Source organism: Atractosteus spatula, chromosome 7 (assembly GCF_055471065.1).
Source record: "Atractosteus spatula isolate fAtrSpa1 chromosome 7, fAtrSpa1.hap1, whole genome shotgun sequence".
Lineage (NCBI taxonomy): Eukaryota > Metazoa > Chordata > Actinopteri > Semionotiformes > Lepisosteidae > Atractosteus > Atractosteus spatula.
This window is the reverse complement of record NC_142712.1, coordinates 12430379-12542045: the sequence shown is the minus strand read 5'-3', so window position 1 is coordinate 12542045 and position 111667 is coordinate 12430379. Positions and strand designations below refer to the sequence as shown.

General features: G+C 38.6%; 5 protein-coding genes and 2 pseudogenes across 5 annotated transcripts; 4 read left to right on the top strand and 3 right to left on the bottom strand.

Annotated features, from left to right (window-relative positions):
• Nucleotides 1-720: 720 nt before the first annotated feature.
• Nucleotides 721-17112, bottom strand: LOC148830488 (pannexin-1-like). Its single transcript, XM_088922130.1, has 5 exons — nt 16624-17112; nt 10838-10977; nt 6892-7097; nt 5290-5960; nt 721-2520 (listed from the first exon to the last, which is right to left on the bottom strand). The coding sequence occupies exons 1-5, from the start codon at nt 16802-16804 to the stop codon at nt 2444-2446; spliced, it is 1275 nt and encodes a 424-aa protein (XP_088778256.1). The 5' UTR covers nt 16805-17112; the 3' UTR covers nt 721-2443.
• A 1702-nt stretch (nt 17113-18814) lies between these two features.
• Nucleotides 18815-39956, bottom strand: LOC148830487 (ferroxidase HEPHL1-like). Its single transcript, XM_088920873.1, has 20 exons — nt 39717-39956; nt 37970-38214; nt 33024-33236; nt 31731-31910; nt 31334-31588; nt 30746-30914; nt 28001-28140; nt 27628-27759; nt 26483-26688; nt 26173-26317; nt 25608-25820; nt 25063-25276; nt 24422-24561; nt 24135-24263; nt 23038-23144; nt 22201-22423; nt 21590-21729; nt 20957-21119; nt 20576-20620; nt 18815-20382 (listed from the first exon to the last, which is right to left on the bottom strand). Exons 1-20 carry the CDS (start codon nt 39914-39916, stop codon nt 20270-20272), a joined length of 3372 nt encoding a protein of 1123 aa, XP_088776999.1. The 5' UTR covers nt 39917-39956; the 3' UTR covers nt 18815-20269.
• A 7290-nt stretch (nt 39957-47246) lies between these two features.
• LOC148830486 (high-affinity choline transporter 1-like) lies at nt 47247-59308 on the top strand (annotated as a pseudogene).
• Nucleotides 59309-62972: 3664 nt separating this feature from the next.
• LOC148830483 (high affinity choline transporter 1-like) lies at nt 62973-96816 on the top strand (annotated as a pseudogene).
• LOC148830485 (choline dehydrogenase, mitochondrial-like) lies at nt 67308-73900 on the top strand. The gene is made up of 7 exons (XM_088919861.1): nt 67308-68025; nt 68237-68388; nt 69913-70042; nt 70284-70418; nt 70814-70956; nt 72994-73096; nt 73482-73900. The coding sequence occupies exons 1-7, from the start codon at nt 67308-67310 to the stop codon at nt 73898-73900; spliced, it is 1800 nt and encodes a 599-aa protein (XP_088775987.1).
• Nucleotides 78118-92748, bottom strand: LOC148830484 (voltage-dependent L-type calcium channel subunit alpha-1D-like). The gene is made up of 9 exons (XM_088920394.1): nt 92718-92748; nt 91262-91392; nt 84282-84398; nt 82946-83316; nt 80715-80858; nt 80230-80396; nt 79116-79237; nt 78583-78903; nt 78118-78408 (listed from the first exon to the last, which is right to left on the bottom strand). Exons 1-9 carry the CDS (start codon nt 92746-92748, stop codon nt 78118-78120), a joined length of 1695 nt encoding a protein of 564 aa, XP_088776520.1.
• Nucleotides 96817-98856: 2040 nt separating the features above from the next.
• LOC148830482 (high-affinity choline transporter 1-like) lies at nt 98857-105482 on the top strand. Its single transcript, XM_088920843.1, has 9 exons — nt 98857-98927; nt 99484-99684; nt 99859-99972; nt 101353-101508; nt 102484-102632; nt 103112-103312; nt 103447-103600; nt 103915-104132; nt 104366-105482. Exons 2-9 carry the CDS (start codon nt 99501-99503, stop codon nt 104909-104911), a joined length of 1722 nt encoding a protein of 573 aa, XP_088776969.1. The 5' UTR covers nt 98857-98927; nt 99484-99500; the 3' UTR covers nt 104912-105482.
• Nucleotides 105483-111667: the final 6185 nt, after the last annotated feature.

Sequence of the window (111667 nt, the reverse complement as noted above, 5' to 3'; positions counted from 1 at the left end):
TTAGCCACAATGTTAATATGAATACAAGAACAACTTAACAGTTTTTTCTCATTTGTAACCTATCTGACTTTTTTGGTTGCGAGTTAAACGATTCAAGCAGTTTGTGGTGTGAAAAAAAGACGTCAACATACTACTGTACATGAGCCAAGTATTAAAAAAGCTACTTTATGCAAATTGCACCAAAACATATCCCAAGACATGAGAAATTTTAACCAGCTACTCTGTGATTTAAATATAAATGGTAAAACACAACAAAAAATGCATTTAGATTACTGTCCAGTATTTCTATGTGATGCTGCAGAGAAATACCCAACAGAAAAAAAAACAAACAATAAGAGACCATTAGAAAAGCAAGAAAATCATCAGAATGGAAGAAATCACTATTAGTCAACAAAATGGGTTCTAGCAGGTTTCTGGCTCCTAAGCACACTTTGGATAATTCAGGGCTGGTAGCATTCATTTTGCTGCTTCATGGTAATTTTGAATCCTCTGGCTTTTCTCCTATTACAATACTTAGGCCAATATGCACATATGCTCAAATACAAAGTGTAAACAAAACAGTAGAACTGCTTCCCTATATGGCCACAAAAGCTTAAATAAACTGGGATCCATCATGAAATGGCATGAAGGAAAGCTTTCAAACATAAAACCGATCCTTTGAGATTCAGAATTTTGAAGAAAGTCGGAAATAACTCTTAAATTCACACAACAACCTTTGTACCTTTTAATTTCCACCTGCTATTTTAATAGAGACATCATACACATGCACTATTCTAGACCTTTTACTTACACATTAAAACCATGCAGCAAGAGCAAACGAACCAGAATCCTTAATCAAGACTGAAGAGCTCATCTTCTAAAGTTAGCCAATCGCCGATGTTTGAAAGAGGTCATTCTTTTGTGATCAAATCCAGAAAAACAACAACAAGGGAGATGCATAGGAGAGGGTTACTAAGAGTAAATTTAAGAGAAAGGATGTCTCGCAATGAGACAGCAGCATTCAAATCTTAATTCAGAACTAGGAGCATTAGAATAACCTGAGCTTTCAATTGTTCCTGAAAAGGTCAAAATAGCAACTAATGGAAACTGAATCATACACACCTACAGGAAAAGTACATAGTTTATGTACTGATTTTGGCACTTTTACACTAAGAGTGCACACAGATCCAATGTGAAATAAGAACAGTTTTTGGTTGTCTTGTAATGACTATAAATCTGTACCGTTTTAAAAAACTTCATGTCTTATCATTATGTTTGCTATTCAATAAGTCAATAACCATTATCTAATTTCCGTTCACCTGAAAGAAGCCAAACCAAATAGTACATTCTTTGCAAAAATATCTACAAATAAAAATATCTACAAATTAAAAAAGCAGCACTTTATAGTACAAAAATAAATTTACAACTTTAAAGAATAAAAATAAAGATTTTTTTTAAGAACAGTCTATAAAATTCAATAACATCAACTGGAGTTTACATACTAAATTAATTTTGTAAAACTGCAGTCATTCAATAGCTTTCAGTAACATTTCAAGTATACAGAACACATCTGTTTTCATTTTGTTTACATCAGGTCATTCAATCTGGAGTTTGACAGGTGTAACATAGTATAGCATGTCTTCAGTCCCTAATACCACAGTTATGAATGAATTCCAGTTGCATTTACATGTACCTTCCGGCAAGATAAAGAGGAGCTTTTCAAGACAAAGTCTTCATAAGAAACTACAGATGAGCCTTTACATTTTGTTTCAGGACAGCCTTCCTGTTCTCAGTCTCTTAAATATAATTCAGTTGTAAAAAGTAACGGACTCTTGATAAAACTGGTATACTTGCTTAAAAAAAAAAAAAGAGACTACACATCCAAATTAATAACACAACCTTGCCCACAGCAGCAAGCGTTGATTTTTCATATGCAGAAATGCACTCAAGTTTTAACACTTAGGGCTCTTCTGTGATTTATATATTTGTATCCAATGTTGAGCTGAACAATTCAGATTATTATTAGTAACATTTGGCTTTTAAAGTGGCAAAGCATTAAGTCGGACTGAAATTAAAACTTTTAAAATAAATATGAAAATCACATCATGAAGTTCTTCCATATTTAATTTTGCAAACCTGGCATAAGGCATGCGATATCGACGGATTGAGCAGTGTTCTCCCAGAGAACATGTTGCGCTAGACGTACCCTCAAAAGCACAAGGTCAGCTTCAAACCGAAGATGGTAAGAAAAACAAAAACAAAGATCCAGTCACAATGATGGACGACTTTTTTTAACATTAACGTTTAGGACCAAAAGCACAGTGCTGCGTGTGTGTTGCATATCGTGTTGACAGTTGTACCAAAACAATCGTATTTTCAGAGTCCCAGTCCTAGAGTTTTAGACCAGCCAGTGTGAGCTGATTTGGGAAGAGAGCTCCCTTTATTCTGGTCACAAATTCTACCTTCAGCAAACCGAGGTGGAGTCAAGCATTCTCTGCCGTACAGATGTGTCCTCATTGTTTCCGTCTGCCAGTGATAAATCTGAAAAAAATAGAAGAAACACTATTCATTATGACTCGGATCTCCCAATAATGCCTCATTTAATCTTATTTTAGATCTTCTGCATAGACAGGGAGAGAGAGTTCCATATCTGCATTGCCACAACTCCTTAAGCTAGAAAAAGAAGGAAAATGCTTCTTGAATTTCCAGGCATGTGAACTACAAAAGCACAGGTTAAATTAAATTAAGCATAAAATGAGGAGGAAAAGAGCAAAATACAGTAAAACAAAATGACCTTTTTTAAATAGGTGTTTTGTTTTTTGTAAGTTAAACAACCTTATTCAGAATAATTTACTGATCCAGGTTTCAGGGTTTTCATCATTCCCAATTTTTAATTCCACTAGTCTGAACTATTCTTGCCAAACAAAAAAAAACAGCTTTTCCCCTTGCAATGAAAACTGGACATGTTTAACAGTGTTAATTATGACATTGAAATGGGTTTATCAATAACTACAGACACTCCTTTAAATAGTCCTTTAGCAATAGAATCCTATCTAAAATATTTACATATTGTAAATATGTCCTTAGTTTGAACCGGAAACACAATTTCAAATAACATAAGTCCTATAGTGTCCACTACTAAATCTTCATTTATTCATTTCATTTTCAAATCAGATTAAGCTCATTTTAACATAAAATGTAATGTGCACAAGGAAGGTGTTAAAAACTGGAAAAGCTACAGATACATTTTCAATCAATAAAAGGTTTCCAGAGAGGCTTTTTTTTGGCTTTGGATTTTGAAATGAATCTCAAATTTGTGTGCTTCGTTTTACACTGCCGGCAGCTTTGTGCCTTCAGCTTGGAAAAACAGAATGGTTTTTTCTCTTAAAGAGAGCCATTAAGGGATGTCTCCACAATGCTGGGGCTTATAGTTTCTCGTCTCCTCTTCACTGTGGATGGGGACTTCTCAAGAGAGGCTCTTGATGGCTTAGAAAGCAAGTGAATTAGCCATCTGTGCCTGCTTGTACTGTCATAAACCACCTATTACAGTGATTAACTGCAAGCCTGGTCAAGTGAACTCCATTAACTGTGAAAGAAGCTCGGCAGAGACAGGAGAAAGTAAAGTCAGCTTGTTAATAAATGCTTGAGGACCTCATGACAGCAGTTATGAATACAGCCAGCACAAATGCAGAGTGACAGACTGCATGTCTCCTCATTGGCTTCCACTGCTCTATATTATTGCTGGTCACATCTGAATATTGTTGTACATCAAGTCAACAGCAGAAAAAGTGTTGATAGATTTCTAGACTTTATGTAAGGTACGTAAATAAGTGGGGAAAAAAAAAAGAGTTCAACTTTAGAAATACAAAAAGGTAAAAATGCATTCTAATCTGCTTTTAACACCAATTTGTGTGCCTTGTATTTTAGCTGTCTAGAGTACAGAACATTTATTTCATTAGTCTACAGAGATTTTCAATTAATGCATAGGTAACACGAAAACTGATTTAATAAAAATGCACTAAGGTTGCAGCTGTACATAAGGACTTCTTCCTGGTTATGACTAAAACACAATAATGAATGACTTTGTCACTTTCTGCCTAGTGTCAAAACAGTGCATCACCAGACAAAACCAATACGAATAATAATAATCTAGAGCTACAGGTGGTTGAGGGCTTCCAATACGGTACACTGTCAAAAAAATACAACAGTAAATCAACAAGGCAGTATAAGTGTAAGGATGTGTATGTTAGTAGCAAAAAAAGAATGTATAAGAATGACTGGAGGGACAGTTACCATGTTTGGTTTTAATTATCTAAACACATTTTGAACAGGAGCATTTTAAATTGGTGGCCATGCTGATAACTGAATGTTGACTAAATCCATCATAAAATATGTGAAGCCTAGCTGCAGCAGCAGGTGGGGATGGTTCTGATATTTACCAACTTTCAAATTAATTGGTTCACAGTTTCTGAAGAAGAGGCTGAGAAGGTTTTTGAAAATGCTGCTTAGCTGCAGTATTATTCTACGAAGGTTATAAGCAGCAAAGTGTCTGATTACAAGCAAGGACACAAGGGCACAGATCAGTGGTTTATTCTGGAGCAACATGCTAGCATTATTTAACTGCATGTTCTTGATGAAACCTGATGATATCCACCAAGTTCACACTCAACTGGCTCTGCAGCAATTCTTAGCATTTTACTTTTCAAGGAAGATGCCTGGCATATTAGGGAGTTAAGTATCTAAACCAGTTCTGAATAAAGACATTTTGAAACTTGAAAACAAAATGATGACCAGGCAGCCATATTGTTTAAGTAGGAACACTACTTCAGAGTTAATACATTAACTTCCTGACCACAAGAGGTGCCAATTTACTATCCTTTTACATTTTCCCCAGAGGTGCTTCAAATATAATGAGAAATTTGCCTTTATAAAAATCACGCACAAAAAAGAAACAGTTCGAATTGCTTTGTACTGCTTACACCTTTCCAACACCTCTTCATAATGTGCTAAAGTCCAATTTACTTGCTTACAGTGTCTCTCGCTTTAAGACAGGGAAAGCAGTCAAAATAAAGTCAAGTTTAAAAAAATTTACTACTACTGAAACTGAAACTGACAAAACTTTTATATCAACCTATTTTGACAAACTTCAGCTTTTGAAGTTAAAGTTGAAGCTTTAGAACAATAAATATATACAGTACAGTACGGCAGTCCTCACATGTATTCAGAGCACTAAAATAGATGCAAGGTCAATAATTTGTTTACTGCAATTGGTTTAGATTTTATTTCTGACATTTTACACTCTTTCCTTACCTTGTAGTTGTACGTGATCATTTTCAGGCTCTGCCCCTGCCACTCTGTTGTTGCTTTGGTTCTGCAGTATCTTCCCGTCTACAGCATCGGTCTTGACTTGCCCCAGGTTTGTTAGGAGACACATGAGGTCAAAGGGCTCCTCGCCATTGTTCTGCAAGTGTTCTAGAACCTTCAGGCGCTTGTAGGACTTGAGCTCACTGAGGTTTTCGTCCAGAAAGAGCAGATACAGGCTGAGGTCATTGTAAAACCCAGAGGTGATACTGAAGGTTTCAAATGTGGGTAAGATCTGGTAGACCTTAAGGAAGTCAGCCTTCTTCCACAGTGGAGCCAGAGTAGTATAAATAATTGCAGGCGCCAGTAGGATGTATACTATCAAGTTAATGTAGCTAAGCAGCTGGAAAATGCCAACTGCGATAAGCTTGCACTGAAGGAATTTAGGAATAACAGTGTCGTTTTTCAGGACTCCTGTGCGAATGTTGCATTTAAACTCATCCGTGATAGAGGCCAGGTTGATGTAGTATCCCAGGTAGATGCAAGCAAATAAAACATTAACAAAAGTCAAGATTCGGCAGATGAGATACTTTATAATTAGGCCCTTGGAAGCCGTCTTCGTCTTGAGGTACTGTTCCACTAATGGGTACTTCAAACACCCTTCGTTTCGATCCAAGGAGCTGTGAGTCACAGAGAACAGGAATTAGCAACAGTATCTGAAGTGTTCAGACGCTGGGTTTCCTTACAGAAGCAAAGCCACTGCGAGACATTTTCTTTTTGCCCATTTATTTATATTCTTAATCTTTATTAGCATGATGGAAACATTAATCTATTACAATATTACAAATCAACTAAAATTTTATCCATGTATGTGTCATAGGTGTGCTGAATGCAATTTAATTTCCGAACTTCCCAAGACGGACAGAGGATTTTAGTGCCCTGGTAAATATGCAATGAACCGTCGATTTGCTATATTTTGTAACTTATTCTATGGCTTTTCATTCTTTTCTTGGGGAAAGCTGTCTGCCACAGCAGGCCACAAGTGCCAGCTGTCCTTACAGTGTGTCTGTCCTATGTGGGTGTGTTAAAGCAGGAGCTTTGCAGTCACAAAGCAAAGCAGAGTTGAGACCATTTTGCCATACTGACCAGAAAGGCTTAGTTTTAATAGTTCCAGTTTCTACTACCTCTAAATTCCAATATATGCAACTTGGTTCTGTCTCAACAACCAATATTTTACTTCTTTTTCATTTTGCGAAGCCTTCCTTTCGTAATCCATGATCTAGTGAACAGCTGCCATCTTGTGGTCATAATTTAGGTGTCTGTTCACTGGGTGCAAACTCAGGCGTAAGTCCGATATGAACACTGAGTCCTTAGGAAACAGCACAAACTGCAAAATCTTAAGAGCAGAGATTCTTGAACTCTAAAACCCAGCTAGAAGCACCTATTACCTGTTGATATTGGGAAATAAAAAGCCATAGACTATTCTAAATGTTAAACACGAGCTCTCCATGGAAAAAGAGTAAAGATGAAGGATGTTGAGCATCATCCTTCACAAGTGATTCTCTGGACTTAAATGTGGGCACATTGCAGTCGGACAGCTAACTGCGTCACCTGCATGCGTCTCCTGAAAGGCTGGAGTCCACGACTCCGCTGGTCACCAGGTTCCTGGCCAGCTTTATGGCGCGGTTATAGGAGCGGTCCAGCTCCTCCATGATGAAGTTGAGGTCAGAGAAGAGGTGGGGTGTTGCCGTGAATCTCCAGAAGAGGGACGGGACGTACATCAGGATAGCCACCAGCAGGAGAACATAGGGAAAGAACTGCCCAGACACACCAAGAGAGAGCAAGAGATGTACAGGACAGTCTCAGTGTCTTCAAGACCATCCCAGGTAATAAATATCCGCATTTATTACCTGGGGTGTCTATGACAAGACTGAGACAATAACATGGTGGCAAGCTGACTAAAATTAATGCAATCACCAAGCCCAAGACTACAACTCAGCCTTGACAAGACACCAAAGCAAGGTCAAATCAAGTTTTATCCAACAAGCATTCATTACATCTCTTCTCTCATCTGAAAATACGCTGAACTAATTGATGTTAAAAAGAAAATAAACATTTGGTATTCTAAAGGGAAGGACTGCACTGATCCTGAACCTCAGTGATGACAGAATTCTGCCAGCACAAGCAGACAAATCTCGTCAGAAACCACCATGACTTGTGCTTTTTTTCTGACAGGAAGCAGGACGCAATTAAAAAAAAATGAACAGATGCGACTAAGTTTAAAAGTACTTATTTGATTAAAAGTAAAGCACTCTTCTGCCACCTTCTGATGCCAAAAGGTATGACATTACATCTAAAAACATTAGTATCAACATTAAAAAGGTTTCTATGTAAAATTGTAGGCAGACAGTTCACTTGGGGTGAAACTGTGGCCTCTTCCACAGAAGAAATCCTGAGAAGAAAGTGAAAAAAGTAACAGGTGTTTTCTGGAAACCCATTTTAGTTTCACAGTGAGTTTCTAGCTTAAGAAAGTTCTGCGAGAGGGGTGACTGATTCTCTAGCATTTTGCCGAAAGCATTAATGAAGGCACCACCGTGCCAAGCTTCAGAGCAGGCCCTTCGTCCGTGTTTGATCCCCAGATTTTGCTGTCAGCTCGAGGCTCTGTTAATGAGCTGTGTTTTGGCCAGGATCTAAGCTACCAGGGATTTCTCAAGAGCCATTTTCAGTCTTCCTATAAAAAGAAAGCCAGGAGCAGCTCTGAAGCATAAAAAACGAAATGAAAATCACCAAAATCCAGAGGGTGTGTTTGACAGAAAAGATTTCAAAACAAGCATGAACTAACAGTAAGAGCTACATTAGTGTAGCAGAATAGAGTCCAGTTTTAATCCAATCTTTGACCCATCTGTCACTCTCGAATTCTGGACTTGCAGAGTCTTTGCCCTTCTTGCCAATGAAGTAACTGATAACAGGTTGAGCTCTGCAGGCTGACAATGGTAAAGCAGTTACATTTTGATTGAACCTAGATATAATTCCTTTTCTAACACTTCACTCTTTGAAGTAATACTTTTTAAATAAAAAAATTAGATCAGAAATTTCATACAAAATGAGTATCTCTCTGGTAGCTGTTAATAATATATTACCACAAAACAAATAGAAAGAAACATGTATAGGCTAACAGGAACAAGTATTTTTTGTTAACTTTGCTTCCTTAAAAACACGATTCAGAAAACAAGATAGAATGTAAACATTCCTTCAAAGCCTTGTGAACAGACTAAGAAAAAAATACTGTATTACAATACAGCAGATAAAAACAGATCAAAACAAAGAGTAAGAAGTTATGTTAACAAGGGCACAAAGTTTCACATAAGGACAAGGAACAATTATAGAGGTACAAAAAGGTCAAACCACATTTGTCTGTGGGCTTTATTAGAATTATAAGCAGCAGCAAGAGAAGAGCTCCTAATGATGTATTCAGGTACTCCTCATAAAAAATGACTTAATTTCAGGAGTGTTTTCTTTAAAGGACCATATGGGCCAAGTTCTTTGAAACCTTTCTTTCTGAAATGTCTTTATTCTAGGATGTTTTTACTTTGGAGCAGGAAATGGTTAACAGCCATACTTTACATGCATTTCATTCTTGTGTAAAAAATTGGAAAACATTTGGAAGCAGAGAGAAAGCAGAAAGACACCTGCAAGGAGGAACTTTCCCATGCTGGGTTAAAAGCTAGATTCACCCAATTCATAAGTTCATGTATAGCACATTTACTGTACATAAGAAAAGTTTAATTCCTCATTAGCATAGAATTGCAAGTTGAACACATCTGGGAAAGGCAGGTGACAAGCTTAATTTAAATATTGTAATTATCACTACCACAAAAATGCCCCTATCATTATAAAATGTAAATATGTTAGATATATTTTTTAAAACATCATAATTTTACATTTATTGTATATTTTCCCCATTTGGCTGCAGTATTAAATCCTCTTGCTTTTTTCCCCATCACACAAGAATGAGCCACATCTCAGCAGTGTTTGATGATCATCAGTAGATTTGTGATGGGTCTCTAAGAAAAGCAATTTGTATTTATTTTTTAAATGGAAAGCAGGAGCCAAGAACACATGGAATCCAGCCTTAAAAAGATACATATACAGAAGAAAGAAGTGATTTTAAAGCCCTACAATCATGCAAGAGTGAGCTCCCATATTTTCAACGTTTTACACAAAGAAGAATCTGACAACAAAAACAGATATTGAGAGGGGCAGAGGCTTATTGCTATACTGCATATTTCGCTGCTAGGACAACAACAAAAAAGGTCCTTTACCCCAAGTTTACAATAAAATAGAAACCACATTTGTCAGACCACCAAAAATCAATCCCCCTCACACATACAAATGATACACAATGTTTTATTATATTATATTGGTGCGTTTTGTTATGATATGTCTCAAAACACATCCCACAGCCCCAGCATAGTTAAATAAAAATAGGGACTGGTATATATTTGAAAAGGCAACAAGATATTCATTTAATTCCTTAAATAAAACAATGTACGGCTTTGAGGAGTTAACTATGTACACTCTATAAAAAATAAATGCCAAACATTCTGCTGTTAAGTGGCGAATACAACTTGAAAAGCAGGATTCTTCTCAAGCTCAGTTACTTTGTGCAGGATGCTACCAAAAATACATTGATACCAAGAGCAGAAAACCTCCAAGAATTTTCTATCTATATCGTATTATAAATCAATGTTAGGGTCTCACATGACACAGATCTTTTGTACAGACAAAAAAAGACTATAATCTTCTGCTACTGTCAACTTTCTGAGGAATGTATTTTAAAACTTCCAAGTAATTTCACAGGATACCACATTTTTCTGCATTTTTTAATGGACTTTATTTTAAGACTTCCAAGCGATAACACAGGATACCACTTTTGTTGTACATTTTTTTTAAAAAACAAGCCCGTTTAATCTGCACTTTGGGAATGTGTGTGCCGTTCGCAAATTTTTCAGCAGAAAACAGATAATAAGATTCCCTGATGTCCTAACCAGCATTTTTTAAAGATACCTTCTCTTCCAACCTGTGCTTATGTTTCATAAAACACTTGCATCGGTGCTAATGATGTTAACAATTTTCCTTACATATCTACTAAGGGGGCATTTAACTTTGTGAGTACACATTTACTTTAACCTGTTATAGGATTTTATTTGCTTTTGTAAGCGTTCAGAATTTTTTTTTTGTGAATCAGGCCGTTAATGCTTAGAAAGCACTCTGAAAATGTGTGCCACCATTATCTTTGGCGATCTTCATCAGTATCTCTTTATACTGTACGCGCCACTTCCACAACACTGGCAAATGAACCGGAGTAACAGGAGCTGCTCTGAAGTGTAATCTTCGGCGCCTGACAGCTGCAACATCATTTGGGACTAAATTTAGTTTTACACCAGACAAGTACACTTGCTGTACTTGAACAAACCACGTTGCCAAAACAACAGCAGTCCTGTGGTACTGTGCCGTTCTATTGTGCATGCTAGGGAGGGCAGACTACAAACCTTACCTTATGTAGCCAGAGGGGCAACAGACCAGCATCGCTGTGTGATAAGTGCTGCTGCTGTACAGCAGCCCAGCAGAACGAGTCCACGTAGGCAGCCTGACGCCAGGAGAAATTGGTTGGGGAAAAACAGCTGATCTGGGTACCTGGGGGAGACAGTGGAGCCAGAAAACAAGGGATCAGTAAGCACATAACAGCTGGAAAAGCACAGAAGGTCTATTAGCAACTGAAAGATTTCCAAGACATAGCAGGGAAAAAAATCTTAAACATAAAAAAGTAAAAAGAATTAAAAAAGATGTCCTGCTATTCCTGTGTGATATACTGTAGTGCACAGTGAGAGTATGGAAAAACATTTTTCATATAAGAGCCTCCTGGACTCTTTCATGCATTCAATTTTAATAGCAGACCATGGATCTTAGTGTCTCCAAAGCCCTCCTGGTATTTTTGGGATACCAAAAAAAACAAGCTGGGTCTAATTTCAGAGACTCATAAAGAACATGATGGCTCCCTACCAATCCCATAATCAGGATATATTCTCATTCAAGCTGGACTCCAACACTAATAGAAGAGCCTGTGAAATTATGAAAAAGATATTTTGCGTTACTGTTCATAGATATTCTTTTTCCATCAGCTTAGGATCCAGGTAGGCGTTACTGTTTGGCTATTTCAATAACACTGTCCCAAAACTCCTTCGCAGGAATTACTTTTTAAAACAAACTTTACATCAGAGATGACCCTCTGATTCCCTATTCCAACATGATTTATGTTGCAAGTATATTAACAGTTAAGTATATCTATTAGGGCAGAATTATAAGTTTTACTTCTTAGGTTATCATCATGTGAGGAACCTGATCTTTTTAAAAACATGTTTAACTGTGGAAAAATGTTTTGAATGTGAGACAGTTTCAAAGACAATGTAAACACCAATGGCATACAAATGTGAACTCAAAAGTTTCAAAAATCCAAATTATTTGACTAGAAGTTCTTTTCCTGTAGCTCTCTTCCTTCTAACTATGCTAGAAGATGGGTGTGACTGAATATTCTCATTACAGATTGCCTGCACAGCTTTGGATAATAAATTAATGTCACTAAGAAGTTCTAGTTGCAATAATTTTTATATACAATAAAATAAGCAAAATTAGTCGCGACTAATTAGTCGCAGACGTGGACACAGACTGAGAAAGTTCCTCCGTGCTTTCTGTTGACTCTAAACAAAGATATTTTTAAATCACCATTCTCACTGCTGTAGATTCTGAGAAGTGGCCTGTCTCTGTTGTGGAGATCTCAATTCAGAGGCATTTTGATATTTCATGGCCTTTGATCAATTCTAAGTTTTTCATCCTGATTTCAAGAGAATTTGATTTTTTCTCCAGGGCATCCATTTAAGATTCTGAGAAGATCATGCATTAAACTACACTGTCAAACTTAACTTCACAGTTCCAGACTAAAAACATTCAGTTTCTTTAGTCTGTCTGAGTGTATCATTCTCTTCATGGCCACAAATAAATCTGGTTTCTCCTTTTAATGCCTCTAGTACAGAGATATCCTTATTGTACCTTGGTAACCATAGCCAAACAAACTTCTTAGCGAGGTTTAACTAATACTGTACATTGCCTTTGTACTGATCTTGGCCATACTCCACTGATGACCTCATTTCAATCCAGTAATTTACCAAGAATCTTTATCTGTATTTTAACAAATGTATCCATGTGCTCATACTACAGTAGATTCCTGCAGCTTTAATCTTGAGACCTTTCATTTGGTACTTTGTGAAGGATTTCTGAAAGCAATTTCGCAGCAGGGTCAGTGTCAAACTGATGTCAATCCGGTTGTTTATAGACTGAAAGCACGCATTTGAATTTAATCAAATTGTCAGGTGTATCCAAAAACATGTTAAAAGTGTTATCTTATCACCTGAAATCAATGATCATTCTGTGTATTTACTGTGTTCATTGTCTTCTGGGCAAGTAAAAATGTTGTAATTTGCAGCTGTATTCCTCAAGTGTGCTAGATTCATTCTAGAGGACTAACAGAAGGTTTTTGTCTTCTGTGTCTCACTCTGTTGCTTGCATAAAACACAAGCTGCATTGTGGTGCCCAGGCACCAAAAACGTGATTTCTGATGGTTTATGTATGGCCTTACATCACATGTTATGCCTAGTGACACTTGTGTGTGCATGACTTTGTAAACAACTCTAGACACAAACGTCTTTAGTTTTGTTCCACTAGAGATTAGGGTGCCTTTATTTCACATGCGAAATCATTTCCCCTTAATTCTGTTCTTAGTATTCACTGAAATTACTTTTTAACGAGAGAAATACTAAGTATTGTTTAGTTCTCTTTTTTGGAATTGGATTTTGTTTTCAGTGTTGTTTTTTCCCCAACTTTTAGGTCACTCATCAAAAATAAGACAAAAAATAAAAGCAAGGTCTATACCAGAAAAGGCACAGAACTACACAAATTTTAATGTACTTTTAAGAAACAGACTCTGAACAGATGTACTATACTTTTTATGTACTACATACTATAATATGTACTTAATGTAGGTAAATTGAGAATATTTAAATCAGGTCTGAAAAATAAAAGTCAGAATAAACACCACAAGACACAAGGCACTCCAGGAACTGGGTTAGAGTCCCTTATCCGTGTATAGTTTTATCATAACACAAAATAAACAGGAGCAGAAAATCAGCACATCAAGATTGACCCAAAATATTTACTCCGCTCTTCTGGTAAACAAGATCATGTGCTGCTGTATTCCAGCCAGCATGTAATCTAATAAAATAGATCACTAACTCCTGAGGACAACAGCGTGCCTGCAATTTCCTGGTCAATAAATACAAATACAGGATACCACAGCTAGTCTGATGTGAGATCAGCACTGTGGCCAACCTCAACACAAACTGCCTTATAACATGCTGCACAATTCCCAAAGTCTATAACGCGGGTTCACACAGGTCAAAAACGTGGATATGAAAACACAGACACTAATATGTTATTATATATAAAATATATTACCCTTTCAAACTCTGTTGTACAGTGTGTGCCACTTCAGGGCACTGCATTGACAGTATAAGATCACTTTATCAGACATATACAATTTCTCGTATTAGGAATTTGTCTTTTCGCATACCCCAACTTTCTCTCCATGAGACACACAGACAGGGAGAGAAACTTGGAGCAGTTGGTGTTAAGGGCATTGCTCAGGGGCCCAACGGAGTAGGATTCCTCTGCCAGCCATGGGATACGAACCTGCAACCTTCCAGCCACAGGCACAGATCCTTAGCCACAGAGCAACCACACCGCCCTATATATATACACATATGCATGCAGGTCACACCTGAATCTTATGCTTCCCATTTAAATCTTATGCTTTTGCACTATATTGTTATTTGTATTACACTGATTTATGTACTCTATATATACAATCATTCAGTGGATTTTACAGACTTGTACACTGTTTTCATTGTTTTCTCGGTGAGGCAGAAGGAAAAGTTCCATTGTATGTGGACTATAAATTAGACTGATTTTGATACTTCTCAGGTTTGTTAAGCAACTCCATTTACAAATTCCATCTGTTGTGACAGCTTGTTTCAGCAAAATATAATATGTCTAGCAAGGTCTCCAGTCCTGTTCAGCTCTCTTGCCCATTCACTTGCTTGTACATGGTTTATAATACAGAATACCAAAATATACATACAGTACACTGATCTTCTCCACCAGGGCTTGTCGGCTCCAGGAGGTTATCAGGACCCCCACACTCACTGGCTTTAACCCTTAACTGAACCAATCTGTCAAGTTCCACACCCTGCATACAGGGGTGCACAGCATTTTCAGGGAAAGCCCAGCTCCCTTCCGAAATCTCCAGGGGGACATGAGCAAATAGATCGCCCACGTCTTTAGGAGGTGGGAGAAAATCATAACATTTATCAAAAACCCACAAGAAAGACACAACGAATTCTAAACTCCCTGACAGACAGAAGCTCCTATATGGAAGCAAACCCAGCACCAAATGAACTACTAGATTACTTACTGTATATGTTTCTTGAAATTGTCACCTATCTGTACTCTACTTACAAATTCAAACAAGAACATAGGAAAGAGCATATAGTAATGAAAGAGGATAACTAAACTAATAAAATGCTTAATTTAAGCCCAGAACTTGGAACCACTTATCAAAATGATAAAAGATAGAAGTTGTGAGCTGTGCACTGTCCTACTTTATGAGAGGGAAGTACACACTTGAAAAAAACACAGTAGTTTCTTGATAATGGCAGAGGCATTTCAATTACAAAATAAATCTGATATCCCAAGGATTTAAATCTCTTGTTGTTAGCTCATCTGTGGCATGCACTAATGTTATATCTCACCAGTACATTAAAGGATTTTAAGAAACTGATTTTGTTTTTGCTCAAAAAACTATACACAGTAAATATTTAAAATTTACTTCTTATTGAATGTTAGTAAATTATGTTAGTTCTTTCACAATAAGCAGGAAGAGCTGTGTTCCGAATACAAGTTCTTGTGGCGCTCCAGAAAATCCATCATCCCAATCTGAACAACAGTTCTTTATTCTGTTTTATCAGAATTGCTAATAATAATTAATACAGAGCTTTGTTGTGCCTTAGCCTGATGCATGCTCTTCCTTTGTAAACAACAGAGTGAAACATTCATTTAAATATATTAGCTATTTCCCTTGAATCCTCTTGAAGTTTCCATTAGTATGCAAACAACCTGAAACCTACTTGGCTGCATACATAAACGTTCACCTCTGTAACAGATCTGCATTAAATCCCACTTTCTGTTTGTCACAGAAGGGCAAACTGCTACAGGCAAAGTATGCAATTGGAAAAGAGATCATACTTGACTGATCAACTGATCGGTCTTTAACAACAACAAAGGTTATACAGCCTATTCCTGGAATTAGATAATTAGGTTAACCTTCTTTTAACCACATGCATATTTAACAAGTATTTTGTATTGCTGAGCGTATGCAGTTCATAGATAAAAGCCTTAATGTGTTGCCTTTAACTTCAATTCTTACAGTATAGATTCGCCATGTTAACAAACAGTATTAAATGCGACCTGTTAGGACTCAAAACTCATTAGTAGGAAACTAGCTATGTAAAAATATTCGTGCAGAAATCAAGCTGTAAACTACGTTTCGGAGGTATTACAACAAGAGCCGATTGGTTTTCTGAAGAAAAACAAATATTAGGGCACACCGACCGCTAAAATTAAATCTTCAGGATAGAGAAGCCATGAAATTTCTGTAATTGTTAATGTTAGGCCTACATCTAATTAAGTATATTTACCGTCATGCACTCTATTGAAATAATGTTAAACTGCTATGAGTAGAAACAATAATTATATTTAACATACAAGAACGTACTACTGTTTGAAGATAGAGGATGACTGGCAAACTTACATTTTTATCGGCACGATAACAGCTGCTATAGAAGTTATGTTAAAGCCGTTTAAAAGCAGTGATTAAACATAACCTTATTACTTGCACTGCTCCGGAAGATTTCCGATTGCGTAAAGAAATAATGAGACGGAGCAAGTGAACTAGCAACAATTGACTTGATTTGTTTACTACTTTTTCTATGTTTGATTTTCGATAACCTGACTAACTTAAGCACACACACACACGCATATAGTTCGTATCTTCAACAAGCGATTAGATTGTAAAAGTGACGCAGCACATCCAGACAAACTAACCGCAGGAACAATGCCAAGAAAATGAAGCAATGCACATTTGTAATACCATCGTGCGTTTTCACTGCCACTTACCTACTGACACCTCCTGTGCAAACGCCAGTGAAATCAGCAACAAAGGAAGACCAACTGCAATGCAAGTGACCATCTTATCCACCGCAAGTTCCAGTCTCACGCCTTTGTATTTAGATTCCGATGGTTCTTTCAACAAAAAATCCGAAAAAACGTATTCTGAAGCCAAATGTGCAATCGCCATGGTTTTCCGATATGTAGCCGGGTAGGTTTGCTCTGTGTTAAAGATCCCTCCTCACTTGAAACTGAAAATGCCGGCCTGGCAAATAAACAGTCACCGTTCAGAAAACAAGGATTTGTAGGTCTTGAAGTTTCATTCGACTCAATCCGAGTTCAAAGTACGTTTATTTCAACGCGTACTACCACCATAACAGCTAAACACTATTGTTTTACACCCGGCACCCAAGTAAATCATCTTGGTATGTTTATCTCATCCAGTCCAGGACACATTTTCCTCCCTTTTTTATTTCGCGTGCTTCTTGTCTTCCGGGTTGGACTGTTTAAGGTAGTATAGAATTTAGCAAACGTGGTTAAATGTATTACAAAGCTATAGTTCAAAACACTCACCGGTCAGAGATCTGTCATAAATTAGACTTAAGATATATTAATAAGGGGCACTGTTAAAGTTTTGTAGCTGTATAAATCTATAAATTACGTTCATACGACCTTAAAACTAAAGACGCTACAGAAAGGTGCTTTCCGAAAATTAAACTTGGGAGAGCATGGTCTCCTTTTAAGGTTAGATCATCTTCACATCTTTCAAATACATACTGAAATAATGTCGTGGTCCAATATATAAATATATTTATATAGAAAATTCAAAAATCTACATTAAATTCCTTATATAATGCGTTTCAGGGCACTACTTTACAGGTAATGGGGAATCACCTCCACCACCACCACCTAATCCCAGTACGCTCACCACACATCAGCTGTCAGTGGGGAGGAGATTATTAGGAGGCCACAATTGGTAAAATCAATCTTGGCCAAATTTCCCATTGGCCCTTACCAATCATGGCCTCCTAATAATCCCCATCTATGAATTGGCTTCATTACTCTGCTCTCCTCCCCACTGATAGCTGATGTGTGGTGAGTGTTCTGGCGCACTATGGATGCAGGTGGATACTGCACATTGGTGGTGGTGGAGAGGAGTCCCCATTACCTGTAAAGCGGTTTGAGTGGAGTGTCCAGAAAAGCGCTATATACTGTAAGTGTAAGCAATTATTATTAATATTATTATTAAAAGCTGGGAGGAAATTGGGCCAGGACACCGGAGTAACAGCCCTACTCTTTTCTAGAAAAGCCTTGATCACAGAGGGTCAGGACCCTTAGTTTTAAATTTCATCCAAACGACGTCACCTTTTTTACAGTATAGTGTCCCTATTGCTATACTGGGGCATTAGGACCCACACAGACAGTAGGGTGAGCGCTCCCTACTGTTCCCACTAACACCTCTTCCAGCAGCAACCTTACAGTAGCTTTCCCAGGAGGTCTCGCAATCCAGGTAATGAGCAGGCTCACACCTGCTGAGCTTCATTGGGCTGACAGTGCAAGTTAAATTAAATAACCAAAATATTTTATATAAACTACACACCCTGTTTTCATTTTTTAATACTTTTGTTATTTAGACTTTATTTTAATTGTTTTAATGTAATTATATTTATCAAGTTTATTTTGTTACAGTCCATTGTGAGACAGTATGTAATACTCACCGATACTCCTTGATCATCACTTACCTACAGTACAACCACTTCAGAAAAAGAATGATGGATCACAAGAGGGTTAAACGTGAGACTTAATGTTTCAAAATTGAGACAGTTTTAATAATAATGTTTCTTTATTAGCCCTATATGATTTCTTGCATTAGGAATTTGTCTTTTCACATACACCAGCTTTTCTCCATGAGACACAGACAAGGAGAGAAGCTTGGGGTCAGAGCACAGGGTCAGCCATTGTACGGCACCCCTGGAGCAGTTGGGGTTAAGGGCCTTGCTCAGGGGCCCAACAGAGTAGGATTTCTCTGCCAGCTACAGGATTTGAACCAGCAACCTTCCAGTCACAGGTGCAGATCCTTAGCCACAGAGCCACCACTCCACCCGTTTTAATACACGTTTATTACAGTTTAATACAGTTTTAATGTATCATCAAAAGACACTGGACCTTTTTCAGGATGCATTGATGAGTTCTACAAAATTATTTGTGAACATCTTTATTATTACATTTCAAAGAACCAAACATGAAAATGTCTCATGCTATATACAGTATACTGCAGCAATGTCAAATGCTTGAAACTATTTCTGACTTAAATGAGCTACTGTAATTTGTTTACCAAAATTAATGTGTTAATTCTTTAGACATTTCTGTTTTAAGACTTGTTGGACTGTCCACCTCCAGATGCATAGCACTAAGTTCCATGGAGGTTAACAATAAAACCACTCTACAATGCACTTATCAGCATCGTTGTATCACCCTTCCATGATGTAATTTTAGGGACCCTAAAATACATTTGAAATGTCTGTTATTAATTAAGATTAAAAAATGTTTTTTTCTTATTGACAAACACACCAAGACCCTGTTGTTTTCCGTGTCCCATAAACTTTACATCTACTGCATCAATGAGCAGGCAGCCCTCTTGAATACAAAAGATCTACATTATCGCTTTAGAAAAAGAAATTGTGACACATTGACAATCCAGAGCTTATTACATTATCAATCATTATCAGGTGGACTATCCAAATCTGAGTAAATGTGTGAAAAAAAAGCAGACTGTGAGAGTGAGATTTGAACTCTTTTATTTAACTAAAGTAAACTCCAGTAAACATAAAACTTGCCCTTTTGTCATTATCAAAGTGCAGTACATAGATTGTAATGTGCTTTTGTATTCTTCAAGTCTTTATCCATGTGTTTTGTTAAACAGTGCAATTCTACCATGACAGAGAAAAATGCTTTCCTTCATTATATCTAACAACAGTATTTGTATGCTGAAATTGTTAACTGTTTTGCTTGTTTTCTTTCTAAACTGCAACAGTACAAAACCAAGATTCCCTTTGCAGACTTTGTTGAAAATCGAAAAATGAACAATATTTGTCCGCATTGTACTGTGTTGGTTTTTTAGTTATTATTTTTCTTTAAACGTCTCCTGTTTTTAAAAATTATACTGCCACTTTATAACCAGTGATGCACGTTTCCAATAACAGTTAATAATGATATGACTGGCACACTCATAGTTTTTAAAATATTTTGGTATCGACTTGCATATTGCATTGAGCATCTAATCAAACACACAATCATTTTCTGTGCTATACACTTTGCAGTGTTTAACTGATTGCCTTGATATACTCTAAATCAGGAAATTCCTAATTCTGTATACCTTTCTAGGTACATTAAAGCCATATGTGTATGTATGTAAAATGTAAAACAAAATTAAAAAAAAACAAAATTGGAAAACTCCATATTTAGCCTTTTGTGCAAATTATGACTGACAATTGCTTAACAGCACTGTTAAAAGGAGTTAATACATGAGAAAGAAAAAGCTGTCACAAGAGATTTCTAAACTTTTACCACAAGCTCTTACCACAAATGCTTTGATTATGTTGTCATAAGAGTGCATTATCTGTCAGGGTTGGATTGGAAAATAAGTTGTTCATCTTTAAAAAAGTACAGAATGCAGTAATCCAAGGCCAAAGAGTGTCATCATTCTGACATTTCCTTCTGTGTCCTCCAGCTCTTTGCCACAAAAGGTGATTTTCAATGAATGGGCAGCTGTTAAAAGAAAATAGTGCTAATGTGCTTTAATAATGGGCGATACAACCTGGAGGAATTCAGAAGGTCCTCCTTACTTTTATAAAGCTATTTGATACATTCCAATAGACATAACACCTGATCTAGCCACACAAATACATTATATTCATATTCTTACTATAATAACACGATGAAGAACAAGAGTAAGAATTACCATTTGGAATGGTGTTCATGGTCTCTTCAGGGGTTGTGAAATCACCTAGAAATATTGTTCAATGTTATTTACTATAATGTGACATGACGTTTTGCAAGAAACATACACGTAGTACACATAAGGATATTTATTACACCGGTTATTCATCATAACTGATTTGTAATATAAACCTCATGTGTAATGTAACAATATCGTAGTGTACAGTAGTTCATCAAACACACAAGTAGTTACTAAGACATTTCTCAAACTTCAAAAAAAAATTCTCAAACTTTAAAAAGCAGTTGCAGTATGGCAGAAGTAGGATATGAGATTTATATACGTATGATAGGCAGTTAAAGAAGATCGGTGCAAACAGATTGGCAGAGATACTCTGGTTCTCACCTCTTCTACTAAAGATAGTAAATGTTGTCTCCATGCCAGCATGAATATGATTAATCACATGGCAGTGCAGAAGCCAGGTTCCTGGATTGTCTGCCAGCAACTCTACTGTCTGAAAGGTCCCAGGAAACAGGTCATACACATCACCCCTATGGGACCTTTCAGTCTGCAATGGAAACAAACCACCAGACACATCACCATCTGCACAACCAGAGCTGACTAGACGATCATAAGTGGAGTATTGTAGCGTGGACATCTGCCTTGAGCAAAATGTCTTCTTTTTCAATTCAAAAAGCTTTCTTTCAACCTCTTTAGCCAGCAAACAAGAAAAATCAAATATCAAAACACTGCGTACAAATGTTCCTCCACCTAACACTACTCACAAAGTAAGAGCATGTCTGTTGCCAAACTTTATTATTATTCTGGTCCCAAAGAAGGGATTATAAGTGACAGAGACATTTTAAAAATCCTTATTAATAGCAGCTGTTTTCATTGGATATGCTGTAGATGCCCTAATTAAAGGAAAGCTATGAATACCCTTGAAATTCCAATGTCCTATACAACATTATACAAACAGCTCGTATAAAAGTATTGCACAGCTAATTAGCGTGGTAACAGGATCAGAAACTAGAGTACCTTGTATATAAAGCTTTGCGCGTGGAAATGGACTGTGTGGATGTCCACCTCATTTCCCATTCCCAGAAGATACCAGTCAGTCTTCTCACCTTCTGTCATTGTCAGGCCGTGAAGATTGCCATAGAGTTTTCCATTAATCGCTTAAAGAAATAAATGTTTTACTACAGTTAAAATGGAATCATTCATTAAGAATGTTGACATATTCTTCCATTTGCCTTGCGCTACTGTATTAGACTGTACTGTTAGCATGATCCAAACTGACAGCCCATGTACAGTACGTTATTCTTCAGGAATGAGATAGTGCAATCGGTCCGGCTGGCATGTGTTCTGACTGAAATTTCATAGAATCAGATGCAAGGTTATTTAGCGCTGTACGACGTTACAAAAATTCCGAACACAGATGTAATTTACTTTGCCTGTTTGTAAATGATTTTCATTAAGCTAATCATAATAGTACTGTACATAACTGAGTAAATGTGCTGTGCAACAATTGTGTTTTTAGACAGAATTTTATAATGTTGTATATTATGGTCTAAACCAGACATTTAAATGAATTCAGACAAACTTACTACATCCAGAATTTGTTTTTTTTCCCCATTCGTAAGGCTTACCGTGCATTTTATTGCTTTTCAGAAAATCTTCATTTCTTTCAATGTCATTTGGCTCTTTGTGCAGGTACGTTATGATGTTATCGTCCAGATACCAGGAATTATTTTCATCAAACACCATGAAAAGAAGAGCAAATTCCCTGTCCACATCTGTTCTTTTTCTCATCTTGTTGAGAATTCCTTTTCGGCAGATAATCAAGGGTCCTATTAATCCACTGTAAATGTCCTGAAAAGGTAAAGGGAAGAATAAGTAGTGGCAAATATTTCATCCAAGCTGGGTTAATAGATTCAGTCCTACACCACATAAGCTCCAACCTGCTTCTCCTTGTTTTGTACAAATAATACAAATATTAACTTGTCTAGGAAATTTGTACTCAACAGTGAACAGGCACTATTTTCTGTCCCAAAATATTTGATTGGCTATTATCAGAACCTTGCTTTGGTGGAGATTTCATAAGTGAGCTGAGCTATTGATTGGATATATTTAACTGTCGAGAAAAATCCTAATTCATTGGCTGGTATTTTATCACATTAATCTTCTGTCAGCTCTGATGAAGTTCCACATCACATTATCATGTGTGAGAAAATCTAAATTCCTTATTACTTCATCTTTTTTTCAGTGACGTGTCAACAAGAGGATAAGCAGTTATTATTTTTTATCAAAATTGTATATGAGTAATAGGTAAAAGGTTAATAATCCTTGGATATTATGAAAAACTTTCATCTCCTGTTTGTATGAGTCATTAGTTCTTAGAATGAAGTAAACTATAGCACGTTGTGTGGGAGTTGTGTTTGTTTTCATGGATGCTATAAAAACTATTAATCTCTTCAATAACCAACCTTAACATAATCCACCGACGAATAATACGCATAGGATATGCAGTTTGGGTCAGAAGTGCCAGGACCTGATCGTTCCGGAACTTCCCACTGGTATCCCACCAATTTACCTTTAAAAAATTGTGGAAGTGGAAAGAAAGCAAGTTGCTATCAGCAAAAAAATATATACTTTACTAGCTAATGTACTTATAACCGGCAGCCATATCACCCTGCAACTCACAACTGGCAACTCACAACTGGCAACTCACTGAAGCTAAGATGGTGTGAGCCTGGTCAGTACCTTGATGAGAGACCTTCTGGGGAAAAACTAATGCCCTGGGGACACTACACTGTAAACAGGCGCCGTCCTTCGGATGAGATGTAAAACTGAGATCCTGACTCTCTGTGGTCATTAAAAATCCCAGGGCGTTTCTTGAAAAGAGTAGAGGTGTAACCCTGTTGTCCTGGCCAAATTTCCCATTGGCCCTTATCAATTGTGGCCTCCTAATAATCCCTATCTACTGTATGAATTGGCTTCATTACTCTGTTCTCCTCCCCACTAATAGCTGATGTGGGGTGAGCGTTCTGGTGCACTATGGCTGCCGTCGCATCATCCAGGTGGATGCTGCACAGTGGTGGTGGTGGAGGGGTCCCATTACCTGTAAAGTGCTTTGAGTGGAGTGTCCAGAAAAGCTCTATATAAGTGTAAGCAATTATTATTATAAAACTGTAAACTAATAATACTTTGTCATAATCTACATTCAAGTATTACAAAAGAAGATCGTAGTGGATCATAAATACCTAAAATACAGTAAATCCGAAGCTTTTTACAAATATACTTTTATACAACATTTCTCTGGTGCAAAAATGGTCTTAAATTGGTTACAAAAATCAGAAATTATGTATCATTTTATGTCCTTCAATGGTTTATTTTCTTTGGTAGTGCAAGACAAGAAATTGGAAAGAAAAAATATATATTTGTTATCAGGACTACAAGAAATTCTCATAGCATACTACTGTACTTTTATATTCCTTTTCAATTTTCTTTAAATTGTATGAATTCTTCTGAAAGCGCAATGCTTAATGCTTAATTGCAAAAGACAAAAAAAAACAACCCATACCTGGTTCAGCAACAGGCACTACAGGAGCCACCTGCTGCACTCCGTGAGCATGAATGGAAAAGGGACGACTGGCCTTGTTCTTGAAATGAAGCACAACCTCCTCTCCAACCTCAGCTCTTATTACTGGACCTTTGAAAGTTGAGCAGAAACAAGTGTCACCAGAGGGCAATATTTCAGTGTTAACAGCAAGATGTACATGGAGATATATCAGGGAACTTCTAGTTTCTGAGATTCTCATGTTTGTAGTAAATAAATTCAGGTAAAAGCATAAAGAAATAAGTGACTACCCAGTATCTCCAGATGCTGTTCTTGTGGAGGTCTCTTCTTCTGTTGTGTGAATGTAATATCAGTGTACTCCCTGTACACAACCTTCTTATACTTGGATCCTATCCGGTCCTCTCCTTTGCCTACAAATATATTTCCGTAACTGGAAAGGAAAATTAGCAATACAGCATGTTGTTGAGGCACAAGACCGTTACAATCCATATTTCCCAGACTTAAATGTATTTTTTTAAAAGTACAGACTTCCTTTGTTTCACCGTATCAAGGGAAAACTCTGTGGTGATCTAAAAAAAGTGACCACACCTTGGGGTAAAGTTGAGACGTTAATTGCTGGGAAGTAAATGCAACATTTCAGTCATTTGTACGGGTATGTTTGCTTTAAACATTACAGTTGCCAAAAGTGCATGTATCCAGCAAAAACTGAGCCCAGACTTTCACAAGAAGTTCCTACTGATTTCCTTTCTTGCCAAAAATAATACAAAATATTGAACTAACAAACATACAGTATACTGTGTGTACAATATTGTGACTATAAAAAGACACAAAGGTACCATTCCTACTTGCTAAACTGACATTTGTAGTCTCTGGTATCTCCAAAATGTGTTCATTTCACACTTACAGTACAATTGCATATACAGTAGAGTACCTTTCGTTTTTGGAGGCATTGTGCTTCTCCAGTTCCCAGGACCTGTCAGGTGAATAATCCCACTCTACTTCCTCAGCTGCAATGAAGTATACTGCTCTTGTGGTGACAGGAAGTGGATCTGGAGAATTTCTGTATTCACACTTTTTCACAGAGTACAGCTGCCTCATTCCAGCCATGTAATGGTCTGTTGTTCTGCAGTTAACCTCAAAAGTACCTGCAGAAGACCAGTTGAAGACATGATGGTTTCCAACACAATAAGAACACAATGTCTCTTTTTGGTCTGCTATGCAGATTAAAATATTGTACATGTATTACAGAATGTAGTGATATCATTCAGAAAGGTGCAGGATCCAATATTATGTTTTCTCAAATTATTATTAGGAAAATAAATGTGAAAGGACAAAAGTTTGAAGGCCTTCATACATAATCCTCAAATAAGTTGTATTTCTAAGGTGCTCTACAAGGTGACTGTTAATCACTCTGTCAGTTAATGGCTCTGATTCCAACTGGATCAACCCTTAAACACACTCTAACCCCTCACTTACCATTGGTGTTGGTCTCCATGGTTACTGTGACTGCTGTGTGTGGGAACAGGCTGAGTGTGTCTCGGTTTGTCCCTTGTCTCTCAAACGTGTTTCCTTGGAAATAGATGCCATGTACGTCCACTTCAGTCCCCAGGCCCAGCATGTGCCAAGACACCTTGTCCCCCTCACACATCTCCAAGCCAGGCAAATTCCCATACATGTAACCATTGACAGCTGGAATAAGCAAAGAAATTTACTTTCACGCTTAACAAATAAAGCTAAACTATGATTTGTGCGTTTGAAGTGTGAACACATTTAAAACAAGAAGTGTTCACGCAAATGTACAAGTCATTTAAACTGAGGCTTTGAAGGGAGAAACACAATGAACTTTAAAATAACTAGAACCCCATACTACAAACATAAATGAATAGCTGTCAAAGTTATTACAAAGACATTTGTTTAATTACAAAGATTTAAACATGTCCACCTCAGTTGGTTTTTTAAATGTAAAAAAATTATTAAGATTAATAAGTGATACTACTATTCAGGTCATTCATTAACAGGTGATGTGAATAAAGGTAAATACCATGCATTTTATTGGATTCTTGAAAGTCTTTATCCTCTTTGTCTGTGAACTGTGTTCCAAACCTCTGGATATTGTTTTCTAGATACCAGCTGAGATTCTCATCAAACACCGTGAAGAGCAAGAAAAACTCCTTGCCAACCCCATGCTGAAAGAAACAGACCCACCACAAAGTCCTCCATTAGGCACATTCTGTAGCTTTAAACATGATCTTTCTGACAAGAAACCAGGGCTTTTGCTTTATCAGAGAAGAGTATAGTCAGCATAAACATACCTTATTGATTTATTTCATACATTTGGCAGAAAAACGTACCTGCAGGCCCTTCTCATTCAGGGTGTTCTTTCTGCACACTAACAGGGGCCCCATGAGCCCTGAGTTAGTGTCGTGGACCGGGGAGCTAGAGGAGTAGTAGAGGTAAGAGATGCAGGCGGGATCACTTGAGGATGGGCCTTCAGTCACTGCCCACCTGTATGTGAAAACTTCATGGGGCTGAACTTGTGATCCAGGTTTCTGAATGCCTAGGAAGGAAAAAACTACAGATTTAATGCTTTATGGAAAGTGGTTGGGAGCACATGATCAGGTGAACATAGTAAAAGTTTGTTTCTTCATTTGTGTAAATTGTGTGGCTTTGTTGGAAAAGAGTAAAATATACAGTATCCCAAAACATCCAAGGAAGCACCTCAAATGACAAATGTTTGGTCATTCACTGACTTATACTTTTTTATAGGACCAAGTGGCAATTTTACCACTAATTCTTCATATTGTGAGCCAGTTCACAGGATATCAGAGGTCCCAGGAGGAATCTGTGAACCTGCTGGCATAAACCGGTTATGATCTCCAAAGGTTAAACAGGCTGAGGGCGGGAAGTAACCTAAGACAGCGTTAAAGCCACATCTTCCTCCAGGATCTTAAGATCAATTTAGGGCTATGTCAAAGGGATCTGAGACTGCCTGGGGTTGTTGGCTTTTTTCTCATCAAAGGAAAGTGGTTTTTCTAATTCTGTGCTGTGTAACTATTTTTCTTTAATATTTTGTAGGTGTTGATTTTAGGCAAAATGATTAACCGAGCAGTACTGTTTTGAAAGAATTCCCAAGCTGTTCAAATTACTGTGTAATTGCCAACTCACAAAAATATTTTTTTATTTCAAGATTTTATGCCACTCTCAGAAACAATGACAAGTTAACTGCTCGCCTACAGCCTTGTAGATGTCAAGGTTTAGTGTAAGGAGCTGTGTGCAGTAGTGATGTAGGCTCTAGACTTTTATCTAGAAGGATGTGAGGGCACTTGTTGTATCCTTGTGCAAAGTACTCTCAGACTGTTGTAGTAAAATTCCCAGCTGTGTAAGTGTTCCTTCAAAGAGGTATAAAAAGTAAGTACAAATGTAAGTCACTTCAGATAAGAGCACCAATCAAAATAACAGGCATCAACAAAGGAAGTCTCAGAATTTAAAACCTTACCGTCATTATAAATTGCGCCTTCATTTTCCTTACTATAAAGTACTCCATGGGGTTGAATGCTGTAGTTTCTGCTTGCATTATTCATGAATGTCACCAATATTATATCATCAACTTCTGCTTTTATCACCGGGCCTAAAAGGAAATAGGCTTATTTACACCTTGAGAAACATAAAGCTCTGTTACTTTCATCTTGAGTGTTCTTGCTTTTAATGTGGAAAATCAAAGCATTCAGATGTTTGATGCTTTTAGACAATATATTTTATTATATGAGAGCATTGGTTTTCATATTGCCTTACTTATTGAGATTCTTTTGCAAAAGAAGAAAAACAAAGACTGTACGCATGAAGCCTGACTGGAGGGCTGGCTGACATACCCAGAATTCCAAGGTGTGTCTCACTACTGGACGGCTTTTTCTTTGTAGTGAAGGTCTCATCAGTGTACTCCACATATCGCACCTTCAGATACTGCCCCCCTAGCCTGCCTTGGCTTGTACCGAAGAATGTTTCTGAGTTGCTGCAGAAACATAACCACAAAAACAATAGCTGCAGCTATATAAACAGCTTAAATTCATTACAAATTACAAATTCATGATATGAGGGAAGAAAGCTTAACTACACGCTGATATGAGGAGTCTTATACATTTTGCATTCTGCAATCCACTCACAGATTCTCCTTCTTAATGCAGAAATACATGCAATTATGCTTAATGACATTTTAGCCATTTTAGTTTCAAACTAACACCTAATTTCAATAGGACTTGGACTAGCAAAAACAGCCTTTTAGATTTACAGTGGTGTGAAAAAGTGTTTGCCCCCTTCCTGATTTCTTATTTTTTTGCATGTTTGTCACACTGAAATGTTTCAGATCATCAAACAAATTGAAATATTAGACAAAGATAACACAAGTAAACACAAAATGCAGTTTTTAAATGAAGGTTTTTATTATTAAGGGGAAAAAAAAATCCAAACCTACATGGCCCTGTGTGAAAAAGTGATTGCCCCCCCCTGTTAAAACATAAATCAACTGTGGTTTATCACATCTTTGGAAAGCTGAGTTCAATTTCTCTAGCCACACCCAGGCCTGATTACTGCCACACCTGTTCTCAATCAAGAAATCACTTAAATAGGACCTGCCTGACAAAGTGAAGTAGACCAAAAGATCCTCAAAAGCTAGACATCATGCTGTGATCCAAAGAAATTCAGGAACAAATGAGAAACAGAGTAATTGAGATTTATCAGTCTGGAAAAGGTTATAAAGCCATTTCTAAAGCTTTGGGACTCCAGCGGACCACAGTGAGAGCCATTATCCACAAATGGTGAAAACATGGAACAGTGGTGAACCTTCCCAGGAGTGGCCGGCTGACCAAAATTACCCCAAGAGCGCAACGACGACTCATCCAAGAGGTCACAAAAAACCCCACAACAACATCCAAAGAACTGCAGGCTTCACTTGGCTCAGTTAAGGTCAGTGTTCATGACTCCACCATAAGAAAGAGACTGGGCAAAAATTGCCTGCATGGCAGAGTTCCAAGACGAAAACCACTTCTGAGCACAAAGAACATAAAGGCTCGTCTCAGTTTTGCCAGAAAACATCTTGATGATCCCCAAGACTTTTGGGAAAATACTCTGTGGACTGATGAGACAAAAGTTGAACTTTTTGGAAGGTGTGTGTCCCATTACATCTGGCGTAAAAGTAACACAGCATTTCAGAAAAGGAACATCATACCAACAGTAAAATATGGTGGTGGTAGTGTGATGGTCTGGGGCTGTTTTGCTGCTTCAGGACCTGGAAGACTTGCTGTGGTAAATGAAACCATGAATTCTGCTGTCTACCAAAAAATCCTGAAGGAGAATGTCCGGCCATCTGTTCGTGACCTCAAGCTGAAGCGCACTTGGGTTCTGCAGCAGGACAATGATCCAAAACACACCAGCAAGATCACCTCAGAATGGCTTAAGAAAAACAAAATGAAGACTTTGGAGTGGCCTAGTCAAAGTCCTGACCTGAATCCTATTGAGATGTTGTGGCATGACCTAAAAAAAGCGGTTAAGGCTCGAAAACCCTCCAATGTGGCTGAATTACAACAATTCTGTAAAGATGAGTGGGCCAAAATTCCTCCACAGCGCTGTAAAAGACTCATTGCCGGTTATCGCAAACGCTTGATTGCAGTTGTTGCTGCTAACGGTGGCCCAACCAGTTATTAGGTTTCGGGTTTTTCACTTTTTCACACAGGGCCATGTAGGTTTGGATTTTTTTTCCCCTTAATAATAAAAACCTTCATTTAAAAACTGCATTTTGTGTTTACTTGTGTTATCTTTGTCTAATATTTCAATTTGTTTGATGATCTGAAACATTTCAGTGTGACAAACATGCAAAAAAATAAGAAATCAGGAAGGGGGCAAACACTTTTTCACACCACTGTATGTATGTGTAAAGAGGGGGTAAATTATGTTAATGACGAGGAATACCTGACATTAAGACTGTTATCCAAAATATTTGTTGGTAAATTGGATAGCTTAGCTAGCACTTTATATTAGCTACCCTTTACTCTGAATTATTCTGATAATATTTGTAAAGATTATGATCAAATGGATTAAAGATTAATGAATGAAAACCTTTATTTCTTTGGAAGAAAGTTATTACGGTAACAGATGCAGTTGATAGTAAAAGCCATGCATATATTGTAACTACTGATTGTGTCTAAGACATACACTGTTAGAAAGTAGTATGTATACTGTTAATGTATTATTTTACATTGGTTTTTGTAAATTGGGTATGTGTACTCCTAATAACCTAAAGTTAAAGTAAGAGATGTGTAAGAGAGAGTAAAAGATTGTGCTTAGTCACCTGTACTGCTCCTCCCTTCACCAGTAAAATGCATAATCTGCATGCAAGACTACACATCCCTGCCAGTGTAGACAGATGCAAAGTGGCAGGCTACTACATACTGTATAAACTTAATGATGATTAATATTCAAATTTGGAAAACAAGGCATCTAGTATCTGATTGAATTGAAAATAGTGTGGGTAATGGTGGTCACATGAAAGTGTGCAATCATTTCTGTTGGAATAAGTGATAATAAATTAATTTAAATGACTAAAAAGAGTAACTGAAACTAACCTCCCACTAGCGTTCAGAGCCACACCATCAAAAACGTTATAGCCCGAAGGAGCGTAGTTCCAGAGCTGTTCTTCAGCCGCAATGTAGTATTTCCTTGTTTTACCACTAGGGGGAGATTTAGAGCTACCTTGTCCGCATGAAGAAACTTCGTAAAAAGCCTGCATTCCAGCTAGAGACGATAGTGATATTAAATGTAATATGAACAAGTAGATATGAGACAATAGCATCAAAGGACGACTTTTTGTTAACGATATAAACTACAGATTGATATAATTAAGATGAAATTTTAAACTTAAAAACACCCTGGGAGAATTCTTCTTTTTATAATTGGTTACACTTTCTTGAAAGTGTCCATGGAATTTAATAGTATATCGTAGCCTTTTAATACTACTACCCCTTCTCCACCCCATAAAAAGAAGTTGGCTTCCTGCTGCTTGAAAGACTATATAGTTGTTTCTACATCTAGCAGAATATGAATTAATTTAATTTAATTTGTGATCTAATAATAATGGGCAATTGCAAAGAAAATGTACTGTATATTATACAGAGGATAAAATAACACCTATCCATAAATCATGTGCTCTTTACCTTGAATGTGGTCATTCACTTGGCAGCTTAACATCCATTTCCCAACATTCCTGGGGATCATCTCCAAGGTAACAAATGTGGCCGGAAACAGGCTGATGACATCAACTCTGTGGCCCCTGTCCAGTACTGTGTGTCCATGGAAATAAGCTGAGTGGATGTCTACCTCATTCCCAATTCCAAAGAGGTGCCAGGCCACCGTTCTGTTCACACACATCTCAAAGCTAGGCAGGTTCCCAAACGGATACCCATTGATTACTGCAATTCAAGAGCAAATGCAACATTGGAGTTTTTATTCATTTCTTAATGAATTTAGTGTGCAGTGCATAAACGTCAAAAACCTTTGGGTTTAGGCAAGTTTGTGGTTGTCTGAACTTTCAGTGTTTTCACTGGCCCTCACCGTGCATCTTATTAGATTCTTGGAATTCCTCATTCTCTGGATCTACAGTGGAAGGCTCTGTGCAGTAGGTGTTAATGTTGTCATCCAGATACCAGCTGAGATTCTCATCCACAATACTGAACATAGCAATGAAGTCCTGATCCACATCCCCACGAACATTAGAATTCTGCAGCAAGGTACCTGAAGAGGATAAATAAAGTTAGGATTTAGGCAAAACAAACACTTGTTTTTTCTGACTCCAGCTGACAGTGGATGTACCTAGGTGACCCAAGATGATGATGATTATTACTAGAAGGTTCTGTAAAACCCTCCAACAAGAGGATTTAGAGTAGGACTGGGTTAATTAGCTCAGTTTTCATCAATGTTTAAGAACCAGTATCTGAGAAGACTCAAAATCAACTACCTACTGAAATGTATAGGTGTGTTATTTGCGTTATTATTTTTAGAATTAACATGATTTCCTAAATAAGGCCCAGGTTATACTTAGATGCAGAGAACCTCTCAATTTGGACTCTTTTAAGAACTATGTAATGAAACACTTACATCCATCCATTTAGTTTCTAACTGCATTATTCAATACAGGGTTGCAGGTGAGCCAGAGCCTATCTTATGGGTGCAAGACGAGATACACCCTTTACAGGACATTAGTCATAACTCCTACATATGAGTTATTATTCAATGACCCAGACATGTTTCAGTAATAATCAGGTACAGAGCCTGGTTAAAAAAACTTTGGCACTTTAAAATCTTGGAATTTCATCTCTGCAGTACTGCTGAGAGGAAAGCTAAGAAAGATGTAGAACTTCCTTTTCCAGTGATCAGCTTTTGGTTCTTTGAGGTGGCTTTGAATTAGCTCAGCAGTCTTGTTTTATGGCTGGAAAGCTCTCTGGGAGGGCTATACTATTTCATGGAGTTAAGGGGTATGAACTTACCTTTTTTTCCCCTTTTTAAATACTGTATGACATCAATAGTTTTTTTGTTATTAAACCACCCAATTTGAAATATCAGGTTACAGTTATAACTACAACCAGGGAGAATGAGGTCTGGCAGACAAGCTCCTGCTGTTAGTGTTAGTGCCCACTGGACGAATGGCACACTACACTGATGTCAATTCCAGTCCGCTGGTGACCAACATTCCATCAAAAGCCTAGAAGGTCCTGGACAACAAATGCCCACCTTAAAATAGTGACTCTGCAACAAATGTTCAAGTTGCCACTTGAGGAATCCTGGTCATCTATGATGGAACCCAAGTTTGAATTAGCATCTGGAATATAGAGGGGAGTCTTTTTGTACCTTTTTTACATGTCAGGAGAGCCCCAATCAGTCCAGAAAAGATGTCCTTGGGAGAATCCGTGTGGGAATGGTAGATCCAGGTCAGGCAGCTGGCATCAGCCTCAGTGGGAGCATATTGTGGCTTCACAATCCAGGTATATATGTGGCTTCCCCCAGGCGGAACACCATCATCTTTTTTCTGTTTTCCAGATGTCCCATCTGGATACAAAGCTCCTGAAATAAAGAGCAGGGAAGGATCAAGACTCCCATACAGCTCCATATTTATACTAGTTTCTAATGCAAAGGCTTCGGCATCCAGAAAAAGCCTCAGAATGAATTGTCATGTTCCACAGTGACATCCAGAATGAATATCTATAAATTATGGAAATATAACTACATATCACAAAGCCACTCTTTAAACAGTTATGGTAAAAAAAAGTATCACTTGTAAGAGATGTATAGTTGTAATTGAAGCTCTGGTCTAATCTAAAAGCAGAAAATACTGGACAAGTAATGAAAAACCCAGAATCTATTCTCAGAAATATTTGTAAATATATTTGGGCTGCCAAAGGTAATGTTTCCAGATTTGAATGAGAACTGAATTCAACAGCCCCAAATATTTTATATTTATTTGATGGCCAAAAATTTAAATTAAAAGATTATATGATAAATCTCCTAAATGCTTGCTCCCTTTCAAACTAGCTCTTTTTTTGAAGCAAAGAAATATTAAGTAAAGTACAGTCGAAAACAGATTTAAATCACTGAAAAAAATACCCAGTCAGTTAAGATTTTTCTGTTCAGTACCATCTATAATCCTTTTCAAAACTCAAACAAAATGTTATTGAATTACCTGTATCATGTTTAATGTTTTTTGCCTGCTCTTAATCTCCCATTTTGTTAATACAGCAGTTCGAAATTTGTTAAGATTCACCCAAGTCCAAAGTGCTGAGAATACATTAATGTGATTTACTGGTGCCTGTCAATTTTCTGACCCAAACAAAATTTTATTTTATTATCATGCCTTTTAATGAATGCATTTTGGCCAAGTTAATATGGAAACGCTACTGTATATGTAAATATAAATACATATATTGGAATTATATGAGAGTTGAGGTTTGAGTGTGGATCTGCGTCAATGTGTGCTGGCTACAAAAGAACATGAAAAAGTTGTTCAATGGAAACAGAAACAAAATGGGAATTATAATTTTGTTCTATTACAATGATCCTAATATAAATTCTTGTGACTCTTATCCGAGATACTGTCAAAAACCTATCCTTATCTGAGATACTGTTATCTGTTACTGTTATGAGGCCAGTTAACTCAGTTAGTTAGACTGTGGTGCTAATAACGCCAAGGTCATGGGTTTGATCACCATATGGGCCAGGAGAGCTCCATATCTTTAGCCAGCAGCCATATCATCCTGCAACTCACAACTGGCAACCAAATTAAGCTAAGCAGGTGTAAGCCTGGTCAGTTCCTGGAAAAACTAAGGTTGCTGCTAGAAGAGGTATTAGTGGGGGCAGCAGGGGGTGCTCACCCTGTGGTCTATGTGGGTCCTAATGCCTTAGTATAGTGACGGGGACACTATACTGTAAAAAGGCACTGTTCTTTGGATGTTAAACCGAGGTCCTGACTGTCTGTGGTCAGTAAAAATCCCAGGGTGTTTCTTGAAAAGAGTAGGGGTGTAACCCTGGTGTCCTGGCCAAATTTCCCATGGGCTTTTAGCAATCATGGCCTCCTAATAATCCCCATCTATGAATTGGCTTCATCACTGTTCTCCTTCACACTGATAGCTGATGTTGTAGTGAGTGTACCCATTTTGGGCAGAGCGGTGGCACTGTGGCTAAGGATCTGCGCCTGTGGCTGGAAGGTTGCTGGTTCAAGCCCTGTGGCCGGCAGACAAATCCTACTCTGTTGGGCCCCTGAGCAAGGCTCCTAACCCCAGCTGCTCCAGGGGTGCCGTATAAATGGCCGACCCTGTGCTCTGACCCATAAGTTTCTCTCCCTCTCTGTGTGTCTCATGGAGAGTGATCTGATCTTATCTTTGGCTCCTGTCGCATCATCCAGGTGGGGCTACACATTGGTGGTGGTGGAGGGGAGTCCCCATTACCTGTAAAGTGCTTTGAGTGGAGTGTCCAGAAAAGTGCTATAGAAGTGGAAGGAATTATTATTATTATTGTTAATGAACTGTGGGACGAAAACAAAGCACCTGGGGGAAATCTACAAGAACACCGGGAGAACATACAGACTCCACTAAGATAACAGCCTTGGTAATGAAACTAGTAACAGTAACCACTGAGCCAACATGCCTCTTTTAATTTCCTTTACTCTGAACTTATATTTGTCCACATTATTAATGAATTCAGAGCATTATGGTTAAGCTATGTTAGGCTGGTAGACAAAGTAGATTGACTTGGCTGCAACAGTAACACCTTGCCAAATCTGCATAGCTAAGCAAGGCTGGGGCTGGTCAGTACTCAGAGGGAAGCCTCTAATGAAAACAAGGTTGCTGCTGCAAGTTGTGTTGGTACACCAGTCAGAGCACACTTCCCCCTGGATTCCAAACACCGATGCCTCGGGCAGTGGCGTATCCTGGCTACTGTAAATTTCACTGTGGGCTTGTACAATCTAGCTGATCTAAAGTTCCCCCTTAATTCAAGTGGTAGAGAAAGCTCTGACTTGTGCTCCTGGCCTGCTGTGAAGTGGAGCCGCATTTCAGAAGCCCTTCGAATCACTCACTTCAGATCCTCTGTGGAGGGCACATTATATAAATGTAAGAAATTGTTATCTTTCAGATGAGATGTTAAACCAAGGTTCTGACTATGCAGCTATTAAAGATCCCAAGGCACTGTTTGTCAGACCAGGAGTATTAACCTCGGTGTTCAAATGCCAGTTTGATTTTGTACAATCTGGTCTCTCTAAAATTGACCCTGATGTGAAAGGCTGCCGTGCCTTACCTAGGAAGCAGCCATTATGCCTTCCTCTATGTCAAGAGTTTTGGGATGAAAGGCACTTTGTAAATGCTTTGTCAGTGCATGATCTACAAAGGAACAAGAACAGGGGAGAGAGCAAACCTGAGTGCAAATGCAAGAATGAAGTAGTGAAATTGTGCTGGAGGTGGTTAGAAAGGGGATAGTTAGTGGAAATGTGAGAGACAGACTGCTAGAAACAGGTGTGAAATGCAGCCATGTGTTACTCAATGGGGGAGATTAAAAACAGACTAGAGGATCATTGAGTGGTCTGCACAAAAAGTGATTCAATTTTATGTAATTAAGAAACAGGTCCTTAAAAACACACCATACTGCCCAAAGTTAAAACAGGGCAAGCTAAGAAACTAGATGTCTAAAATGTGTTATATAAACAGGCATGTCCTTGTCTGAAGTTGGCATATAGACTTGTCTATTCACTAAATGACCCAAATGCTATACTACCGTGGAGTATGCTGACTCATTTCTAGGAGCCACGAGCAGATTTCTAACTGGAGAGGGAAAAACATATTGAGTATCTCTCAGATCAGGACACAGAGATAGTACAAAACACATATTGTATTCTTACCTCTGCTTCAGACGAGTATTGCATTACTAATTCACAGTTTATATCATTCAATATACCTCACTGAGCCACTTCTAACAAAACAGCTCATCTCAGCTGACATGTCACAGAAACCACATTTTTCATAAGCTAAGATGTCCTTTGTTAAAATAAATGGAAAAGCAACATAAAAAGAGAAAGAAATATGTAATTTTATACATTCAGTTTTTACACATTTTCTGCATTGCTGCAACCTCATCAAGACAAGTGAACTTAAAATTTATGTAAGAATATTTTACTCGTGATGTTAACCAAAGGTGGTGTAGTAGTATTTCAGTAATTTTAGGTTATTTCTGACTTTGAGGTTCTACAGGAGCTAGGATGGCTACTTGGGAGATTATTTCCCAAGTCACCGTAAGGAAAGGAGATAAAGCTAAACCTAAATTAGAAGCATCATTACAAAAGAGTGTAATGTTAATAGACAGTACCGCTTAGAAATAAGATTCCTTATCTTATTTCTTAGAAATAAGATTCCTCTAGAGCATGTAATATTATGTATATTATGATTTCAGAAACCATCTGATAAGGTTCCCCATAAAATGTTCAATCTTGAATTAAAATCCATAGGAAACCAAGATGTACTGTATGAATATGGATTCAGAATAAGTTATCAAAGACGAATCAGTGTATCAACATCTAAATTGGGCAGATGTAAATAATGGTTTGCTCCAGATATTCATTTTGAGGCCCTTACTTTGTCTGGCAAAACCATTCAAGGACTGGGCAGACACCTGGATAATGAACTTTAACACCGATAAATGCAAAGGGATCCACACAGATAGCAGCAACATACAGTATACAGTATATATTGCATGATCTCAATCCACAGGAAGCTATTCATTAAAGAGATAATAATAATAATAATAATAATAATAATAATAATAATTATTATTATTATTATAATTGCTTACACTTATATAGCACTTTTCTGGACACTCCACTCAAAGCGCTTTACAGGTAATGGGGACTCCCCTCCACCACCACCAATGTGCAGCCCCACCTGGATGATGCGACGGCAGCCATAGTGCGCCAGAACGCTCACCACACATGAGCTATCAGTGGGGAGGAGGAGATCCAGAAGTATATGTAAATTATTATTCTGCACTCAAATCAACATGTTAATGTGGAGAAACTAAACAAAGCAGAATGCTTAAATATAAGCAAAGCGTGTTGAATTTAAGTCCGAGCTATTTCTTTCCAGTTTTACAAATGACTAAGTATCATTTAGATCATGGTCACCAGACTGCAAAAAAGGTAATGTCTTTATACAAAGCACATCCCTGTACAAACATTGAAACCCCATGCTTTCTCTTGAAAATAAATAACACTGCCATGTTGCTCTGTGTGAGTGTGTGTGGGAATGTGTATTTCTTACCTTCAGAGTCTTTTTCATAGAAAACTCCATGTGGGTGCAAGGAGTATGGTCTTGAGGCAAAGTTCTTCAAGTGGACAACTATAACATCCTCCACCTCAGCTTTCAGAATTGGACCAAGAAACCCGAGCCAAGCAGGTTTGGAAATTTCTGTAGTAAAGTGTCCATCAGTGTACTCTCGATACACAGCTTTTTTGTACTTGCTTCCTATACTGTGTGGGCCTTGCTGTAGAAATATTGAGGCGTGCCTAGAAAATAACACAAAAGTTAATAAAACAATATTACATACATCACAGATATCTATCACAAAAACTGTGGCTATTTCTTTTGGTCGAAAAAGAGTTTCTTAACTTTGGTTTAGAGGAATGACATATTTAATAATAATTCCTTACACTTCTATGGCACTTTTCTGGACACTCCAGCAATGGATGATGCGACAGGAGCCATAATGCAGCAGTACACTCACCACACACCAGCTCTCAGATGGGAGGAGAACACAGTGATAAAGCCAATCATATGATTAGGATTATGAGGAGGCCATGATTGACTAAGGCCAGTGGGAAATTTGGCTAGGACACCAGGGTAACACCCCTACTCTTTAAAAGAAACACCCAGAGAGTTTTAATGACTCCAGAGAGCCAGGATCTCAGTTTTACACCTCATCCAAAGGATGGTGCCTTTTAACTGTATAGAGTCCCCATCATAATACTGGGGTATTAGGACCCACACAGACCGCAGGGTAAGCACTCCCTGCTAGTCCCACTAACAGCTCTTCCAGCAGCAACCTTAGTTTTTCCAGGAGGTCTCCAATCCAGGTACTGACCACATCACACCTACTTAGCTTCAGTGGGGTGCCAGTTCTGAGTTGCAGGGTGATATAGCTTTTGACTTTTGCTGTATCCTGACAATATTTAACAGATAGCTCTGATGGATGAATATAAAGAGCAAAGGTAAATGCGGAAACGTGATAAGACATTGTTTAAAGGAAATAAGAAAAAATAAGAAAGGAAAACTATTGTAAACAGGTTACAAATGAGAATCAGCCATTTTACCTACACTGGTGAGGTAAAATGATGAGAAGCACTTACTGTACAATTTCTCCTGCACTACAATATTACCATCGAATGAAGCGCTTTAATGTGGCAGACTTTAATTGAACATTTACGTATCTTGGAAGTGCTCTAGATGGTATCAAGCGCTAAACTGCTTCTATAATTACAAGCTATCAAACACCATATTAAAATTTTACATTTTGTATATATTTTTTGTTTTATTTGTATTAGACAATAATTAACATACACCTGCGCACTCAAGTTAAATTAACGTTTAGATACAGTTGATCAAGGGTATGAATATATTTCGAAACTACTTCAGTCTAAGGGGACAGAGTTATATAATAGCTATAGCTGGAGTACAAGTACGCAAAAGAACAAAACAAATCTCTAAATCTCTACAGAGAAATCTATTATTATTATTATTATTATTATTATGTATGAAGATTTAACTTGTTTTCTTTTGCGTTCTAAATATAAAACATTAAGCAGAAACCGCTTTACAGCATATGCAATGGAGTCAAGCTACAGAGTACTTTTTTTTCTCCTTTTTCCAAGTAGAACTACTTGTTTAATTTTATTAATTTTCAGATATCTTCGTTACACATCAGAAACTTTCGAAGACGCCACAAACTACAGAACAAGTTTCTAAACATTTTTACACTTTTACCCTTCCTTCAACAACAACAGTAACTCACTCGTCTTCGCTTATTTTTCTCCCAGAGATTAGATTTTTGCCGCTAGGAGCATAGTCCCAAATTTCTTCGTTGATTCCGATGTAATACGTTCTGGTGATGCATTCATGAACTCCAAAAACTGAGGAGAGAAGGAAGAGAAAGAAAATCTGGTGGCCGCGGAGCTGTTTCATTATTGGAGAGTCGAGTGTTAAACCCCACATTGGTGAAAAATAATTCAGATATGTGAGGCCGTTTATTGTTTTCTCTGTTCAGAAAACAAATCGTCACTTCCAAAAAAAGCATCGACGTTAGGCTGGTAAAGTTTAAGATGTGCTGAGCGTCAAATGCCGAGATGACGGTCAATAGAAATCAGTTAGGTGTTATTTTAATTCTTGAATTCCTGCGCCTGTGTTCAAGTTTGTGAACTCCACCCCCACTGGCATCTGAAAGATGGACAGCTTGGGCTACAAAACCGCCGCTGTTTGGTTACTCTGTCTGGTGACCATAGTAAGATATTTTTAAAACATCGATTCCGTTACCTTATAATAAATTCCAAAACTGTAACTAAATAATTATCAATCAGATCAGTTCAGTTCAGTTCCTTGTCACAGGGACAAGTGCAATGAAATGCTTATTTGCATGTATGCTCCAATAATAAGACATTAAAGAAATACCGAAAACATAAACACAGAACAGCAGGAGACACAATAAGTTAAATAACATACAACTTGATGTTCTATCAGATCATTATTTAATTCTTCAGGTAAGAGGTACTGTAAACTCTTATATAAATGTGTATTTGTACTGTATGAACATGTACATTTCACAAATACCTGTGCTTTTCTGGTCCTACGTCTGATTTACCCCCTTACCCAAACTTAAAACAGGACATCCTATACTTTAGCCACTGTACAGAATCGTTTTTTATTCTAAGTATCAGACATACAACTGTAAATTACCTTCATCTGGACAAGCAAATTGAAGATGAATGAACGCTGGTTAAGGCTGGGATATACAGTACACGTATTTGTATATTATTTAAACTAAATATGCTGGTGTGGTGAGCTGTGCTGAAACAAGGCCAATGTGATGGAAAACTGTGTACATCTATACATCTATACGATGTATATGCCGACCATGGAAAAGGTTTCAGATCATATGTATATATATTGGAACAATTTATTGGATATGGAAACCTTAAGCTTTTTATAATTATTAAAATGTAGAAAATGGTTTTAGAAAATGTTATATAATCGAACCACAGAAATATGTTGGTAGCAGGCTTAATATAAAAATATAGTGAAAATATGTAGTGTTCTAAGAGGCCATTTTCTGCATTACATCTGAGGAACAGAAGTGGTACAGAAAAAAATACACCAACTTTATATTTATTCATTGTGAATTCTCTTGCAAGGCACTGTTCGAAGACTACAAATGAGATGAACAGTTAATTGAGCTGAATATCTGATGCCAAAAATGTGAGGGTGCTGCCCTCAGCTGTGGTTGAGGGGTACAGTCTCACCATAGTTGTCACCAAATTCCCCTGACAATTCCCACAGATTTTAAAGGGATTTTTTTTTTATTTCACGGGGACAAGAGCCAATTAGTCACACAGCCATTTCTTGAAAGAAGCCACATCATAGTTGAGCATCTTGGTCCCACAACCTTTTATGTAAAAAAAAAAAATGCCTCCTGTTATCAGTTTAAAAATCGACTAACTTTACTAACTTGTAGTTTTGTGTTTCTGAAGAAGTCCACTGAGTTGATGTCTTTCATAAAAACAGCTGGATGATATCTTTGCAGTCTTAGATCTTAGTAATTCGTTACTAAAAACATGACTAGCTAAACGGACTAAACAGGTTCCTCTTGTTTGTAAAAATGTTTAAATGATCTTATCCAGTTTTTTACTGAAAATATGATTCCCATGAAATATTACATTTTTGCAGTTAGGTAGTTAGATCTAACTAAGTAACTGACAGCCTGGGTATTAAAAAACAGAAGACACTTGGCTTTCCAACACCCTTGCCTGTCACAGAAAACGTCCACCAACAGTGCCATCGCGTGGTTGTATGAGAAAATATTTCTTACATTTTTTTAAATGAATGGTCAAGGTCTGTGAAATAATGGTCTAATTAAAACAAGAATTACATATCGCTGTATGTTGTAGTTCTATTAACTGCAGTGCACTGTAAAAGGTTTCCGGTTTCACATGAAACAAAGACAGAATTAATATTACAATATATGGTTGAACAGTCCGACCAGGAATGGCAGTTGTTCCTAGTCTGACCTGGTTTCACTAACACTGTTGTTGCTGCAGAACTATAATCTTGGTCTAAGGCAACACGTGCTGTAAGGAAAAATACAACAAGCAACAATGACAATGGGTCAATTGAACCGAACCTAAAACCATCAAAGAATTTCAGACAAGAGTCAATTATCTGAAAATTGGAGGAGATTCTGTCAGCTCTTTGATTAACAGCTAATAGCATCTGGCAGTGACAATGATTTCTTTAAAAAAAAACCTTGAGAGTTTTTGTTATAGCAGGATGTTTGAAGTCTAGTTTCTTGGAGCACTTCCATTAAGAATATCAAAATGTAATTTTCGCAGATTCTCACTATTCTATATGTTTGATTTTTTTTCATATGTGTTATACAGCTTTTTGTCTTGTTAATGTTTGATGGGGCAGGGTTCTGGAACTTTTCATATACAGTAGGTTTCCCTGTTACAAGTAAGAATGTGGCCCTGTCTTTCAGAAGTCTGTTGACTTTTACTCTGTTCCAGCATGGGCCAGTGCCCAAAAAGCTTTGTCCCTCACATAATAATGACTACAGACTGGTAGCACTGACATCTGTTGTTATGAAATGTTTGGAGAGAATTATGGTAGCCATGCTGTGCTCAGAAGTGAACAACGTACTGGATCCATATCAGTTTGCATATAAACACCGGCAGGGCACCAGTGATGCAATTAGCAGCATTATACGAGGTTCTTAAACACCTACAGTATAGGACCCCAATGCCTATGCGCGGCTGCTGTTTCTGGACTGCAGCTCTGCATTTAATATGCTGCATCCCCATCTATTGATAAGCAAGTTGAAGCAAATGTCCGTTAACCATAACATTATAAGATGGTGCCTTTCATTTTTAACATATCGCACACAGTATGTCAGGGTCAACAAAACTCTTTCCAAGTCACGATCCATTAGCACAGGTGCTCCTCAGGGCTGTGTGAGCTCTCCAGTTCTGTTCACAATGTATACAAATGAGTGTACAAGCAGTAGTCAAAGCAACTTCATTTTCAAATTCTCAGATGATACAGCTCTGCTTGGCTTAATGCATAGGGGAAGCGGTTCATCTGTGTACATGACAGAAATCCAAAGGTTTGTGCAATGGTGTGACAACAATAGCCCAATTTTGAATGTTAATAAAACAAAAGAAATAGTTTTTGATCCCAGAGAAGTTGGTGATCACTCACATGTAGTAATCCACCACAAACTAAGAGTGTTTGGGGTTCTAAAGGAAATACTGCGACTCTTTTACCATACTGTAATCGAGAGCATTATCAGATATGGTATAACAGTGTGGTTTGGTAATTTATCAGTTCAATTAAGATCGCAAATTACCCGTCTCATCCAAATAGCTTTGAAGGTCATGGGAGTGAAACAGCACCCCTCCCTGCAGACAATCTTTGAAAAAGCCATAATCAAACAGGCAGAACAAATTACATCAGAACCTTCCCACATCCTCAATTCTGAATATCAACCTCTTTCATCTGGCAAATGTTTTAGGGTTCCCAAATGTAAGTCAAACAGATACAAACGTTACTTTGTTCCACTATCCATTAAAGCTGTCAATGCAAATGGCAAGGATAAACACAATTTTTGACCTTTACAATCCACTAATATGTTTTGTAATGTGTTATAAGTGTTATATGTTGTTATAGATAGATACTTTATTGATCCCGTGAGGGAAATTGCAGTGCAACAGCAGCTTAGCACAGTCAACACAGCACAGTGTAACAAAATGATACAAAATATCAAAATAAAATATGATATTGCATATTATAAATATAAATATATAAGTCCCTGGCATATATTGCACAAAAAACATGTGTAAACGGATTTAGTCAGTAACACAGTCCACCATGTTGTCTATGTCATCCCCATGTGGCTCGAACAGCACATCCCAGACGGTAACCTTCAAAGCACCACGTCGATCTTCCATAGCCTCCTGAGACCATCTCCTCACAGTCCTCATGGTCACAGGTTGGTGCTGTACAATAGGCTTGTATAGTGGTGTAAGCAGGAAGGACTGTGTAGCTCTATGCGTCCTTAGCATTGGCATGTAATAAGTTAAATGTTTTGTTTTCTCTGGTTGGGCACTTAAAGTGTGTGTTAAAGTTATGTGTTATACATGTACAATGTTTTTTTTCTGCATTATATTTAAATATGCAGAAGTGCTGTGTGTCCACAAAACAATTCCCTCAGAGGAAAACAAATCTTATATTTTTTTAAACAAATGTACTGAAGAGAAAAAAAGGCAGAAATCACACAAATTTTTTGTGTTTTCAGTGCATTTTAGTATCTGTCATGACTAGTCCTTTTCACTGCGTTTCTGTTTTTGGGATCCAGAAATTCCTCTTTTAGGAACAGATTTTTGTCTGTTTTTAATTGTTCTTAATTCACATCAAGAAAGCAACAAGAGAAAAATATTTCTCCCCAGCCTTCATTTAACTTAAATGCACATTCTTCTAGTGTAAAATAATTCAATCTCACTGCAAACTTGTAAGTGCAAGATGATAAGTATGTGACACTTAAGGAAAATTTAATTTTACACTTTCACCTTTTCACCTTTGTGAAGTAAATCTCTCATCTCACACTAAATGTATGAGTTTAAGTTGCAGACTATTTGTCTTCTATATGATGTACAATATATGTAGTCCATGGGGAAGCTTTCAGGTCATATGTAAAAATGTGTATATAAGAATAATTTACTGGTAAGTATTATATGTTACAAGTAAGTATTTGAATTATTTTATGTTTTAGCTATTCATAATTATTATACCAAAGAAAATAGTTTTACAAATGCCATCGAAAAACATAATAAATTTGATATATTTTGGTAATAAACAGTAGAAATCTAACTTTTTAACTTAACTCATGGCACTAAAGACAGAACTATCAATGATAAGATGGGAAAAAGAGGTGGAGTCCAAGGAATAGCTCTAGACCAACCGGACTGGCACTGATTCTACTGGAGATCTTCCACAAGGAAGACAGCTTGTGAAGTAACTTGACTCCTTGGGTGTGGAAAAAATAGAAAAATATCTGAGTCTGAGAACATTTCTACTGCCTGCTTTGCAAACAACTGTCTCACAATGCCATTTCATGTTTATAAGAGGAAATATTCATTATAAATGTCTTCAGGGAGCCTTGGCATGAAACAGACATGTGATAATAAACTTGATTTTATATAGTGCCTTTAAAAGTAGCTTCTCAAAGTGTTTTACAGGGAAGGTAAAAAAAACATAACAAGGACAGGAGATAAAAAAAATTAGCATAATAAACTGCCTTTGAATCTGCTAGGTAGGTGACTCTCTGACATCCTTCAGGGTGGCATTTGAAAGCTAAGAGGCATAACAAGAGAGGGCCCTGTCAACCAAACACGAGACCACAATCAGATGAACAAGGGTTGTGAGGGGTTTAGGTAAATAATACCTTTTGAGATCTCAATTCTTCTTCTTCCCATGTGTTGGTAAAGCCTGTTAGCTAGAGAAAACTTTCACAAAATGCGTAAAGATACATAAATTATACATGCATTTAACATTCTGTTATACAAAAACAATGAGTTCCATACAGGTTCAGATGGTAAGTGAGAGATGTTTCAATACAAGTGGGATCAAGACCAGACACATCTCAAAAGGCAGAGAAAAGTGTACCTTAACTGATACAGGACACTTATTTATTTTTTATATTCTTCTGAACAACCGCTAAGGATTGGCGAAGTACGTAGCAAATCGCACTGAAGTCCTGGCATCAATATTGTAATGGATTCGGGTTCTTGGGCTTGTGCCCTTACTGCTCCCGCCCAAGTTAGTCCTTCACTACATGGGAGCGAAGCCGGGTCTCGTGTCGCTCAACAAGGGTCTTGCTGGGTGAGCTAATGAAGACCTTCCTCCGCCCGGGCGGCCGACATCCCTGTTATGCGCAGGGGCATATTCGTTACACTATTAATAAATCTCATTTGAATGGTTTCTAAATGACGCCTCCAAAATGTGTTTGGTTGAAGAGTTTGTTTCTCTCCTGTATTCTAACCCGCGTCCACAAGGTAGGTTTGACTGTAGCGTTTTAAATTCAAGATTTTTTCAGTTAAGATACAGCAAGATTAGCAGTAACCAATGCACCTTCATATACATGCATTTTAAGTATACTATATTTAATTTTAATTATTTGAATTTAAAGTAGTGTTTGAAGTGTTAAATATTCCTATTTAAAAACACTTATTGGTCTGATCGTGACTGGACCTTTGCACTGCTAATCATGGGCGATTATTTTTAAAGTAATTTAGAAATGTGAAACAATTATTGTATTGTTAATGTCATAGGAGATGGCTACCTATTTTTATTGAGTCACTATTTTATTGTTGGGATGCGTCAAGCGTTAATCGATCAATTTAACACAGGTGTAGGGGTCATTGCGTTCAGTCTCAGCGAACTTTAAAAACCCATTTTGATTGAAGCCTGATAACCACTGTGTAGTATATTTATGTTCCTTGAAAAAGGTAGCTGTCAGACGTACTGTAATCTTCAACAGCTAGAGAAAATGCTCAGACATACCCGTGTGTCCGAAACACTGCAGGACTGAAATTCACGTTTTAATCTTGTTTGAGAGATTGACTATTTTAAACTCTTTGCAGTTGTTGTATACTACTACATTGCGAAACCTTCGATTATGGTCTGGCACCAGTATAAGAGTGCTGTCAATAACTACATTGCTACTCCTGACGGTGCTGCTTGCGTATACTTGTCTAGTATGGTAGCAAGTAAATACATGTCTAGTATTTACTTGCTACCATACTAGACGCTTCTTATATACTTTAACGGTAGGTTATAGTTATACAGATAATTATGGATATACTATATATATTTTTTGTATTTATTTATAATGCATGCAACATGCACAACCCAATGTATTGACATACCTGTAATAAATTAATTACTGTTCCTTTGGCCAAACGTACACAAATTAGGTAAATCAGGTTTATTAAACAAAACCTTGTTAGATCTACTTCTAACAGCGGATATCCAAGGGTTTATAAATGAAAAAAATATATATATACGAAAGGAACTAACACTCCACTATTACAAAAAAATGAATGATAACACCTGTCTCTCATGGTGACATACTGGAAAAAAATCAGGTAATTACATTATGAAAGAAATATACAGTACCTGCATAGTTTTTTCACATTACTTGAGGATCTGTATGAGAAACTGTGCTGTTTATATATTTTTTGTTTTCTTTTGTGCATTTCTCAGGAATCTGCAGGATAAGATGGCTGTCAACATTCCTGGCCTGATAGCTGTCATTGTGTTTTACATAGTCATCCTTGTTACTGGAATTTGGGCTTCTAGAAAGTCCAAAAAGGAAGAAAAGAAGTGCACAGGGAACAGGAGTGAAGTCACTATGGTTGGAGGTCGCAATATTCATGTTTTCATTGGGATTTTTACTATGACTGGTAAGATGCCCAGATGTGTTCATGTGCGTGTCAGACTCTGGAGCACATTCTAAGTAGGAGAATTTGAGGAAGATTCTGTTCTTCTACTACAAGGGCCCAAAATATTTCCTCAGTGAATGAAGATTTAACAGTTAGCAGCAGTGTTTTTTGTACATTTTCAGCCACGTGGGTTGGAGTAGGCTATATCATGGGGACAGCAGAAGCAGTTTATGTTCCTACACAGGGCTTGATCTGGGCACTGGGACCCCTGGCATATGTGATCAACTTTGTTGTTGGTGAGTAAATGTCCCATTAATGGAGAAGACACCTGCATGATGACTCTATATCAGGGCCATCACTTATCCTAGAGATCACAATCGATCAGATTTTATAAACCCTAAATCTGTCAATCATTTATTATATTGAAGCAGGCAATTGTTCAGTGAATTAGTGTAGAGGTCATTTGATATGAAACTAGTAAAACCCTGTTCTGTTCAAGGACAACCTGACCTGAACCTATTCATTTACTTAATTAATTTTCAAAATTGATCAAAACTCACATGTATACCAAGTCTTCACAAATTGATGATTTAACAGTGATCTATAAGACTTGCTGGATGGTGGCTCTTTAGGACCAGGGTTGGACACCTTGTACTGCTGTATACTCTCAAAGAAATACCTTACATAGTATGGGTGATAATGTGAAAGAGATTGTCACATTACCTGTATGGCTTAACACCATAAAACATTTCAGTACCACTTTTTTCAAATTAGGTGGGATTTTCTTTGCCAAGCCAATGAGATCCAAACAGTATGTGACAATGATGGATCCATTTCAACAAAAAAAATGGAAACACACTCACAAGTTTTCTTATAATACCTGCTTTCATTGGAGATTTATTATGGGTGGCTTGTATTCTAAGCGCTTTAGGTAAGAAAAAGCACAACTTCTCTTTGTAAACAAAAGAATGTGTTATTTTTATATATAATATTAAAAATACAACTAAAACCACTTCATAACATGTAAAATACAGTTATGAATTAAAACACATGTGGTTTCCATTCAGCTGTCTCTTACGTTCTCCTTTTCAACTGTCACATCCTCTACTCACCGCATTCTCACACGGAAACGCACCCGCACTAATTACACCCCAGCCCTGAGCACGGCTGCCAACCACGGCTGTCCGGCTCCTCGACTTAGGAGGGGTCAATTCGTATGGCTCTCTACCTGGAATCTTCGCCTGCGGCAACCCTCTAAGAAGCTCGGTCCTCGCTTTATTGGTCCTTTCCGCATCCTCTCCCAAATCATCCCGGTTTCCTTCCGTCTGGCTCTTCCCCCCTCGCTCAGGATTCACCCCACTTTTCATGTCTCCCTCCTGCGGCCTTTCTATCGCTCCCCTCTTTCCAGACCCCAACCCCGATCTGTAACGAACAGTTCTTTCCGGACCCTATGCGGACGACACAATCTGAAGAAGTGGGGGAACACAAGGGAAACGTCATGCAGGAATACGGGGCTGAAGACAGGGGGGCGTGTCCAAGGTGCGCTGGTGCACGGGGAAGGTGTGGCCGAGGCGAACAATCCGAGAGAGTAATCCATAGAGTATCCAAAACATGAAGGTAAGTCCAAAACCAGGAGATCCATCAGAGGAAGGAATTAAAACCCACGAAGGCCGGGTCGGAACCGGCGGACGGGGAACAGGAACGGGAACAGAGGTTAAAACCTTAACGGGACCAGGCGCTTCCAGGTCCCGGACTCGCACGATATGGAAATCAGATGCAGAGCCCGGATGAGCGTCAGCGCCTGGCTTTTAAGGTGGGCTGGGAATAGGGAACAGGTGCAGAGAATAAAGTCTTAGTGAAAGGGCTGGAGCACCCTTAAGGAGGGGGGACTATAGTCGTGACAGTACGCCCCTCCTTTTCAGGGCGGCTCCGAAGCCCTAAGAAAAAAAAAGGGGAGAAAAAAAAAACTGATGGAATCCAGGCTGCCAGGGTGCCGTCCGCGGGGTCCAGGTGTTGGCTCTGCATTCTGTAACGAACAGTTCTTTCCGGACCCTATGCGGACGACACAATCTGAAGAAGTGGGGGAACACAAGGGAAACGTCATGCAGGAATACGGGGCTGAAGACAGGGGGGCGTGTCCAAGGTGCGCTGGTGCACGGGGAAGGTGTGGCCGAGGCGAACAATCCGAGAGAGTAATCCATAGAGTATCCAAAACATGAAGGTAAGTCCAAAACCAGGAGATCCATCAGAGGAAGGAATTAAAACCCACGAAGGCCGGGTCGGAACCGGCGGACGAGGAACAGGAACGGGAACAGAGGTTAAAACCTTAACGGGACCAGGCGCTTCCAGGTCCCGGACTCGCACGATATGGAAATCAGATGCAGAGCCCGGATGAGCGTCAGCGCCTGGCTTTTAAGGTGGGCTGGGAATAGGGAACAGGTGCAGAGAATAAAGTCTTAGTGAAAGGGCTGGAGCACCCTTAAGGAGGGGGGACTATAGTCGTGACACGATCTCCTCCCCCTCGTCTGATCGATGGCCTCCCTGCCTACACTGTCAACAAAATTCTGGACTCGCGTTGGTACAAGGGCTCACGACAATACCTGGTCGACTGGGAGGATTATGGACCAGAGGAGAGATCTTGGGTTCCCGAAAATGATATCTTGGACCGGACACTCATCCTCGATTTCCACAAGACCACCTCGCAGAAGACCACTGGGGCGTCGGGAGCTGCCCGTGAAGGGGGGAGTACTGTCACGCCCTCTACTCACTGCATTCTCACATGGAAACGCACCCGCACTAATTATACCCCAGCCCTGAGCACTTCTGCCAAACGACACCGCCCCAGCAAATCAGCCAACCACGACACTTCCTTAATCAACGCACCTTCTTCTTCACACAGTATTTAAACCCCTCTGTATCCTCTTCGCCCGGTATTGGTTGCTCTTTAGAACACCTGCTTCGCCTTTGTATCTCTTTGCCTCTTGCCTCTTGCCTCTTGCCTCTTGCCTCTTGCCTCTTGCCTCATCGTTGCCAACCACGGAACTTTACCTACAACTTCGCCTACCGTCTCGCCCCTCGGATTTGGAAACTCTCTTGTTGCTCTTGTAGCGGCAATGCTTGTTAATAAGACAGAATTAAGCGTTGGTATGCTCCTAAAAGAGGCCCCATCTCACCCTCCATCTCTGTGGTGCAGCCACAGAGAAAGAATTCATGCAAGCTGATTTAAGATGTTTTCTTGTGATAAGAAACAAACTCCCAGATGGGGATGCAATTAGCTAAGCCTGGCTATCATGATCAATGGTCGTCCGTTGGCGCCTATATGTCTAGGGAGTGCCAGATGGACATCTGGACTGCATTCCTAAGTGTCAGAAGTAAGTGACTCATATCTCACCTTGATCAACCAATCAGGGACTGGTAGGGCCGAGTAACCCACGTGGGACTCTGATGCCCATGGAACTTTCAGCCAATCAACGAGCTGAAGTTCCTCCAGGTAAAAACAGGCAACACAGAGATTCAGTAAGATTCTGGAGGGGATTCAGTGGACTTCTGTGGCCTTTTCTAAAGGGAATTCAAAGGAGAATTCCAGGGCAGGACGGCCCAGGAGCAGAAGGCTCCCAAGGGCAGGACATTCTCGCAGCGCGCCTCCTGACCATCCTGAGACTCAGCCCGGACAACCACGGAACGGCCAGTGTGTCCGAGTGCCAGAACTTTCCTTTGTTCTAAGAGTCTAGAGTGGAGGTTGCCAGAGAGTAACCAGCAGCAGGCCTCGTGAACAGGTCGGAACTGTGGAAAGCTGAATCACTATTCAGAACTAGCTCTTCATCAGGAACGAACCGGTCCTCTTCCTAACCTGCTGGGACTCACAGTCATCTTTTCTCCTGTGCGCAAACTTTGCTAGTTAAAGCCAACACTAACTAGCCGGTCAGTGAGCATCAGCAGCGCACTGTCGCAAGCCGCACAGCACAGCCTGGCACGCAGCCAGAGAGCGCGGATTGGACAGCAACAGCCTGCAACTGTTTCTTTGTGCCCGCTGGAGATCTGAATCCCCAGAGATTGGATGAGTATTCAACTTCAATGCATTACAGCTCGAGAATTCAATTGCTATCCCAACCAGTTGATATCAATTTAATTCCTAAGAGTTATGTACTTGTTTTGAGTATCTAATGTAGAAGTTATAACCAAGTTCATTTATGAAACGGTCTTAACGAATGATATACTGAACGTATGTCCTCTTGATGTGTAACTCTTCGTAACTGATTGAATATATACCTTTTGTATTCTGATAACCCTCTCGATAAGATCTGTTAGTTTTACATGCATATTCTATGTATTAATAAATGTATCCTCGTGTATTAGTACCTGTGTGTGCGCGTTGTTTGAGTTATGTCGCATGGTTGGATTCTAAAGCCATCAAAAGAATCAACTTTGTGATTTACTGCTACAATTAATAATTGTCTCAGTAAATGCCCAAACCCTACAGAACTGGTGCCTTCAGAGAGCCACTATGATTACATATTTGGCGTCCCTGAACCGGTTTTCCTACATTTTTGGCGTCCCTGGACCGGCGTGGCAAGACTGAAATGAATCAACCAAGCGGAATAATTCAATATAAAACGCCGCGGGTTTCATACACGATAATACAGTGTGCTGAAAGCCAACAGAAAAAGTTCCCCTTGCTCTTTAAGCAGTGCTTGAGTGTTTTGTGATCTTTTGCGATCTACAGGGTTGATTGCATATTTGATCTTGTGGTTTTCTGTGGTAAAACTGTGATTTCGTACTTAAAAGTAATACTCTTTAAGTTTAACGATGGTTGCTAAAAGGTCTGAATTCGATTCGCTATTAAGCACTCTCTCTAGCAGCGACAGGTCTGACCACGATCTCCGTCATATCTCCGTCAGCGGAGAAGCTAGGAGAATAAATCTCCATTCTCTGAGAGAGCTAACGAAGGACATAGAGAGATTTGACCCTGCAGTGTCAGAGAATAATATCGAGAGTTATATTCAAGACCTCAGGTATAACCTGCAGTACCTGCCAAACGCCACAGAACAGGAGAAAGTGTTTCTGGTCAGGAAAACTACCAGCAGAGCTGTACATGAGTGGATGGCTAGGCAGATGAAAGAAGTCTGTAATGACTTTGAACAGCTTTGTCATGCACTTATCGAAGAATACAGTGCGTTTATTGACCCGACTGTCGCGATAGCCGCCGCTCTTAACATTAAGCACGAGAGAGCAGAGTCCCCTCGCGAATATTACGAGAGACTTAGACGAACTTATTTTGCAGGGCGAAATGATGAGGGTTGCGAAGAGAACATACATTTCAAGGGTTTATTCATTGCGAATCTCCACCCATCAGTCAGAAAGATGATCTTAATGCATACAGATGCACAGACCATGAAAATGACTGATATTAAGAGATTCGTGCAGAAAGCCTGGTAGTATGATGTCCAAAGTCGCTCTGAGCAAAAAGCTGCTAAAGCGACTGTGTTCGCCGTCAGAGCCAGCAGGGTTAACTCCCTCCTGCTCGAAGGAGCACAGGCTCCTGAGCTGGCTAAGCCCCGTTCCAAAGCAGGCACACAGGACCGCACCCAGCGTCCTAAGAGCCATGAGAACACTGGGGGAGGGAAAGGGCTAGATAAAGCTGAACAAAAGGATTCAGTAGCCGCCCGCCTGGCCAGGCTTGAACAAGTTTTATTAGGACAGAGACTACCGCTCCCCAAGGCTGCCGGAAGCGTGAATGAGCTGATACTCTCCACTGGAGGAGGCGGAGACCTGCCCCCTCTCCCTCCCTCAGTCTATCTGATTGAGCGGAAAGGTTCCTGCCTGGATGAGGTCAGCCACTCCCAAGCGAGTGCTGACTCCACCCCTGAAGTCACAGAGCAGGCAGTAAAACACAGAGGAAAAGCAGGAAGCTTTTACCTCAAGGCTGCCATGGGAGATGTCTTACACAGTGAGACGCTGATTGACACTGAGGTTGAAAGGTGTTTGATGTCACACGGCAAGCTCAAACGGGTTGAAAAAGAAAAGGGCATGCGACTCAGAGAGGAACCTTTGGTGGATCACCAGAAAGGCAAAGTGTGGAAACAGGTCAAGGCTCCTAAGCCTTCTGTACAGAAGGAAAGGGGGGCCAAGAGGCAGACTGTGCTCACACAGTGCCCACCGAACACAGAAGCCTATGTGGAGATTCCTTCTGTTCCCTCTGGACAAGAAATAAAAATATTTTCTTGTTCCCCGGATATACAGGGAAGTCGTGTCCCGGCTGAGGTCACAACAGCCTCCCTGCCACAGGAGCGGTGCTCCAAGCAGCCGCCTGATCCACCAGGTAAAGCACACCCCTTTTACATCCCTAAAGAGGAGCAGATCTCCCCACCTGGCGATGAAAAGGAGCTTTCCCTGTGCACCCTGGCACCCAAGAGGGGTCAGGACCACCACCCTGCAGTGGTGGAAGGGATCCAGATGGCAGGAGAGCAGGTTGGTGATGTAGCCCTCACCCTTAGCCCTGAGAGGTCCTCTATTAGTGAGGATCGGCTTGAGCAGCTGTCACAGGGCCACCGCCAGGTGCCCCTGGTGCAACATTCACAGGTTAGACAGGAGGTCCAGCTGGACGCTGAGACTACTGCGTTGTGGACACACCGGATCCCAGATGCCGATTCCCTCTGCTGTGACCCAGGGAACCTGCAGTCAGGTAACATTATTACTCACAACTACCAGGTAGTGAGTGAGACTGACCTGATTGTTCCTGCCTCGACAGCAGGGTTTCCAACACACCCAGTCCCCCAGAAGGGACAGGGAATGAAAGCCGAGCCGGTTTTGTTACAGCCACCAGCTCAGTCTGTCAGTCTGAGTCTGACCAACAGTGGTTCAGCCAGACTGGAGCTGGATGGTCAAGTCACCCGCCTGCCAGTGCAGGACATCGCAAAGAGGGGTGTCAGAATCCCCGCCTGCACTGACATGGGCCTGGTGGGTGATAGTAAGTTCAAAGACAATGAACTAGCTATCCCAGTGCTGGGGCAGCTCCCTGAACCCCCAGTGAGGGAAGGGGGGAGCGAGCAGGTGTCCTACACCTACCCCCAGCGAACGATTGTAAACATGCCGATAGAGGGATTCCTCAATCAGGAAGTGTGCAGGGTGGACCTGAACAGTGAGAATGGGATAACAATCCCAGATCACTCAGGTGCTCCAGATGACCACTCAGCCGAGGGTCAGGCATGCTCCACCGCTGCACCACCCCCTGCAGGGTTCCTAGAGCACAGGCATGAACAAATTGAAAAAGCAGATGCCCTGGAAAAGGAGGAGCAGCATCAGCCGCTGCGTCAGATTTCCCCAGATTTCCAGGATGTTGGTGCCCAAGATGCCACATGGCATACTGAGAAAGACACCATGTACATGCTGCGCCAGCTTAGAAAGACAACAGTCACTCAGAAGGAGATGACTGGGGTCAGCCACCCGAAAAGACTTTTGGGAGGACTGATTGCTGCCGCCACTGTTGCACGTTTGCTCTTTTTGGTAGGTTTGTTTGGTACTGGCACTCTCACCCTGACTGCCCCAAGAAGGCAGGTGAAGGAGATGCCAGAGGGTAGTGACAGACTGTATCGACAGCAGCAAAAGTTGGAAAGCTTAGGGAAAACCCTACAGGCAACTTCCTATGCAACAGGGTTAAACCTTATTCCCCAACCAGTGGACATGATTGTTGGTGTTATACAGTGGGTTTATGCTTGTGTGCAACAGGCCAGAATGTTGACACAAGACCTGTTAAGGGAGTTTAGTGCCACTGTAGCCAGTCTAACCATGGCACAAATCCCAACCCACTTGATTCCACTCTTCTCAGTAGAGGAGTGTGTGACATTAACCCCATCGCTCATAGCTCACCCAGAAGACAATCCAAGATTGAATTTGGTTCCAAATCTTGAGATGGGTTATGGCTACCAAAGCTATCCATTGGCTGTGTCTAAACGATTCACCAATGAAGGATGTAAAGCTACTAACGAGCAGAGAGAGGTTAATGAACCCCATGAAGAGCAGGTGGGAAGTAAATGGCTGGTCGGCACACCACGTTTAACTGACACTGTGACTTGTGACAGCTACCACAATGCAGCTACCTAACCAACAGTTTCCTGTAAGTTCCCGAGGAGGCCATAGTACAGCTTGGTGACTTAACACTGTACTGTCTAGAACCAGACACATAAGACCAAACTTGAGGTTATGGATGCCTTCAGGTGCCACACTATTGAATTGGATAAATCCAAGAAACAGTAAGCCCTGAAGAGGTACAGGTAGTTTAGTTTGCTTTAATGGAACAAACCTCCAAACCACCCTAGCAGATACCCAACACAGGTGTTGTGGTTTATCGGGGGGCTGGGAACAGGAACTGTTGTTATTGTAACACTACTGCCAGGTAGCTGGATCATGACTGACAGTGTACTCTGAATGATGTACTCTCACATCACGATGTACTCTGGGTAGCACGAATGAGTCAAAGGTAGCATGTCAAAAGAAAGGAAGTGATTTCTCCCCAAATATCTACTACAGAGGTATCAGATATTGACAGTGAGCTTCCTGATGTGTAATTCCTAGACTTAGATAATGTCTCCTACCGTGTTTATACATACTCCAGATGTTATTCATCCTGTTTGTATCCAATGCTGGTTCCGGTATGAATTCTCGAGGAGTAATGTGGACATTTAAGATTAATGTTCTAATGGCAAGGGACATCACTTAACTCTGTTTTGTTTTGAAGGCAACAACGCCTCAGGACCTCATGACCTTCAAAAAGGGGGGATATGTAGCGGCAATGCTTGTTAATAAGACAGAATTAAGCGTTGGTATGCTCCTAAAAGAGGCCCCATCTCACCCTCCATCTCTGTGGTGCAGCCACAGAGAAAGAATTCATGCAAGCTGATTTAAGATGTTTTCTTGTGATAAGAAACAAACTCCCAGACGGGGATGCAATTAGCTAAGCCTGGCTATCATGATCAATGGTCGTCCATTGGCGCCTTTATGTCTAGGGAGTGCCAGATGGACATCTAGACTGCATTCCTAAGTGTCAGAAGTAAGTGACTCATATCTCACCTTGATCAACCAATCAGGGACTGGTAGGGCCGAGTAACCCACGTGGGACTCTGATGCCCATGGAACTTTCAGCCAATCAACGAGCTGAAGTTCCTCCAGGTAAAAACAGGCAACACAGAGATTCAGTAAGATTCTGGAGGGGATTCAGTGGACTTCTGTGGCCTTTTCTAAAGGGAATTCAAAGGAGAATTCCAGGGCAGGACGGCCCAGGAGCAGAAGGCTCCCAAGGGCAGGACATTCTCGCAGCGCGCCTCCTGACCATCCTGAGACTCAGCCCGGACAACCACGGAACGGCCAGTGTGTCCGAGTGCCAGAACTTTCCTTTGTTCTAAGAGTCTAGAGTGGAGGTTGCCAGAGAGTAACCAGCAGCAGGCCTCGTGAACAGGTCGGAACTGTGGAAAGCTGAATCACTATTCAGAACTAGCTCTTCATCAGGAACGAACCGGTCCTCTTCCTAACCTGCTGGGACTCACAGTCATCTTTTCTCCTGTGCGCAAACTTTGCTAGTTAAAGCCAACACTAACTAGCCGGTCAGTGAGCATCAGCAGCGCACCGTCGCAAGCTGCACAGCACAGCCTGGCACGCAGCCAGAGAGCGCGGATTGGACAGCAACAGCCTGCAACTGTTTCTTTGTGCCCGCTGGAGATCTGAATCCCCAGAGATTGGATGAGTATTCAACTTCAATGCATTACAGCTCGAGAATTCAATTGCTATCCCAACCAGTTGATATCAATTTAATTCCTAAGAGTTATGTACTTGTTTTGAGTATCTAATGTAGAAGTTATAACCAAGTTCATTTATGAAACGGTCTTAACGAATGATATACTGAACGTATGTCCTCTTGATGTGTAACTCTTCGTAACTGATTGAATATATACCTTTTGTATTCTGATAACCCTCTCGATAAGATCTGTTAGTTTTACATGCATATTCTATGTATTAATAAATGTATCCTCGTATATTAGTACCTGTGTGTGCGCGTTGTTTGAGTTATGTCGCATGGTTGGATTCTAAAGCCATCAAAAGAATCAACTTTGTGATTTACTGCTACAATTAATAATTGTCTCAGTAAATGCCCAAACCCTACAGAACTGGTGCCTTCAGAGAGCCACTATGATTACATATTTGGCGTCCCTGAACCGGTTTTCCTACACTCTCCTCCTTCGGACCTTTGGATCAGCCTTCTCGACTTCGACCTCTGCCTCGCCCTTCTCTGGTTAGGAGACCTTCGCTCTTGCCTTTTGCCTCTCGGACCTCGGATCCCTTATCGGACTTCGCCTTTCGTTTAACTCCTAAGGTACTGCATAGGGTCCATCCTCCCGTTTGCTAGCGGGTATTCCTGACATCAACAATGTAAGACACTAGTCATTAACACAATTGTTAAAGAGCATTATTTCAAAGCAGTTAGATCGGGAAAAAGCCAATAAAAGGGCTGTTATTCTGCAAGAATGAGAAATCAAATTAATTGTCACAGTCTTAACATAATGAGGACAATTTATTTTTCTTTGGCATCAACAGTGCAGTTTTTCACATAGTGTAGTCGGAATACCTAGAAGGCTGTTTGCCAGAGGCAGCCTTTTTTATGTGAGAAGAAATGACAATGAACATTCAGATGAAAAATGTATGTAAACCTGAGGGCTAACATCCATTCCGTCTTTACACGTTTTCCAGTTATTCAGCCTCCAGGAAGGAGATGTTTACAGTACTTGTGTGTGTCATGGGCATTTTGTTTTAATAAACTGTTACAGGAGGAACAATGAGTGTTATACTGGACATGTCTTCCATTCACTCAATCCTAATCTCGGCTTTAGTGGCCATAGTATATACACTGTTGGGAGGCCTGTACTCGGTAGCATACACAGATGTAATTCAGCTAACTACCATGTTGATCAGTCTGGTAAGTGAACACTATTTTTTTCTTATAGTGTTTTATATACAGGTGGTGCAATTCTAGTCCAAAGACTTTTATTTAGGAAATGCAAATTATACTTGAATGCTTTGCTTTTACGTATTTATAGTATTTCTACAAACAACGCAATGAGCATGATGGATCAAAGTTATGTAGAATTCACAAGAGGAGCCCAGAGTTTCCATCTTTAATGGCAGGTTATCAAATTGCCTTTGTGTGTTTTTATGCAGTAATGAAGCCTTTATATGCTACCACAGTCTTCCATTAATCCATCTATCCACCTATTTTCTTACTGCTACATGATCACAGGAGAGCAAGAGCCCATCTTGGCAAATAATGGCCAAAAGGGATGCCAGTTTATTGCAGGGCACGCGCACGCACGCGCACACACACGCATGCACGCGCAACAGGGCCAATTCCTTTCAGAAGCCAGTTAACCAACCTTTATGTCCTCAGACTGTGGGAGGAAAGCTACAGTATGTGAACCAGGGAGAACATTCAAACTCCATGCAGATAGCACCCCAGGTCCAGAATTGAGTTTCTGTGCTCATCGTTGGGGTGTGCGGGACAGGCCTCGCCATCACAGTGGACACTGTCTATGGATTTTGGCTGATAAGTGGAGATGTGACTTACACTGTGCTTTTCTCTCAGCTCATCTGCGTTCTGTATTTCCCCAGTACTAATAGTTATGGTGCTGCTGCAGGCTTTGTTGTGGGTGCAGTGCTAAGGTTATTAGGAGGGGAGCCCATACTCGGCGTCCCACCAGTAATTCATTTCCCTTACTGTAGACTCATTGACGGGGTCTATGTCCAATATTTTCCATTCAGAACCCTGGCAGTGCTGCTTTCTTTAATCACCATTGTTACGTCCCAGTGTGTGTTCTGTGTGTGTTTTTTCTGTTATGTCCACACTGTTGACCCTTGATTGTTCTCCCTTCCCCATTGGCCCATCATAACACCACACTTTCAGTTGATGTCGTCATCAATTAGCTCTCAGCCAATCAGAACACATCTTATTCAGCATATAACATGGAGGTTTTCAGCAAGAAGAGGCCTTTCGTTTGACTTCGGTCCCGTTTGGTTTTGGTTATCGCTTCGCTTCGCTTCGCTTCGCTTCTGGTTATTGCTTCGGCTTCGTTTGTTGGTTTGTTTTGCTTTGTGTGTGTGTATTTTCGTATAGCTTCGGCTTTGTTGTTTTGTTTTTTTTTTGTTTGTTTCTTTGTATTTTCGTTTGTTTGTGTGTTCATCCTTGTTTTGTCATAACCTTGCCCCAGTGTTACATGTTCAACTTTTGTGTTCTTTTGTACCCTGCTCCTGTTTATTACTCTTGTTTTCCCTTATTTGTCTTCCTGGTTCACTTGTGTTTTTGTGTGAACTTTTGTATATAAGGTTAGTTTAGGTTGTTAGGTACACTTTACACACTTAGTTGATTTTGTATTAGTACACTAGACTAGTACGGGTGAGTGCCATTTGTCTTGTATGGTTTTGGGTAGTCAGTGCAGGTTAGCTAGGGTGTTGAAGACGCCGAAGACCGTGTGTTTCGGGTTTTCTTTTGTAGTCAGATTAGCTTTCCCTCACTGTCCTAGCCAGCTCCATTTTGTTTGTTATTTTCTTTCCTTTGGCACCACTCTATTTCCTTACCCTTCTTATCACGCTTCCTAGTCCCTCACCAAAACCCCCCTGCTTCCAAAAGAATTATCCTAAATGTTACACCCCTTTTCCCCTAGACACTTGGGGTCGTAACAACCATCATGCTTGGCTCCTTCCTGGCATCATTACTGTTCAACAGAGGTCTTCTGCCAGAAAGGTGGGACGTATTTCAAGTCAAGAAGCACAATGATAAAATTTTCAGAAGATCACACTATGAGGAAACGTGTTTAGATGATAAACTAGCAGTTAATGAGGACTCACCTGTTGAAAAGGAATCCTAGAAGACTTGTACAATATATATACTGTATATATATATACTGAGAACTATTAGGAATGCAACTAATGAGGGTTGGAACCAATAGCATGTGATGTCAGTAAATACAGTACTTTAAGACTGACTGATTTATATCTTCAGTCTAAATTAAACAAAAACCCTATGGATTATGGTAATTACTTAACTATTGAGTGTTCTGTTATAGTTGTTAATGTATTCATAAACCAATCCTTAATAGCAGGATATATGAAGTTCAGTTTCTTGCAGCAGTCCAAACTAGATCAAAATGTATATTTTCTAAATTCTCACCATTCTAAATCTTTGTGTGACGTTGTTTCTTTTAAAATGTGTTATCCAAATTATTTTTTTTGTTGGTGTTTGATGGTGTAGGACTCTGGACAAAGTCATTGTTTCTAGCATGCTTTTGGTTTTCCTATTCGGTGTAAGAAAATGTGAATTTTTGGAAAACAAATGTACTGAGAGAAATTAAAAATGTAACAAATACTACTGGTTAAAATACTCATTTGTGGTGTTTTTTTAATGCTTCCTAGTGTCTATCATGTTGAGTTTCTTTCACTGTCATTCTGTTTTTTGGCATCCATAAATTCCTTTCTCTGAACTGAATTTTGATTGTGTTTTTAATTACTCTAAATCCAGATTAGGAAACCAGCAGGGGTCTCTGTTCATTAGAAGTTCATTTCTCTCCAACCTCCATTCAGTATTATTGCATCGTTTTCTACCATAAAAGAATTTAATCTTAGCTGAAAATTTGTGGGCACTAGATGGATTAAGCAGAGTACAGTATGTGAGAGTAAAGAACATTTGGATTTACTGTTTTCCGTTTCCCAACTTCATGAGAAAACACCTCATCTGGCACTGATTGTAAGTGTATGTCGGTTTAACTACAGAGTTTAAAGATTCACTGGTTATGTGATATACTATATCTAAGGTGGATAGCTGTGTCAGCATGCGTAGTTTGCAAAGGAACAATTAGTAGGTTTATTCCATACTGAAAAGAGAAGAGAGAAAGCACAATGTTTCAGCTGTGATGCCTTCTTCGGGTGCGAGGGCTTCACAGCCAAAACGTTGTGTTTTCTCTTTTCTCTTTTCAGCATGGAATAAACCTATTACTTGTTCTTCCATAGTATATCTAAGGTTAGAAATACTCTGTGCAAAACAGATCAGAGGAAATCCATGAACAGAAAATAGTTTTTGGCCTATGCAAGGTACAGTATAGCATTTTGCTTATGTTTGAAGAGATGTGTTGCTTTTTTAATGTGGTTCTTTTTGTTTTCTAGAAGTATTTCTGAAAATGTAGCAGATTTTATTGTTCTGTGTGTGAGTAATGAATTTCCACACAACTGGCTACATAAAACAGATGTTTTCTGACAATAGGGAACTTACTGAAAATTAATTGGATCCTTGTAATATTTGAATAAATACTTTAGAAGACATTCACTTGTAGTGGAGAGGTTAATGCAATATTCTTACACCCAGCTCAGGTTATTTTATCTAATAAAGAATAGAAAGAAAAGGTTATGTGTAATTGGATAGCAGTGAGCATGGCTCAGGAAAGATGTCTCACCTAGCTGTTATACACGTTTGTAATTTCTTATTTGTTTATTATTGTAAACAATTTGGTGGTTCTTTCATTATAAGCATAGAAAAATATTCAGACACTCAGGTCATGGCTTGTGCTTAAATGAAAAGTTCTGATAGGAGAGTTTGAGGGTTTGAAATGAACAATGTGCAGTAAGAGGACTTAAGAAGGCAATACGACTTTAGGTCATACTGTAAATGCAAGACGGTAAAAATCAAATGCTTACAACCTTTGACCCAGTTACTGTAGTAATGCAGTCTCCTGAGCCAAAGAAAGTATTTAATTACACTATAGCTGTTCAAGAGCCGATTAATGCTGACTGTTAGGAAAAAAAAATATTTCATTGTAAGAGGAATAGTTTGAATCATTTGTGTTTTCAAGGAGCAACTTTAACTAAATATAATTAACCTCCTTACGCCCTGCCAAAACTGAACCAGAAGTAAGAATACTGACCGAAAAGCTCAAGGTATTGTGCGGTTGCTTTTCTTTCTGAAGAAAGACCACCAGATATTTGGTAAGACTCTTCTTTTGATTATTTTCATATCCTGTGAAAGGAGTTATACCATCAAATGAGATACGATTTTTATTGTTTAGAACAAACCAGTAATGGATACTGAAAAAAAGGTTTGGGTATTATTGTGTTTGTTATTGAATAAGAGACCAGAAATTTTAATTGTCCTAATGATCCTAGCAAACACTTTACTTCACAATACATTAATTTTCATAAACATGGGAGCAGAGCAGTCTTACGGTATGACAGTTTTATTTTTGATGGAACCTTCATTCATAACAAGGGGGGGAAATCATTTCAGTGACATATATTGTTTCCCTACATGAAAATGTATCCTTTAGTTTTTATCCTTCATAAAGTTTTATTTGCATAAGTGAGTTTCAGTGCATAGTACATCTTAGTAGGACATACTGTATTCAATTTAAGTTTTAAAGGTCTTGGATGTGAAAGTCAGTGACATCAAATTGATAATTACCTTAACCGTCCATGTAGCCGAATGAGGCTTGTAAATTAACAGCAGTCTTTCTACATTTACAGAGCTCCACTGTGTAGCGATGGGTGTCAATATCCCTGGTTTGGTGTCTGTGATCATATTTTATGTGGTGATTCTGGCCACTGGCATCTGGGCTTCAAGAAAGTCCAAGAGAGAAGAGAAGAAATGCACAGGAAATAAAAGCGAAGTCACCATGGTTGGTGGCCGAAACTTGAATGTTTGTGTTAGCATTTTCACAATGACTGGTAAGATTTACAGACTTGGTACTTGTTACATTTATTATCAGTAATAGATGAGAATTAGAATCGCTGTCCAAAGTCAAACAAGAGTACTGTAGTTAAATGTGGTTTTGTTTGTCTGTTTAAGCAACATGGGTTGGAGGCGGCTTCATCCTGGGGACAGCTGAGATTATCTATCTCCCATCACAGGGCCTGGCTTGGGCTGTTGGGCTGGTTGGATACTCCCTGAGTTTGATAATGGGTAAGAAATAATTGTTCATTTAATAACTTAAAATGTCTTACGAAAAATACAATTCAATAGATTCAATTGAAAGAAAAATGAATTACTGGTCTTAAATGGAAATGACAACTGAGTTAAAGGAAGAGTGAATTGACAATACCAAAAAGAAGAAAAGCTGTGACTGTTACTGAGCATCAAATGAAACGTATCATTCTATGTGCTGTATGCTTTCAAGATTTTAGAAAAATACAGCATATGATTGTTGGAGATTGAGCCAGATCATTGATGTTTGTTGTCTGGGATGCTCACAATCAGCAGTGTCTAACCTAGTAAAGCATTGTGTCTAATCACAGGTCATCAATAATAGTCCACATTCTGGAAGATCATGAGTTATAACACCAAGATTGATAGGGTGGTTTAAGTGTGATGGTCTGGACAGAAGAGTCTTGTCTGGACTCCACATGTTAGGGGTGAAGACACCCTGTCTGTATGGTGCCTCACTACCTGTGGGTTCAACCTCAGGCAGCATTACTGCAGGACAAAACTTGTTCATTTAATAATGGCTTTTTTTGCAACACAAGAATGTGACACCCTTCTTTCTGGACTTGAGCACTGTTGAACATCTACGAGATGAACAAGGATATTATGTGGCACCTAGGGCTCAGAGACCAGAAGAAACCAGGCACATTGTTGTCCAGAAACTGAGGAATGCAACAGAATTCTGCAACACAGCATCTGTAACCCGTAGTACTTCATGTATCACAGATATACAGCTTGGATTCTTTCCAGTGGTGGCAATGCACAGTAGAAGCATATGTCTTTCACAACAGACCCACTATTGGAAGAACCCTGTTGATGAGATGTTAATTGGCATAATACATTTCATGTCTGTTCAATTAAATTGTCAGTGCACCTTCTACTACAGAGTGTCATTTTCCTGAAAACTTTGAGAGTTTGTTGCAGTTATAAATGATACATTTTCTTTGATGTTCCGTACACTGTTATAAAACCCACTTTCAGATGACAGTGGGTTTTTTGCTTGCAAAATGAGCTTGCAAATATGCTAATACTTAATTTCTTTTAGCTATAAAGAATAAATGTTTCTTCACCCAGCTTAATAAATGACAGATCCTGAGGTCTCTAAATTTGCTGAATACAGTAGTCACAAAGTAAAAAAAAATGGTTGTTCATGAGCCAGTAACCTTTATTCATAAATTAGTCAACATAATAGTATGGTTTATTATACAATCTATTCCAAGTCTTTCTAGTCCTGCAAACCACAGGTCATGTTAATACAGTGTACAACTAGAAATATCTGCTTGTAATATAAACTATGAATGTGTCTTATCCAGGTGGAATTTTCTTTACCAAACCAATGAGAGGAAAGAATTATGTCACTATGATGGACCCATTCCAACTAAAGTACGGGAACAAACTGACAAGTATACTCTTTATTCCTGCATTGCTGGCAGACATATTCTGGGTAGCCTGTGTTTTGGCTGCTTTAGGTGGGTTCGTTTAGAGAATTTTAACATTACGGTCTCTTGTACCAGGTTGGCTGAAGCAATATGCCACTATATGTGTTTTCTCAATCTGTATAAGAGAGGTATTGCAACATGCTTACCTACAAAACTGCTGAGCGATGACAAAGAAATAATGACAAAGAATCAGTATTTAACCTCAATATATTTCTCATGAAATGTATGAATTCTTTGCAGAGGACTTTCTTTTCATTCACATTTTTCTCTGTTGCCAGCTCTCTTCAAATAATTAAAAACAATCTTTTGAACTTGAGTGCATTAGTTAATTGCTAGAATGAAAAAAATTATAAAGGTCATATCCTATTAGTTTTGTAACCATTTGTGACACTGCAAAGCTGTTTAATGGCAAGGCTTAAAAAGTAATACCATTGTATTCATTAAGTGACTTCAGGTTACAATGTGTCTAGGATTTTATTAAGGACTCCTTCAGTTAGAGTTGTTGGAATTGATTGAAACTGCACAAGACACACGTGAACTTGTATTCAAGTAATATTCAAGTGGAATTATTGTTCTTAATTGACCATTTAGTTGCAATACATCTTTTTTTGTGTGAATATCTGGGCTTCAGAAACTTTATAACCATATACAGTATTATGCAGGATCTTTGCAATTAATAGCAGAACACCTTTTGAAGCAGAGGTACAGTATGGGCTCATTAACATTTTCTTGTCAAGTAATTTTGATAACAGCACGAAGTGCATTATTGTCTACTATTTGCAATTTAAAGAGTCATCTCAGGGAGGCATTAACATGTACCCTTTAACAACACCATGATTAATTATTTCATTACTGTCTTTATTACTATCTCTTTCGAGTACAGCAAATCTCACATTACTATATGGTAACCCTCAAAGGGTTCTTTGTTTTATGTTAAAATTGAAAGGTAAAAATTAGTTTTCAGCACTAAAACAGATATTCCAGATGAACAGTACCTTAAAATGGGCTAGTGGAGATGGGACACTATTGCCTCTGCTTCATTTCAGAAGACTGTTGCTGCTGCTGTGTGTTTTAGCCAGTCAGCTAGTTTTGTGCAGTGTTTCTGGTGACTGAAGCATTAGTGAAATAGGAGCTGCAAGAGTAAAGGCAGAAATTGCATTAGAAGTCCTGGCTCCCTGGATTTCTTATTGCAAGAGGTCACAGACCTCTACAGATACAATTGCAATGGGGAGTTGTTTTGCATGTTGCTCTGCCTTTGAACCCTTGTTACTACTATCACAAAGTCTTGATTTTGAAGTCTCAAACAGTGAAAAATACATCTCATTAACCTCAAACATACTGTAAGCACGACTGTGCTTATCCATATAACTGTATTATAAGGATCAGAGTTAGACAACTATTTGTTCTATTATTGATTGTAATACGGTTAAGAAACATGGTTTATAAAAATTCTATAATATGTGGCAATTTGCTGTTTATTCTAACATCTAATATTTTTAATTAAATCTATTCCAGGAGGAACCATGAGTGTTATATTGGATATATCATCTTATTACTCTGTCATCATCTCAGCTGGTGTAGCTATATTATACACTCTACTGGGAGGCCTATACTCTGTAGCATACAGTACTTCTCTCAAATACTGTAAATGGCCCTGATGTGCCGGTGCATTTTAGAAGACAATGCCTGCTTTTCCAAACTGTAAATCCAGTTAACCCAAATCAAATAGCGTGAATTTGTGGGGTGGATAGTGTTAGGAATCCCTGGTGGGAAGATACAAGGATCCTGTGCAGACGCAGGCACGGGTAATAGATGAGGCAGGCGAACAAACCAAAACGAGAGGCAAGGTCGTAGTCAAAAGGCGAAAGGCAAATCGTAATCCTGGAAGTTCTCCGGTAGCGAACAGTCCGAGGCGAGAGGCGAGGTGCAAAGTCGAAAAGGCAGAAGGGGAATCCAAAATCCAGAATAAACGAGGTACGGGGAAAACCGCCAGGTAGAGCTCTCAAGGAGTAGACTCAATACCGAGCAGTGGGAAGTAGGTGAAGATGGTATAAATAGCAGTGCGCACCGCACAGTGAGTGTGCGCAGGTGGTTTAACTCGTGCGGCGGCGTTTGCTAATAATCACCCGCTGCTGGGGCTGATTAGCTCGCTTACGATTTGGTCTTGGCTGCCTGGTGGTCGTGACAGATAGGATTGTAGTCCTAACTGTTGGAATTTTACACTTCGAACTCTTCGTGTGTGGAAATTTCCCACCCGTGGGTCTGTATTATATAAAATATCTTTCAATAGTGTGACTGTTTCCATTCTGTATTTTTTGTTTTTGCCCCCCCCCCAGCCTGCGTGGAGAAACATTATTACCTGTATTGGGACAAAGTGATTCTGGTATATGGTGCATATCGGATCTAATGTACTGTAGCTCACAGAAGAAGAGTAAAGTCTGACGGATTACTGCAGAGCAATGCATTCTGCTGTCATTTCAAGGAGTGCCGTGGCGATGAACAGAACCAGAGTGTGGCAAGGGGTGCTTTCAACACTGCAGCAGCAGGAATACCCCAACTACAGCACCTCAGCAGTGGGGAGGAAGAGCCAGGCTTTCAGCTATGTGGTGGTGGGAGCCGGCTCGGCGGGGTGTGTGCTGGCGAACAGGCTCTCTGAAAGCCAGGCCGATTCGGTGCTCCTTTTGGAAGCCGGCCCAAGTGATTTGTTCCTGAACAGCACGTGCTTGTCCTGGAAGATCCACATGCCCGCGGCTCTGACGTATAACCTCTGTGACGATCAGTATAACTGGTTCTATCACACCGCGCCCCAGACGCACATGAACAACCGGGTGATGTACTGGCCAAGGGGCCGAGTCTGGGGGGGCTCCTCGTCTCTGAACGCCATGGTGTACATCCGGGGCCATGCAGAGGATTACAATCACTGGCACCGGGAGGGGGCCACGGGCTGGGACTACAAGCACTGCCTTCCTTATTTCAAGAAGGCCCAGGCCCATGAGCTTGGGGGCAACCAGTACAGAGGAGCTCATGGACCACTGCACGTCTCTCGGGGCAAAACAAACCACCCACTGCACCACGCTTTCATAGAGGCAGGCCTGCAGGCCGGCTACCCCTTCACAGATGACATGAATGGCTATCAACAAGAGGGATTTGGCTGGATGGACATGACGATCCACAGAGGTATTTTTTTTTTGGTTATGGGGTCAGGGAGATTTCTGTGGACATGTGATCAGGTGCCTAATCATCTAACCTCTGCGTGCCTCTGTTCAAAGCCAAAAGGCAGTCCCGTTGTACATGAAAAGTAAACAAGCATGCTGTTTTTGTTTGGAATTATTCGGAGCGGTTCTCAACTGAGTAACAAGTGCACTTACTAAGACAATTCCACACCCAGGTCAAAGATGGAGCACCGCTAGTGCCTACTTGCGCCCAGCCTTGGCACGACCGAACCTAAAGGCTGAGGTCAGGTGCCTGACCACCCAGGTGCTGTTCGAGGGGACAAAGGCTGTAGGAGTGGAATATATACAGAGGGGAGAGAAGAAGAGGGTAAGACCATTTTCTGTACACTTTTTGCAGCGTCCATGTGGTCAACAAACGATGTAATGAGCCATTTGCCTCATTGTGTTTGTGAAATGCATTCCTCACAGCTGCTGTCTTGCCACTGATCACACCCATTAAGGATTCTGTTTCATTCCTTTAGAAGCAATTACAGTTGCAGTTCCTGCACATTTACCGACAGATATCTGCTGTGGATGCCAAACACTGACTGCCAAACTATTTTATCTTGTAAAACGATATCACTTGTATGAAGTGTACCTTTGGTTTAAGATAATATAGTGGCCAGATAAAGGGGGTGGTTTGCAAAATTCAGTTGCTGAATTTAGAGACTGCGGCTGGATTTTTAAATCACAATGCCAGTGGTCATCTTGAAAGCTGTGGCATCTCTAAGCAACTGCGTTAAATGAGGATTGTGTCCTGATTCATCTCCCTTCTTCAGAATGTAATCTAATCTATTTAATCTAAATATAGTACAGTGTAATAATTTATCACCTCTGTTAGCACAACATAGAACACTTTAAGACATAATCTACTCTAAATCTTGTAATAATTTCTTATATATTCACGTTGGCGACTAATTTTTAGTTGTCAAGATGACCACATTTCAATCAATGTTAGACTAATGTTAGTTTGTCTTACATTACATATTTCCATGTACAGATTTAACAAGCTTTGTGAATACATTTGCAGAAGTGCATTCAGAAATACTGTGTAGTATGACATACAGTATGGCATATTTTAAAAACATTCATATCAGAATATTATTCATCCTTTTCAAGATGCTGCAGGAGTACATAAAGAGAAAAAAGTTCTAGGTTGAGGTCTGTGATACAGGTGTCCACTAACTGGATTCTTAACCTACATTCAAAACATGTATGGTCACTTGCTTTATTAAGCGCCTTGGGGCAACCTTGTTAAAGGCGCTATATAAAAATAAACTGAATTGAATGAATTAACTGACTGTGAGCTAGGTTCCTCAGGAGAACAAATCTGGTGGGTTTCACATAAAAATGTTACTAGACTAGATAAAAAAATATGATTCAGAAACAAAAAATAAAATAATTTCACTACAGCATTGTACTAATACAGTGATTTATCCAGTTGCCTCTGAATATGTGTGTATATCTATATAAAAATGCAAAAGAAAATCTTACATTTCTAGTTTTCTGAACTCAAATTTAGCCTTTTCACTTGGGGAATATGATCGTACTCCATTGGGAATATCTGCCTATGCTCTCTGACATTTTTTTGCAATAAGCAATAAGCCATGATGTTAGTGTAGGATACCACAATGTTGATGCAGCATTTAACTTTGTTAATATTCTTTCATTAATTCTTTAGTGCTGTGCGCCAGTCTCTCTCCATTGTTGGCACAGGCCATTATTTGAGCAAGCGGTGATTGCCAAACTGCATAAAAGTGTTTGATCTTTTTCCTGTATGTACAGTACATGCGTATTTGGCGGTAGACCAAGACAGACTTTGGCAGTCTTTATGCTTTGTCTTCTGGTTCAGGTCTATGCAGACAAGGAAGTTATTCTGTGCGGAGGGGCTATCAATTCCCCTCAGCTGCTCATGCTCTCCGGAATTGGAAATGCAGATGACCTAAAAAAACTGGGCATTCCTGTGGTGGTCCATCTTCCAGGTTACAGTTCTTCTTGTCCTCCTACTTCTCCTTCTCCCTCCAGGGGTTTTTAAGTTTGACAGTTGATTCATTTTCTCCTGGCAGCAGTTGTCTCATTGTCCTAACCGCATGGTGTTACTGCTGGAGCCTTGGCTTCAGTCAGCAAGAGTGTTTGTGATCTGTGTGGGAAGCCTGGACATCTTTTCTGTATTTCAAAATACGCAGTTTTTGTTAAAAGAATTGTATCAACATTTTCCCTTAGGGGTTGGAAATAATCTTCAAGATCACATTGAACTTTATGTGCAGCAGGAGTGCACTCAACCCATAACTCTCTATAAGGCACAGAAGCCAGTCCACATGGTGAAGATCGGTTTGGAATGGCTGTTGAAATTCACAGGTACTATTGTTGGCCAGCTTAACTGAAATTATGTCGGACATCCAAATACATTTTTGATTTTTCTTTTCCTTGACAGTGTTTTCCCCTGTCCTGTGGTCGTTAAAATCAAAAGTATCAAAATTCTTAACCATGATATGCATGATAGACAGCTTGATGTTCTCTAACAGCCTATGTAGTTTCATAAATATAACATTCATGGGATATTTTCTTTGTTTTGAGGGGGAGGGTTGAAGCTACAGTGGTATGTATTTCCATCTCATATGATAATTCTAATAATTCTTAACGTAAGCATTACAGATGAGTATCTGGTGCTTCAATGGAATATTTATTTTCTGCTGAATCCATTCTGCCTCTTTCCTAGCTGCTGAGAAAACCTGTTAATTGCATCTCCCTAGGGTACGGTGCTACTGCCCACTTAGAGAGTGGGGGCTTCATCAGTAGTTGTCCGGGTGTGACCCACCCAGACATTCAGTTTCACTTCCTGCCATCACAAGTCATAGATCATGGAAGGATAAGCTCCAAAATTGAAGCCTATCAAGTGAGTATACTTACAGAGGTCTGCATCTGAGAGTGGAGAGAAAGGGTCATTTTCACAGTGCTGCCGCTGTGCATTACAAGAAAGCCACTGACAACATGCAAGTGTTGTTTTAACATTCGGTAAAGAATGAGTAAAGAAAAGAAGCAACATCTCGTCTAGATCCTACAAGTGTGCGGAACTCTACTGACAGCATGCAAAACCATGCCGCCTTGGAGAAATTAGAAAAAAATGATTATTTTTTATTTTTTAATAACTTTACCTCACTGAAAGGCTAGATTTCTTTCATATTTTCAGTGTAAGATCAAGCTGATAAACAACAAAGACATTTTTTCATAGCCTTTTTTTGTTCATCGTTACCAAAGGTGCCAATAACTCTGGAGGGCACTGTATTCTTTCACTGGGGTCATCTCTTTCACAAATACTGCACAAATACTTTTCACTGTGGTACTGTCAATATTCCAAATTCACACATCAGCTCCTCATTTTACTAAAGGGATGTGTTCCTCAGTACTAACAATCCAGTACAGATCCAGTTTGTTAAGTGAATAATTAAATGAATTAACTTTAAATAAAGGCAATGGTAAGAGATTTGATTTGATCTGACACACAGTTAAAAAGGTGGATGTATAGGGTTTGATAATTGCAGTTTTATGCTGACATTTAACTTCTTTTTACCATAAAAATGTTTAGTATAATCACAGACTAACCTTTTACGTCTTGATTAATTTCAGTTTAAAAAATGTGTATATATCATTTACAATTCATCACTGGAAAGAGGTGTATACATTTGAAAGGCAGTGTATGTAAAAAAATATTGCATTCCTTTCTTTCACATTGAAAGTATAACAGTTCTCTAACCTACCATGTGAACTTGTAGTGATAAGTTGTCTTGCGACAACACGAGGTGTTCTTTCAAAATATAAATACAAAATAAACCCATTCAAATATTTCTTTGTAAATATTTCTAAACCAGGAAACACCTCTTGATTTCATAATAGGCTTCTGCTGAACTTAGACTTCCAATTAATCTTGAAAATAATTTAGCTGGAAAATATTTTAGCAGAACAATACAGTGAATTCATTTTTCCATGAACTACATTTGGTAAGTAAAATAAGATATCCTCCTGAGTATAAATTACAATGACGTTTATATTTATCTTGCCCCACCTCTGAAAGCTCATACCAGATGTGCATAAGAGAATAGTCACCTGTGAAACTAAATGCCAAATGAGGTTTATCTTTTATAGGGGCCCTGCAGTCCCAATTTCTCAGACCAGTTATTAAATCTCGATAACAAAATAAATTAAATGTACAAATTTGGAATTAAGCACAAAATCATGAACTTTGCGAATGTACTGTATGGTTGCCATTTTGCTGCAAATCCCTCATCTGGCCATGGTCGAGACCCAGAGTTCGCACAAATTGTGGTTTAAAATCGTCCTTTCCTGCTCACTAGTCACTGTGATGACTAATGCAATGTATGAGTGATTAAGTACGAGATGTACTTTAGTAGACATTTCATCGCAGAAAATGCTCCAACGCGATCTGCAGGCCAAGTTAATAAGCAAGTTGTGTGTTGGCAAAAGCGTCTTGAAGCCGAGAGTGAAATTTCTATTAAAAGAGCCGTACTCACAAGCCTACTTGTTTACAGTGTAGCTCAGTTCACCTCACCAGAAGTTTGCTTGCCTCATTCTGAATCATAGGCACTGATGACACTATGGCACTGTGCATACCTGGAAATTTTATCTATTTTGTAGAGGTTTTACATTTTTACTGTACATTTTACTTTCATTGCGGTTCAAAATGCACTTATCAACCCCAATTCTTTCTAACCCTAAAATATGAAAATGGCCTTGCAGTTCCTCTATAGCTTTGAAGTGTGTCAAATAAACCTTATTTTTTGCCCATACCAGGGTATTATTGTATAATTTGGAACTTTAAACAGTTTGTTCATGTTCATTGGTAAGATCTGTGAATTCAAGCACACGGTTTCTGTCGAAGTCTTTCTGCAGGATAACGGTATCACTATCACTGCAGGTTCACGTTGGACCAATGAGAAGCACCAGCAGAGGCTGGATAAAACTCAAGAGTGCCAATCCCCAGGATCACCCTATTATTGAGCCAAACTACTTGTCCACAGGTATATTATTATGATGATGATGATGATGATTATTATTATTCTCTTTTCTGGACGCTCGACCCCATGATTGGTAAAGGCCATGGGGAAATTTGGCCAGGACACTGAGATAACACTACTAGTCTTTTCAAGAAACACACTGGAATTTTTAACGTGTGTGTGTGCACTATTATTATTTTTCAACTGAACGATGGCACAGCAAATGCAGTTTACAATTCTTATTTGAAATAAAGTATATAACCATCCGATAAAAGCATATAAGACTACAAGAACAGAAATACTTAAACAAATGTGTGGAATTTTCAGTGCTATCTTGTAAACCCATTATAGTTCACGGGTGTGGAGCTGGGAACGGTTTTGATTTGGGCGCATTCATTTCCTTGCACAGATGTTGATGTGTTGGAGCTCAGGCAATGCGTTAAGCTCTCCAGGGAGCTTTTCGCCCAGAAGGCCTTCGACGAGTTACGCGGCCGCGAGGTGCAGCCGGGGAGCCACGTCCAGTCGGACAAAGAGATCGACGCCTTCGTGAGGGAGAAGGCCGACAGCGCCTACCACCCCTCCTGCACCTGCAGGATGGGGCAGCCCTTGGACCCGATGGCCGTGGTGGACCCCGAGGCCCGGGTGATAGGAGTGGAGAAGCTCCGGGTGGTGGACGCCTCCATCATGCCGAGCATGGTCAGCGGGAACCTCAACGCTCCCACCATCATGATCGCCGAAAAAGCAGCCGACGGCATCATGGGGCGTCCCCCTCTCAGGGAGGAAGATGTTCCGGTATACAAACCCCCCACTCTCGAATCTCAGAGGTAAACACGCCTCTGCAAAAGAGTAAACAAACCATCAGACCTACCGATATTTTATGATCACTTTATGAGCCCCCTGCCTTGTGCCCATTGCTCGTCTTCCAACTCCCATGTGACACTGTATGGATAATAATTAATAATAATAATAGCTTACACTTAAATAGCGCTTTTCTGGACACTCCACTCAAAGCGCTTTACAGGTAATGGGAACTCCCCTCAACCACCACCAATGTGCAGCCCCACCTGGATGATGCGACGGCAGCCATAGTGCGCCAGAACGCTCCCCACACACCAGCTGTCAGTGGGGAGGAGAGCAGAGGAATGAAGCCAATTCATAGACGATAAAGCGGTTAGAAAACTGATGGATGGATTTTATCAACCACATTTGCCATTTGGTTCCTCAGAAGGTATTGGCTCAGAACACAAAAAATTGATATTGGATCACGCACTGTGTATTATAGTTAAATTCTATAGATCACCTAACCTAAGCAACTGTAGGTCCAATGATAGCTTTAATGAATTGATTACTAGCACTAAACTGGAAAGCATTTGTTTAAAGATTCAGACGTACTGTTAACTGTAATAATTTTATGGATTTGATATCGGTCTTAAGGTTAGAAATGAATAAAGACTAACTGCAGAATTATAATTCTTTAAATGAACGATTGCACAACCAAGAGTTTACAATTCTTACCTAGATTTAAACTAACCATTATCTTAAAAGTATATAACAACAAGAACACAGATTCTTTAACAAACGTGTGTTGAACTTCCAACACGATCTTGTAAACCAATTTTTAAAATATGTTTATATTTGTCTGTGCTACTAGTTGTTAGAAACTTTTTATTCTACATAAAAATTACCTCACTTAAGCCAGTTTTTACTTGCCTTTGTCCTTAGCTTTAATGTTTGCCCTGTCCTTGAAAACTTTTCTCTTAACATTTGTACTAATACATATTATTCTGCCCTGATCTGTACTTGTATCAATACATGATGCAATCTGATGTACTGTAAGTATTCACCATGTTGAACTTTGATTGTTCATAGTAGTTTATTCAGTAGTCATTAGAAAATAAAATTATTTCAGTGTTGATTCGTAAGCTTGATCCAGGACATAAGTAAAAGAAAAAAAAATACAAAAAAATGATTCTGATTGATACAAAACCTAGATACAGAAGGTAACTATGTAAGCTGCTACTGTGAGAAATGTTTACTGAATAAAACCTTTAAAGAGATTGTATCAGGAATTTTTCATGTAGAATACATTACCACATATCTTTTAAGTTTGCCTTACATTTCTGTACATAATTTACATTTGTTTCCATATATTTAAATACATCATTAATAAAAAAAACAACTGTGATCAAAAATGAATAAATTGTTTGTATACTGTTATACATTACTTTTCAAGATTTTTGTTGTTTTATTTTTAAACCGCAAACTGGTTTTATTACAGAAGTAAAGACCAGTGCACCTTGGATTTATTTCTTACTCCCAGCATCAAAAGGTGACATGTAAATTACAAATATAGATCTCACTATACTGAACATACAGTCACAGGAAAATACAAATTAGCTCACCTTGTTACACAAAAGTTTGAAAGTCATATAAAAGAATGAATGAGAAACAAGTGTACTACACATTTACTTGTGCAAAGACAGACAGCTATGTGCTAATATTTAAATACCATTGGTATAGATTAAAACCAATTCATTTTTTCTTGTTTTCATTTTTTTTTCAGGAATCCCTGAGGTTAAAGTAACTTGGATTAGTCTTTAGTTAATTTACAGAAGTGTTTAAAAATAATGCATATTATATCAGAAACTGCTGCGTACAATGTGCCTGGGTTTGAAAAGGTCCTTCCAAGATAAAAAGTGCAGCCTCAGAGATTTTCAGAAAAAAAAGACCAGAACACATTTTTTGAAGAACAATTCAAAGAGCCCTTTCTGTATGCACATCCATTTATGACTCTACATTTTTAACACTACAATGTTTGGTTAACTGAAAGCACAGTATACTCTAATGTACAAGAAATCAAATCTTCTTTTCTTTTAATATGTGGAAACATCTCTTTCAAAATAGGATGTGTCATTTTAAAATGACAATGAAAGGTATTGATTTTTTTTGTGTGTTTTTGATTTCAAATTACACTGGGATGCACAGTAGGAAAACTATAGTTAAAATACCTTACGAGTGAGAAATGCCACATTTAAAAATAACCTATTAAAACACTGATATGTTTCCCCCCACCTCTTGTAGAGATATATTAGAACATTGTAACATGGAAAGAGTGTGGGTAATATTGCTTTACAGCTCTTCACTTCATCTTACAGGGTTTGAAAGATCTGATGTGAAAAACACCAATCTAGTATAGAAAGCATCTCTTTGTGTGCTGTCTCTTGCAAATCGTCACAATATTAAATCTTGGATAAAGTACATCTCTAATAACTTGTACAATAAAGTTATTGGAGGTTTGTGTATAATAGGGAACTGTAAAGAGCACATTGTTTCTAGGAAAAAAGGAACAAATTAAAAGTATGCAGCATTCAGCCAAATTCAGAATTTTTACTTTGTGACCTTTGGAAAAAAAAAAGAAGTGTTCCCTTCAAGATCTTTTTAGAAAAAAAAGATTAAAATTAACAAAAATAAAACTCACTTTTGGTTGCTATTAACAATTTATACAAAAGGTTGACTTGCAAGATGTTACACTGAATTGCATTTAAATGAGTATATACAGATATCTATAAGTGAACCTTAACTGTACATTTTAAAGATTAAATCTGTCTTTGAAAAATCAACTTTTTCAAGGTATTTCAATCAAACATTTCAAACCCTATAAATTGTGTTACACTTTAATCAAGCAACATTATTAATGCACAAAGCATTTTAAGAGTTAAACCAACCAAGATATGCAAAAAAAGCATATACTTTATTTTCAACAAACCTGTACTGTGAATACAAAGTAGCCAAAGTAAAAGAGACATAACCCCATAACCACCTCTCACCTTTTGTTTGATTTTTACCAGTGAGCACTGCACACGTTTGAGGTGAGACTGCTCAAGAATATTATTTTAGCATTTTTATGAAGCAACTGTGCTTCTACCAGTCAACACTGTGGCTTCTGCATACCTTGTGCAAATTTCAATATTCACATTGACTTCAAACTTATTCTTAAAACTTCTGTTTTTGCAAATAAGTTAAGAGGATACATCTGATCAAAAAAGGCAAATATACTATATATATTTATATATTACTCTATGTTCCTAATAAAATAACATCAATCTATTTTATAAGAACAAGAATTAGGAACCATATTGCTGCTTTGTTTGTCAAATACGGTACATAATTACAAAATATAGAACATCTCTTTACAAAGTATTTTTTATATTACAATTCATGTACAGTATTATCTACTATGAAATATTAAAGAAGCTATTCTAAGATTCAAAGTTAACCTGGCTGCAGTGCATTGTCTTCAATGCCTTAACTGTCTTCAGTGTACAGTATGTTGCCTTATAGTGACAGCCATGTAAAACAGACTATCTCTAGTTTGATAATACAATAAGTAAAAGTGATATTTACGTGTCAACTGGTGCTATTTAGAGGTGGAAAACTAATGTCAGTGTTTCGAAAGAAGAAGCTGAGAACTAGATTCAAGATTGAGTTAAAATTCACCTTACACTCCTCCGGAGGATATGTTTGTTTTGAAGTGGAAACTTATTTGCTTGATATGCTGATGCAGTATAAAGTAACTGAGGTAATGACACTATCTGGTATCTGATTGTCATCACCGGTTATACCCTATCCTGCTGGGAGTGCACGTACTTTAACTGTTACCAATGCAATTGCATTGCTCCAGTAGGAAAGCTGTTCCCTAGGTTGTTGTGCCCAGGCTTGACTTAAAGGGTATGGACAAGGTTGCATTGATCCTTAGGGAGGAAACAGGTTCCTGCTTGGCAAAACAGAGTTTGCTTCTTGGTGCAGGTCTTAGCCTTTTGGTGTTTTTTTTACGATGTCTGTTCTTCCCACTCTCAGGCTGACCACCTGTGTGCAAAGCTCTCTCTGGCTTCAAACAGTTGTCACATTCCCTGCTCTCAGACCTGTCACTGCCCTTTGATCCAGCTAGTGCCTTAAATATTCCGTTTCACGAAAAAAGGCACTTCTTTTGTTAACAACCCAATAAATGCATTTTTGTTGCCGTTGCTGTTTTCTTTTAGCCAATGCTATAAAGTCGTAATGCATATCATTTCATCTGCTAAATCCTCCTCGTATTTCCCAGAGTCTGGTTCTTTGTCACTGTAGCCAGTGGCAAAGTCTTGGAGCTCGTAATCTCTTCTGCTTAAAATGGGGAACATCTCTCCATTGGCTCCATTCACACTGCCGTTGAGAAGATTGCTAGCAGCGCTTTCCATTTCATCTATAGTCATGTCACAAGCGTCTGCAATCTCGTGTTTTGTTGCAGAGACAAACTTTGGGTCTTTTGCATACCTTCCCAGTCCTTCCGATATTAATACCTGAAAGAGGTAGTTGTGGTTTACTCTCAAGCTCTTTTTTTCACAATTAATAATGCATAATGTTTCCATCAGTTCCGCAATATTTAAACAAGGCGGACAGATTTACATTTCGATTGTTTTATCATATGAATCGTTTGGAATTTTCCATGCAAAAGTTGGCTTTATTTCACTTACCGCCTCAACCAAGCTGGTCGCACTCCCTCTCTTTTCATGATACTTGTGTCTGAACTCAGCAGGGACTTTTAAGTTTGCTGGTGTGTATATCCTGTGTGAGTAATCGGGGTCATCGGTGTACCAGGAGCTCCTGTGCACTGATGAATGACTGCTGCTGATATTGTCTCTAGCATTGGGCCTGTCCACATGGATCAGGGGCGTGTAATTGGGAGAGCGGTCCTTGCTGGTGGGCGTGGCGGGGGGCGTGGCCCAGGAGCGCGTGGAACGTGTTGGGGAGAGCCTCTGAGCCCTGTTGGAGTCCAGACCTGCCACAGCCATCACCTATGTACCAGTGAAGATATAACACAAAGCACAGCATCACCAAACATGATGCTTCAAGGCATTTTGAGACCCATACAGTGACTCCTATTCCAAAACTTTATGATGCACTACATTAAGAATGCACCACCTCTCTTTCATTTTGCTTTAAGCCAGCTCTGATGAAGAGCCACAGGAGAACAGGTTTGCCTTCTAACACACAGAAACATGTGTACCTGGTGCTGCATCAGATGGAGTGGGAGTGCTGTGCGCTGGTGGAACGCAGGAGACAGTGGGATATCATCCTGACTGCTTTGTCTTCGCAGACACTCAAAATTGAATGAAGGTCTTCGATTTGCTGATTGTTTAAAAAAAGAAAATGAAGATGGTTTTTTTGCTATGTTTTCATTGCGGTTAGACAATCCTAAGCTCTTAAATGTCTCTAGCATGTATACGTCGTAAACACTGTACTCAGTCTCAACACATTATCAGTACACACAACTTATTGATTGCCACCTTTGTTTGTCATGTAGATAACTATATATATATATTGTATGGAAACTCTTGGCTTTGCACTTTCAGACAAACCTACATTTTCACATTTGTAATGAGCCTGTGAGAGATTATAGTACCTATATTACAGCAAGTCAGAATAAGATTTGAAAGGAAACAACAGCACAATAAAAACGTTTTCTTGAAAACCCATCCAAACCCGTCCAAAAATCACTAAAGATTTTTCGGGATGTTGGAAAACCCTACTGTTCACAAAAGAAATAACAGAGTGCCTCAGACACACAAATATCTTTTTATGCTAAAATCTTCATGAAAAGAAAACTCAGGTTTTGGCTATTCACAATCAGGAGACTTGCGTTCCTGCATACCTTAAACTGTAATTCAGATATTATAACAAAAATATAACAATAATGAAAAAGCAACTTTACAATGCATTACAGTATATATTCATCCTGGAGGAGAAACTTTGTTCTGGAGGGAGGCAATCCTTACAGTTTTACAGATAATCTAAAACCTCTGTTATGGTTAAAAACCAAAAACAAAAAACTTGTTAGAGCTCAGTAACAGAAAGCATTACGAAATGAAAATCACAAGAATCTAAGAATCAGACTTGTGCACATTTATATATGAATATGAAAGAAAAGGAAAGACACCTCTTTGCACAGAAGGAGATGAGGAGGTCTAGAACAATCTACACTGACCATGCTGTTGAAACAAATACCCCAGCCTCTTTCAAGGAAACATGGAACGATCAATTATCATCCTTTTCACTTCCAATTTCCATCAGCTGAGACAGCAGGCCCAGTGCCGGCACTGAAACAGGAAATCTCCACTCACCTTGGGGTGTAGGAGGAAGCAGACACCTCTTTGGAGACCTACGAGACTCATGATAGATTGGTTGTTCATCATCGTCATAGTAACCATAGGGGTGATGGTAGCCTTTAGGTGTTTCATAGTCAAGGTCACTGGTATAATATCTATCATAGTATTCATTGTAAGACCTCCTGGAGGAATGAAGATGCAGAGAGGATAAACTTTTTAAACACTGTATGTTTACAAATGTTTAGCTTTACATTTTGTAGCTCTGTAAAACACACACATACATATATACAAATTATCTACAGTCTACAAAGAGGTGCACCTCTGCAGGTAAGTCTAAAATCCCCCAAAATAAAGGATACGCTCAACTGCATAATTAAGACGCAAACACCCTGTACATACACTTGCTAGTAGGCACAAATCCAAGCCAAAAGTTCTGGTGAGAAAGAAACTCATTGTGCCCTGTGGTTATAAGAATTGGGGATGGGCACCCATTGCATTACCTGTCTCCAGAAAGCATATTGTCATCTTCATAAAATTCCTCTCCGCTGTAGTACTCCCCGGAGTAACGATCCTCCTCATAGTAGTCGCTCCCTGAGGGATCTTCTCTCCGGATTGTAGGGAAAGGCCCCTCTCCAGAGTCTGATCTGCATGTGCAAGGTGTCGCAGGTGAAATCTGCACTTACGCTTGGGTAAAAGGGCTATGACACCTGTCAATAGGCAGGCATAATCAAGCCTCTTACTGTTAACTGACTCAGGCAGTTCTAAATAACTGTAATATGCTTAATATTAAAAGGTAAAGAACAAATTATTAGTCTGACTGTCCTCTGCAACTCTTCTGGGTAACAGGTGTTCATGATCTTTTTTTAGTACAGTAACTGTAAGCACTGATAAAAATAAAACATGCATTCAAGAAGTCCATCTGAATAGAGAGTAGGGTCTATACACTTTACAAAGCTTAGGACACTGGTTAGGGATACAATCCTTTCATGTCAATTCTTCAAGTGCATGTCATAGGAATAAGAACAATATAAAGAAACATTAGTTTGACCAGAAAAAGGAACACGTAAGATTTGTCTATCTACCTACCAGGGAGGATGCAATGAAGAAGTCCCAACCACTAGCTATTCCACTAAATTAAAAAAAATCTATGGATACAGTATGTTCTACAGTGGACATACCTAATATAGGTTTCATAGTAGCGGGTCCTATCCCAGAAGGCAAAGAAATGGTTGAGAGAAAGTATTTTGGTTAGGTAATCAAGGAAGGAAGATGAAAAAAAGGTACAATGCAACATATATATTATACAGTATATGAAAAATATACAGTATTCTTATATATGCTTTTTCATTTGGAAAGGGTTACATGCATGTATGTGAGAGCAAGATGCCTGGACAGCAGTCATAGAGTGAAGTGGATTTCACCTTAATCATGCAAGGCAGGACTGAGAGACATTTCTTTAATGTGGCCACAGAAACCATTTACAATATAGCTGATCAATGCATGTCTCACTTAGGTAAAACCCTGGTTAAATACTGTGAGAAGATTATTAACATTTTCTGTAAAAATTAAATACAAGAAAGAATTGATGTTAACCATGTATTTGCTAATCGGTTAGCTCATGACTGAGCATTATGAAGTATTACAATAATACAAGGAAATATGTTGTAGCTGCCTCATTATATAACAAGCAGGGGGTAATACTTCAGCACTTTCATTGGAAGAAAAAGCTATTAAGTCTACAGTATGTGCTCAACTGTAAATAACCTTCACAGTAAATTACAAATTCTTCTGGCTTTACACTAAAGGCGGAGCGGTGGCTCTATGGCTCAGGATCTGCGCCTGTGGCTGGAAGGTTGCTGGTTCGTTTTCCACAACCGGCAGAGGAATCTTACTAAGTTTGGCCCTTGAGCAAGGCCCTTCACCCCAACTGCTCCAGGGGTGCCGTATAAATGGCTGACCCTGCGCTCTGACCCCAAGCTTCTCTCCCTGTCTGTGTGTCATGGAGAGCAAGCTGGGGTCTGCGAAAAGACAAATTCCTAATGCAAGAAATTGTATATGGCCAATGAAGTGATCTTATCTTATCTAAAAGAACAATTATTTCCACTATCAGTGCCAGGAAAGAAATTCCCTTCATGTATGGAGGCTTCTAATAATAGTCAAATTGGTAATGAAAAGATGAGTGCAGTTGTTTGAAAATGATTTTTTTCTTGAATAAAAGCTTATTGTTGTCCCCCCTTCCACATACAACCATGACCAAAAAAACACCCTTCTTTAAAAACCCATCAATCAACGGAGCCCTTTCTGTATCTTCTGTAACAAGGTTAAAACAATCAGCCACTATAAACCACAGCCTTACATTTTATACGAGTATGTGGTACTTCTTGATTGTGGTCTGGATTCTATGGGCATAATATTGACAGAACACTGCAGGGATAGGGTAGGGCAGAGACCGGTGGAGAAAACAGTCCCCACCTTCAAGTGCAGCCAGGAAAAGACATGATCAGGATGGAAAAGCATGTCTCTGAGGATGGGTGTGTGTAACAGTACCCTGGTCATCTAAATGCATCCAGCATTTGTGAGCAGGGATTAACAACAGCAGGCAATATCTAATTGAGGTGTGCAGGGGGAAAATGCTATGTCTTTTTAAGTGGGGTTTCCTAGTGTTTCTTGCAATTCTTAAAGCAACATAACGAGCAGACAGATTTCCATTAAACTTTTTCCCATTTCTTACCTTTTGACGCTTGGTTTCCTGTGCTTCTCATACACATCTACCTTGAAGTAAGAAGCATGGGCAGGGCATCCATTAGCAGAGGTATGATCGTAGTACCGGTGCCCAGAGTGCTTTCCGTTAGGAATGGTGGACACATTGGCATTGTTGAGATTGGCATTGGTGGACTTTGGTGACTTTGAGAACGAGTTGTGGTTGCGATGGTTGTGGGGCAGGGAGTTTCCAGTTCTGCTGTATTTGCTGTGGTCCGCTGGTGGGCGGTTTGCAGGGGTCTGGATCTGCAGGGGGCGCTGTGTGGCGTTAGTCTGCTGAACAGAGCTTCTACTTTCACCATTGACGTGATTCACATGATTGCCAAAGAGGCCACCGTTCCTCTGCAAACAAATGTGCAAGTGAATATGCTGACAAATACAAAATCCTAAGTCTTAGTGCGCACATTTATACAGGTTCTGTTTTTCCCACAAATGAGTGACCTCACCTTTTTGTGTCAATTTTTTAAAAATTCGATATTGTTTTTTTTCTGTTGTTCAATTTGTTACCACTAAAGTGATCAGTGTTTACAAAATGCCTTCTCCCACTATTAAAATGTAAATATATTTCCAACATATCTGATTATATGTTTATTAATGCAATGATTTACTGATATATATGCAGAATGTATCTGACTTTATGAATGCTGAAAATTTTCATTAAGTGAATGTGAAATTCTGGTGTTCACGAAGAATCAGTTGCTGAGCCCTGCAAGTCAAACTGAGAGACATAATGTGATGTTACAATTTTGCAGCCATTTCCCTGAGTGACCCACCTCATCAAATGTCTCACTCAAACGTTCATGTACATAAGCAAACAGTGCAAATAAAATGAAACTAGAAGGGACACAATGTCCCAGAGATCACAAGAGAGAACTCCACTGTCCTATCTTTCCAATTCAGCCTAAATGCTGAGACATAACAAATATATTGATTTGTAAGTTGAATACATTAAATTCTCTTTGGAAAAGAAAATCTGCTGTAAATATTGTCCATGGTCCAATGTACTGTATAGTATGATTTTAAAATGAGACATGCAATAAGGTAAAATGAAATGATGAATTATGCACGCATGCTTGATCAAATTGAACTGCTACTTAAGCACTTGGTATTAGTGGATATGATTAAAACTATAATGGTACAGGCAATGAAACTTAATTTCAATGCAGTCTGTAATTGCTCTGGAGCAAAGTCAGCCAGTTCAATTAAAAAAAAAAGAGTTATATGTATAACTGGGGTTCTTCATATTTCCAGTTTTGCTCTCACCATTGCTTTTTTGCTGCATGAAACTATTAAAATTGAATGGTTACCCTATAAATATCCTCGTCCTCGTCAGGATTAACTTCTACAACCTCCTCATCTTGCAGGTCACATGATATTGCTCGGCGAATTTCGGGCCCAATATCATGTAGTGTTCGGAGTCCGGCCTGCAACGATGATAAGAAAAGTTCTTAGAATCCCAGGTGTACGGTAGTATTTCCCAGGGTACTGTAGTGACCCAGAAGCAGTGTACCAAATCGCACTGAAAAGCATGTTATATGGGAAGATTCAATACAAAAATGACAGTTCTTGAATTTCAGGTTGAATCGCCAGCTTCAACTGTAAATGACCTTCGGGAATAACAGCACAGCTGTCGCAAGAATTAAGATTTGTTTTTGATGGCATATACAGTCTGCAAGCATTGAAAATATTTGCTGGTCATAGGTTATGATGTGTTACAAACATTCCAAAGAATCATACAAAGGCTTTCTGAGCAGATGGCAAGAGAAATTCACACGTCTTGACAATTGGCTGTGCTATCCAGGATGAGAACTCTGAGTCAGCCTGAGTTGTTTCATCATGATATTAAAGTTGAGAGTCCATTTTGCATGACACATCTCATGATTAGTCACTTCTTTCAGAGCTGAAGGATGGGCTGCTTAGTCCTCAGTTTGGCTGTGTGTGTTTGATTCAGGGATTCAGTGATGAAGGGTAGACGGGGCACAGACTTCAACAACTATATATAACTAACCCTGACACACATCCGTTAAAACTACAGCACAACATCTTCCGATATGAAATACGAGTGAATTTCTGAATGTAAGAACTTCTAATCTTAAATTTAAACTTAAATTAGGTTCCCAAGTGGTGCAGTTTGAGAGCTAAAACTCCTTTTCTAGTTTGACCTGAAGTATTGCTTAAACACTATCAATATCATTCAAAGACATTTTGGAACAGTGCAATCATGATATTATTTCTAACAGCTGCTGATTTAACCCACTGCAGCACTTGAATCCAAGTTTCTAGTCTGCCATCCTGCTGAAATTAGGGGCCTCTGAATCCAGGATATATGGGAACTAAAACGGTTTTCTGTGTTTTGATGGCTTGCAAGGTAGTGGATCCAATAATAAAAAATGACCCAACATAATTCAATTAGATAAGTCTAGCCAATGACAGTGAATGTACAAAGGAATCTTCTGCGAATCAATATTCAACTGAAAAAGAAGTCCATTTAGGTTTTTTATTCATGCCTTTTCTATTGACACCCACTTGGTCTGACTGAGATTTTATTGAATGAAGTGCTTTAACTCTTATTCTGAACTAACCCTGGGTGTACTTCCACTGAAACACAGATACGGTATGTGGATGGTACCCTCTATCATCAAAGATAACGGTCAGCAAAAACAATCGAGCTTTTCATGGTTGCTTCAAAGATTACAGGAAAGGCCGATACTTGAAATGCAATGTAATTTTTGCAGCTGTTATTAAGAAAAGCTGGGAGGCTTACTTGTTTTGAAATACTGTATTGAACTTTCAAAGGAACACAATTGGGATTTGCTAAGATCTTGGCAATGCATAATAAAGATGTAAAATGTAAACAGTATGATGAATTTATGGGCATTGCAATCACCATGACTCAGAAGTTTCTTCCCTTCCATTTGCAATGCTTAGACAATATGCATGGCTTGTCATTCATTAATGTTAAAATAAAAAATAGAAAAGTAATTTTAAGAACATATGGGCATTGCAAAAATCATGTTAAAGGACTATAAACATAAATCTGTTTATAAGTTTCAGCAAATGATGTTAGCTGAAGGATTTTTAAACATGTCAAATCATGAATATGAGCTGAATTCAAAATACAAGGTTATTTAATGTAAACATGTTAAACAATGCAATTGAAAAATCCCCAGTGAGGACAGATTCATATGTTCTTCAGAGAATTAAAGAAATCTGCCTGTTCTTTACAGAGTGAATTGCTTATAGCCTAACAAGGAATAACAGATTTAATTACCAGCAGTTCTTTCTAGAACTCCTGCTGGTATAATATACTTTATAACATACTTTAGGTTGTCAACAACATATTTTTTGCAGTAAGATTGAGAGGGCTGTTGTTAGATACAATTTAAATTGGATTATTCTCATGTTAAAAAACATAGGTACAGGGGGACTTTGTATCTTATTCTAATAAGAAACCCAGGGTCACAAGAGGAAAGAATTTTGTATCATAAATTACTGGAATGTATAAATGAAATTGCACACATTTAAAGTGCATTTACTTTATTCTGAAAGCATGTTTTTCCATGTATTGCAATCCACTGTGTGTTTTGTGAAAATGTACTGTAGTTATCTCATTAACGCAGTGGAAATGTAAATAGTTGTGTGTTTCGCACATAAAATACACCACAATTAACCAGAGAGTCACCTAAAACCTACTGTACATAGGTTGAGTAACAAAAAAGAGAGGGACTTTCTATTTAATAATAATAGTAATAATAGAAAATATTCTGTAAATAGAATCACATAACATGTTATCCACATAAACATTCTTACATTTTAAATAAACGATATATTGCATTGATTGGTACCACTGACGAGTATAAATATCAAGGCTTCTCCCAGGCATGAATGTATTCTGAATCAGTGTCAAGGATCCTCCCCCACTAAACTGGACAGTCACAATTTCTACAGGTTCCTCCTGTTTTTTTTCTCTCTACTTTTCATACCGCAAACGTTACCTTGCAAAATTAAGACTTTGATAAATACAAATCCTATCAAAAAAAAAACCCTGCACTTTCAGTACATACTGTACTTTACAAATCTATTCTTTTTAAGGCTAAAGGTCAAGAATATCATTCTTAGCATTCATATCGGTCATACCACAAAGCAAGTATATTCTTTTCATAAAGGTACTGTAAGCCTTCAAACATTTGCATTTGGATTTCACAATTTTCTGTCTTTTCACTGTAGGTTTCATCTACGAGTACAGTTTCCTTTAAGAACAAACCACACAGGCCAATTACCAGCACACAAACAAGACAACACAACATGAGACCTACACTGTAGCAGTGAATGTAAGAGATGTAGCACTCCAAGGGCAGTCCAATGGACCTGTTCTTCTGGGTCGACTTGTTGCTAGTCAGAGGTGGAAACATTGATCTCGAATGCATTGTGCTGTAGACATCCAAAGAGCTGCTCTTTGTCAAATTCGCATTTTCAGCTAACTGAATGCCAGTGTGCGCACTGCTCAGGCGTCTCCAGCCCAATTACAGTGTGTCGAGTGACACATTAACCCCTGAGAGCTTTTCTCAACTGCACTCAAGGAATTTAAAAAATCCTTTAAATGTAATAGCCCTATCTTTTTAAGATTTTTTACTAAGGGTAAGAGACTTCCAATCTATTTTTCATCTTTAAAATACCTTTTGGCACAGAAATAATATGGTTACTATTATGTGCTTTTTCAGTTTGAACACTTGCTTGCTGCTGAGTTGTTTCTGAATAGAATTAATAATGCTTATACATCTGTCAGTTATCATTAGAGCTTTTCCAGTGAGCTATTCATAAAATAGACAGAGGGAATGTAGCTTCAGAATCCTGCTATTTAAACAATTGCATGTAAGTTAATCAAGCTAGAATGCAATAATTAAAGCTTATGTCACACAGAATGGCATCCCACTCTTAATCTATTAATTAAATAAAATTTTACCACATGAAATTGACTCAACATTGTCAATAATAGTTCAGGTGGGGAGCTGCGTCAGCATGCGTAGGCTGCAAAGGAACAAGTAATAGGTTCATTCCATGCTGAAAAGAGAAGAAAGAAAACACAACGTTTCAGCCGTGGAGCCTTCTTCAGGTGTGAGGAAGAAGGCTTCACACCTGAAGAAGGCTCCACAGCCGAAATGTTGTGTTTTCTTTCTTCTCTTTTCAAAATGGAATAAACCTATTAATTGTCAATAATATTTTAATGTGCAATTTCCAACTACATTCTCATCTAATCAATCCTTTGAATTTCCTCACTAAAATGCGCTTAATGTTACAGTTCTGCTCTTCCAATTGGCTAAATTTAAATCCCGTCTACTTGTATAAGGTTTTCACTGGCAATAACAGTAAGACAATGAGCCTGGAAGCATGCTCCTCAAACAGTGACCTGCCTTTATTCTGTATAAGAACATAAGAATGAATGCTTAAAAACCAGCAGAGGTTATCAAGCCCATTAGCTTGTGTGGCTGCTAGTAGCTAATTTATCTGGGAAAAAAAAATTGACATAGCTGGGCAGCTGGTGCCAGACCCACAATCCTTTGCATAAAAGCACTTCCTGTTCTCAGCTCTGAATGCACTATTTCTAATTTTTGCATAAGTCCTCAGGTTCGTGTTTCGATATTGGTTCTGAAGAAGTCCAGAGGACAGACTTAGCCAATGCCCATGAGGATTGTAAATACCTGAATCACATCTCCTCATACTCTCTGTTCAAGACTGAAAAGATTCCATTATTTCAGCCCGTAACATTCCTCTAAACTTGAGGAACTCTTCATGTGTTTCTTCATAGAGATCACCACAATATTTCTTACTCTGGAGGTGATTTTGCTCTGATTTTAGAACCGGTGAGGCCTTTGGCCCTTTGGTCATTCAAAAACAATCTTGAAGATTTGTAATAATTTCATTATAAAATTCAGGAGAAAAAACAAAGTTAAGCAAGTGACTTAACATACAGTACATTTGCTTCTTAATTATATATTTGAAGTCCACAAAGGCATTGCCAGGCAACGGCCAAACAGAATTAAAACTTCTACAAAAAGGGAGCATTTTTGGCAAAGGTTATTATTCAAATCTATTATGCAGAAGTCAACACCTAATTAGAATTTGTAAAGGGCTAATTTGTTCATTGCTTTAAAAACTACAAGCTGCATGTCCATGATAATTAATGTATAAGGAATTAAACCCTCTATCATTTATTCAGAGGATATGAGCTTCTTTTATTTCATTCTCAAAACTTCAAGGAGATGTAAAATGAAGAAGGTAAAAACTGGCTTTATATTCATGTCATTCCATTTGTCATTATAGACTATACAGTATTTTCTTAAGCTTCTTTGCTTTTTTTCAGATTAGCATTTGTGTGAAACCATGATATTTACTCTTCCTAATATAAAATACTAAAACTCCTACATATAGTATCTCACAATCACAAGACATCCTTTAAATTTTCCACCATTGTGGAAATTATGGACAAAGAGAGGACTATCATAAAACATGTATATGATTTAAAAGGTTAAGAATATTTCCATTGGAGTAAAAATTTGTCCAGTTTGGTAAAGAGAAAAGTGTTGAATGAATAAGGAAATCACACTGAATTTAGGATCCAGAGCAGAAGGAGCACAGTAAAGGAATGACATATTCGAAGCAACACGTATCCCCTACAAATTGTAAGCAAATTTATTGCTTTCATTTTCTAATTTAAAATTCAAATAGAGAAATTACTTTAGGCTGCAGGCAGAGAGAGAGAAAAAAAGGTATCAAATATATTGTATCTGCCCTCTTTGTAAAATGACATTAAAAAGCAAAGTTTATTTTAAATGCAAGTATACGGGACGTCTGTTGAAACAGGCAAACATTACAGGAGACTGCCTGGTGATTGAAAATTGATTTATGAAAAATATACTTGAACTTCAAGCATATGTTTTTAAAACATATATATATATACTGTGTAAATGACAGTATATCAAGGGAAACACATGGAAGGTACAAGATGTCTGAGTGATCCGGAATTGTCCTGTGGGGCCTTGAATGAGTGTGGTGTTAGATATGTACTTGCAGGTGATGCAGGGAGATCTGTTGCAGGGGAAAGTGCCTGCTGTGGATGGTTGCTGATGGCAGTCAAGGGAGCTGTGAACAAGAATACCCAGCCATCTACATTGGGGAAACAGGAAGGAGACTCGGAGACCGCTTCAGAGAACACGTCAGGGCTGTGAAGATTAAAGATTACTCCAAGCCCATAGTTTCTCATTTCATCTCTGACGGCCGTCATCAAACTGATCTCTCTTATCTCTGTTCTCAAAGTAGGGTTTCTTAACTCCATTAACAGAAAGACATCAGAAACAAAAATTATCCTGAAACGATTCACACCTTCACCTTCTCTCAACGACAGACTTGTTTTCTTCCAATTCTCTCTCTTCATTTGTAGGTTTCATTTCACACCTCTCCTCACCTCTCTCCACTTTGCACCACCTGAGTGGCCTCTCTGCCTCTCCACTACTCCCACCTCCTCCTCTCTCCTGGCTTTTGTTTTCCCATGCAATATTATATTTGGTTTCTGCCAAATACCCGAAGAAGGCTCCACAGCCGAAAAGTTGTGTTTTCTTTCTTCTCTTTTCAGCATGGAATAAACCTATTGCTTGTTCCTTATCTGAGTGTTGTTTTCTTTGAAAGGAAACTTTCTCCTGACATACTGAACTCCAAAAAATAACTAAAGAAATTTGTTTTCATTTGTCCATTTGTTAAAATCATTTGTTATTTTTACAGTAGAGAAAGAGATCAAAGGCACCAACAGACAATTTATTGTGATTCATGTGTTCAAATATTTTTGGTCAGGTTGTACTTTCTAGTAAAGTGCAGGCATTGGTAAGTTTTGTTAGTGTCACACAGATTAAATTAAAATTATTCTCCAGTACTAGAACCTACAGACCACAGATCACAGTGTTAGCCCAGCTGGAAAGAATCTTTAACACTCCCTGTCTTATCAGCTAGCCCTTTACAAAGTTTATTTTTCATAAAAGCAACAGATTGTGACATATTCTGCCTAATCTATCTCAAGTCTATCTGGCTTCTACAGTCATCTAACTTATTTTCAGGGAAAAAGGAGCAGCATCCGTTTCAACCAGTTTCTCACATCTTCTGAGAACCCATGAGCCGAAACCACAAGAATTAAATTAATCAAGTGAATAATTAACTTGAAAACCCTTTCAAGTCAGCTTTCAACCTTTAAAACATAGCGAAACATGCCAAAAAAAAATCCCAGCTGAAGCAAACTTACCTGCAAAGCGATGGTGGTGTTCTTCGAAGGATGTTTTCCCACTAGGCCTTGTTCTTTGCGTTTCTTGAATTTCCTAAAGTAGTCCTGTATCAGGAAGGTGGCATAGAACTTCCCCACGGTTACCTCATCATCTAAATGAACAGACCACACAAATCCCTCCTCTGTCAGCAAAGTGCACTCACAGGGCTAATACGCTAACTTTCTACGTTGGTACATTGGAGATGCCCGCAGTGAAGACCTTCAGTCTGCGGGTCATCGGCAAGGTAGAAACTTTATGATTTGGTGTAAGAGATACAGTGTTCCAGCCATCCTCTTCCTATGACACACTAGTGCTCGCTATGGTGTGTGACCTGGGTACTAAAGGCTCAGAAAACCGTTAAAAGAATGATGTTTCCCTTGTGTGAACTTTTGAACTCGTTTAGCAATTATCATAGAAAAAGTCTAATTTCGGTACCTTAAAAGCATACACAATTCATTATGTTCCATAGATTTATAACTCTAATTGTAACTCAGTAACGGCATACTAAATAATTAAATCAGGGATACATCAAAGAACAGCAGACAGATTTTGGAGCAAGACACAATCAAATTGGAAAAGAGGCAGGTAAATCTACATACAAGACAATGGGATTTAAAATGATAGAATGTTTTGAATAGAATATCAAAGAGGTAATACATGGTCTGGTTCACTTCCAAAGGAAAATGTGAGGTGTAACAAACACACTCAAGTTGACAGAACTATGCATTGTAAAGTGGAGTCGACTCCAGACTTCTAATTATATATATTTACATATAACACACATTTGGTACTGACATCATTTATCTCAATCTTAGGATTTCATTTATTTATATTGCTGGGCTATTTGATTATTTATCTCTATCACAAAAGATTCACATTCACTAAAGCCCATTACTTTAACCCACAAACAAAAAAAACCCCAGACATATTTGTCTACCATATTAAAATTAAGCAACAAAGTAAATTGGAATTTCACACTGAAATTTATATATTGCACCTAATAAACCTAATAAAAGTGCAAAAAAGTAAATGTGCCTTCCATATCACTAGTCTGCTATTGGACTGCCTACTCGATCTTCTAAAAAAACACCTTTACAGACATTTTGCCTTTGCCAAATGTAGTTGCCAAATGTAGTAGTTTAAGGTACTGTTTCTGCTATTAGTAAAAAATATAAGTGTAAACATTTCTACAGTTAATTTCATTTGTGATTAAAGGTTTTCCATCAAATGAACTGATGTTGACAGGTTTGTCTTCAGGAATAAATTTGCTTCTGGCACAAAAAAAAAGTAATATGAGTTCCCAGATTTCAATTAGTGAATCTTATGGTCAACACAGTAATAGCAAGGCTAGTACTATATTTAAGTATTCATATATGCTGTGGTTTATGTGAGGCCAATATATAGACTGATGCTGAAATAATTAATATCTTCTGGTACCTCTGGTTCCTCCAAAACTAAGGGATGTCATGATATGTGTCTTAACTTTAAACTTCACAAAATAAATTGAATGATTTGTTTTCATACAAGAAAGAAGTTGTAGATAGTACACATCTGCGTGTCTGAGTAGCTAGTATAACCCTATATACGATGGTTGTGCTGTGACAGTCAAGGGACACACGCTACCCCACCACTGAAATGTACAGTAAATGGCAAAAATATGGAAACACACTCACACGTTTTCTTCTAATACCTGCTTTCATTGGAGATTTATTATGGGTGGCTTGTATTCTAAGTGCTTTAGGTAAGTAAAATCACAACTCTTTGTAAACAAGAAAATGTCTTATTTTTATATATAATATTAAAAATACAACTAAAACCACTTCATAACATGTAAAATACAGTTATGAATTAAAACGTGTGTGGTTTCCATTCAGCTGTCTCTTACGTCCTTTTCATCAATGTACAGTAAGAGACAAGTCATAAACACAATTGTTAAAGTGCACTATTTCAAAGCAGTTAGATGAAAAAGCCAATAAAAGGGTTGTTATTCGGCAAGAATGAGAAATCAAAATAATTGTCACAGTCTTAACATAATGAGGACAATTTCTTTTTCTTTGGCATCAACAATGCAGTTTTTCACATAGTGTAGTCAGAATACCTACTGTAGAAGGCTGTTTGCCAAAGGCAGCCTTTTTTATGTGTGAAGAAATGACTGCTACATCACATTCAGGGTCACAGGAGAGCAAGAGCCCATCTAGGCAAATAATGGTCAAAAGGGACACACACACACACACACACACACACACACACACACACACACACACACACACACACACACACACACACACACACACTAGCAACAGGGCCAATTCCTTTCAGAAGCCAGTTAACCAACCTGTATGTCCTCGGACTGTGGGAGGAAAGCTTCAGTATGTGAACCAGGGAGAACATTCAAACTCCATGCAGATAGCACCCCAGGTCCAGAATTGAACCTAGGGACCCAGTGCTGCAAGGCTCTGCTAGCCGCAGAGAAACTGCTGTCCATTTCCATTAATACCGCAAGTCCAGAGTGACACAAAGGGATATCCATAATAAAGATTAAGAAGTTTCTTACTACAAAAAGCAACATCAAGTATTATTTGATAAAAGTACCAGTTCAGTAGTTTGAATTTGTGCTTTTACCTCTTACCTTCATTTCAGACATACTATTTTGGTAGATTCTGAGATCCAATATAATTGTCTAAAAACTACCTAGTACTATGGAATGACACTGAACTACCAGTTGAAAAGTTGTGACGTGACTTTGATTCCTTACATAGCTAAGCAAGTGTCTCTAACAACTGCACAAGCCACCAGCACTCTTAGGCAGAATGGCTGTGTATTCCATTGAATTGAGATTATGTATTTCAAACTTCCACTGAGACAGTTTAATACCTTTTAATGCTTTTAAATAGTTTAATACTTTGTGTTATAGATTTGACCAGAAAATATTTAAATCCTGACAATTCTGGCTTTACTGTGGCTGCTGTCAACCCCTGTTTACTTGTTTCAACAGCTGATGATGTTGTAGGTATGCAGGGTAATTTTGGAAACCATGGTTTCTTGGCACCATCCAGTGACTTGTGTCTCTAGTGACAGACTGTGAGACTGTGTGTTAGGAAAGCCAAGAGTTGTTGAAAATAACCAAAGCCTAAAGAGTCTGTTAGAGGTAGCTACTGTAGCCAACTTTGATGCATGGAATTGTGGAAATCTGAAAGAAGCTACATACTGAAGAAACATTGGTGGAGCCAATCTGTATCAAAAAACAGATGAATAAGATCCTCAAACCGGTTAACTACTAAAATCCAAATGAGCTACATAAGACACAAGAACAAGGCTGGACAGTCATGCTGTTTTCCAGAATGCATTGAGCACAGCGAAATAAACTCTGCTTCTCACTGTGCCACAGTAACTTTCATATACAGTATGTAATATGGACTTTGTACATTATTAATTCAGTATCTGTGCAACACTAAGAAAAAAAGTACTTGCATTTTGCTTTTTACAAAAAAAGAATGTTTAAAAAAAATTTGTAGGATAATAAATGCACTGCAGCATACATTACGTCAAGCAAAAAAACAACTAATACATCATTATGATTATTAAATCAACAAAAATAAATACATAAATAAATTAAAGATGCTGATTGCTTCAAGGGTTTGTGCTCTTTTAATCACAGGGGCTTTGTATCCCATTTGTAATGAAGAGTCCAGCATCCACAGATATCAGATTCACAGCCGTTCATGAACTGTTTCAAGCTCCCTGGATTGGGAAACTAGAGCTGAGTGATGCGGGCAAATGGATAGATGATCTTCTGATTTTTGTAAGTTTTATGCCATGAGAAACTCACCTACCAAAGCCTCTATGTCAATATTAGTCATAAATGCCATTGACCGTTCTAAATAATGTCCTGTAAAGAAGGCCTTGTATCTTCCATTTGATTATTTTCCCTATTAATATTAGTAAATGGTGTGTTGTAAAACCAGTTTTTCGAGGTATATAGTAATTTTCTGCTTGTTTCAGACAAAGTATTATGCTATAGTTTGTAAACAGTTTCCACTACAGTGTAGCTGGCATGCTGACGTGTTTTGTTGTCTTTTTACTATTTCATATTAACTTCAGGCTCTAGGAGGAGTTTGCTATCAAGCGTTCTACCAGAGAGTGCTGTCTGCTGCATCTCCCTGCCAAGCCCAAGTTACTTGCTTTGCTGCAGCCATCTTTTCTTTCATCTTGGCTGTCCCCTCTGTGCTTATTGGAGCCACAGCAGTGTCAACGGGTGTGTCACACACCTGCATTTTTTATTTTAATTCCATTCCCGTGTCCCTTTTTGTTTGGGATTTCACCTCTTTTAGATTTTAATGCTGGGTTGCTTTAAGTAAATGGAGACCTACTCAAATGCTCTCATCTATTAATAAGCCTAGCAATTCAGTTTCTTGGGAATTTTATTCATAATTTCAAGTAAAGAAATAATCTACAATTTGTGAAAGATTCTGCGAGAGTGAAAGTATACTATATCAATAGCAAATGGAACCATTTATAATCCTAAATTACTTATTGTGTCATTGTAAACACATTGTAAAGTGATCCAGGATGTATCATTGTTCCACTATCAACAGTGATGCTATAAGCACTATTATACAAGCCTTCCATACTAGTTAAATGAACAGTCAATACATTTGAACTACAGTATTGTGAACAAACATTTGTCTTTAGTATTATGTTTTAATGTACTGCAGCAATGTTTTTTATACATGTTAGAACTCATTGTAAAATCATCTCTGGCCTCATTTTATGGCTCTGTTTCAGACTGGAACCAGACGAGCTATGGCTTACCCACACCATTTGAGAGAGGTGAAGCCGCTAAGATTCTCCCCATCTCGCTGCAGCAGCTCTGTCCACCCTACATCTCCATCGCTGGTATCGGTGCCATCGCAGCAGCGGTGATGTCTTCAGTGGACTCTGTCATGCTGTCGTCTGCCTCCCTGTTCGCACGAAACATCTACAAGAACATCTTGAGAAAAACGGTGAGCCTTGTTACCTGCGATAAACATAAGGACAGTCTGTATTGGTGTCACACATGAGTATTTTACTCATTTGTTTTGTTGTTTCAATGTTATACCTCCAGGCTTCTGACGACGAAGAGGTGTGGGTGGTGAGAGTTTCTGTGCTCATCGTTGGGGTGTGCGGGACAGGCCTTGCCGTCACAGTGGACACTGTCTATGGATTCTGGCTGATAAGTGGAGATGTGACTTACACTGTGCTTTTCTCTCAGCTCATCTGCGTGTTGTATTTCCCCAGTACTAATAGTTATGGTGGGTTATTCAGAACCCTGGCAATGCTGCTTTCTTTAATCACCATCATGCTTGGCTCCTTCCTGGCATCATTGTTGTTCAACAGAGGTCTTCTGCCAGAAAGTTGGGATGTATTTCAAGTCAAGAACCACAATGATAAAATTCTCAGCATCAGCATCAGAAGATCACACTATGAGGAAACGTGTTTAGATGATAAACTAGCAGTTAGAAAAGGTAAAGACTCACCTGTTGAAAAGGAATTCTAGGAGACTTGTACAATATACATACTGTATATATATATACTGAGAACTATTAGGAATGCAACTAATGAGGGTTGGAACCAATAGCATGTAATGTCAAAATATACAGTACTTTAAGACTGACATGATTTATATCTTCAGTCTAAATTAAACAAAAACCCTATGGATTATGGTAATTACTTAACTATTGAGTGTTCTGTTATGGTTGTTAATGTATTCATAAAACAGCCCTTAACAGCAGGATGTATGAAGTTCAGTTTCTTGCAGCAGTCCCATCTAGATTATCAAAATGTATATTTTCTAAATTCTCACCATTCTAAATCTTTGTGTGACGTTGTTTCTTTTAAAATGTGTTATCCAAATTATTTTTTTTGTTGGTGTTTGATGGTGTAGGACTCTGGACAAAGTCATTGTTTCTAGCATGCTTTTGGTTTTCCTATTCGGTGTAAGAAAATGTGAATTTTTGGAAAACAAATGTACTGAGAGAAATTAAAAATGTAACAAATACTACTGGTTAAAATACTCATTTGTGGTGTTTTTTTAATGCTTCCTAGTGTCTATCATGTTGAGTTTCTTTCACTGTCATTCTGTTTTTTGGCATCCATAAATTCCTTTCTCTGAACTGAATTTTGATTGTGTTTTTAATTACTCTAAATCCAGATTAGGAAACCAGCAGGGGTCTCTGTTCATTAGAAGTTCATTTCTCTCCAACCTCCATTCAGTATTATTGCATCGTTTTCTACCATAAAAGAATTTAATCTTAGCTGAAAATTTGTGGGCACTAGATGGATTAAGCAGAGTACAGTATGTGAGAGTAAAGAACATTTGGATTTACTGTTTTCTGTTTCCCAACTTCATGAGAAAACACCTCATCTGGCACTGATTGTAAGTGTATGTCGGTTTAACTACAGAGTTTAAAGATTCACTGGTTATGTGATATACTATATCTAAGGTGGATAGCTGTGTCAGCATGCGTAGTTTGCAAAGGAACAATTAGTAGGTTTATTCCATACTGAAAAGAGAAGAGAGAAAGCACAATGTTTCAGCTGTGATGCCTTCTTCGGGTGCGAGGGCTTCACAGCCAAAACGTTGTGTTTTCTCTTTTCTCTTTTCAGCATGGAATAAACCTATTACTTGTTCTTCCATAGTATATCTAAGGTTAGAAATACTCTGTGCAAAACAGATCAGAGGAAATCCATGAGCAGAAAATAGTTTGTGGCCTATGCAAGGTACAGTATAGCATTTTGCTTATGTTTGAAGAGATGTGTTGCTTTTTTAATGTGGTTCTTTTTGTTTTCTAGAAGTATTTCTGAAAATGTAGCAGATTTTATTGTTCTGTGTGTGAGTAATGAATTTCCACACAACTGGCTACATAAAACAGATGTTTTCTGACAATAGGGAACTTACTGAAAATTAATTGGATCCTTGTAATATTTGAATAAATACTTTAGAAGACATTCACTTGTAGTGGAGAGGTTAATGCAATATTCTTACACCCAGCTCAGGTTATTTTATCTAATAAAGAATAGAAAGAAAAGGTTATGTGTAATTGGATAGCAGTGAGCATGGCTCAGGAAAGATGTCTCACCTAGCTGTTATACACGTTTGTAATTTCTTATTTGTTTATTATTGTAAACAATTTGGTGGTTCTTTCATTATAAGCATAGAAAAATATTCAGACACTCAGGTCATGGCTTGTGCTTAAATGAAAAGTTCTGATAGGAGAGTTTGAGGGTTTGAAATGAACAATGTGCAGTAAGAGGACTTAAGAAGGCAATACGACTTTAGGTCATACTGTAAATGCAAGACGGTAAAAATCAAATGCTTACAACCTTTGACCCAGTTACTGTAGTAATGCAGTCTCCTGAGCCAAAGAAAGTATTTAATTACACTATAGCTGTTCAAGAGCCGATTAATGCTGACTGTTAGGAAAAAAAAATATTTCATTGTAAGAGGAATAGTTTGAATCATTTGTGTTTTCAAGGAGCAACTTTAACTAAATATAATTAACCTCCTTACGCCCTGCCAAAACTGAACCAGAAGTAAGAATACTGACCGAAAAGCTCAAGGTATTGTGCGGTTGCTTTTCTTTCTGAAGAAAGACCACCAGATATTTGGTAAGACTCTTCTTTTGATTATTTTCATATCCTGTGAAAGGAGTTATACCATCAAATGAGATACGATTTTTATTGTTTAGAACAAACCAGTAATGGATACTGAAAAAAAGGTTTGGGTATTATTGTGTTTGTTATTGAATAAGAGACCAGAAATTTTAATTGACCTAATAATCCTAGCAAACGCTTTACTTCACAATACATTCATTTTCATAAACATGGGAGCAGAGCAGTCTTACGGTATGACACAGTTTTATTTTTGATGGAACCTTCATTCATAACAAGGGAGGAAATCATTTCAGTGACATATATTGTTTCCCTACATGAAAATGTATCCATCCTTTAGTTTTTATCCTTCATCAAGTTTTATTTGCATAAGTATAATTCAGTGCATAGTACTTTTTAGTAGGACATACTGTATTCAATTTATATACTGTATATATAGTTTTAAAGGTCTTGGGTGTGAAAGTCAGTCACATCAAATTGATAATTACCTTAACCGTCCATGTAGCCAAATGAGGCCTGTAAATTAACAGCAGTCTTTCTTCTACATTCACAGAGCTCCACTGTGTAGCGATGGGTGTCAATATCCCTGGTTTGGTGTCTGTGATCATATTTTATGTGTTGATTCTGGCCACTGGCATCTGGGCTTCAAGAAAGTCCAAGAGAGAAGGGAAGAAATGCACAGGAAATAAAAGCGAAGTCACCATGGTTGGTGGCCGAAACTTGAATGTTTGTGTTAGCATTTTCACAATGACTGGTAAGATTTACAGACTTGGTACTTTTTACATTTATTATCAGTAATAGATGAGAATTAGAATTGCTATCCGGACTGCCTCCTATCAAACTCCCTGATTGAGCTGACACAACAATTATCTTATTAAAATCAAACACGAGTACTGTATTTAAATGTGTTTTTGTTTGTCTGTTTAAGCAACATGGGTTGGAGGCGGCTTCATCCTGGGGACAGCTGAGATTATCTATCTCCCATCACAGGGCCTGGCTTGGGCTGTTGGGCTGGTTGGATACTCCCTGAGTTTGATAGTGGGTAAGAAATAATTGTTCACTTAATGACTTAAAATGTCATATGAAAAATACGATTCAAGATTCAATTGAAAGAAAAACGAATTAATGGTCTTAAATGGAAATGACAACTGAGTTAGAGGAAGAGTGAATTGACAATACCAAAAAGAAGGAAAGCTGTGACTGATACTGAGAATCAAATGAAACGTATCATTCTATGTGTTGTATGCATACAAGCTTTTAGAAAAATACATAATTTGATTGTTGGAAATTGATCCAGAGCACTGATGCTTGTTGTCTGAAATGCTCACAATCAGCAATGTCTAACCTAGTAAAGCATTGTGTCTAATCACAGGTCATCAATAATAGTCCACATTCTGGAAGATCATAAGTCATAACACCAAGACTGATAGGGTGGTTTAAGTATGATGGTCTGGGCAGAAGAATCTTGTCTGGACTCCACATGTTAGGAGTGATGGAACCCTGTCTGTATGGCGTCTCACTACCTGTGGGTTCAACCTCAGGCAGCATTACTGCAGGACAAACTTGTCCTCCTGCTGTTCATTTAATACTGGCTTCTTTTGCAACACAAGAATGTGATGCCCTTCTTTCTGGACTTTGGCCCTGTTGAACATCTATGGGATGAACTAGGATATTGTGTGGCACCTAGGGCTCAGAGACCAGAAGAAACCAGGCACATTCTTGTCCAGAAACTATGAGGAATGGAATAGAATTCTGCAACACAGCATCTGTAACCTGTAAAAGTTAATGTATCACAGATATACAGCTTGGATTCTTTCCAGTGGTAGCACTGCACAGTAGAAGCCTATGTCTTCCACAACAGACCCACTATTGGAAGAACCCCGTTGATGAGATGTTAATTGGCATAATACATTTCATGTCTGTTCAATTAAATTGTCAGTGCACCTTCTACTACAGAGTGTTCTTTTCCTGAAAACTTTGAGAGTTTGTTGCAGTTATAAATGATACATTTTCTTTGATGTTCCTTGCGCTGTTATAAAAGACACTTTCAGATGACAATGGGTTTATTGCTTGCAAAATGAGCTTGCAAATATGCTAATACTTAATTTCTTTTAGCTATAAAGAATAAATGTTTCTTCACCCAGCCTAAAAAATGACAGATCTTGAGTTTTTTTGCTGAATACAGTACAGAATACAGAATACAGTACAGAATACAGAATTTGCTGAATACAGTAGTCACAAAGTAAAAAAAAAATATGGTTGTTCATGAGCCAGTAACCTTTATTCATAAATTAGTGAACATATGGTTTATTATACAATCTATTCCAAGTCTTTCTAGTCCTGCAAACCACAGGTCATGCTAATACAGTGTACAACTAGAAATATCTGCTTGTAATATAAACTATGAATGTATCTTATCCAGGTGGAATTTTCTTTACCAAACCAATGAGAGGAAAGAATTATGTCACTATGATGGACCCATTCCAACTAAAGTACGGGAACAAACTGACAAGTATACTCTTTATTCCTGCATTGCTGGCAGACATATTCTGGGTAGCCTGTGTTCTGGCTGCTTTAGGTGGGTACGTTTAAAGAATTTTAACATTATAGTCTCTGGTACCAGGTTGGCTGAAGCAATATGCCACTATATGTGTTTTCTCAATCTGTATAAGAGAGGTATTGCAACATGCTTACCTACAAAACTGCTGAGCGATGACAAAGAAATAATGACAAAGAAACAGTACTTAACCTCAATATATTTCTCATGAAATGTATGAATTCTTTGCAGAGGACTTTCTTTTCATTCACATTTTCTCTGTTCCCCAGCTTTCTGCAAATAATTAAAAACAATCTTTTGAACTTGAGTGCATTAGTTAATTTCTAGAATGAAAAAAATAATAAAGGTCTTATCCTATTAGTTTTGTAACCAATTGTGACACCGCAACGCTGTTTAATGGCAATGTTTAATTTTTGTTTTATGTTGAAATTGAAAGGTAAAAATTAGTTTTCAGCACTAAAACACAGATATTCCAGATGAACAGTACCTCAAAATGCACTAGTGGAGATGGGACACTATTACCTTTGCTTCATTTCAGAAGACTGTTGCTGCTGTGTGTTTTAGCCAGTCAGCTAGTTCTGTGCAGTGTTTCTGGTGACTGAAGCTTTAGTGAAACATGAGCTGCAAGAGTAAAGGCAGGAATTGCATTAGAAGTCCTGGCTCCCTGGATTTCTTATTGCAAGAGGTCACAGACCTCTACAGATACAATTGCAATGGGGAGTTGTTTTGCATGTTGCTCTGCCTTTGAACCCTTGTTACCACAGTCACACCCAAAGTCTTGATTTTCAAAGAGTGAAAAATACATCTCATTAACCTCACACATAAGCACGACTGTGCTTTTCCATATAACTGTATTAAAAGGATCAGAGTGAGACAACTATTTGTTCTATTGTTGACTGTAATACTGTTAAGAAACGTGGTTTATAAAAATTGTATAATATGTGGCAATTTGCTGTTTATTATAACATCTAATATTTTTAATTAAATTTATTCCAGGAGGAACCATGAGTGTTATATTGGATATATCATCTTATTACTCTGTCATCATCTCAGCTGGTGTAGGTATATTATACACTCTACTGGGAGGCCTATACTCTGTAGCATACACTGATGTAATCCAACTCATCTTCATGCTTTTTAGTCTGGTAAGTAAAGGCTCATCTGACATTATTTGGGATTATTTGGAAAAGTTCACACAGTAAAACTGTAGAGTACCAGACAATAGTAAGCACAGCCCATACTGTAGGTTTGTAGGCACATGAGTCACTGCCTTGATCTATCACGTTAAGGTGATTGTACTTGCATATTGTGAATGTAGGAGAAGTACCAATCTAATTATGAATTAAAAAAAATACTTTCTGTCCTCCCTGCAATCAGTGGGTCATGTTATACTAATAAATTGAAGTTTACTCAGATGCACCAGTGACACAACCTGTCTCTATGTAGATCTTTTTTAGAAGCATATGGTAATTTACTGTGATCAGTCCCTCTGGACAAATAATCTAAGTAAATCTAACTACACAGGGTGATAACAAGTAATTTAAAAAATGTATTGTATGTTTTTGGAGGGGGTGTCATCTTACGTTTTTGCTTTGTTGAACTTGTCTCTTCTTACCAATTCCAGTGGCTTTGCGTCCCATTTACTCTTCTGAGCCCAGCATCTACTGACATTGCATACACAGCAGTGAATGAACTCTACCAATCTCCCTGGATAGGGAAAATTGAGCCGACAGAATTGGGGAGATGGCTGGATGATGTTTTGCTTGTGGTAATGTCAGATAGACAGATGAATCATCCATTCCAAGTGATTATATACTCTATTGGTGTGAGAATTCTTGATTGTCTTGATTTTGTTACCTGTAAAATAAGATGTTTACCTTGCCAGTGCAAAGTTTAGCTTGTTTTTCCAAGACCATTAATATGGCTACTCAATCGCTGACAGTTTCAATTCTTTTCCAGACTTTGGGAGGAATATGTTACCAAGCCTTTTATCAAAGGATCTTGGCAGTAGCTTCTACCACTCAGGCACAGGTCACATGCTATGTTGGATCAATCTTCTGCGTTGTCTTGGGCATTCCTTCTGTGATTATTGGGGCTGTAGCAGCTTCAACAGGTCAGAAATCCTTTGTTGCTTCTTTTGCCGGTTGCTTGTTTTGTCTTGATACAAATGAATTAGAACATTAGATCTTACTTTCCTTTCTGAAGAAAATAAACTGTCATCTTTCAATTAAGGTTAGACATTTTAATAATAATTGATGATGAAAACCTTATATAGACTGAATGACACTTGTGCCTAATGGTGTGATCTCAGGGTAATAAAACTAGACACGTTGATGGAGTCAACAGTGTGAATTACTGTTCAATAAAGTCAGGTTCTTCTTGAGGACAATGTGAGTTTCTTATGGTATCACTCCTTTGCTGTTTCAGACTGGAACCAGACCAGTTATGGTTTGCCCACACCATATGAGCGAGAACAAGCTGGTATGATTTTGCCCATTACCCTGCAGCATCTCTGTCCTTCCTACATTTCCATCGCAGGCATAGGGGCTATTGCTGCAGCAGTGATGTCATCCATAGACTCGGCCTTGCTTTCCTCTGCCTCCCTGTTTGCACGAAACATCTACAAGAACATCTTGAGAAAAAAAGTGAGGAACAGTTAAATAGATATGATTTAGCAAGTCATATTTTATAAAATTACTGTAGTAACTTAAAACACTCCATCTAGAGATGTAGTGCCTTGTAAAATATTCACACCATTCCAATGATGTCCCATTCTGTTGCTGACATATAAATTGTTTAATTCATAGAAGTGTTCTGTTTAAGTATTATAGATTATTGTTGATCCCATGCTAAAAATATCTTCTCCTCCCCTTCACAGGCATCTGAAAATGAAATAATGTGGGTGGTGAAGTTTTCAGTTCTTCTTTTTGGGTCAATTGGAATGAGTCTGGCAATGACAACCAACTCCGTCTTTGTGTTTTGGCTGCTCAGCGGAGATATGATGTATACTGTGGTTTGTGCCCAGCTTCTCTGTGTTCTCTTTGTCCCCAAGTCAAATGGTTATGGTGCCTGCGTGGGATTTGTGTTGGGACTGACGCTGAGGTGTCTAGCTGGGGAACCCGTCTTGAACATTGCCCCTGTGATTCACTTCCCTGGCTGCAGGCTTGTGGATGGCGTCTATGTGCAGTATTTCCCCTTCAGAACCGTCTCCATGCTGATCTCCTTTTTCAGCATTGTGATAGTTTCCTACCTGGCGTCCTTTCTGTTTAACAAAGGGCTCCTAAAGGAAAAGTGGGATATCTTTAATGTCAAGGAAAAGAGCAGCATCAATCTGAAAGATGTGGCACTGAATGAATTAACAGAAGAGAGTGTTCTTCACAATTGTCAGCCTTCTCCCGTCATCAGTAAAGAGGGCTCTGCTTGAGTTAGAAGACACCAATAATGCACACTTCTTAATGGAAGACAAAGATGATACATCACGTTTATGTCTACATACAGTACAGTAGGTCACTACTAGTTCATAAAAAATGTTTTGAAGGTTCCAGCATTTTGATTGAACAATGTTGTAGCAGACCAGCTGTAGTAAGAATAGTAGTTTCAGCTGATCTGTCACAAGAGGTTCTTATGGCTTCTATTGTCTGTATACAGTATGTTTACGAGTGGTGCATTGATTGTATAATTAGTTAATTGGTAAAGGACTGAGAGTCAAATTTTCCAAAGGGGTTAGAGTTAGGGTTAAAGCGACTCATAGTGGTAGGTGATATTGGGTTGTTGTTTGGTGAGTACAGAGGTCCTTTGTGATTTTCATGTGCTCATGCCTCACCAGCCTACTGTTTACACAGAAGCCTGGCACAAATATCTAACACTTTATAATACTGAAACTAAAAAGTACAGAAATAACTTCTCTTTCTTTGATCAAGATTTTTCTGAAAACCAATGGATGTGTCCAAATGATAAGGATTTTAAAAAAACGGATTAAAATCTGTATGAGAGAGAAAACAATAGTTGTAATCATTATTCAAATGGTGCAGTTCCTCCAGCTACCGATTAGAGTTGAGCTGAGGATTGAAGATATATTTTTTATTACTGCTTGCAGTTAATTTCAGAATTGTGTTTTGATAAACTGAACTTGAAGAATCTCTAACTGGGTTTCCATGCGCACTAGTTTTCTAACACTTGGTATTCAGAATACGGTATGCATTGTTGTAAACATAGTCACAATAAGATTATAAATGTTCCTGATGTACAATGCAGTAACTTCTCTGAGGCATTCCAAACTTGTCTTGTATGTAGGTATACCAGTTGTTCAAGTAATTATGTGACTGAGACTAACATGACAACATTCTTTGAAATGGACACATTCCAGTATGCCCCGACAGTGAAGCATGCCAAGCAAGCTGTTCCTTTTTACTGGAAAGCAGTTTGTGTTCAAATTATTGTTTTAAAACAGTGCAACATGGCTTGTTGAACCCAGAATAGGTGGGCTGAAAACAGAAACATTCTGTCTGGATCATTTTGAACATTTGGATGTGGCTGTTTGACATGATGCTCAGAGCATTTGCTTCCTATTTCTCACTTACAGTACATGTGTGCTCAAATATGAAGAGATTTGGTGTTTTCTACCACCCCTGGCCTGGTTGGCTATGTATTCTTAATTTTCCCAGTTAAACATTATATAATATATCCACCCATCCATTTTCTAACCTCTTCTTCCAATTCAGTGTCATGGATATGTAATATACTGTATATAAATTACTGATGGTTAGCTTTATTCAGATTATCATAAACAAGCTGTCTCCCCTGTGATAGACTTGTGCCCTTGCTTGCTAGGATGGACTCCACATAAGCAAACCTGAATTAAAAGAAACAGTAGATGGATAAATAAGCAGTCATTCAGCAACATTGCTTGGAAGACACTTGAGCTTGAAAGGTGTCTAGAAGAACTTGTGGTATTCACTTAGTAGTGACTGTTCATTAACAGTGAATTTGAAAGATGGGTGGCTGGAGTTTTAGGTTTGAACTGCATGTGCTGCCAGAAGACTTGGCAGAAGAATTCTTACATTGGTGTAGGAAATTAATATGAGTTTAAAGAGTTTAATGAATGATCGATCATGGGGTCTTTCAGTAAATTCAGCACACAGCAGTAGTTAAAAAATAACACATTACATCGCTTTTAACAGGGATAGTTATCTTGTTCTCAGACTAACCATTTTATAACAATGTCGTAAGATCCAAATTAAACTACATACAGTATATTGCAAAATTTATTCTAACCATTCAGCCACAAAAGCTGTTGTAATACATCAAAACAATTCGTTTTTCTATCCATCATTTAATTAATGACAATTACCAGGTGAAGTTTACTTTACTGAACAATCCATCCATCCATTTTCTAACTGCTTCTTCCAATCCAGGGTCATGACGTGCCAGAGTCTATCCCAGCAAGAAATGGGTGCAAGGGTTGTTTTTCACTAATATCTTTTCTCCTACTAGAAGGTCAGTTCACCTACAAAAGGTGACAGTTTCTTTCAGAAAAACAGGGGCAATGTTTGCTTTGGAGCAGGACTGTACAGCAACCCAGCTCCTGGAGAGGTCCTGCAGACTTTATGAAATTTCTTTTAATCGACAGATGAAGTAACAGATTTGGAAAGTTTGTTTGCTCATCCTCATTAAAAATCTGATTGATCCACTTAAGTAATTCAGAGCTCAGCTGGAAGGAATGACAGATGACACTGTAGCTTTCCACAAGCAGTCACTCCTCTGTCCTGAAGCAGTTCTGAGGATAATTCACGTGTAGAAAAATCTCCTTTCCTTATCGACAAGGCCCCCTCAGTGTATTCAGTGTTGCTTTTTGAATTAAAGAAAGGATTTGTTTACTGAAGGTTTCTGCAATTCACCACACACAGAAAAAAATGGGTTTGCTCTTGCGTGAAGAACATATGAAAGGTGACATTTCTAAATAAGGAGAATTGTTCATGTAACACGTCTAAACTGCATCATTAAAAAATTTCAATATTGATGGCCTTTGCCATTCTGAATCATCAGACTGTATTGCATGTAATTTTGATGAGGTTCATATTTCTTTCATTTGATGTTAGAAATATAGCTAATCAGCTATACCAAGTGAAGTTCTTGTCCGAGTATTTTTGGCAGAAAAATATTACCCTAGAGGACATGTGTAAAAACAAGAGGAGACTCTACACTAGATGAAGGTACCCAACCATATTACTTATGCTGGAGGCCTGGTCTCCTTTAAGAAATAGCTGAATCTCCTAGCAGCCATATGAGTTTGTAGCCTTTGTTATGTATAATGGAGAAGCTTTCTATAAATTATAATCTCATTTGAAGAGGTAAAATAGAAAATCTCCATCATGCTAGAGTATCTAAGAAATACAAAATGCAACTAGAGCAGGGCAATTGTGATCCTGCAAGGTAGGTGTGTCTGCAGGTTTTCTTTCCAGCTTGACTTTTAATGACCTAAATCTGCTCATTGTTAGTTTAACATGACCAATTTAACTACATCTCCCAGCTCTTCAGGTGCTGCTGTTCTGAAGAGACCTAGAAATCCTCCAGGGCTTGCTTGATGACCATAGTAAGATATTTTTAAAACATCCATTCCAAAACTGTAACTAAATAATTATCATTCAGATCAGTTCAGTTCAGTTTATTGTCACAGGGACAAGTGCAATGAAATGCTTATTTGCATGTATGCTCCAAGACAAAGACATTAAGGAAATACCAAAAACATAAACACAGAACAGCAGGAGACACAAGTTAAATAACATACAACTTGATGTTCTATCAGATCATTATTTAATTCTTCAGGTAAGAGGTACTGTAAACTCTTATATAAATGTGTATTTGTACTGTATGAACATGTACATTTCACAAATACCTGTGCTTTTCTGGTCCTACGTCTGATTTACCCCCATACCCAAACTTAAAACAGGACATCCTATACTTGAACCACTGTACAGAATCGTTTTTTATTCTAAGTATCAGACATACAATTGTAAATAACCTTCATCTGGACAAACAAATTGAAGATGAATGATATGGGATATATGGGATATACGAACTTATCACTCAGGTTGATTCATATAAGTACTTAGGTGTACACATAGACCATAACCTGTGCTGGTGTACTCATGTTGAGAGTGTTTGCTCCAAAGTTCAGCAGCTCTTATATTTCCTGCTAAGACTAAGAGTGGTTGGGGTTCGACAGGAAGTAATGCTACTCTTTTACCATGCTGTAATCGATAGCATTATCAGATATGGTATAACAGTGTGGTTTGGTAATTTATCAGTTCAATTAAGATCGCAATATACCCGTCTCATCCAAATAGCTTTGAAGATCATGGGAGTGAAACAGCACCCCTCCCTGCAGACAATCTTTGAAAAAGCCATAATCAAACAGGCAGAACAAATTACATCAGAACCTTCCCACATCCTCAACTCTGAATATCAACCTCTTTCATCTGGCAAATGTTTTAGGGTTCCCAAATGTAAGTCAAACAGATACAAACGTTACTTTGTTCCACTATCCATTAAAGCTGTCAACGCAAATGGCAAGGATAAACACAATTTTTGACCTTTACAATCCACTAATATGTTTTGTAATGTGTTATAAGTGTTATATGTTGTTATAGATAGATACTTTATTGATCCCGTGAGGGAAATTGCAGTGCAACAGCAGCTTAGCACAGTCAACACAGCACAGTGTAACAAAATGATACAATAATACAACAATGCAATACAATACATACAATACAATCAGTACAGTCAGTGAGAAGTGCACTAAGAAGAATTGCTCACATTCCAGAATATACAAAGAACAACCCAGAACAGTACACAAAAAGTTGTATTGCATATTATAAATAAAAATATATTGCACAAGTCCCTGACATATATTGCACAAAAAACAGTTGTAAACGGGAAAAGCCAGATGTAAGCAAAGAGTTTACTGTTTAGTCCAAAAACAGGTAAATGTCAATGTTGCCCCTGCCCAGACACAAAGTGGATGCGTTGTACAGTCTTATGGCAGATGGCAAGAATGACCTTCTGTAGCGCTCCCTGTCGCACTGTAGTTGGATCAGCCTATTGCTGAACGTGCTCTTCATTTCCACAAGCATGTCATAGAGGGGATGGAAGACATTGTCCATGATGGCCTCTAGTTTGGACACCATTCTCCTCTCAGCCACTACCTTCAGGGGGTCCAGGTCAGACCCAATGACAGAGCTTGCTCTTCTGATGAGCTTGTTCAGCCTGTTAGCCTCCCCTGCTCTAATCTCAGAGCCCCAGCATACATCCGCGTAGAAAATGGTGCTCGCCACAACCGACTGATAGATCATACTGTATGTAGCATCTTACTAAACACATTGAAGGACCTGAGCCTCTTCAAGAAGTAAAGTTGGCTCTGACCCTTCTTGTAAATGGCCTTGGTGTTCTTAAACCATTCCAATCTATCGTCACTCCCAGTCCTCTTCTTTCTATAGTTCCCTCTTCCCAGTCCTCTCTCCTGAAGGCTCTCTTCGTGTCATTCAGAAGAGCTTTCAGGTCACTGGTGATCCAGGGTTTGTCATTGGGAAAGCAGTGTACTTCTTTTGTGGGAATGGTGTTGTCTACGTAGAAGTTAATGTAGTCAGTAACACAGACCACCATGTTGTCTATGTCGTCCCCATGTGGCTAGCACAGCACATCCCAGTCGGTAACCTCCAAAGCACCACATAGATCCTCCATTGCCTCCTGAGCCCATCTCCTCACAGTCCTCATGGTCGCAGGTTGGCGCTGGACAATAGGCTTGTATAGTGGTAAGCAGGACAAGGTTGTGATCTGATCTGCTAAGGGGGAGAAGGGCTGTAGAGCTATATGCGTCCTTAGCATTGGCATATAATAAGTCCAATGTTTTGTTTTCTCTGGTCGGGCACATAATAAAGTGTGTGTTAAAGTTATGTGTTATACATGTGCAATAGAGTGATATGCAATGTTTGTTTTTTTTCTACATTATATTTAAATGTACAGAAGTGCTGTGTGTCCACAAAACAATTCCCTCAGAGGACAATACATCTTATCTTATCTTTTGGAAACAAATGTACTGAAGAGAAATAAAAATGCAGAAATCACTCAAATTTGTTTGTTTTTCAGTACATCTTAGCCTCTATCATGACTAGTCCTTTTACCTGCGTTTCTGTTTTTGGGATCCAGAAATTCCTCTTTTAGGAACAGATTTTTGTCTGTTTTTAATTGTTCTTAATTCACATCAAGAAAGCAACAAGAGATAAAGATCTCTCCCCAACCTTCATTTAATTTAATTGCACATTCTTCTAGTGTAAAATAATTCAATCTCACTGCAAACTTGTAAGTGCAAGATTGAAGGAAAATTTGATTTTACGCTTTCACCTTTTCACCATTGTGCAGTAAATCTCTCATCTCACACTAAATGTTTGAGTTTAAGTTGCAGACTATTTGTCTTCTATATGATGTACAGTATATGTAGTCCACGGGGAAGCTTTCAGGTCATATGTAAAAATATGTCTATATACAGTATATTAGAATAATTTACTGGTAAGTATTACATGTTACATGTAAGTATTTGAAGGATTATTTTATATTTTAGCTTTTCATAATTATTATAACAAAGAAAATTATCAATGATAAGATGGGAAAAGAGGTGGAGTCCAAGGAATAGCTCCAGACCTGCAATGTCTTCATTGTCTTCTTCTCCTTCAACCAGACTGGCACCGATTCTACTGGAGATCTTCCACAAGGAAGACAGCTTGTGAAGTAACTTGACTGCTTGGGTGTGGAAAAAATAGAATAAACAGTCTGAGCACATTTCTACTGCCTGCTTTGCAAACAACTGTCTCACAATGCCATTTCATGTTTATAAGCGGAAATATTCATTATAAATGTCTTCAGGGAGCCTTGGCATGTAACAGACGTGATAATAAACTTGATTTTATATAGTGCCTTTAAAAGTAGCTTCTCAAAGTGTTTTACAGGGAAGGTAAAAAAAACATAACAAGGACAGGAGATAAAAAAATTAGCATAATAAACTGCCTTTGAATCTGCTAGGTAGGTGACTCTCTGACATCCTTCAGGGTGGCATTCGAAAGCTAAGAGGCATAACAAGAGAGGGCCCTGTCAACCAAACACGAGACCACAATCAGATGAACAAGGG

Coding starts and splice junctions, on each gene's coding strand:
- LOC148830488 (XM_088922130.1), bottom strand. CDS start 16,804: ATGGCGATTGCACATTTGGCTTCAGAATACGTTTTTTCGGATTTTTTG. Junction 5,961..6,891: donor CTTTCAGGAGACGCATGCAG/GTGACGCAGTTA, acceptor TGTGACTCACAG/CTCCTTGGATCGAAACGAAG. Junction 2,521..5,289: donor TGATCACGTACAACTACAAG/GTAAGGAAAGAG, acceptor TATTTTTTTCAG/ATTTATCACTGGCAGACGGA.
- LOC148830487 (XM_088920873.1), bottom strand. CDS start 39,916: ATGTGGGGTTTAACACTCGACTCTCCAATAATGAAACAGCTCCGCGGC. Junction 27,760..28,000: donor GACACACCTTGGAATTCTGG/GTATGTCAGCCA, acceptor ATTTCCTTTTAG/GCCCGGTGATAAAAGCAGAA. Junction 20,383..20,575: donor CATGAACACCATTCCAAATG/GTAATTCTTACT, acceptor TTCTTTTAACAG/CTGCCCATTCATTGAAAATC.
- LOC148830485 (XM_088919861.1), top strand. CDS start 67,308: ATGCATTCTGCTGTCATTTCAAGGAGTGCCGTGGCGATGAACAGAACC. Junction 70,043..70,283: donor TGTGGTGGTCCATCTTCCAG/GTTACAGTTCTT, acceptor ATTTTCCCTTAG/GGGTTGGAAATAATCTTCAA. Junction 73,097..73,481: donor GCCAAACTACTTGTCCACAG/GTATATTATTAT, acceptor TTCCTTGCACAG/ATGTTGATGTGTTGGAGCTC.
- LOC148830484 (XM_088920394.1), bottom strand. CDS start 92,748: ATGACATCCCTTAGTTTTGGAGGAACCAGAG. Junction 91,393..92,717: donor TAGTTTTGGAGGAACCAGAG/GTACCAGAAGAT, acceptor CTGTTCATTTAG/ATGATGAGGTAACCGTGGGG. Junction 80,859..82,945: donor AGGAAACCAAGCGTCAAAAG/GTAAGAAATGGG, acceptor TTGCACATGCAG/ATCAGACTCTGGAGAGGGGC.
- LOC148830482 (XM_088920843.1), top strand. CDS start 99,501: ATGGGTGTCAATATCCCTGGTTTGGTGTCTGTGATCATATTTTATGTG. Junction 99,973..101,352: donor CTCCCTGAGTTTGATAGTGG/GTAAGAAATAAT, acceptor TATCTTATCCAG/GTGGAATTTTCTTTACCAAA. Junction 101,509..102,483: donor CTGTGTTCTGGCTGCTTTAG/GTGGGTACGTTT, acceptor AATTTATTCCAG/GAGGAACCATGAGTGTTATA.